Source organism: Dreissena polymorpha, chromosome 6 (assembly GCF_020536995.1).
Source record: "Dreissena polymorpha isolate Duluth1 chromosome 6, UMN_Dpol_1.0, whole genome shotgun sequence".
Taxonomy (NCBI): domain Eukaryota; kingdom Metazoa; phylum Mollusca; class Bivalvia; order Myida; family Dreissenidae; genus Dreissena; species Dreissena polymorpha.
This window is the reverse complement of record NC_068360.1, coordinates 90835675-90968962: the sequence shown is the minus strand read 5'-3', so window position 1 is coordinate 90968962 and position 133288 is coordinate 90835675. Positions and strand designations below refer to the sequence as shown.

The 133288-nt window shown below is 36.3% G+C and overlaps 1 protein-coding gene across 7 annotated transcripts; it reads left to right on the top strand.

The window, feature by feature from the left end:
* Window positions 1–21401: 21401 nt before the first annotated feature.
* On the top strand, window positions 21402–101759 carry LOC127833431 (ATP-binding cassette sub-family C member 5-like). 7 transcript variants are annotated; one of them, XM_052358695.1, is made up of 34 exons: window positions 21402–21542; window positions 22629–22720; window positions 23506–23948; window positions 28053–28166; window positions 28522–28680; window positions 35715–35739; window positions 39151–39298; window positions 41197–41282; window positions 42191–42364; window positions 45121–45183; window positions 45801–45885; window positions 47308–47456; window positions 49689–49796; window positions 51784–51934; window positions 53476–53597; window positions 54526–54597; window positions 55247–55371; window positions 55754–55826; window positions 58847–59050; window positions 60457–60619; window positions 64220–64390; window positions 65737–65924; window positions 66904–67050; window positions 77291–77420; window positions 81092–81252; window positions 81849–81970; window positions 85447–85633; window positions 86821–86910; window positions 88115–88304; window positions 91321–91480; window positions 94109–94187; window positions 96046–96159; window positions 97906–98070; window positions 100047–101759. In XM_052358695.1, the coding sequence occupies exons 3-34, from the start codon at window positions 23536–23538 to the stop codon at window positions 100149–100151; spliced, it is 4443 nt and encodes a 1480-aa protein (XP_052214655.1). In that variant the 5' UTR covers window positions 21402–21542; window positions 22629–22720; window positions 23506–23535; the 3' UTR covers window positions 100152–101759. The 7 variants fall into 7 exon arrangements, with proteins under 7 accessions (XP_052214655.1, XP_052214649.1, XP_052214650.1 ...); XM_052358689.1 differs by having other exon boundaries at window positions 35715–35862; XM_052358690.1 differs by lacking the exon at window positions 35715–35739 and adding an exon at window positions 29995–30142 and having other exon boundaries at window positions 22629–22793.
* Window positions 101760–133288: the final 31529 nt, after the last annotated feature.

The window sequence follows — 133288 nt, the reverse complement described above, 5'->3', positions numbered from 1 at the left end:
ATTGTAGAGACCCCATAACCCCCTGCAGATACCGCGTGGCTATGGAGGTAATGCTATTTTGATGAAAAAGAACTGGGACCTAAAGACTGATCTCCCAGATGATGGCAGTGATAGAATAGTCGTCATGGAGATAGACGCTAATACAGATATCGGCATAATCATTGTATACCTACCCTGTCGTGGAAATAACACTAAAGATAATTTCTGTGAGGTCATCTTAGAAATTGAGGAGCTGCTGAAGAAATACAGCGACACCCATGCACTCTTCATCTGTGGAGACTTCAACTCCTCGTTGTCTAGGCAACCTCCCAACGACAGAGACCAAATTCTCAGAGATCTGGTAAAGAACCATAACCTCCACACTGACCAGGATGGAGAGCCCACCTTCTTCCACGCAAGCGGCGAGCAATCTGCCGAGATAGATTACATCTTAAAAAACACGTTGGCACGCGATATCTCCTCCACTGTAGTTACTGCTGGACAACAACACTCCAATGTATCAAAACACACTCCTGTCTCAACTGAAATAATGATCACCTTCCACGATAAACAAAACGACCTTATGACATGTCCTAAACCAAACTGGAGCAAGTGTAACAAATTTATAGAGCCTCCCTAAGGCAATTGACCAAGCCTACAGGCTGCCAGGCAATATGCATCCCCGAGAGGGATATTGAGCAACTTAAGGTAGCCCTCACACAAGCCACAGTCGCAAGTATACCCAGATTCAACCCTGCTGCTGCGAAGAAGAAGAGGCCTCCTAAAGCTAGAGGACCAGACATCCAAGCTGCAGCAAGAATCAGTAAGCATGCATGGTGGGTGTGGATGTGTGACGGAGCGCCACGAGGTGATCACCCAACAGCCGTAGAGATGAAAAAGCCAAGCGAAATCTTCGTAAAGCCCAAAGGAAATTCCATGCCAAGAAGAGGTGTAGTGACCTGGAAGGCTTCATGAATGCTACTGATGACACCACCTTCTATAAACTAGTCCGCCAGCAAAGATCCACAAGTAGGCCTCTTACCAGTTGCCTCCTGCATGAAGGAAAAAAACTAACATCCCCTGAGGAAATTTCTGATGGGTGGGCTAAACACTTTGAGACGTTGGCAACACCAATAAACGATCAAAGATATGACAACTCTTATCTAAAACAAGCAACCGAAGACCTGAACCACCTACAAATAGCCTTCCAGACAAGAGGCATTACAATAGAAGATACGGATGTCCCCGAAGTTGAGGGTGCCGTCGCAAAACTGAACAACAGCAAGGCAGCCGACTCCATGGGCTTAACCGCCGAACATCTCAAGTAAGGTGGAACAGCGATCTACCCTGTGCTGGTGAGGATAATCAACACAATTTTTAAGCAAAATCAGATCCCAGATAGTCTGGAAAAGGTGTAATCACCCCGGTACACAAAAAAGGGAGTCTGCAAAACCCTGATAACTACAGAGGGATTACCATGACGTCCATTCTGCTCAAGGTTGTGGAACATATCATTAAGGCTAGACACAGGCCAGTTCTCATGTAGACCCAGTCTCGCCTACAATCGGGATTCACGCGCGGCACTTCCTCCATCAAATCAGCGTTCCTAGTGTCGGAATGTCAACTCGAAGCTAAATCCAAGAAACCAGCTAAACCTTATAACACTGGGCACACGGAAAGCCTTTGACGTTGTTAACCATAATATCCTATTGCGCAACCTGATATTTTAGATGGAATCGATCCAGCTGAATGGTTACTTCTTTGCAATATCTACTCAAACACAAGTTCATGTGTGAAGTGGCAGGGCCTATTATCCGGGCAATTTGACATATGTCAAGGTGTGCGTCAGGGGTGTCCTCTCCACTGAACACTACAAGAGATTCAATAACCCTCTACTCCTCAACCTAGAAGAGAGATTTAGGGGAGCAAGAATTGGCCTAATCGACATACCACATACTACTTGTGCGGACGACTTGGCGTTATTGTCCCACTCCGACTGACTCGGACTAGGAGATGAATCTCATGCTCAGTCGAAGACACAGGTATGACATCAACCCATCAAAAAGCAGCTGCATCAGGGTTAACCCTAAAAGCCCCAACCCATGTCCCGACTTTATACTTGAAGGCTCTCGCATCCCACTAGACACGTCCACTACTCATCTTGGAGTATACAGAAATACCAAGTGCAAAGTGAACACGAAAGATAAAATAGAGCTAGGAAGGCGCACAGCCTACTCGCTCATGGGGACAGGCTTCAATGGCAAGAACGGACTGAAACAATATGTAAAAGCCCGCCTCTGGTCCACATTCGTAGTACCTAGAATGTTATACGCCCTGGATGTCCTACCCTACAGTCAGGCCGATCTGAAACCCCTAGAAGCATTCCAGTTGAAAACCTTAAAACAAGTGCAACATCTAGCAGACAGGACTTCTAACGTTGCTGCCCTGGCTCTGTTAGGTATCCTGCCTATTCGAGCTCAATTACACAAACACACACTTAATATGTACTACAGTATAATCCAGACACCTGGGACAGTTGGATACAAGGTGGCCGAGAGACAGCTGGCCATGAAATTGCCAACAGATCATAGTTTCTTCTCCAGTATCCGCAGACTGCTCCATACCTATAATCTACCGACAGCGTACCAACTCTTAGAGAGCCCGCCTAGCAAAGAGATGTGGAAAGCCAAACTTAACAGTGCGGTGGACCGGCATACCGTTGCGACCTGGCAGGAAGATATCCAAGAAAAACCTTCCTTAAGGTACATCAATACAGATGCCCTCTCTGTCGGGAAAACCCACAACATGTACACCTATGTGAGGCCTAACAGAATTGACATCCTAAGAGCAGAAACCAAAGCAAAGCTGTTGACAGGAACCTACCCGGTACACCCTACAAGCTAACAGAGCAGTTTTCAATCAATACGCTGTAAATCCAACTTGCACACTTTGCCACACAGAACCTGAATGCAGGGTGCACTTTATAGCTAAGTGCCCCACGTCTAATGCCTTGAGAAAAAAATACAGAGCCCGTCTCCACGAGTGCTTGCGCCTACACGGAAGAGAAGAACCGCTGGGGCTAGTGAACAACGCAGATAGTTTCACTCAACTGACCCTTTACTGCACACACCCTAGTGTCAACAAAGGACACCTTCCCTCAGAGGAGGAGATAAAATCCATAGACCTGCTGTCCAGAGAGTACATCTGGAGTATCCATCTACTTCGGTGTCGTGATCTAGCAAATGGGTCATGATATCACATTAAGGGTAATGCTAACGCATATCTGTCGCTACCCGCGATCTTATATTTTAATGTATTTGCTTTTAACTCTTGTTTTTTTTTACCTCATATGCGTTAGCTACTACAATGCTTTTAAGCAAAGATTGTCTTATACAATAGACCGCCCTTTACGGTGGCACACTAGTCGACAAACTCTGTATATATCCATTTTATTGAGCCAATCGATCGTTCCGTATTATCCTTAAAGTCGGTGTACCGGACTTATTTTACATTTTATCGTGATGGACACTTTTGAACAACCGGCTACCTGCTATAATGTACAAAGGCATGTTTCTATCGCGTACGTATATAATTCTGTGATTGTGAGGATTCGTTCATTCTGTGCAACACTACCAGAGGCCGCCAACCTCTAACTACCAAGGGCAGAACTTCACAGCTCTACACCTTGGGTACTCCGACAAGTCAACGGGGAAATCTTACAACACCACCAACAACAACTATGCCTCACACATTTTAGGTGTGTGGGGGATGGGGAAGGGCGGGGGCAAGCGACATTATCAAGAAAAAAATAAAAATGTTAATTAAATCTGGTTGGTGGGCACTGTAGCCGTATGTATCAGTATGTGGGAGTAGCGAACGACAACTCTGCTAAATTGATTCTAATAATCTTTACTCGACCCCTGTGCAATATTATCAAACTTTCGAGCGTCTTGAAACAGGGTGAAACAAGCGTCTGCAAAACTGACACAATGATCACAAGGTAAGGATTTTAATTAGAACACTTTCACTTGCAAAACTGTATTTTGTCATGACATCACATAATTTCGGTGAATTTGTTTTAATTAAAAGTTTCGTAGAGCAATTGTTATAATATTTAACTTGAAACGGTAAACGTGTGATGGTGTGGCATTCTTAAAATTTATTTTATACCACCGTAGACTAAGGCCTAAAAATTTAAAAAAAAAACATGTTTGTTTCACGTTACGGGCTCAAAAAAATGAGGGTCGGTAGGTAGGTTTTTTTTTTTACTGTAGGATCTGATATTAACTGGTGGCAACCGTGTAAATCAGATATGCCTCAATAACCGCATGTCACTGTCATTAATAATTCAATATAATTTCAGGGGTTAATGGCAGTTTTATGGCTTTGTTTTAGGTTACCTACATGTACCACATTAATTGGTCCAAACAGTGTACTTCTCTGTGATAAAACAATGGAAAGTTAAGTAAGAGACTAATGATAGCCAACGGATGTTATCCTCTTGGAAATAGTGCTTTTAATGCATAATATTATCAAAACATTTTTTTCGTATGCTGTCAAGAGTGGTTAATAATTAATATGATCGTAATTATTTGCACATTAACATTTAAGCGATGCCAAAAAACAATCATACCGATGACATATTGACCCTTTAAGGCGTAAATATGGGGGATTTCGGTACTTCGCAGGCATACTTAATATTAGCAGGGATTTCGGGGGATTTCGGTAATTAGGGGGATTTCGGTTTTACCCACCGGTTAACAGTGCAGCGATTTTCCTCCTTCTTTATAAAGTACCGGTAAACGGTACTTTCCCAATCGAGCGAAAATTCCCAAATTCCCAATCGGCATCTGACAAATCCCAATCGGCGTCCGATTTTTTTCTCAAAACAATCGAAAGTTTCGTAACAAAACCCAACTTTCGGCGAGTGAACAAAGAAAATCGTATAGTTGTGTGTAACCACGCACTCGATTAATTTCGGGTTTTATTATTCAGCGCGTTCAATCAATAGAGTCGGTACTGTTTCCGGTTCTTTTGTCAGGCAGCCAGCAAACTGTTTTACGTCGGTTTGTAACCTTATCGTAGTTTGAAATGAGTCATAATAGCAAATATTATGCAAAAAAACTAAAAAAGAGTCATCAGGCATGTGGATCCCGTTTACTGACGCAGTTTGGTTTCAAGATTTCAAACAATCTTTGCAAGACCAATCGGAACCGTCTATCACAGGACACATAATCATTGACAGCATTAATGATGCTGTGCAGAGAGGGATGCCAGCAACTGAGTGATGATCAAACATCAAAGATTGTTGAAATTTTCAATAAAATGAAAGAGAAAGACATTGCTTTATAAGAGATTAAAACAACTAGTAATTGATTTCGTGTGTTCTTTATAATACTTTGTTATTTATAATATATAATAAGACCCAAACTTCACGACGCGATTTTCCCAATTTTGAGGTTTTCACGACTCAATTTTTCCCAATTGGACCGGTACGGGTACTTTTCCCAATTTGACAAGGAAAATCGCTGCAGTGATGTAAATAAACTGACTGTAAACAAAATTTACTTGGAGGACACTGTTTTTTGAGCTCAAAACATGTTGTATTGCTAATTTTTAATGGTAATGTCCAGTAGCATATATATATTATTTTTTGATAACATTTATAAATAAAATATGCAAAAAATATTTAAAAATCGGTAATAATTACGGATGGTCACCTTTTATGAGCCTTTAATCAGTCAATGTGTGGCACAAACAAATCATTTAAAGGAGGAGATGTTACTTGGCCTTCATAAAATTAATTTGCGAAATTAATATTCCCTGGGTGAACAAATCACCCACTTGGCCCACTTGCGAGACCCCTGTTATAGTGATGAGAACATTTGTTTGACACCTATTTTCCAATATTTAATTTAATTTTCACAGAGACCTTTTAAAGGGACTTTTTTGCAGGTTTTGGCGTGTATTGAAGTTATGCATTACATGCTTAAAATTGATAAATGTAAACATTGGAACTATATTATATAGCTCCATTAAAAAACAAGAATAAAAACCCAATGACCATTGGAGTAAAAGTCTGGCAATTGGCCATCCATGCTCATTCAGTTATTGATGTATTTTATTCTTTATATAAGCAATTATCGCAGTGTCACAAAATATAACTATATTAAATAACAGAACTCTCTCATTTATTCAATTGTTTTGCATTTGTAACGCTTTATAATTTTATTTTTTTTTATTTTGAAAAGATGCATATAATACAAATTTAAGAGCATGGTTAATGTTCAGTATTAATGTTTCCTTGCCAATATCATACCTGCAGCGAAAATGTGAGAATCTGAAACAATTTTGTCAATTTTTCAAAACGTGAAAAGGTCCCTTTAAGTGCATTTGTGCCTTTGTGCAACACACTGTGAGGCTGTAGCATTTTTAGGGAACAAAAATGAGAACAAAGGTGTGTTATCACTAGTACTTTAATCTCAGTGTTTAGATTAGAAAACGTTAAGTTATCAAGATACCCTTTTCACATTCCAGATAAGTTCTGTAGGAGCTGCTTCCCTTATTAAAACCAATCAAGAACAAGGCTGACTTTTTATGGCCCCCCCCCCCTTTGAAGAGTATATTGTTTTGCACATGTCAGTCGGTTGGTCGGTCCGTCCACCAGATGGTTTCCGGATGATAACTCAAGAACGCTTAGGCCTAGGATAATTAAACTTCATAGGTACTTTGATCATGACTGGCAGATGACCCCTATTGATTTTTAGGTCACTAAGTCAAAGGTCAAGGTCACAGTGACTCGAAATAGTAAAATGATTTCCGGATGATAACTCAAGAATGCTTAGGCCTAGGATCATGAAACTTCATAGGTACATTGATCATGATTTGCAGATGACCCCTGTTGATTTTCAGGTCACTAGGTAAAAGGTCACGGTCACTGTGACTCTAAATAGTAAAATAGTTTCAGGATGACAACTCAAGAATGCTTACACCTTGCATCATGAAACTTCATAGGTGCATTGATCATGAATGGCAGATGACCCCTATTGATTTTCAGGTCACTAGGTCAAAGGTCAAGGTCACAGTGACTCGAAAAAGTAAAATGGTTTGCATATGATGACTCAAGAATGCTTTTTTTTTTTTTTTTTTTATTCAATATAATACATACAATGTATACATGAATATATACAACATAGTGATTGTACAAAGCAATAAAGTTCAGACATGTTATACAAGATATGCTAATATGTATTTTTTTTTAAAGAGAAAAGAAAAAAATAATGGAAGAATTGTTATGAAAAATGATGAGTTGTATAAAGTCGGAAGAAAGCATACTGGACTTGTGTGTTTCGTTGTATATTCAAAATGATCTTATAGGATTGAAAAAAAAAACATACAAAAATATTTTAGAAAGATAAACTTACATTAGAGTGAAATGTATATAAGTGGACAAACATCATGAGAATTTAATCCGATTCCATTTTTGTTCAAAGTTTTGTAATGTGTCATTACTGAGGGCTATTTCTTTCTCAATCTGGACTTTAAGTTTGAGACTATGGATAAAACAATTAAAATTTGGTACTTGTTTTTTGAACTTCATGTTAAAGATGAACAATTTCATCATTATAAGAATAAAATTCACAATATTATTACAATCTTTTGATTTCAATGAGTAAATTCCGAAACTTACATTTAAGAAAGATAGTTTAACGTTTAGTTGCTGTTGTTCAAGAAAAGATGTTAATTGATTCCAAATAGGCTGGATGTGTTTGCACTCCCAAAACAGGTGTTCTATAGTTTCGATGTTTTCACTGCAGAAGTCACACAGATTTGAATTAGATAATTTGCATTTAAAGAGATATTTATTTGTAGCTATAATTCTATGAATGTATTTATATTGAAAATTTCTCAGAGTGCTTTCAATAGTTGCTTTATATGGCATGGTAAATATGTGTTTCCAATTAAGTTCATGTACTCCGAAAAGGACTTGCCATTTATTTTGGGTTTTTGAGTTTTCTGTAGGGTTTTTAATTTGTAGTGTGTAAAATATTTTATTTGTTTTGTTTTTTCTTCCAAGTATATTTTCTACGAATGTTGTTTGAGTACATGGTGTATTATTTGTATTGATTTCAGATTTAATATGTATGGGTAAGCTTTTGATTAATGTGTAGTACTTCAAAAAATTATTTGAAGGTATTCCGTATATGTAGCATATATCATTAAAAGAGTAGAAATCCTTAATTCTGTAGTCATATAATTGGTCGACATATTTAATGCTTCGTTCAAACCAATCTTTATAGAAAAACGTCTTATTGTTTGAAGTTATGTCTTTATTGTTCCATAGAATAGTTTTGCTGCTTGTTTGGGTTTCTAGGTTATGAGTGACATCACTCCATGCTGATAGAACATCAGACAGAAATATGTTTTCGTTTGCAATTTCATGTAAGATAGTATTGCTGATGTTACATTCAAAGAGTAAGGAGTCACCATATTTTTTTAGAATTTTCTGATAGAATAATTTCCATTTACTTGTATTGGCATTATCTAGGTATCTTTTAACCCAGCTGCATTTGATTGCATTCAAGAATGAGTCAATGTTCGTTAATTGGATACCTCCATTTTCTACAGATTGAATTAACTGAGTTCGTTTTATTTTATCAGGCTTACCGTCCCATATGAAATTAAATATTGCTGATTTTATATCGTTAATAATATCATTTGGTGGATTTGGGAGGACTGTTAATACATAAATTAATTTAGGAAGTGCAAACGTTTTCAATACTGTGTTTTTTCCGATAAGTGTAAGTTTACGGTGATGCCATGATTTTAAGCAGTTTTTAAAATTCTGTAATTTAGGTAGTATGTTTTTAAGAACTGTATCTTTTTCATTATTTGTGAAAGTAATTCCTAACGTTGTGGCTTCATCGGATGTCCAATTAAATTTCATTTCTTTTTTATATTGGACATTATTTTGTTTTAATTTACCTACTCGTAGCACAGTACATTTACTTTTGTTTAGTTTCAGACCCGATGTCATTCCGTAAAGGGTTAGCGATTCTATTAGGTCATGGAAAGAATCGTAAGTGTCGTTTAAAAAATAAGTTGCATCGTCAGCAAATAGGGACTGTTTGATTTCTTCGTCAGGTTCTAGTGATATGCCTTTTATGTGTTTATTTGATTGGATGTGATGTGATAGATACTCGATGCAGATAATAAATAGCGATGATGAGAGTGGACATCCTTGTCGAACCCCTCGTTCGATGTTAAAACTGTTTGAAAAGAAGCCATTGTTAATGATTAAACTGTTAATATCGGTATAAAATAGTTTGACCCATTGAATGAGACTTTCACCAAAGTTCATATTTTCTAAGCAAGAGAACATAAATGAATGATCAAGCGAATCGAATGCCTTTTCGAAGTCTGCAAAGAAAATTAGACCAGGATTATTTGAATTGTTGAAATAATTTATGCATTCTTGGATAAGACGAACGTTTTCACCAATGTAACGTCCTTTTATGAAACCAGATTGAGATCTTGAAATGATTGCTGGTAATATTTTTTTTATTCTGTTTGCTATACTTTTAGTTGCAATTTTATAATCATTGTTTAGTAAACTAATCGGGCGCCAGTTTGATAAGGATTCTAAGTTTTTTCCAGGTTTTGGAATAAGTGATATAATACCTTGTTTTTGTAGCGTAGTTAAGTTTTCGTTGTTAAATGAATAGTTTAGTGAATTAATTAGATGTGTCTTTATATCATTCCAGAATATTTTATAAAATTCGATTGTGATGCCATCAGATCCTGGGCTTTTGTTATTTTGCATATCTTTTAGGGCTAATCCACATTCATATTCATTAAGCAATCCGTCGCACAGTTGTTTTTCCTCTTCGTTTAAAGCGTGATGTGTATTTTTAAAAAGGGTGTTATTTTCAACATTTTTTCGTTTATAGAGGGTTTCGAAAAATAAACGTTGTTCTTCTAGTATTTGAGTCATGTTTGTTATATCTTTGCCATTGACTACTAATTTGTGTACAGTTTTTTGTTCACTTCTACGTTTTTCAATGTTTGCGAAGTATTTTGTATTTTTTTCATTGTGTTCAACATGCTGTGCACGCGCTCTTAGTATTATTCCATTGAGACGTGTATGATAGATTCCATCTAATATTTGTTTTTTTAATGTTATTTCATTTTCAATGTCGGTGGTATCATTTGTGTTTGTTTGATGCAATTGTTTTTCAAGTGTTTCAATGGTTTTGATGGTTTCAGTTTCAAGTTTGTGTGTTTCTTTTTGTTTAAATGATGTGTATCTAATTGTTGTGTTACGTATATTTCCTTTAATTACTTCCCATAAGGTGTTTGGGTTTGCATCTTTATTATTTTGAACTGTATTTAATATTTCCTGTTTTATTTGTGTTTGATATTGTGTATCCAATAAGATGCTGTTGTTAATTTTAAAGTATCCTGGGCCTCTTTCAGGTTGTATATTATGCAGTTTAAGTTCAACTAGAGAGTGATCAGTCAGAAATCCTGGTTTTATGTTACATGTGTCAATAATGTTGCAAAGAGATTCAGATATTAAAAAATAGTCTAGTCTACAAAATATTGTTGGTTTTGTGTTTGAGTGCCAGGTGAATTTGCTTTCCTTTGGGTATACTGTACGCCAGATATCTATCATATTGTAGTTTTCAATTATGTTATTTACAATATTTCTATTTTTAGGATGAGTATAAAGGTTTCCATTCTTTTTATCTAATAATGGGTTCAGGACAGTATTGAAATCACCACCGATTATAATATTTTTATCTTGGTTATTAATTATAAAAGATTGTAATGTTTCGTAAAATGTGGAATCATCTATGTTAGGACCGTAAACGTTGATTAATGTTAGTTGTGTTTCATGTATTTTGATATCTATACATGCTAGTCTGCCAATTATTATTTCGTTAAAATTATCAACTGTGATCCCTATGTTACTTTTTATCAGAAAGGCAATGCCTTGTTTATTAGTATATTGTCCACTGAGGTAGATGTCCCCGTCCCATTCATCTTTTAAGGTTTGTGTTAAAGTATGTGTCAAGTGACTTTCTTGTAGTAGGCATATATTATATTTTTTTTCGTCTAACCATTTGAAGATTTTAATGCGTTTGTCTTTATTGATTAGCCCTTTTACATTCAGAGTGCATAATTTAATCATTTAAAGAAAGGGAGGGTGTGTAAATATTATTGTGTGGATTTGTCCAGTAAGTTTCTATTTTAAAACATGTCCAGTAGGTTTCTCTTATAGGACATAAGATGTCCATACATACATACAAACGTTTAATTGGTATACAGCATACATCAACATCATTTTTAACTCTAAATTTCTGCATTTTAAGATGAAAGCAATTCAGCAAATTAAGTACAAAAAAAAAAAAAAGAAACATGAACAAAAAAACAAACAAAGGGATAGCAAGGTAAAACAAATGATCGTGATTACAAGCAAACAAATCAGTTTGTTTACATCAAAATACATGATTTTACAACAGGTTTTTTACATATATGTGTTAAAGAAGTGACTTTTACAACATAAATGTTTTGAACGTATTATTGTATATGTAGTGATTCATCTTATCGCATCCAATGCAGAACATATAGTATGATATTGAGAATGAGACAAAAAACACCCGATTCTTACGCATAATGACATTTAAATACTTATAAAGCATAATGTCTTAGATGAAAGCATGTTTTCAAGTTATTTACATATACTTATATATATTTACATCTATATAAATAAATACTGACATATACAATCACTCACAAAAACATTCCCATATACATTTATATCTATATCTCAAATAAATGCATAATTTCTTAGATCAAAAGCAAGTAGATAGCTGCATGGGATATTTTTTGAGTTACATGTGTACCTACATATATATATATATATATATATATATATATATATATATATATATATATATATATATATATATATATATATATATATATATATATATTAACATCTATATGAATACTGACATACATCGTCACATACACACAAAAAAAACATACAAACATACCCATATACAGCTAAATATATATATTCTAAATAAATGCATCTTTAAGTATATATATATTCTAAATAAATGCGTCTTTAAGTATATATATATTCTAAATAAATGCATCTTTAGGTATACATCAAAAATACAATTGTTATTGTGAGAAGAAAGGAACCGCACAAATAAAGCATCATCAATAAATCAAGTATTATTCTATGCAGCTTAAACTTTGTCACTACTACTGTAAAATGAGATTTTGAATGAATTAAAGGGAAGCAAATCTGTAATAAAAAGAACATGCATAAACCGTAGTTGTTTCCCTTGTTTGAACCATGCCAAATCCTTAAAATGCCTATTTCCAGTAACTGTGACCTTCACCTATGACCTTGACCTTTGACCTAGTGACCTCAAAATCAATAGGGGTCATCTGCGAGTCATGATCAATGTACCTATGAAGTTTCACCTATGACCTTGACCTTTGACCTAGTGACCTCAAAATCAATAGGGGTCATCCGCGAGTCATGATCAATGTACATATGAAGTTTCATGATTCTAGCCCCAAGTGTTCTTGAGTTATCATCCGGAAACCACCTGGTTGACGGACGGACCGACCGACCGACCGACATGAGCAAAGCAATATACCCTCTCTTCTTCGAAGGGGGGCATAAAAATAGTATAGATTTTTCATTTTTTTTAAATAATATTCAGTCCCACAGCCACAAATTATACTCATAGTGCGTGCTTAATCATAAAACGTGGCTTACACCGGTAGTTTTAGCAGATTAATTGTTAAAAATAAAAATAGTATGGATATTTCATTTTTTAATAATATTCAGCCGCACAGCCAACAATTTACAGTCATTGTGCATGCTTAATCATAAAGTATGGCTTACACAGGCAGTTGTAGCAGATTAATTGTTTAAATAGAAAGTATAGATATTTCATTTTGTTTAATAATATTTAGCTGCACAGCCAACATTACAGTCATAGTGGCTTAGATATTTCATTTTTTTTAATAATATTCAGCCGCACAGCCAACATTACAGTCATAGTGGCTTACACAGGCAGTTTTAGTAGATTAATTGTTTAAGTAAAAAATAATATACATATTTCATTTTTGATAATATTTAGCCGCACAGCCAACATTACAGTAATAGTGCAAGCTTAATCATAAAACATGGCTTACACAGGCAGTTTTAGCAGATTAATTGTTTAAATAAAAATAGTATAGATTTTTCATTTTTTAATAATATTCAGCCGCACAGCTAACATTACAGTCATTGTGCGTTTTTAATAATAAAAACATGCATTAACAAGCACACAAGTTAAGACAATGACCACTCTGTTTGAAAAACAAATAAGAGTATGATATGAATAGCAATGACATATAAGGATTGACAAATAAACATCAGCGTTTTAACAGAAACATTCAATTAAAGAAAGAATTTATTTGTTTTTATTATTTCAGAAAAGGTTTATACGTTACTTTTTTGCAAATTTGCATATTCTAAACACATGTTGACTTCATTTAAATAAGATAAGGACTATAGTCTCACTAGTGGTTTGTGATGGTTTAAATAATCCAATTTATCAAGGTGAATGACCACATGCTAACAATACTATATGATTTATAGTCTGTTTTACAGTTTGACATTTATATTCCTTTTCATAGACTTTTTAATTACTATTTGTTTACAGGTTCACTTATATCGAATAATGTATCGAGAAGTGCATTTCTGATATATGTAAATCATTTTCTATCGCTCACTAGATAATGTATAGTCTGGTTTGAAGATTGACATATATATGCTGTTTTTACTGTCTCTTTCATTGTTAATTCGTTTACAAAGTATACTTACATAGAATAATGTATCGAGAAGTGCATTTCTGTTATATATCAAGCATCGTTTAAAACAAAAAAATCAACAAACGTTATTAGTTAATTATAGGGTATAGTTACAATAAATAATAGAATATATTTACAAATGTTTTTTGAATTACAGAGAATTGTGTAACATACAGAAGCGTGAACTATTTTATTAGAATCATACCATGTTTTAGTGACATGGGGTCCATACATGGTAGTAATGATGTCTTTAACGTCCACTCACCCCCGTTCTTCTGAAGCGCCTGAATTCTTCAATAACATTGTTCACGTTGTCATAAATGTCAAATTTGATGCGCTCATCAGCAACAGTTTGACCATATACGGAACCGTTAAAGTACCAGGCACTACTTATGTCCGGGTGTAGGTGAAGCCTACTGATAAGCCCCTGGTTGGGCTTAGTGACGTCATCCACCAGTTGGTAGCCATTGTTCTTCATGGGGGTCCTCTTTCGCATAATGGTGGACTTTGCAGAGTTGTTTTTCAGTTTAATAAGGACTGGGCGGGTTTTTCCCCGCTTTGTGGGGATACGATGGATCGCCACTATATCAGTCAGCAGTAGGTCTACCCCTGCATGGGTCTTCAGGGTTGATGTTACTGTTTTTGCTAGTGATTCTTCTGATTCGTCCCTATTTTCTTGAATGTTCAATATCTTAATATTATTCTTCCTGGAGTATTGCTCATTGTAATTTGCTTTTTGATGTGCAAGTTTGCTCAGCTCATATGCTTTATTTACTTGTTCTTGTAGTGATTTATTTTCAGAGGTTGTGGTGTCTTCTATTTTTTGTATTTTTTCTTTTAGGTTTGTATTGTCAAACTCTAGGGAGTCGATTTTTGATTGCATTTCATTAATCTTTGAACTAACTATGTGCTCTATCTTATTGTTCATGTTCTCTTCAATTTTGGCCATAATTGTTGTTATTGTGCTGGTAATTAATTCTTCTATCTCTTCTTTTTTAAGCATACTCTTGAGCTCATCCCTCAAACTGGTAATTCCCTCTGTCATATTTTGCAGCTGTGTTTGGATAGTATGTAGCTCATCCATGCTTGAATTACTTGTCTCACTGTCAGGGCGTGATTTCTTAGTAGCCTGCTTTGTTTGAGGTTTTGTCCCCGTGAAAGTCAATTTTGCCTGGCCTTTTATTGTATTTTCACTCATTGTTAAAGCAACTCTTGTTGAAAGGCAAGATGGAGATAATTGAGATAATTAAGAAGAACAGTTAGTTTTCACCAAGTTTTTATTGTATTGATAATATAGCTTTTATTCAGCTTTTATTCTGCCTCGGCCTATAATCCAGGTAAGCGCAGGTAAACCCAGGTATTCAGGGGTTTTCTCAAAATAATATATTTTGAAAAATTTCAACAGTCGTTCATCTATTGTAAAAAAAAACACAAAAATCCACACCTTCAATCTACTCTTTCCAATCACAATATTTCCAATGTTTCACTTCATCACTTGAAGCACCTAACATTCATGTACATGTTGTACTCAAAAAGTCCATGACTTAGTCACTATAAACATGTATTTTAATGTATTTGTTTCAGAACAATTTATCCACACATCTCTCTGTGATGACCGGATCCGGATTAAGAATCAAGAATGCTTTTGCCTATGATCATAAAACTTCATAGGTACATTGATCATGACTGGCAGAAGACCCCTATTGATTTTCAGGTAATTAGGTCAAAGGTCAAGGTCACAGTGACTCGAAACAGTAAAATGGTTTCCGGATGATAACTCAAGAATGCTTATGCCCAGGATCATGAAACTTCATAGGAACATTGATCATGACTGTCAGATGACCCCTATTAATTTTCAGGTCACTAGATCAAAGGTCAAGGTCTCAGCGACTCAAAACAGTAAAATGATTTCAGGATAATACCTCAAGAATGCTTACGCCTAGGATCATGAAACTTCATAGGTACATTGATAATGACAGGCAGATGACCCCTATTGATTTTCAGGTCACTAGGTCAAAGGTCAAGGTCACAGTGACTCGAAATAGTAAAATGGTTTCCAGATGATAACTCAAGAATGCTTATGCCTAGGATCATGAAACTTCATAGTTACATTGATCATGACTGGCAGATGACCCCTATTGATTTTCAGGTCACTAGGTCAAAGGTAAAGGTCACAGTGACTCAAAACAGTAAAATGTTTTCCGGTCGATAACTCAAGAATGCTTACGCCTAGAATCATGAAACTTCATAGGTACATTGATCATGAATGGCCGATGACCCCTATAAATTTTCAGGTCACTAGGTCAAGGTCACAGTAACTCAAAACAGTAAAATGGTTTCCGGGTGATAACTCAAGAATAATAAGGCCTAAGACCATGAAACTTTATAGCACATTGATCATGACTGGCAGATGAACCCTATTGATTTTCAGGTCACTAGGTTAAAGGTCAAGGTCACAGTGACAAAAAACGTATTCACACAATGCTGCCACTACAACTGACAGTCCATATGGAGCATGTTTTACAAACAGCCCTTGTTTAAAAAGAGCAATATCGAAGCAATAAGTCCAGAATGACTTCCCCTTGAATATGAGAAAATTTTGAAATCCCTCTTTTTATGCAATTAATTCCACAGTTTTCATCTAATTATTTCCAAATTTGCACAGTATCTTTATATCAATGATGACTTGAACCCTATTAAAAATGAGCAGTATTGGAGAAATAAGTACACAATAATCTCCCCTTGAATTTGAGAAATTCTCCTTGTTTGCGCAAGTACACAGTTTCCATCTCATTCTTTCCAAACTTGCACAGTGTTTATAGCAGTAGAGCGATTCAGGCCCTCATGGGCCTCTTGTTTTTTTACCTTTAAAGGTCAATTTTAACACTTTTGAAAACTTTATAATATCAAAGATAAAAGTTTAAAATGCGGAATAAACATATTTGCAATAATTTAGCGTTACGCCTTATGCCATAAATCACCAGGTAAAGCTCCAAATAACGCACCGTTTTCCAAAAGTTTGACTGACTTACCTCCCTTGCTGTGACGTCAGAGCTGTACATCTGCAATATTAACAGGGTTATTTCTGCCAAGACGATCAACTGCATTGCTATTATATCAATACTTTTATGTTAAATTATGGACTTTTCTGACGAATCTGATCATTATGAAGATGAACTGCATGAAATTAGACCGCATATGTTCAGTACACACCATTTAATCGATTTAAAAATCCCTATAAGACATTACTCCTTTTCCAAAAATGGCTGGAAAAAGCCCCAAAATGTTGGTTATTAGATTTTTCATCATCTATTTAAATAATTGTATTCTTTCTTTGTTAATAAATGCAAGTGAAAGAAATCGTATTATTGTTACACATAACTTATAAAAATAATTCTAATCAGTTGCACCCATCGATGTTATTACATCGATGCTCTAACTGTTCATGGTGCATGTTTGGTATAGTTCATAATCTTTTCCACTTAAGCATAGTTAGTGCAAATGTAAAGTTCAATAAAATTTCAGAAGACAGAAAGCACACTTCGGTATTTTTCAGGGTTGAAAGAAAGGACTTTTTTCCAAAGCGTCTTATTAATGGATGACATGAGAAACTTAATATCCAATTTTTTTGCAAAAAAAATGCGCGTGTGATAATCATTAGTGGTAATTTTATTGCCTCTGAATAACCCCCATGTCCCTATCAATCGATCAGTTAATTGGTTTATTGCAGTGTTATGGCTTTGTTAAATACATACCACACTAATCCGTATGTGTACTCTTCCACGATAAAATCGTGGTCAGTTACTGATGATAGCAACTGGCTGTAATCCTCCTGGAAATCATGCTTTTCATGCATTAGATTATCAAAATATTTTTTCGACACGGAAAGCTTTTTAACAAAGTAATATTTAATTCATTACAAATATATTACAAATATAAATGTTTTGTTGAATTCCCCCATCAAGATTACCAATATGTAATCCGAAACTTATTTCTGATTGTTTTATGGTAGCGCGCCGTTTACAAATTCTAGCGTCAAATATGCAGTCGGGATTGTTAGCAGATTTCAACGGAATATGTCTTCTTTCCAAATTTCAACATGTACTTCACACCCATGCACATGACAGTGTTGTTGTCTTTTTAGACACCGATGATAAAAGGAAACCGTGCTCGCACCTAGTTGTAGGCTGACCCGCACCTGGATTATTGATAATTTCGTGTTGTTTATGCCTTTCTCCGTTTGTAGCCACGACAAACCCATAATTGATTTTAATAATTGCATCATATATGTCTACATGTCGAATTTTATATTGAAACATTAGGCTGCGGTAATTTTGATTTGTCTGCATTTTGTTTAATTTCAGACTCCATGCAGTTCTCAGATCATAATCTGTGATTTTTACTCTAACTTGTCTCTAACTTGTTAGTTTCTGACCAGGCGTGGTACTGAAAAATAGCCATCAGGATTGTGTTTTATGGCCCTAACAAGCCCACAGTGGCTTCGATCGGTGGTTTAATCCCTAAATGTAAGATACGCACTTGAACTATTAAATATTATATTTGTCAGTACAAACGTTCTACCAAAAACTGCAGACTGCGTCTTTGTTTTATTGCCCAATCAAGCCCTGAACATCCAATACCCTGTATATTACGACACACAAACTTTAGATAAGCATGGGCCGTCTGTCAAAATAATGTTTTGTATAGATCAGTAAACATATCGAAGTTGCTCACACAGTGAATTCCCGTATATGATCTCGGAAAGAGACTTACTTCAAACATTTAAAATAACGATATTTATTGTCAAAATCATTTCTAAAAACAAATGAGAACCATCAAACATACACCATTCACAGACGACACAAATTATAAATAATTTTGACAATTTAAATACAAACAAATGTTTAAATACAGAAAACACTTGTACATGTTATGATATCTAATATAAATTAATTTGTTTATTGGTCGTTGCAAAATAATATGAATTGTACACGATGATTTTTGTGTGTGCAATCAGTATACAGTACAATACAAATGTATGCAATGCCATGTAATTGTTCAATAATGAACGTACTAAAAGAGTGTTACGATAACGATACAGCGTTTTTAATTTTTATTTTATTCGAAGGAATTGTCAATGGCAAATAATTTGCGAGATACCTCGCGAAAAAAAATGGAGAAATTTTGGGTTTATGAATTTGAGCACGGTTGCGTCAATATTTACCAGAATTTTATGTTATACGGAATTATCATTGTTTTGACAGATCCGATGGTAATTGTATGAAGTATGCAGAGAAGCTGACAAAATGTTAACACAATCGCGCAGAAGTAAATATATAAGCGTATTATATGTATCTGTTTCTAATTTTCGTGAATTAAAAAATTATTCAACCTTTGCTATAGTGTACAATAAATATTTGTAAATATTTTTACTCGGGTAATCGCCAAGTGTAAAGACGCGGCGTGATTCTGCGGATCGATGCCGAGGCAGAAACAGACGCGGCGGTTTTTATTTGTAGAAAACTGTTTGTGTTTGGAAACATGGCAAGCACGACCGATTTTAGTGCACCAAATCTTCAGTTTTTTGTCATTCGGAAACTGGAAAAAAATCACATTATCATTTCCAGAACCTGATTTACAGCCAAAGGCCGCACAGATAACCATTTACCCTATTACCGTGAAAACAATTTTACGAAAATATCAATAAAAACAGAAAAATAAAACCCGAATTCTGAACTATCGCTAATCTTCTAAGCGGACGCGAAAATGCTTCTTCAGCTGTGACGTCACAAAACAGGGTAGAACAGGGGAGATAAGCGAATCAACGCTTTGCGAGTTACGATCATAAAAGTCAACAAAATCATCTTTTTCATGTTAAACACAACACGCAAACATAATTTTTCCGATAATGTAATCATATTTCAATGTAAATAGCGTTAAATATATTGATTTTGGATTTTCTTTGAAATTGACCTTTAAATACATAAGTTATCCTGATCCAGTGTAGAAAATTGAAAATATTGCATTATTAAATTAAAAATATATCTGTTGCCTTGAATTTGTTTTAAAGACAGTAACATATGTTAAATTGATTATTTAAGACTTTCCTTATTTTCCCCCAAATCCAGCTTTTCGCTTGGTTTTTTAACCAAAATCCGGCGTTTTGTGCGATTTTTTTCCCCTAAAAAAGGCCAGGCCACAAAATCCGATAAGAAACCCCTTATATATTCATATAAAATTTTGTCGGATGGCTTAAATTCGCAAGGCCCGAATTATCGGATGGCTCGAACTGTTTTCACAGTCCCTGTAACAACTTTCACATGTTCTTTTGTTCGGATGGTTCGAACTCGCTTTGAGTCGCATAAACTGTTGATTGATTGGCACTGTTTTATTAAAGGCATGCAATAATTGATATAACACTGGTTGCAAACATGTCATTGACTCTATCGCTAATTGATTTGAGTAAAAGAAGACATTAAATAAAATAAAATATTGGTGCATACAAGTATTAAAGTATTAAGTATATATTTGGTTTTTATTAATTCAAAAGCTTCAGATTGAGGGGAACATGTTCGTAAATATAAGTTTATTAGAAGTGGGATGGCTCAAGTTCCGGATGGCTCAAACTTTTACCGACTAGTTCGAGCCATCAACTTTTTATTTTAAGCATTTATCCACAAACAACACTTAAATTGCTGTCGATGGTAACAGCTGGTATTGTGTTTAATATGATATTTAATGTTAATTGAATTTGATTTGTTTAGACGAACTTGAAAATTCATTTTTTGATATGAAATTTTGTTTTATCAGGAATAATGTTGAGATGAAAATATATACTCATAAAAGTTCAAAGCATTTAAGAAGAACTTTCTATGAGCCTAACCTAAGTAGCAACATAAATTTAATTGTCTTTCCAACAGGATGTGTGTCACGCAATCACATACAATAGATGTGTTTTATCAGAGATTAAGATTACTACATAATAATTATCTTAACTCTTTAACACATATTTTGACACAGTTTTAGTCCTAATAGAAATTTAAATTTAATTAAAGACTTGTGTCCTAGATTTAAGTTTTAAAGGCTTCATTTTTACCCCTTAGATACTGATAAGCAGCAAACCGCATAAAACCTGAACAGACTGCGAGTTACTCTTAGGTTGTTCTGGTTTTATGCTGTTTGCACATAGCAGTGTTCACTTTGCTTCTGAGTGGGAAAAGGTTAAAGAATCTTTGAGCCTATGACCCCTGGATGACTGCACTTATTGCTATGATCCCATATTGAGTACGATTATGCAATAGCCACATGCATATCTTAAAATTTGGACCCAACTATACACATTCTGGTCACACTATCATCATATGTTCATACAAGATTATAATCTAATAATTGACCAGTTGCCAAATAGGCAAGAGTCAAGATAATCACTGAAAGTGGAAATGTGGATCAATAGCACTCAAAATGTTTGATAAAAGTTTAAAAGGTGGAACTTATTCTCAAAAGTTTAAAAGGTGGAACTTATTCTTATTTATGAATGTACTGTTTAGATGATAAAATGTCAAAATGTTTAAATCTAACTGAAAACTGTTAACTGGGACTCATTCCCTGTGGCACATAAGAATTTAGAGGTCAAAATGTGGAATACCACTAATTTAATAATTACATGCTGATTGTAGGTATGGTATATTATACAATGATCAGATAATGTTTTATTACAGATTTAAATGATATGTGCGTTGGAAATTTTTTATCAGGTCTGTATTATTCTTGATTTCAACATAATGCACACTTGTTAATTTTGGTTGTAGCATTATGGAGTTGGAAAGTTGCAGTGATTTGTTTTGCCCAAATGGGAAAAATTAGCGCGAAAAAAGCTGAAATTGGGAAAATTTGCTTCGTGAAGTCTTCATATTGGGAGATTGCTGTCTAGGAATTACTGCTAACAAATATCGTACTTTAACATTTATTACTAAGTGTTTTAAGGTTGTCAATATTATTTAACCTTAGGTTCAAGCCATGGAGCTGCATAGGGAAATTATTTTGAAAACTTCAATTGGGATTGTTTTGGACAGCAATTGGTAATTTTTGTTTTTTACCCCCCCCCCCCCCCCCCCCCCCCCCCTTTGAAGAAGAGGGGGTATATTGTTTTGCACATGTCGGTCGGTCCGTCCACCAGATGGTTTCCGGATGATATCTCAAGAACGCCTAGGCCTAGAATCATGAAACTTCATAGGTACATTGATCATGACTGGCAGATGACCCCTATTGATTTTCAGGTCACTAGGTCAAAGGTCAAGGTCACAGTGACTCGAAACAGTAAAATGGTTTCCGGATGATAACTAAAGAATGCTTAGGCCTAGGATCATGAAACTTCATAGGTACATTGATCATGACTGGCAGATGACCCATATAAATTTTTAGGTCACTAGGTCAAAGGTCAAGGTCACAGTGACTCGAAACAGTAAAATGGTTTTCTGATGATAACTCAAGAATAATTAGGCCTAGGATCATGAAACTTCATAGGTACATTGATCATGACTGGCAGATAATCCCTATTATTTTTCAGGTCACTAGGTCAGAGGGCAAGGTCACAGTGACAAAAAACGTATTTACACAATAGCTGCTACTACAACTGACAGCCCATATGGTGGGCATGCATTTTACAAACAGCCCTTGTTTCCCATTCGGAAACTGCAGTTTTCTGGTACTGTATAAAGAAATAAAAATCACTGACTGCACCTCAGTTTTGTTTTGTATTACAGGCAAATGTGACTACCATGTCTTCCTACATGTACAAGAGATAGAGATCAGCGTAAACTGGGATCTAAGAGTGCAATAACCAGACTTGAATAGGGTACTACTTCCATTGATTATAATAGAACTGGAACTACTGGGATCTAAGAGTGCAATAACCAGACTTGAATAGGGTACTACTTTCATTGATTAAAATAGAACTGGAACTACTGGGATCTAAGAGTGCAATAACCAGACTTGAATAGGGTACTACTTCCATTGATTAAAATAGAACTGGAACTAGCGTCGGATGTGTTGCTGAAATTGTTATGAGCCATGCTCCAGGAAAACAGGGCTTAAAGCACAGGCTAATCAGGGATGACACTTTCCATTTTAATTGGATATTTGCTAAGAAAAGATTTTCTTGTAACAAAATAACCAAGAAAGTGGCAAGTGTTATACTTGATTTGGGACAACACCTTATGTATGCCCATTATGCACAGCACATATGTTAAATCATCATTAAGCGTAATTCATTAACTTAAGATAAACCAGTCACAATTACTGGCATCTTGCAAATAGTAAAAGTTTCAATATGCTGTTGTAACATGTATGCCTAAAGGTCACAGTAATACAAATAATTTTTGATTCAAAAATGGTTAGTGCATATGTATGTTTTGATAATTTCATTATTTATTCAACTGTGAACTTCAAGAGACATTAAACTGCAAAAATAATACAAATAAATTATTAATGTTCATAGACAATTGTTTTGGATGCTATTAAATTCAACAATTATTTATCAAGCAACTCATTTTTGTGACAACCTCATTAAATTGTCAAAGAGTTTTCATGTGTTTATTGTAGGTTGGATACATTAATTAATCATTTTTTGTTACACCTCAGGATAGTTAATCGATCAAGAATCAAAGAAATATGGCCTCACACAACACAAGTACCAGTGAGACCAAGAACCTCCTGGATACGTCACATGACACATCACATGACATGTCACATGACATTTCTGGTGATCTGGATGATTCAGAAGTTGACAAGACAGCAATGGAAACTGACTTGGACAAACTTCACAAAAAAAAACATGACAAGGTTGGTGATCATGATAAAGGTGACAAGTCTCATGTTGAACATGACACAAAAGATGATGTTGAGACAGAAGAAGAGGAAATGGAAAGTGATGTTGAAAAAGATGAGAAGTATGGTAGTTTAGAGCTGGATTTCTGCGAGATTGATAAGGATGAATCTGCTGCTGGTCTCATTATTCCTGATGCAGCAATAGACAGAAGAAGGGATGGAGACATTGATGACCGTGTGGATGATCTCACAAGAAGGTATGTCAGAGACTTTAAGATAATCAGAATATTGTAATTATTATATTGTATTAAATGAGTAAGTTATGTTAACTCTTTACCACTCAGATATGCACTTTGATGCAGCGATTTTTTCCCTCTGTATAAAGTACTGGAAAATGGCACTTTTCCAATTGGAAAAAAAAATCCCAATTTCTGCACACAAAAATCCAAATTAAAGGTTCCCCCCACCCCCTCATGATGAACAAAATATTGAGATCTTAAAAAAAAAATTTGGGGGGGGGAATCTTCCATTGGGATTTTTAGGTCCCATTCGGGAAAAAATCATACTTTTTTTCCATTGTGAACGGGCCTGATAACCGGACCCAATTTTGAATAAAAAAAAACACTGTCATTCCAATTTGTATGTGGCCTTCACATACTTTGAAATTATACAGTATATAATAATGGTCAATATCTTACACACATTTCAGTGATTTTTTTGCCCAATGTGGAGAAGTACTGCTACCAGCACAATTGGAAAAATTGTTTGCAAAAAACCCTGAATCTGGGAAAATTTGCGTGGTAAAGTCTTCATATTGGGAAATTGTTGTATTAGATATTTTGCTCCCAAATGCTTTAAAATTGAAAACTTAATGTTGTAATGTTGTTATCCCCACGCTTTTTGAAAAAAAGGTGGGGATATTGTGGTGATCTCCGCCGTCCGTCCGTCCGTCCGTCCGTCCGTCTGTCCGTCCGTCCTGGCCACTATCTCCTCCTACACTAAAAGCACTAGAACCTTGAAATTTACACACATGGTAGCTATGAGCATATGTGCGACCCTGCACTATTTGGAATTTTGATCTGACCCCTGGGTCAAAAGTTATAGGGGTTGGGGTGGGGCCGCGTCAGAAATTATCACTCATTTTTTTAGGTTATTTTACATTTACTTCTTTATTTCTACACCGATTCACTTCAAATTGATACTGGACCTCACCTATGACAATACGGTCAATCTCAACCATGCATGGCCCCATTCCCAACCCTGGGGCGCCCCGCCCACATAGGCCACACCCACCAAAAATTTCCATTTACTATAATTTTTTCATTTCTACACGGATTCACTTCAAATTGATACTGAACTTTTGTTATGACATTAGGGTCAATCTCAACTATGCATGGCCCCAATCCCAACCCTGGGGCGCCCGCCCACATAGGCCACACCCACCAAAAAATTCCATTTACTATAATTTTTTCATTTCTACACGGATTCACTTCAAATTGATACTGAACTTCTCTTATGACATTAGGGTCAATCTCAGCTATGCATGGCCCCATAACCAACCCTGGGGCCCCGCCCACATAGACCACACCCACCCAAAATTGCCTTTACTATAATTTCTTCATTTCTACACCGATTCACTTCAAATTGATATTGAACTTCTCTTATGACAATACAGTCAATCTCAACTATGCATGGCCCCATTACCAACCCTGGGGCGCCCCGCCCACATAGACCACACCCACCCAAAATTGCCTTTTACTATAATTTCTTCATTTCTACACCGATTCACTTCAAATTGATACTGAACCTCTCTTATGACAATACGGTCAATCTCAACTATGCATGGCCCCATTACCAACCCTGGGGCGCCCTGCCCACATATGTCACACCCACCCAAAATTGCCTTTTACTATAACTTCTTCATTTCTACACCAATTCACTTCTAATTGATGATGAACTTCTCTTATGACAATACGGTCAATCTCAGCTATGCATGGCCCCATTACCAACCCTGGGGCACACCTAGGTCAAACATTCGGCGTGGGGATACGCGTCGGCCTCTGCCGCGCCATTTCTAGTTAATATTACATTAACTTATGTTCAATCCATAGAGCTGCATAGAAAACTAACTGAATATTGCATTTTATTTATGATTTGATTTTTTTTTATAACCTTCAATACATGCAATTAGGAAATTATTTGATAGAAAATGGTAAATTTGTAGTTATTTCCTAATTGGGAAAGTGTTGTTTTCCCGCACTTTATAAAAATCGCTGCATTTCATTCTATTTTGACCATCTTTATTACAGGGAATGCATTTATTACTGGGTCTGTAATCTTGTGTCAGAATTATCAAATAGCGATGATCAGGGGGGCTTTAATGATCTTATGTCAAAGTGGAAAACCAAAATACAGAGATTGAAAAACAATTTTAATGTGTGAATTAAGATGTTATGATCCCGTGGGTTTGTACGGTTATTGATTTTCTAAACATGTCCTTCTTTTTACAAAAATATTAATTATACCCCCGCAAAAGAAGTTTAGGGGGTATATAGGAGTGAGCTTGTCTGTCTGTCGGTCTGTCTGTCGGTCCGTATAAAGTGTCCGCTCTCTATTTCAAGTAGCTTTCATCCGATCTTCACCAAACTTGTTCACAAGTTGTATCTAGATGATGTCTAGGCCAAGTTTGAACATTGGCCCTTCCGAGTCAAACACTAGGTAACCGGGTCACTTAGTGCGTTTTTAACATTCAGCATGGTATCCGCTTTCTATTTCAAGTAGTTTTCATCCGATCTTCACCAAACTTTTTCACAAGTTGTTTCTAGATGACGTCTTGGCCAAGTTAGAACATGGGCCCTGCCGGGTCAAAAACTAGGTCACGGGGTCACTAAGTGCGTTTTTAACATTCAGCATGGTGTCCGCTCTCTATTTCAAGTAGTTTTCATCCGATCTTCACCATACTTTTTCACAAGTTGTATCTAGATGACATCTAGGCCAAGTTCGAACATGGGCCCTGCCGGGTCAAAAACTAGGTAACAGGGTCACTTAGTGCGTTTTTAACATTCAGCATGGTGTCCGCTCTCTATTTCAAGTAGTTTTCATCGGAACTTCACCAAACTTGTTCACAAGTTGTATCTAGATGACGTCTAGGCCAAGTTCGAACATGGGCCCTGCTGGGTCAAAAACTAGGTCACGGGGTTACTTAGTGCGTTTTTAACATTCAGCACAGTGTCCGCTCTCTATTTCAAGTAGTATTCATCTGATCTTCACCAAACTTGTTCACAAGTTGTATCTAGATGACGTCTAGGCCAAGTTCAAACATGGCCCCTGCCAGGTCAAAAACTAGGTCACGTGGTCGCTTAGTGCATTTTTAACATTCAGCATGGTGTCCGCTCTCTACTTCAAGTACTTTTCATCCGATCTTCACCAAACTTGGTCACAAGTTTTATCTGGATGATCTCTAGCAAAAGTTTGAACATGGGCCATTCCGGGCCCAAAACTAGGTCACGGGGTCACCTAGTGCGTTTTTTAACATTCAGCATGGTGTCCGCTCTCTAATTCAAGTAGTTTACATCGGATCTTCACCAAACTTGGTCAGAAGTTTTATGGAGATGATCTTAAGGCCAAGTTAGAACATGGGCCTTTCTGGGTCCAAAACTAGGTCAAGGGGTCACTTAGTGCGTTTTAAAAATTGAGCATGGTGTCCGCTGTTTTTTGTGAAGAGGACATGCAAAATATTCTGTGTCAATGCGGCATGTGGGGGTATTCGTCATGTCTGTGACAAAGCTCTAGTTTGTACTGTAAATTTTGTGGAGCAATATGTGCACATAGATCCTCCTTGACAATTTGTTATAAATAACATATGTTATGAAAGAGTAGTCCAAAAAGATTCATGAGAAAGCCATGATTTTTTAATACATTGTCTATTTCTTTAAATGTTCAAAAATAAAAACAGTGTTTTTATACAAAACTTGTGTTGGGTTTCGACATTATGGGGAACAATTTTCTGTGTGGATTTAGCTTGCATTTCAGCACTGATTAAATATATTGTTTTAAATTAGGTTTCATTTTTCAACCTGGCTTTTCAGTGTTACAGTATTATTTTAAAAATATCTTATTGACACATCCTAGTTTTATTAATCTTATGAGGTATAAAATCTCAAAATAATAAAGTAAAATGTGTTTGAGCGAAGACATCATACTATTCAAACAATTTTATGAATCTGCAATGTTTGTCCTGTTTGAAAATTATTGTTCTCATGGAATAAATTTATAGCCTCAAAATGGGAAACTGTTTATTGAACATTTAAGGGGAAAGCTGTGTAAGTTTTAGTTTCCACAATTGCCTATTGCTATTTCAGTTTATTGGGGCTTGAAGGGGGAGTGGAGGTTACCCCCATGTCTGCCTCTCGGAGAGGGTTCAGAAAATACAACGAGGCTCTGAAAGGGGCACTACCCATCAGGTTCAAAAAAAGGTATGATTCATCTCATCATGTGGGTGTGTTTTTGAAGTTTATCAGTGCTTTCTCATCCTAAGGCTGCATTTCTGAGGGCCAAATTAATCATTTCCCACACAGAAGCAAAGTGAAAATGGCTATGTGCAAACAGCATAAAACCAGAACAGCCTGCAAGTAACTCACTGTCTGTTCAGGTTTTATGCTGTTTGCTGCTCATCAGTATCTAAGGGTTAGAAATGAAGCCTAAAAAAATTGAATCTAGTAAGAAACGTCTTTAATGATTAATAACTTTCTAAGGGACTGCAAATGCGTAAAAACACTTATCTAAGGGGTTAAGGGTTAAAACCTTAGTGTTTCTTTCCATCTGCCACAGTGCAGCAGAAGAGATTCCATCCTCCACTGCTGGCTTCCTGTCACTGATGACGTTTTCTTGGCAGACGTCGATGATGTGGAACATCTACCGCAAGGGTATAGAACACGTGCAGCACATGCGTATAGGCCCCAGGGAGCAGTCACATACAAACAGTGAAAGGTAGGGTTGGATGTTTTTGTATTAATGCTGAAAGGGCAATACCTGATTGAAATCACCATTTAAGGTACATTTTGATGTTTCATATGAGCCTCACTCTGGGAGAAAGGGGCTTAATGCATGTGAGTAAAGTGTTATCCTAGATAAGCCTGTGCAGTCTGCACTGGATAATTAGGTACAACCCTTTCCGCTAGTGTGGTATTTTTTCTTTTGATCGGAGTCTGTTTTTTAGCAAAAATCCAGTTTATGCTGAAAGTGTGAAAGTGTTTATGCTGAAAGTGTGAAAGTGTTGTCCTTGTTAAGCCTGTGCAGACTGCATTGTCTAATCTGTGACAATACTGTACTAGCCTGTGCAGACTGCATTGTCTAATCTGTGACAATACTGTACTAGCCTGTGCAGACTGCATTGTCTAATCTGTGACAATACTGTACACTTATTCATTAAGCTCCGTTTTCCTAGAGCATGGACAATTACTTCGTGAGATATTCTGAAATATGCAGAATCTGTATCTTTTCTTAAATTTGTTGACAAATAATTTTGCAAGGTACAAAGAGTGAATGAATGTACTCACAATATTGACAAGTTTTGTAAAAATGCTAAATAATACTTTTGACGGGTAAACACTGGTAGCATTTCTGGCGTTGTTTGCTTGCATGTTAAAAGTTGTCCCTTGGATAAGAGGTATCCATATGGGCCATGCCATGTGAAAAACGGGTTTAATGAAATTTGTGCACAGTGTTGTCCCACATTAGCCTGTGAAGTCTGCACAGGCTAATCAAGGATGACACTTTCTGCTTTTAAGATATTTTTGGTTGCAAGAAAGTCTCTTCTTTGCAAAAATCAAGTTTAGGTGGAAAGTGTCGTTTCTGATTAGCCTATGCAGACTGCTCATGCTTATCTGGGACAACACTTTATGCACATGCATTAAACCCCCTTTTCACAGAGTGAGGCTCATATTTATTCAATTGACTGCAGGAGCCTTTTCAAGTGTTTTAACCAATGTAGAAGAATGCAAGTCAGTCTTATCAATATTAATCTAATGGAGATTCAATTGTAAAGCTTTTCAAAATGTAGGAAATCAACAAAATAATCTTGAAACTTACAACATCATTTTTTCCACTAAGATATTACAGAAACTCAATAATAGTAAATCAAACCTTTTTCTGAATCTTAAGCTTTGCAAAAAACCTGTTACTCATTGAAAGCAAAGAACAGTTGAAACTATTGAAATATTATGGACCTATTACACAAACAAAATATTTTTCAGGTTCTCCAAAGGGCATTAACTGAATAATCTTATCTTGAACCTATTATAGATTGAGGCGCTTATGGCAACAGGAGTTATCAAGACGTGGACCAAAGAACGCCTCGTTCATACGAGTCGTGTTGTTGTTTATTCGTACTCGTTTTCTCATAGCCTCCGTATTTATACTGCTCACAGTCGCCGCACAATTCTCTGTCCCAGTAAGTGCAGAGTGTTTTGGAGCTAGTCATGTTTGCTAACAATTTGGAGCTTTGAAGTTTTAGTACAGGGCCTGTTTGCTCTAAACTTTGCCATTTAAATAAACAGTCGGTTAAATACAGACATGAAGAAAATAAATTGTAAAAGCAATTTTTTTATCAAACGTTTCAAATCATTTGAGAACACAAGCTTATTTACTATTAACACATATATTTACAGGGCCCTCAATCTGTCAAATCCACGGCCGAAATTCGGCCGCATTCCCCCCCCTGAAAAGTATACTTTTTTCCCCTTTTGGGGGAAAAAATTCCCCCTAAAAAAAATAATATAACTTTTTTTTTTATATAGATAGATGTTTCATGATTATTATATCTCAATTCTATTTTAATTTAATCTTGTCAAACATACTAAATTATGAAATAAGCAATGAATATAGTGCAAACATGTACAAATGTAATAATTAGAGAGTAAGTTAAAAATCCCCCAAAAAGGGAAACGCCGCGAAAATTCCCCCTGCTATGGGTAGCGACCCGCTTCCCCTAAAATGGATTGACAGCCCTGATTTAATATATAACAACTGAGTCACACAAATACAAAAATTATCCAAAAATAAACGTCCATTAGCTTAACTTGCTGTAAGTTCTGAGCAACCTTGCCCTGGGAGTTGTTTCATCCATGGTTGCAGCATAGTTGCCAGTGAGAGTTGTACATATAGTCACACTGTTGATTCTGTCTGAGGGTGGGTCTGTGAATCTATTTAACTCTTTACCATTTAAATATGTATTTTGACGCGTTTGTCGCCATTTATAAAGTTAAATTTAATTATTAAAGACCTTTCCTACTAGATTCAAGTTACTCACTGGTTGTTCTGGTTTTATGCTGTTTTCACATAGTATTCTTAGTATGAAAGGTTTAATATACTTTAGATTATTATTCCTCATGACTAGACAATGTGTTGTGAAGAAACGTTGATGCTCATCAGTCAAAGGTCAAAGCCTCATGTCAAGGTTAAACATCAGGTATAATAGTGTCCTCAATGTAACTTTAACATGCAAGGTGGATTTTAATATGTCCTTTGATTATTATGCCTGAGTACCAGATGATTTGTCAAGTACAAGACACACATGTTCCTACTGAAAGGTCAAGGCCACAACTCAAGGTCAAAGTGAATAAATGTATGTGTCCGCTCCTTACATTTACTTGCTTTCCCTTATTTTAATATGACTTCTGAATATTAATTCCCATTACTAGACAATTTGTCGATCATAAAGCCCATTCGCCTTGGTGAATGTTCTAGGTCTCAATTTTGGGATAAACATAATTGAATTTAATTTCTTGCCCTTTAACTTGTAAATGCCATGAAGGATTTTTATGAACTTATGAATTATTTTTTTCCGATGGCCAGACATTGTGCAGCATTCAACTTTCATGGGTTTTTGTGTAAGGTCTCGATTCAAGGTCAAAGTTTGTGATAAAGCATATACATTGGTGTCATAAGTTTAAAATAACATTCCTACTCAAAATGAATGAGAATTTTGTAGAATATTTTGTAAAATAAAGCTTAACAATTACAAATCATCGTTTCTTATGGCAATTGCCAAAATTTTAATGCCAGATGTGGTCTGGTAAAATAGATGTTTGTAGATACAAAATGCTCGTTTTTATTATTGTTTTGTATTGGTACCATTATAGTGTTCATGTGTCGTATGAATAGGTATATTATCAGGAAATAAAAATGGAATTAATTGTGTCACAAATAAATAAAAACAAGCATTTTGTATCTACATAAATCTATGTAATCATGCCACATCCAGCGTTGAAATTGTGGCTCTAGCTATAAGGAACACTGATTGTTAAGGTGTTAACTTTATTTTACGAAATTCTTTACGAAATTTTTGTTCATTTTGAGCGTTATAGAGACTTAAATCCAGTGACATGCCTTGTTTATAGATTTGCATATACTCACTGGCACTTGCCATTAATTAAATGCAAGTTTACAAGCAACAAGTGATATATGAAACAGGTTATTAAAATATTGCCACTGTACTGCAACCAGAGATAATATTGCTCCCAGCTTGTTTAACACCTGGCTTTGTGTTTACAAAACAATGTTAGGGTTGTATCCTGGGTAAAGCTGAACTTGAGTTGGGTATTTCAGAATTGAAAATGGTTGTCTCTAAAAATTGGTATCCCTTTAAATTTTTATTGAAAGTAATTTATTAAAACTGATTATGGTAGAAATGAATATAAGCATGGGCTAACAACCGGATAAAACTCACTCTGGAAAAAATGGTTCTGAATACCTGATCGCAAAGTGTCGTCCCACATATATGCCTGTCAGGAAGGACACTTTCTGCTTTTATTGTATGCTATTTTTTTAAGAAGTATCTTTTTAGGACAAATCCAGTTTATGCGGAAGTGTCATCCCTGATTAGCCTGTGAAACTGCACAGGCTTATCTGGGCCAACACTTTACGCACATGCATTATGCTGAAAGTGTCATCCCTGATAAGCCTGTGAAACTGCACAGGCTTATCTGGGCGAACACTTTATGCACATGCATTATGCTGAAAGTGTCATCCCTGATTAGCCTGTGAAACTGCACAGGCTTATCTGGGCCAACACTTTACGCACATGAATTATGCTGAAAGTGTCATCCCTGATTAGCCTGTGAAACTGCACAGGCTTATCTGGGCCAACACTGTACGCACATGCATTATGCCACATTTTTCAGAGCAATGCTCAGATGTGTGGCATCCCAGGCTTTCATTGACAATTTGTCATTCCTCTGTACAAGATGTTTGTCAAGAGCAAGGTTTGGCAACCAATCGTCTTAATGTCCTCCTTTGATCTGATATCAGTATAATAATATTAGCCTCTTTTGGGAAATATGGCTTAATGCATGTGCAATCAGTGTCATACCCGATTAAACTGTGCAGTCTGCACAGGCTAATCAGGGACCACACTTGGGGCCTATATGGCATTTTTTGTTTAAAGGATGTCTCTTCTAAACAAAAAAACAATGTAGGCGGAAAGTGTCATCCCTGATTAGCCTGTGTAGACTGCACAGTCTAATCGGGAATGACAATTATTGCTCAAATTTCGGTTTTTGATATAAGCCTTAATATATGTATCCCGGAAAAAGCAACTTTTTAGAAAAACCCACTAATCTGCTGGTACAAATAAACATGACCAATTTATAATCTTTTCAAAATCCCACACCGTATCAACCGTTATAATTTAAAGTACGCTATCATTGGTTGATTTAATGGACCAGCGTTGTTTGTACCGGGGTGATTAGTGGGTTTTTCTAAACTTGTGCTTTTCCAGGATAGATCTATTACAAACACCCTTCAAAATGATTTTGTTGAACAGTGTTATCGTGACAATACTGTTCTTTTGGGGGGCCTTTCAAAATTGCATGAAGTATCCATTTTGGTTGAGCTGCACTGTAATGACAGTGGTATTGATAATTTGCTGTGTTGTTGCTTTGCATGCTAATGTGTTTTTGTCTTTATATTTAAGCCTGCATGGACTGTACTATAATTTATTACTTATTTTTATTTAACTGCTAACTGCTTCTACTTATCTTGGTTCACATTTCTGCACTGTAGTTTACATTCAAGCTCTTCCTTTGGTTTGAATGCTTATAATATGCTTAATTTGTATTCCAGAATTTGCCTGAATGAAATTTACTTCATATTATTGCTCTTACTGTTGCTCTCTTTAATCTAAGTCATTTTCCGCTGAAACGGATTCAGTTCTAATCTAATAAAGTAATAAAGTGAAATGAGGTTTATTATGCCCCCGGTAGGGTGGCATATAGCAGTTGAACTGTCTGTCTGTCAGTCTGACAGTCTGTCAGTCTGTGCGTCCATCCGAAAACTTTAACATTGACCATAATTTTTGCAATATTGAAGATAGCATGTTGATATTTGGCATGCATGTGTATCTCATGAAGCTGCACATTTTGAGTGGTGAAAGGTCAAGGTCATCCTTCAAGGTTAAAAGTAAAAAAATACTATACAAGGGAAGTAATAAGCTTTAAAAGGGAGATAATTTCTAAACCTGCCAAATGATATATTGAAGTTTTATTTCAGCGCAATAGGGGGCATTGTGTTTCTGGCCAGGTCGGGCTACTATAACCTCGTGAAGAGGCCAGTAGGACCTGTAAATAAACTCTGAAACACACACACATTGTGTTTCTGACAAACACATCTCTTGTTTCACTTAAAACTATACAGTTAGTAAAATAGTTGATTTAAAAATGGTCATGGTGTACAACACGCATTCTGATTACTTAACCATGTGCTTGCTACGGAAAATACTGTACTTCATCATTAATCATTGAGAAGCAACACAAATTATTGCTAGTATAGGAATTCTAGTATTAATAATTACCTAATTATTATTATAAGTCTGATTCTATAAAATATAAATGAAATAGTTTGGATTTTCAAGATCTCCTTTGGTAAAGATTTAGACAAGATTGAAAATGTTATAAAGTACGTAGACTGGGACTTACACCAATAATTTTTTATTTGCTGCCTGTCTTCAAGCAAGTTGCTTGGTCATTTGTTATTTTACATTGACCTACATTTGTTAGACATACATTCTTGAGGGCTTGTATGTCTGTATTCTCTTCTTTCACTCTTATTTACAGATCTTATTGTTGTCATATGAGTGTTTTTCATTGGAAACAGATTATGATAGTGTTGCCAATGTGTTTTCATTGTAATTAGCCAGCTTATGTCTGTCAATGTTTTAACAGCTTATGTCTGCATTTGCCTAAAACAGCTAATGTCTGTCATTCCCTTATGTCATATTATGAGCGCAGTGTGTTTTTTTAGTCAACATGGGGGCGGAAATAGTAAATATAGTTTTTAAGACACACTTATGCTCAATTTAAATTTTTGCTTTTTTCCAAAACAAAATCAACACAAATTTCCCAATTTTAGTATAAAAACACAATTTGTTCCCTTTCCAAAGGTCCCCAGTCTCATTCCCAAATTGGTGGGACAAAACAACTACAAAAGACCATACCAAAATTTGTAAGTGATAATTAGAAATAATTGGAAATTGCTATAATTTCAAATTCATCCCAATTTGTATGAGTCTAGTAATTATGTATGAGTGCTCACTCCCAGTCCACTCATAAAGCAGCTGCAGGCACAGATCTGAAGGACCTCAGAAACACTCAAACATAATAGTGGCAATATTCTATAAGTTAACTGATAATGCTGTGAGAATATGCTGGCAATATTTTCCCAATACACTGATTATACTACTGCCAATGAATTGGGGTTATACATTGGCAATATTATCTTAATATGCGATTATGTACTGCAATGCAGTGAGAAGACATCACATACTGGCAATATACTCCCAATAGATTGATAATATACTGGCAATGCTGTGAGAGAATACTGTAAATATTCTCTTAGTACAGTGATAAATATACAGGCAATACACTGGCAATACACTGTCAGTACACTAACAAATCTCTAGAAATTTGATTCATTTCTATTGCCTGGTTGTATATAATCCTGTCACATCTGGCTTCTGTTTGCTGTAGATTATCCAGACTATGGGAGTGGGAGGTAAAACATAGCAGTCCCCAGGCTGCATCATTCCTGACGACAATTTTACGTTTTATACGGACACGCTTTGCATTTTCGATAATTTTCATGACGGTAGCAATTTCACTGTCGTTTATCAGCCCAGTAAGTTCTTTAATTACTCAACATATGCCTCCTAGCCAAACAAAATTTACTCCAGTACCTCTCCATTGGCCTAACTACAGTACCTCTCCATTGGCCTAGCTCCAGTACCTCTCCATTGCCCTAACTCCAACATCTCCTGTACTCCAGTTCCTCTTCATCTCCCTAACTCCAGTACCTCTCTATCGCCCTAACTCCAGTACCTCTCATCTCCCTAACTCCAGTTCCTCTCTATCTCCCTAACTCCAGTACCTCTCATCTCCCTTACTCCAGTACCTCTTCATCTCCCTAACTCCAGTACCTCTCATCTCCCTAACTCCAGTACCTCTCTATCTCCCTTACTCCAGCACCGGTCTGCCACCTACACTTCATATATTGTGTAGTATTTTATCACATTTTGTCCAACTTTGGTTTCTTAAAGTTACCTAATTGCAAGTTGTTTCCCATTGTTAAATACATATTAACAATCCCTCCATAATTTTTACTTTGCTATGATGCGAAAAGATGAAATACACTTGTCAATCAAATCCAGCTGACATGTTAACCCTTTCAGTGCGGGAACCGAATTTTAAAGGCCTTTGCAAACAGTTTGGATCCAGATGAGACGCCACAAAACGTGGCGTCTCATCTGGATCCAAACTGTTTGCTATTCTGATAGTATTCTTTGAAAAAAATGAAGAAAATGCTTATTTTACAAATTCAGCAGACAACATTTTAGCAGACGACAAATTTCCCAGCATGCAAAGGGTTAAATATAATTGACCTATGGGCCTAAAAATAATAGTACTCTTCACTCAGCAGTTATCTGAAAACTCTGAAACAACACTATTGTACAATCAAGACTTTAAATTAGTGGATTTCTGAATTTGGAAAAAAAAAGGACTTTACCTCAGTCATTTTTCTGATGTGAGACATGCTCTGTGAAAAGGGGGTTTAATGCATGTGCGTAAAATGTGGTCCCAGATTAACCTTTGCAGTCTGCACAAGCTAGTCAGGGACAACACTTTCCGCTCTTATGATATGTTTCAATTCAAGAAATTATCTACTAAGCAAAAATCAAGTTTAGGCGGAAAGTGTCTTCCCTGATAAGACTGTGCGGACTGCACAGGCTAGTCTTGGACAACACTTTACACGCATGCATTAAGCTCCTTTTCACAGTGCAAGGTTCATATGTTTTTATTGAATTTGTGGAATTGTCAACCAACGCAATCAACAAACTTTTAAGTCCCACATATAGCCAAGGCTCGCGGTTCAGATTTCCTAAGCCTCGCAAAATAAACTTCGCTTTATTCGGCACCGTCCTAGTATTCGATTTATCCCATTAATTTTCTTAGTCGTCAATTATTTCTTTCAAAATAGAATAGGAAAATAGAACTACACGGAAAATCCCAAAGTTATTTGAGTAAACATTGTTTTATTATTTTATTCGTGCTGAGCTTATATTACAAAAAGATCAGGCACTAACCTGTTTTTATGCCCCCTTTCGAAGAAAAGGGGGTATATAGTTTTCGCACTGTCCGTCTGTCAGTCTGTCACACTTTTTGTGTCCGCTCACTAATTCAAATACTTTTCATCCGATCTTTACCAAACTTGGTCAGAAGTTGTATCTAGACAATATCTAGGTCAAGTTCGAATATGGGTCATGCCGGATCAAAAACTAGGTCACGGGGTCACTTAGTGCATTTCAATAACTTCTATCAAAGCGTTTATTGGGGGCATATGTCATCCTATGGAGACAGCTCTTGTTCTGTTTATCATACCTCTACGTCCCAGATTTTAAAGAAATAATGAAAACATTACTAAAAACCTGCAGCTTTAGGGTGAAAGAATATGACTTGTGTCGTTTGACGTATTAATAATGACGTCATGAGCACGTGCACTTAATATTTGTATTTTTTTGCTGTTAGTGTTGCATTTTTTGTTTAACATATATTACATCTTGGTATCAAATTGCTTGTTTTGTTGAATATGATTCGATTTTACTAAAAAATGATTACTTTATAGTTGTTTCCGAGTAATATGACCATCCTCCACACATGACTGATATAAGAGTCTGCGCGTGACAGCTATATTTCAGCATAACCGAAATAAAGGAAAATATATTCCACAGTGGTTTATTTTTACAATGCAAGTCTGATGATGGGATAAATAACAATGATTTTACTGTATGTTTTTAATGCTCGGCACGGTCTCCGTCCAGGGTAAAGATTTAACTGAAAAGATCATTAACCCTTAACCACTTAGATACATATTTTGACACATTTGTAGTCCCTTAGAAAGTTGCATTTAATTAAATACCTTTTTTATTAGATTCAAGTTTTAAAAGCTTCATTTCCAACTCTTAGATACTGATAAGCAGCAAACAGCATAAAACCTTAACAGCATGCGAGTTACTCGCAGGCTGTTCTGGTTTTATGCGGTTTGCATATAGCCATTTTCACTTTGCTTCTGAGTGGGAAAGGGTTAAGTAACATACACTATTAATTATTTTCTAACAGTGTATTGATTCTAACATGAGCATTTATTTATTCAAGTCTCAATAAAACTTTTTGGTATTTGGAATAGCTATTATAAACTTATTGTCAAAGGTTGGATTGGCTCTGATAATCTCTATTGATGTAAATCTTAATATTAATTTGGAATAATTGTGTCAATTGTTGTCAAACAGTGTATTAATTCTTAAATGTTTATTTGTAAAAAAAATTATAAAGAGAACAAATGGAATCAAAAACAATGTTGTGTTTTTATCAAGTTTATTATTATTTAAGTATTTATGATAATGATGGCAAAATAATGTTACATCTGTTAGAACAGTGTTATTAAAGTTTAGCACATGTGCATGTGCTTTTATTAGTTTAAACCTATTTATTTTAGCTCGATTGCGTCGAAAGCCTTAGGCTTATATAAACGCTCTCGAGTCCGTTTCCTGGGCCTAGAACCAGTACTTGGTGTCTTTGGGGGAATCTAAAGAACGCATCCCACGGTGGGGATCCAACCCGTGACCTCCCGGTCGCAAGGCGGACACCATATCCATGTGCTTTTATTGTTGTCTCCAATTAGCTGGTGCAGTTTGCACAGCCTTTCAGGGACAAAACTTTGTGCCTTAATTGGATGTTTTTGGTAAAATAGACTTCCTTTAAACAAAATATAAAATTAAAGCAGAAAGTGTCACCCCTGATTAGCTGTGCAGACTGCACAGGCTATAAAGGGACAACAATTTACGCACATGCATTAAACCCAGTTTTCCCGGATCAAATCTCAATAATTGTTTGTTAATCCCTCTCTCTGCAGGCATTCATTCTTCATCGTCTTCTGTCACATCTGAACTCGGGCAACCTTGATACCAAGTTGGGGATTGGACTTGTGGTTGCCCTAGGTGCGATGGAACTGGGCCGGGCACTGTTCTTTGCACTAGCCTGGTATTATAACTATACAACCGGTATGTCTTATGTTGTACAAGTGTATTTTGCACATTGATGTAAATTCACATTGAAAATTATTTCATTGACTTTGCTTGTTGTTTTGTATGATTTTGAACTTGTGCAGCATGTACTGGTTACTATAAAGATAAAATGCGAGAGTGATGAAAATGTATAGCATGTGAAATCGCCTTAAGTAAATGATAAGCGCATGTGTACAAGAATATTTATCTGGATAATGTTGCTAGAGATTCCATGTTACTTAATTCTTGTATTGTGCACAATGCCGGGCAGTGAAAATGTCAAGGGCATCTGTGTTTTTAGTCCAGTGTCCTATGTTGACTGTCCTAGGCTTAATGTGTTACATATTGATGCATTAGTTGTATGTTTGTACAATAAAGGCAGATCTAGGCCATGGCTAACCTGAGCACAGATTGTACCACAATGGGGTTAAAACAAGGTCCCAGGATTTATTTACTCTTATTGAGAAAATAAATGTAAATTGACATCTGTCTGTGCAAAGCTTCCTGTGTCAGCAATGAGTTTGCTGTATATACATTGATTTTGAAATAACCAGACTCAAATGTCATATTCAACCACAATAAGACGATATGTTGTGTGCATTGCCCATCTGCTTAACTCAAAGGTCAAGGCCAAACTAAGAAGTCAAAATATTTTTTTCCAAAAGAGCTTTAACATTAATATCTCAGACATAACTTTGCAATGTTTTGATTGATTTTGAAATATAAATTTTTGAAATGACAACCTCCATAAGACAATGTGTTGCGTGAAACACACATCTTCCGATCTCAATGATCAAGGTCACACTTTGAGGTAAATGGTTATAGTTGTCCATAAAAGAGCCAAACATTTGCCATATATGGCAGGTATTAAAAAAACATATCACAACTTATTACCATCACAAGACAACCTGTCATGTGCAGCGCTTGCCTCCTTACCTCAAAGGTCAAGGTTCAACATATAGATAAATGTTTAATTTGGCCATAGAGCAATACAAAAAATCCTTTGGAAATTATTTAGTATAGATGTTAACACCATAACACAAAGTGTCACGTTTAACACATGTTGCCCTTCCTCACAGGTTAAGGTAAAACTTAGAGGTCAAATGTAATATTTGGCAATAAAACTGCTTGAATATCCCTGACAACTTTGCCTATTATACTGATGGATTTAAAAAAACGTTTGGCACAAATGTAAGTCTTCATAAGACAATATGTAACCTCCTACTCTCTTCTTCAAAGGTCAAGGTCAGACTTTGAGGTCAAAAGTCAAATTCAGACATAAAACAGATTGTAAGGACTGCAACTTTGTTATTCATAGTGCAATTACCACAAATTACCACTATTCGGAAAAATCTTGTTGTGTTTACCCCTTGTCTACCAACCTCTTAAAATCAGTCACACTGAGAGGTCAAATGTCAAATTGGCCATAAAACTGCTCTTTTTTGACAATTTTGGAATTGTATTTATTTGCAAGAAACTTGAATCACCTAAACATTAGTAATAGATCAATCATCCTAAAAAGAGGAAACACATACTGTTATCGTACATGCACCTATCATAACTGAGGGGAAATACGGTCAATAAGACCTTATAAGATGTCAATGTTCTTCAACATTAAAGTATATCATATATTGGATCCTTGCTGTGGGACAACATGGCTTAATGCATACGGGTAAATTTTTGTCCCAGATTAGCCTGTGCAGTCCACACCAGCTAAGCAGGGACAACTCTTTCTGCTTTTATGGTATTTTTGGTTTAAATAAAGTCTCTTCTTAGCCAAAATCCAGTGGAGGCGGAAAGTATCATCCCTGATACACATGCATTAAGTCCAGTTTTCCCAGAATGCAAGTCATTACCATTATGTGTTTCTACATTAAGATGTTTTTCACATTTAGGCGTTCGTGTTCGCGGGGCCACTATGGGGTTACTATACCAGAAAGTGCTAAGATTAAGAAATCTTGGAGACAAAACAGTTGGGGAGGTAGAGATGTTATTAGTTTAGTAAAGTAACCATGATTTACAAGTGTATGCTAAAAATGGTTCAACTTCTGCAATTTGGATGAAACATTTTAAAATATTGAACAACTCAATCCACAATGTATTTGAGATTCATAGTTTGGTTGTAAGCTATAAAATATCTTAAATTGTCATGGATTGAGAACATTTAATTATGAGGACAATACATTATAAAGAGATTATTGTTACTTTTCACTTTGCTAAAAAATATATATTTTCACTAATATTACATTTTCTGTCACCAATAAAATTCTAAAAGCTTATTGACAAACAAAGTAAAATTAGACTACTTTATATATTATTCATTAACTGAATGGCATAATACATTTTTTCCAAATCAGTAAGCACTATTCCGTATGCAAGTCATTTTTTTCATTAAAAATCGGTTCCAGTAATCGGCCACATTCCCAATGGAACAATGTTTTTCCCAAATGGGAGCTAAAAATTCCCAGTGGAAGGTTTCCTCCCATTTTAGATCTCAATAATTTGTTAACTCCCATCCATATACAATGTAAGTTCAACATTAGTAATTAAAATAGTGAATACACTTGTATTCTCAATTTTGAAGCATTTTTAAGCAGAACTACAACAACACTGATTGAACCCCAAATTTTCTCTATCCATAGGGACCTGGCCCTATTCCCAAAATGGTGAAAAAACAAAAAAAAAACACTGCAAGGAAGAAAAATCAGTGAAAATGAAAGCTGATTGCTCTTTCATCTAGTGAACTTACTTAATGGTATTCCAGCAAATGAACTTACTAAATTGCTCTTCCATCTAGTGAACTTAATAAATGATTGCTCTTCCATATAGTGAACTTAATAAATGATGGGTATTCCAGCTACTGAACTTACTAAATGATTGCTATTCCAGCTAGTGAACTTACTAAACAACGATGCTCAGAGGATATTTGATGCTGTGGTTATCGGTCCTCTCATGTTGCCCGGACCTTTAGTGCTTCTAGCTGGCCTGATTTACATGCTCTGGCTGATTGGGCCGTGGGCCTTTGTTACCGTAGGAACATTTGTCGCATTCTATCCATTCATGGTGAGTCTTTTTTAAATATTATACATTTGCCCCTCTCAGTACTTCCCATAGGCCTGATTCACTTGCTGGGGCTTATTCGACCCTGGGCCTTTGTTACAGTCAGAATGTTCGTCTTATTCTATCCATTTATGGTTAGACTTCAAACATTCTTCATTTCCCCTTTCATGCTTCCAGCGCGCTTGATTCACATGCCAAGGCTTATCGGACCATACTCTTTAATTGCTATAAGAACTTTTTGTGGATTGGCAATACAATGCTTTCAGTAGATTTGTTTCTAGCATAAATATGATCGTTTCTGTATTATTATACACATGATAATAGATTTTTATGCCCCCCTTTGAAGAAGAGAGGGTATATTGTTTTGCACATGTCGGTCAATCCGTCGGTCGGTCCGTCCACCAGATGGTTTCCGGATGATAACTCAAGAACGCTTACGCCTAGGATCATGAAACTTCATAGGCACATTGATCATGACTGGCAGATGACCCCTATTGATTTTGAGGTCACTTGGTCAAAGGTCAAGGTCACAGTGACTCGTTCTTGGATGCAGTTTAGGACCACATTTGCAGATTATATTTTGTACTGTTGTGGTCTCCGTCCGTCCACCAGATGGTTTCAGGATGATAACTCAAGAACGCTTACACCTAGGATCATGTCACTTCATAGGTACATTGATCATGACTGGCAGATGACCCCTATTGATTTTGAGGTCACTAGGTCAAAGGTCAAGGTCACAGTGACTCGTTCTTGGATGCAGTTTAGGACTACATTTGCAGATTATATTATGTACTGTTGTGGTGGGGTCTCCGTCTGTCCACCAGATGGTTTCCGGATGATAACTCAAGAATGCTAACGCCTAGGATCATGAAGCTTCATAGGTACATTGATCATGACTGGCAGATAGGTCAAGGTCACAGTGACTCGTTCTTGTTGAGGATTTATATTGTATCTTCAGTGTTGAAGCAACTGAATGATGAGTGATAGTGGATTAGGTTGTTAAAAAATAATGTATATTTGTGTATAATTATTTATTATGATTGTGTTATATACTTGTATTTTAATTTCACCGTCTGTCTGCATTGATCACCTCTAATCCATATTAAAACAAGGGACAAAATTGTCACAAAACCAGGTTTTCAATAAAAAAAAGGTCTGATAAAAGGAAACAACTACAACTCAAAATGTGCATTGGTACTGATTGTTCATCACAGTTACCCCCCTTGTTTCAAAATCACCCCCCTTGTTTCAAAATCAATCTATTTTTAGTGGTGGCAACCTTGACCTTGAAGATATCTACGTAATTCTTTTGCGCGACACACCGTCAAATGATGGTGAACAAATGTGCCAAATGATTTTAAAATCTGACAATGAATGACATAGTTATGGCCTGGACAAGCTCATTTATGGCCATTTTTGACCTTTGAACTCAATGTGACCTTGACCTTGGAGATATTGACGTAATTCATTCGCGCAGCACACCGTCAAATGATGGTGAACAAATGTGCCAAATGATTTTAAAATTTGACAATAAATGACATAATTATGGCCCGGACAAGCTTATTTATGGCCATTTTTGACCTTTGAACTCAAAGTGTGACCTTGACCTTGGAGATATCGACGTAATTCTTTCGGGCGACACACCCTCAAATGATGGTGAACAAATGTGCCAAATGATTTTAAAATCTGACAATGAACGACATAGTTATGGCCCTTACAAGCTTGTTCCGCCCGCCCGCCAGCCCGCCCGCATTCGCCAATCTAATAACCATTTTTTTCCTTTGGACCGACAGACAGACAGACCAACAGACTGACCGATCGACTAAAAAACGCACTAACTGATCGTGACCTAGTTTTTGATCCGGCATAGCCCATGTTTCAACTTGACCTAGACATAATTTAGAGACAACATCTGACCAAGTTTGGTGAAGATCGGATGAAAACAACTTGAATTAGAGAGGGGACACCATGCTGAATGTGTAAAACGTACTAAGTGACCATGTGACCTAGTTTTTGATCTAGCATGGCCCATGTTCAAACTTGGCTTTCAGATCATCTAGATAAAACTTCTGACCAAGTTTGGTGAAGATCTGATTAAAACTACTTGAATTAGAGAGCGGACACCATGCTGAATGTTAAAAAACGCACTTAGTGACCCCGTGACCTAGTTTTTTACCCGGCATGACCCATATTTGAACTTGACCTAGACAATATCTAGATACAACATTAGACCAAGTTGGTGAAGATAGGATGAAGACAACTTGAATTAGAGAGCGGACACTTGTTCCACCCCTCCGCCCGCCAGCCAGCCCACCAGCCCGCCAGCATTCGCCAATCTAATAACCAGTTTTTTCCTTCGGAAAACCTGGTTAACAATAAAACTTATTACAGTTTATGACCAGATGTCAATAATGTTTATATGTATTGTTTATGTTTACCAAGACTTCATTACTTAGGTATGTTGACCTAATTTGTGAACGTTTACGTGGTTTTCATAGATCTATATGAGCCACGCTCTGACAAATCAGGGCTCAATGCATGTGCAACAATTGTTGTCCCACATTAGCCTGTGCAAGCAGCAGGGTCAACTCTTTTCCCCTAAACTGGATTTTAGCTACCTGTAAGAAGAGACTTCTTTTTAACCAAAAAGTACCATATATGTGAAAAGTGAATTGTGTGCACATGCATTAAACTCCATTTTCCCTGAGTAAGGCATATATGTTATGTTGATTATCAATTAGCAACTTTATGGATTTCAGTTCTTGGTGTCCCATTTGACCAATTATTACAGACGAAGGTGTATTGTGATAACTGACAAAAGGGTAAGTTTGGTTTTAAATGATTAGTGCTTTAGCCTGCAGTGAACATTTGAAAAAATTGGTTGATGTCCAAAAACCCCAAATTCAATAATCACTCTCAGTCACTTTGTCTTCAGATCTGCTTGATTTGCCATGTATTTAAAAGAAGTTTCACGTCACTGTTTGTGAAGTTTTTAGCTCCTATAAATATGGTTCGGAAAAGAAAAGTTTGTAAAACCATTGTTATATGTTGTATTAACTTGTTAAGACGTTTAAAAGTAGAAATGCAGATGCAGTAAAATTTCTTCATAAAATATGGTATTCATATTACAATTCATTAATACAGTCTGTATTGTCTGCATAGGCCAATCAGGGAACACTTTCAGCCTTTATGGAATTTTGAGTTTTAAGTTATTCTCTTCCTGACAAAAATTCTATAAAGGCGGAAAGCGTTCTCCCTGATTAGCCTGTTCTGACTGCATTAATCAATTTTTTTATAAGCACCATATTTTATGATGCAATATAACTTCATCCTCTTTTCTCCTTTTCATTGTTCAAGAACACTGGTATTGGAGGACAACACTTTAAACACATGGATAAAGCCCGGTTTTCCCACAGCGTGGCTTTTAATATATTTGCAGGTGCGGATGATGAATGAGCTGCTTACATGCATCAAGTTGATTAAAATGTATGCATGGGAGAAGTCATTTGCCAAGACTATTTCAGGTAGAGCTAAAAATAAGCAATCTAACTTAGGGAGAAGTCATTTGCCAAGACTATTTCAGGTAGAGCTTAAAATAAATAAACTTACTCAGGGAGAAGTCATTTGCCAAGACTTTTTCAGGTAGAGGTCACAATATAGTAAAAGATTTCCTACACAAATTCAATGTGAAAGCAATAACTTCAACAAAAAATAAAGTCAAACTTTTGCGCATAGAGACCCCCATAACCATACCTTTTCTTAAAGAGCATTCCAAGCCCAATTGATTTAAAGAATAAAAAAGGTCACGCGACATGTAAGAAAGAACTCGCCACGAATCAAAAGTCACTGTTTTACGGCCATCTATTTACCGGCTTCTATCCAGTTCATGAGGGTTTCCCGCCATCTGTCAAAGTCTTATGTAGTCTCCAATCTTCAGATAAAAGAATTTCTGGTAAACAACAATGTTTTCCCTGCCACATGCACACAGAAATATACTAAAATAAGGTCATGGCAAGTGACCCTACAGAGAACCGTGTCTTCAAAGAAATGATGTTCATGTTTTTAGAGAGTATAGCATTGCACTCCAAAAGGATTTAGTATATTGTAACCTAGAGCTAAAAATAAGTAGTCTAACTTAGGGAGAAGTCATTTGCCAAGACTGTTTCAGGTAGAGCTCAAAATAAGCAGTCTAACTAAGGGAGAAGCCATTTGCCAAGACTATTTCAGGTAGAGCTAAAAATAAGCAGTCTAACTCAGGGAGAAGTCATTTGCCAAGACTATTTCAGGTAGAGCTTAAAATAACCAATCTTACTTAGGGAGAAGTCGTTTGCCAAGACTATTTCAGGTAGAGCTAAAAATAAGCAGTCTAACTTAGGGAGAAGTCATTTGCAAAGACTATTCCAGGTAGACCTTAAAATAAGCAATCTAACTCATGTGACAGACTTTTGTAAGATAGTTGTGAAAATCTGATACTCTGAAAACAAACTAAGGGTTAATTAGTTTAAACCTATTTATTTTAGCTCGATAGAAAAGAAAGCCTAAATCTCGAGTATGTGTTCTGGGACTAGAACTTGGTATCAATGGGGGAAATTGCAAGAACGCTCCCACAGTGGGGATTGAACATGTGTTCTAACGATCCATAGGTGGACATCATATCTACTACACCATTGCAACCTTTTTGGTGAATTGACTGCCGTCATCTGCATGAAATACATGTAAAAAAATCCAATCAAACAAATCAGAGCACCATACTAACAATATTTTAATATTTAGCAGAAAGAGGATTTTCATACTAGAGGCATCCTATAATGAAAACATTTCCTTAAAAGCGGAAAGTGTCGTCCCTGATATGCCTGTGTGGCCTAGGACGACACTTCACGTACATGCATAAAGTTGTTTTTTTTGACAGAACAAGGCTCATATATATATGACCATTTTCTCTTCAGCAATCCGCGCCGAGGAGCGTCGCTTTCTGGAGAAGGGTGCGTACGTTCAGAGCATCAGTACCGCTACAGCGCCCATAGTTCCTGTGATGGCCTCTATATTCACCTTCCTGGCGTACGTCCTTACCGGGAATGAACTCACACCAGTCATTGTGAGCATGCATATTTATGAGCCAAGCTTGGGAAAACTGAGCTTAATGCATGTGCTTAAAGTGTCATACCTGAAAAGCCTTGCAGGATAACTTTTTCTGCCTAGACTGGATTTTTGCTAGGAAGATACTTCATTTAAACATGTGTACTGACTAATTTTGGACAAACCTTTATGCACCTGCATTAAACCCCATTTTCCCAGATTGAGGTTATATAAAGTGTAATAGGTTAGTGTATACTACAGATCAGTTAATTTGGTGAGACTGAAGCCCTGGTCTTGGTGGCCGCCGGGTTTAGACAGTTGTTGGTACACACTTCTCACCTAGGAGCAATTTTGGTTGGTAGTCACCATACCAGACAGGTGGGGTGTCCCCTAGGTGCTCAGGTTTTTACCCCACAGCACAAGACTACAACAAAATTATATACCTGTCAGGAAATAGCAATAATTCAAAAAATTTCTTAAATTTTGTGAGTCTAGTAATTTTATTAGATAGGAGTGCTGGAGCACACTCCGGGTCCTCAGTGTGTTTGTAAACGCCCCAGGTCCTCAGAGTGCTGGTACACACTCTGGGTCCTCAGAGTGCTGGTAGACACTACGGGTCCTCAGAGTGCTGGTACACACTATGGGTCCTTAGAGTGCTGGTAGACACAACGGGTCCTCAGAGTGCTGGTACACACTATGGGTCCTCAGAGTGCTGGTACACACTCCTGGTCCTCAAAGTGCTGGTAGTCACTACGGGTCCTCAGAGTGCTGGTAGACACTACGGGTCCTCAGAGTGCTGGTACACACTCCTGGTCCTCCGAGTGCTGGTACACGCCCCAGGTCCTCAGAGTGCTGGTAGACGTAGTGGGTTCTCATAGCGCTGGTAGACACTATGGGTTCTCCGAGTGCTGGTAGACACTCCTGGTCCTCAGAGTGCTGGTACACACTCCTGGTCCTGAGAGTGCTGGTACACACTACGGGTCCTCAGAGTGCTGGTACACACTCCTGGTCCTCAGAGTGCTGGTACACACTCCTGGTTCCCAGAGTGCTGGTACACACTACGGGTCCTCAGAGTGCTGGTACACACTCCTGGTCCTCAGAGTGCTGGTAGACACTACGGGTCCTCAGAGTGCTGGTACACACTCCTGGTCCTCAGAGTGCTATTACATGCCCCAGGTCCTCAGAGTGCTGGTACACACTCTGGGTCCTCAGAGTGCTGTTTGCTCACATAACGCAAAATCATGAACAGAAGGACCTCATAAACTTTAATATTACACCTCAGAGATATTGGTCCTTCTATATCTATATGACCGGTTTCAGTCTATAAAATGCGATAGAGGAGCCTAATAGTATACGGACCAGTCACTATTTTTATATGTGGACCGTTCGGGGTTACACACAACTAAATTTGCACTGTTTTAATGTAAAATGACGTCGAATTTTAACGAAATGACGTCATTATTCCTGCGAAATTATCTCTTTTAGATCTAAACCATAAACAATCGTACAACACTGTTCAATTGTAAAGGGAAAACTCTTCGGTGTAATATAAGAAATAGTAAACTCCACTTCGGTCCCAATGGCATTATAGTGACCAGCCATACAGCCACAAACTGTATATGGACCTACGGCTTCGGTCCATATACGGTTTGTGGTTGCCGGGCTGGTCACTATAATGCCGTAGGGACCTCAGTGGAGTTTACTATTTCTTAAAAATACACACACTAAACGTTTTTGGAGAGTGGTCCAGGTTTGTGTATATTCAACATGTAGTCAACATTTAAATTACACTTTTTTTTATTCTGAGAAAGATTGAGGAAAAGAACTGCAGCCAGCGAGGGCTTATAGAGCAATATCTCCTCCTGACAGCTTTCTACTTTAAAAGTTTCTGCATAAGGTTTCTAACCCTATATTTGTCTAAAAATGGTTTATTATCTTAAGAAATATCTTTATACAAATGAGTCTTGATTTTGGAAAACAGGTCTTAATGCATGTATGTAAAATGTCGTCCCACAATTTGCTGTGCACACTGCACAGGCTAATAAGGGACGACATATGTCGCATTGAGAAGATTTTCGTTAAGAAGAGACTTCCTTTAAATGCTACAAGTTTCGCCAATGATTAACTTGTGGGACTACACAAGCTAATCTGGGACAAGACTTTAAGCATATGCATTAAGTCCTGTTATCTTTGAATGATGCTTCTTTTCAAGTTTTTGCTTCTAAACATGTTCAGTGTTCTTTTTTTTCAGGCTTTCACGATTATCTCGGTTCTGAACTCAATGCGTTTTACCCTCGGTGTTCTCCCATTTGCTGTGAAGTCAGTTGCTGATGCCAAGGTCTCCTTTAAGAGATATAAGGTAAGTCAGTCTTGGAGGTTTTACTTTCTAGTTTTGAGTTCAAACCTATTTATTAACGCTTGCTTGCATCGAAAACCTAAGGCTTATTAAAACATTCTTGAGTCTGTTTCCTGGGTAGAACCAGTACTTGGTGTACTTTGGGGAGATCTGAAGAATGCTTTCATGTTGGGGATCAGGCCCATGACCTCCTGTAGCCTATTGTATAAATATGTAAAACTGTAGCCAATCCCAAAAGATAACCTTATTTGGCTAAAGATAACCAAAGTCAAATACCTTGGCTAAATCTTATCCAAAACAAAAACAAAATGTGCACCTGTTTGGATATCTATTTTTTTTAAGTCAATAACCAAAAAAGATACATGTATCCTTAAATTGAAGATGATTAAAAGTTATCAGCTGGATAAGAGTTATTCAGATTTATTATTTTTGTGTGAAAATTAATCAGATCAGATTTTATTTGCAAAATCCAATATTTTGTGCCTACAATATATGAAAATAATTGCTCTTCTTAAAATATGTTCTTTTAAACATTTTAATGAGAAATATAAAGGCTAAACATAAATTAGAGAGAAACATTAGGAATTTGATGAATTTAAGGAATTCACTAACATTTTCTGTACAGAGCTTTTTTAATTAATTTAAACCTAATTATTTTAGCTTGATTGCAAAAAAAAGCTAAGGCTGATTTGAAACACTGTTGAGTTTGTTTCCTGGGACTAGAACCAGTACTTGGTGTCAATGGGGTGAATTTACAGAACGCGCCACAGTGGGGATCAAACCTTTGACCTCCCAATTGCTAGGGGGACTTTTAAAAATTAAATTCAGGCCCTTAACTTCCTTGGCTTAATTGAGTAATGAGTAAATAAAAGGACTTTTATGTTTAAGTATTTGAAGTTTGATATATCCAAAAACATGTTTTATTCATTTGTTTGTAAATGCTTGTGTGCATTATAATCATTTCAATTCTAAACATAGTTCAGCATAATCTTTCATCAGTTGTATGAATAAGCACAAACATAGGGCATGATGTCAACATGACTTCAATTTCAATTTAATTGTTTGAATTTTAACGCTTTACCCCCCCCCCCCCCCCCCCAGATACGCTTTTTGACCCATTTGTTGTCCACTAGAAAATCAAATTATGTAAAAGATTTTTCTAATAGATTTAAGTTGTAAAGTCTTCATTTTCAACTGTAAGATACTGATGAGCACCAAACAGCATACATCCTTAAAAGACTGCGAGTAAATTGCAGGCTGTTCTGGTTTTATGATGATTGCATAAATCCTTTTCCACTCTGCTTCTGAGAGGGAAAAGGTCAAACCTGTGGTCAACCATTTGAGTAAAGTTTATACAAGCCTTCTTTCTGAAAAAAACCAGGCTTAATGCATGCTCATAAAGTTTCGTCCAAGATAAGCCTATGTAGTCCGTACAGGCTATACAGGGTCAACACTTTTCGCTTTTTGGAATTTTTGGTTTTAAGGAAGTCTCTTATAAACAAAAAGCCAGTCTAGGCAGTAAGTGTTGTTCCAAATAAGCCTTATCTGGGACAACACTTGGCACACATGCATTAAACTCTGGGACAACACTTGGCACACATGCATTAAACTCTGGGACAACACTTGGCACACATGCATTAAACTCTGGGACAACACTTGGCACACATGCATTAAACTCTGGGACAACACTTTGCACACATGCATTAAACTCTGGGACAACACTTGGCACACATGCATTAAACTCTGGGACAACACTTGGCACACATGCATTAAACTCTGGGACAACACTTGGCACACATGCATTAAACTCTGGGACAACACTTGGCACACACGCATTAAACTCTGGGACAACACTTGGCACACATGCATTAAACTCTGGGACAACACTTGGCACACATGCATTAAACTCTGGGACAACACTTGGCACACATGCATTAAACCTAGTTTTCCAAGAACGATGCTCATTTTAATACAATTTCTGTGTTTTCAGGACATCCTTCTGATGGATGAGATGGAGCCACACCGCTGGCAGGTGTTCAATGACAGATACGCCGTTGTGATGAACCATGCCACTTATAGATGGGACAAGGAACCCGTAAAGAATTCAGACAAGAACGGCAAAGGCAAACAGAATGGTCAATTTAAATCTATTTATTTTAGCTTGATTGCATCTAATCAGGCCAATTGAAACCTTGTAGAGTCCGTTTCCTGGGTAGAACCAGTGCTTAATGTGTTGGGATCTAAAGAACGCTTCCACAGTGGTGATGGAAACTGCAGCCTCCTGGTCGCTAGTTGTATACTATATCCACTATGGCACATCAATCTATAGGGTTAGGGTCTTGAATCTGCTGTAGATCGTGTATCACTTAATTTGGTCAAGATCCTGAATGTTTGTTAGGTTGGTTACAAGAACATTGATCAAGGTCACATGTATTCCCTATTATTCTGAATAGCAGGACATTGGGTCTTAGTTGTGAATTTGTTTTAGTATGTATACATTATAATTGATTCAGGGCCACAAGTCGGATTTATATTGCAGACCAGTATATTGGCTCAGGGTCCCGATTATGATTTGGGTTACACAGCAGTATTTTTGGATTAGTGTTGTTGGTGTGCTTTAGGTTACACTCGATTAAACTTGGTCAGGCTCACCAGTCTTATTTATTTACATACCAGTAAAATGGGTCAAGTCACATGTCTGTGTTGGATTACCGGTTCATTCCTGTACATTTGGTCAGGGTGACAAGTTCTCTGTTGGTTAGGTACCAATAAACTTTGTCCTGGTTAAGCCGCCCAAAACAAATGCAAAGTTGTCAGGACTACATCATAGCTTTTTTTCTCTTCAATTTACAATTTTAAAATTTAAAATGTTTTGCTTTGGATTGGGATTACGATTGGCTTTAATATTCTTAATTGGGTACTACAGTGTCCTATGTACACATTTTGAATTTGTTTGGTATTAAGCTCTTTTAATTTTGTTAGCCATCAATAAAATACACAGAACGGATCAGAATAGTTGTTTTTTTATTGAAGCATATAAAGCTCATCGTCATTAACATACATAAACAATGACAACCTGTGTTTTAAGTAAAACAAAAACATGCATCATATTGAAAAACAATCAATTCAAATGCAGCAAATAAATGTGTTTTCATGAGAACGGCATATGGATGAAGTTAATACATAGTGACTCCTCAATGTGAAGCATACAGTTTAATACTTGCAACAATCATTACATAATGCCGTAATTATATTCTTTGTGAAAAAATATTAGTATTTTATACTGCATAATAAAAGATGATATTTTTTAAAGCATTTTAAACAAAACGAGGCTAGCATACCTTTGCATAATTTTGTGTGAGCTATTAACCCTTCACCTCTCAAAAACGCATTTTGACCCGTTTGTAGTACATTTGAAAATTTAATTCAATTCAATTCTTACTACATTCAAGTTTTTAAAAGACTTCATATATCTAACCCCAAAATACTGATTAGCAGCAAACAGCATAAAACCTGAACAGACTGCAAGTTACTTGCAGGCTGTTCTGGTTTTATGCTGTTTGCAAAAGCCATTTTCACTTAACTTCTGAGAGGGAAAGCATTAAATAGTTCAATCAACTTGAACATATTTGGAGGGGTTCTTTAATATTTTGGAATTATTGTATATCGTCTCTGTTGTCAGGTAAGCCATTCAGGCCTGGCCAGGAGGAGAATGAGAGGTTACATTCCACTGATACTGGCAACGGAGACGTCACTTTTGTGGACACTCCAACCTTGAGGGACATCACGTTTAATATTGAAAAGGTAGAGATAATAATGGGTGCTTATTTCAGAATTAAAATAACAATTAGGCAAGTAGTCATAGTAACAAACTTGTTATCTTGTTGTATTTCTTGAAGTTATGCCCCCATTACTGGTAATGGGGGCTATATAGGAGTCAGGTTGTTGGTCTGTCTGTCGGTCTGTCTGTCCCAAAAATTTCATCCGATCTTCACCAAACTTGGTCAGAAGATGTATCTAGATGATGTCTAGGTCAAGTTTTAATATGGGTCATGCCCTGTCAAAAACTAGTTTCTTTATAATTTATAGTGTGTGTTTTTTTTTGTAAACAAAGTTGTCATTGTTTCCTTTGTCAAGATAGCAGGATAAATGGGAGTAGTAAATTCTATTTAATTAATACCATATTTTAATGTAATTGATGTACTACAGTACATCAAAACTGTTGATTACATTTTTACAGTATATATTCTGTTTGAGTTGTTTCATTTTCTGAATGATCACATTACTACATCAATGGAACATGGAAATGTATATTTTTTTAAGGCAATATTTGTTAGTTTTATATGTGAATACCGTCAATATCTGCTTTCGATGGTTTCCCTCCTTGCAGGTTTTTTTAAAAACATTTTAGGATGGGGCTGGAGCCCTTGTGATTGTGAAAAATTGTGTTGTTTCTAATAAAATTGGGAAATTGTTATTATAGATTTTTGTGGATTACAAATACTTTAAAATTTAGAATACCAATCTTTTTAGTAATATATTAACTTATGTTTGACTTACTGAGCTGGAAGGGAAATAAACTAAATGTTGAAATGTATTTAAAATAATTTTTGTTGTACAGAAACCTTCAATTTGGCAATTGATTTGGGAAAAAATATTTTGTTTGAGATTGAGAATTGGGGCTCTAAATTTTACCAAAAAAAAACTCTTCCATGTGACATGTCCATTGCAGGGCAAGCTTGTGGGCATATGTGGGAGTGTGGGATGCGGAAAGTCTTCCCTCTTGTCTGCCTTACTGGGCCGGGTGAGTTGTCAGTTTATGTTTTCATGGCAACCGTCAAACATTTGAGTGTTATTTTTAATGGTATCCTTAAATTAAAATTAGCCGCCCTTTTGTCAAATGAGGCTTAATGCATGTTTGTAAAGTGTCGTCCCCGATTTGCCTGTGAATTATGCACAAGCTAATCAGTTACAACACTTTGCTTTTACAGAATTTTTAGTTAAAAGAAAGTCTTTTTTAAATGTAAATGAAAATCCTGTCTAGGTGGAAATTGTTGTCACTGAAAAGCCTGTGCATGCTTATCAGGTATAACTCTCTCTACCTTGACTTGATTCTGAAACAAAAAAAGTTCAAGTGGAAAGTTTCATACATGATTACCCTGAGATGACACTTTACACACATACATCAAGCCCTGTCTTTCGAGAGCATGGCTCAAATACCTGTTTCATGTTTTTGATAATAACAGCTGAATTGTGTTTGACTTTAAAGGGTTTACAATTTTATCAATGAGTGCAATCGATGTTTCATTTAACTGTGTTTGTAGAAATGTTATGAACTTCGATATGAAATATATTCAATTTGAGCACTAAATTAAGCTATTTACCTTAACTTAAATTTGTATCAAAAAAAATATTTTTCCACATAAAATAATCAATGGTTATATTTGTTACAGCTTATAAATGTTTCTGGGAAGACGGCCATACAGGGATCAACTGCGTATGTTTCCCAACAGGCCTGGATCATGAACACCAGTGTTCGAGAGAATATTTTATTTGGGGAGGAATATGACGAGCACAGGTAGGTACTTAATAGCTTTCTCTTGACCTTGCAATGAATTGTGTTAAAAGCCTGTAAAAGAATGTGAAATGAAAATTATTCCTTAAATAAACCACAATTATTTGAGCTTAGCTCTGGGAAAACTGGGCTTAATGCATGTGTGTAAAGTGTCATCCCAGATAAGCCTGTGAAGTCTACACAGGCTAATCAGTTAAACCACTTTTTGTTTTTACAAATTTTTTATTTAAATTGAAGTCTTTTCTAAACAAAACTCCTGTCTTGGTGGAACTTGATGTCACTGATGAGCCTGGGCTTACTGCTAATATGCTGATATGGGACGACACTTTATTCACATGCAGTATACACTGTTATCATAGAGTGGGGCTGAATTATTTGCTTCCAGGTATGCCTCTGTGGTGGAAGCTTGCTGTTTGGTGGAGGATTTTGGGGACTTTGTGGACGGGGACATGACTGAGGTATGTGTATGCAGTTTATCTCAATAACATGTTTAACCATGATCTGAGCCTCTTTCTTGGAAAACAGGGCTTGAGACAAGTGCCTAAAGTGTCGTCAATTTGAACAAATTCGCTCAGTGTACTGGAAAAATTGGTCTTAATTCATGTGCAAAAAGTGTTATTCACGGACAGCACTTTCCGCTTGCACTGGATTTTTGTTTACAAGAGACATACTTTAAACTGAAAAATTAATAAAAGTGGAAAGTGTCGTCCAGCACAGGCTAATCTGGAAAGACACTTACCGCACATGCATTAAGTCTTGCTTTTCCAAAGTGAGGCTCATTCAATTAACCAACATTCAATTCGCCAACAGTCAATCAAATTTTCCGATTAGCCAATCAGATATCGATTTTCCACACACCCCTTAGCAGCGCTTATCTGGCCGCCATTTTGTCCGACAAACAAAGCGTGTCGTACATATGGAATGAGCGTAACTTTTAAGGGTTTACAAAGATTTTATATCAAATGCCTGATCATTGCTGTTTGATCATAATTTAAAATTGAAGGTGTACAAAAGGACATTATCTTACTTTTATCCTTCCTCTGTTGCAAAAATTGACCAAATAAAGCAGGGTCGGATAAACTAGTTGATATCCGGCAGTACATCACGTGACCGTGATCTAACCGTAAGTATATATTCTTACGCCCGGATTAACATGTTAACGTGTTCTAATATATGACCTTTAAAATTTATTGGGACGCATCATGAATGTTATCGTTATATTATATATCATCCTTTTTTCTTCTTTAAAACATATTACCGAACCAGCTCTCCGTATTTATCATTTTCATTTACTTGATGACGCAATTTATGACGTATCTAGTGTGACGTCATTTCTCAGACAAAACATACTATCTAGTTTCTCTCAGGATTTTAGGGACAACAATTTTGATGTGGTGGTTTTAACAGTATTTTTTCAAAGAATTTAAAGCATGGAACGAATCATAAACTTATTCCGGATTGTGTGTTTGTCATTCATAATTGTTAACTTCGATAGGAATAAAATAATTCGCTATGACAGGATTACGATTTCGTAAATCGAAATTTGGGTCAGAATGGTTAGCATTCGATACAAACGCTATCAAAAAATAGTGTGGTTTAAAATACATTTCGATACAGATGTAAAAACAGAAATGGATTTCGACAAAGGGATGGAAGAACAGAAAATGGATGTGTATATCGTTGTTAATGTTTTGTTATAAGCAATGGATTAAAGTTGTCATTAAGGTGAATAAAATTTAGTTATTGTTTTTCTGCTGCATTTTGTTTTCATTTTTGTACCAAGAAAAATATCACATTCTCGATTCGTTTTTTATTTCTTCTCATATTTTCAATAGGAAAGTATAAAAAGGAACAGTTTAATGTGGAACTTTTTTTACGTGACACAATCGGTAGTTATTCGGTCGTCAGGAATGTTGGAGGCCCGACAAGAATTGTTATATCAATTAATCATTTGTCTTTGATAAAATGTGTCAACGGCATGAGGCAGGATAAATCGAATACATGGTTGGTGCCGAGATGGAGAAAGTTTATCCGGTTCGGCCCGGAAAAAAAAGGGCTCGCTAAAGCTCGCCCTATTTTCTTTTTCTAAGCCTCACCGGATAAACTTTCTCCATCTCGGCACCAACCATGTATTCTCTATATCTTCTTGAAAATATGAACGAGTAATGAAAACAAATATTAACACAACAGTTGTGCGTTCTTTAAAACGTGTTAAACCGTTTGAGGCACAATATTATTAAGCAGTTTGGGCAACCTAATAATTTCCACACGTTTTTCAATAATCTCGGCGTAATTGTCGATAATTAATAAATAACAGTATATGTTCATCAGAATATATTAACATTGAGGCATTGTTAGGTACTGTACACAAGAAAAGAAAACTGTTTAGTTACTTCCAATAACATATTTATTTTCTGTTGATTATTAACAACGGAAACATTCATAAATTATTAACTTAAATATTGTTTTTAACTAAAGTATAAAAAAACAGCTATTGTGACTTCATGTGTAAAGTGTACAATACATTATATTAATACGGGGGAAAATGTTAACACTGCAATGAACATATAAAGTTGTTATAAACAAATGCATTATATACATAAAAAATTCCAGCACTGGAAAACCAAATTTTCATTTTTCGAGAGTGAACTGTAACTGGTTTGCATTAAAAAAAGCATGATATAAAAATGCCAATCAGACTTATCTTAGATCTTATCTGTAAATGAAACCACGAAATTAGGCATATATTAAATTATGGTTTAACTCAAAATTTTATTTATATCTAAATAAAGAGGATCAGTGTCTTTTTGAAAATAACCCAATAAACCAGAGATCTATACATTTTAATAAACGGAAAAAAACGCACTCATTCATAATGATAATAAATGCGTCATTTGGATTGGGTACTTAATTTATTCATCCAAATAATTATATATAAATAGCCAAAAGGCCATTTAAAAGAAATCCAAGTTTATAATATAATAAATGTTCATTTTTACAAAGGATCTTTATTCAGCTCCCTATATATGTATATGAAACGTTTCTGATAGTCAGCCTTTCGTTTACTCATTTATTTTGATTACGCAATTTCTCTCTACAGCATATATGATTGTATTAAAGTTTTACAACGCAGTTTATTTTATTTTGTGGCTTTAACACTTAATATTGTAGAAAATAGCCTGATACATCACTACAAAATATACGATTTCATCTGCCTATTCCGCCATCATTGCGATCTGCTTGTCGGAGTTTTTCAATCTCTATACCACGTGACTGTGTGGGCGGAGCGATCGAAAATTTAAGGAGGATATACTGGGTTTACTGGACATGTCTGGACAAAGTATTGCTACACTATCCTATGTACATCATTCAAACTTGCATGTATTGTTCCCTATGATTGAAAGTTCTGCATGTTTCATTCTGTTTATCTTTTTTTTTAAATCGCTGTTATCAGTTTAAATTGTGTCATCTCTGTTAGATTGGAGAGAGAGGTATCAACCTGAGTGGTGGACAGAAGCAGCGGGTCAGCCTGGCGCGAGCTGTGTACAGCAACAAGGCCGTGTACTTGCTGGACGACCCTCTCTCCGCTGTTGACATTCACATTGGCAGGCACATCTTCTCCCAGTGCATTCGCAAACTGCTTAAGGGCAAAACTGTGCTCTTCGTTACACATCAACTGCAGGTAATAGAGGAAACTTGGTTGTTTTAATAATTGCATTAAGTTTTTATTAATTGTTAGCATTCTAATTTATAGGGTTGATATAAAAATTATTGCATCTTTATAATGTTAGTAAAACGTTTTTGTCTCTTTCACATAATGCTTATCTAACAACAGAACATCACCAATTAACAGTGGTTCTGTCTGTCTGTCTGTCTGTCTGTCTGTCTGTCGGTCGGTCGGTCGGTCGGTCGGTCGGTCGGTCGGTCGGCCTGTTCGTCTGTTAGTACTTCTACACTCATCATGGTAAAATATTCAAACTTGCAGGAAACAAGACTTACATTATGCCGTGACTCAGATAAAAAAAGTCTCACAGCAGATGAAAAAATGAGCCTCACTCTGGGAAAAAGAGGCTAAATGCCTGTGCGTAAAAATGTCATTCCAGATAAGCCTGTGCTGTCTACACAGGCTAATCTGGGACAACTCATAATGCACATGTATTAAGCCTTGCTTTCCCAGAATGCAGCTCAATTCTGGAATTGATGGTGTTTAACATGTATACATAATAGATGTTTAATTTACAACGTACTATAATTTGTGAAATATGGTAAAGGATTTAAATTCACTCAGCTGTTACAAGGTTTTTTTAATGAGCCTTTTTCAGGGAAATGGGGGCTTAATGCCTCTGTGTAAAATGTTGTCCCAGATCAGCCTGTGCTGTCCACACAGGCTAATCAGGGGGAGCTTTAATGACATTTTTCATTGAAAGGAATTTTTTCTTAGATAAACAATCAAGTTTAGGTGGAAAGTGCCGTCCTTGATTAGTGGATTGCACAGGCTAATCTGGGACAACACTATACACCAATTCTCAAAATGCTTTCAGTATCTCAGTGAGTTGATGTGTGATGTTGATTCAGGATGGTATTATTGTTAATGTTTTCAGTACCTAAGTGAATGTGACAACGTCATGTTTATGCGGGGTGGTATGATTGTTAATGTTTTCAGTACCTCAATATGTGACAACATGATTTTTATGAGGTATGGTATGGTTGTTAATGTTTTCAGTACCTCAGTGAATGTGACAACGTCATGTTTATGAGGGATGGTATGGTTGTTAATGTTTTCAGTACCTCAGTGAATGTGACAACGTCATGTTTATGAGGGATGGTAAGATTGTTAATGTTTTCAGTACCTCATTAAATGTGACAAAGTGATGTTTATGAAGGATGGTATGATTGTTAATGTTTTCAGTACCTAAGTGAATGTGACAACATGATGTTTATGATTGATGGTATGACTGCTAATGTTTCAGTACCTCAGTGAATGCGACAACGTGATGTTTACGAGTGTGATCGTTAATGTTTTCAGTACCTAAGTGAATGTGACGACGTGGTGTTTATGAAGGACGGTAAGATTGTTAATGTTTTCAGTACCTCAGTGAATGTGACAACGTCATGTTTATGAGGGATGGAATGATTGTTCACGCGGGGACGCACCAGCAGCTGATGGCAGAAGACACTGACTATTCTGCACTGATCAAAATGTTCTACAGCCAGGATAAGAAGAAGGGTGGTAGTCAGGAAAGCCTAGAAGGTAGAGATTAGTCTCACTCCGGTATATTGAGTTGGAGGCATGCGTGAAATGTGTAGTCACATATTAGCTTGTGCAGTCACAACAGACTCATCAATGACAACTCTTTATACCCCCACAAAAACAGTTTAGAGGGTATATAGAAGTGAGATTGTCGTTCGGTCAGTCTGTCTGTCGGTCCATATTAAGTGTCTGCTCTCTAATTCAAGTTGTTTTCATCCCATCTTCACCAAACTTGGTCAGATGTTGTATCTATATGATGTCTAGTTCTAGTCCGAATATGGGTCATGCCGGGTCAAAACCTAGTTCACAGGGTCACTTAGTGTGTTTTAAACATTCAGCATGGTGTCCGCTCTCTAATTCAAGTAGTTTTTATCCGAGCTTCACCACACTATAATCTTGGTCAGAAGTTGTATCTAGATGATGTGTAGGTAAAGTTCAAACATGGGCCATGCCGGGTCAAAAACTTGGTGACGGGGTCACTAAGTGCGTTTAAAAGATTGAGCATGATGTCCGCTGTTTTATGTGAAGAAAACATGCAAAATGTTCTGTGTCAATGAGGCATGTGGGGGTATTCGTCACGTCTGTGACAAAAGCACTAGTTTGGCTTAAACTGAGTTTTCATTTAAAAGAGACGTTGTCCCTGATTAGCCTGTATGGACTTCACAGGCTAATTTAGGATTACACTTTACTCTCATGCATTAAGCCCTCTTTATCCAGAACTTTGCTAGTATGATCTTTCAGCATTGTGATTTATATTCTTCTTGTTTCAGATGTTATTATCATTTCAGCCATTCCTATAATGTCCATCAGCCTTTCTTAAAGATTCCCCTTGTTAATTTTGTATTTGTTTTTAAATAGTTCTTTTACAACTTGTTGTCGTTTTTTATCTGTACTAATTTTATTCGTAATTAAAGTAGATAAATTTATTCATTTTACAATTTTAAAATAACTTAGATGTTACTTTTTGTTTAATATGTTCATTTTTAGATTGTGTCGGAGAAAATGATTTTGGGAAAACAAAGTCCAAAAATGCTTTGTAGTATTGTCTTTACCCAATAATTGTGTAAATATTCATGTTAGTGTTTATTAGTTTAGAAGTTGTTCAAGAAATGCATGACCTCTGACCTGTTGACCTCAAAATCAATAGGTCTCACTGTTTTCTGCACTGTAACCAACATACCAATTTATATGATCGCAAGTCAAAGTTTTTTATTGATATAAAGAATAGACAAATTTCTTGATTCAATTTCATGTGAAATTGATTTCCTTTTTTATGAAACCTTGTTATGCCCCGGATCGATAGATCGGGGGTATATTGTTTTTGTCCTGTCTGTCTGTCATTCTGTCCAAAAATTTAACCTTTGTTAAAGTTTGATAACTTTTGCAATATTGAACATACTGTACCAACTTGATATTTACCATGCATGTGTATCTCATGGAGCTGCTCATTTTGATTTGTGAAAAGTCAAACTCAAGGTCATCCTTCAAGGTCAAAGGTCAAATATCATTGTATTTTTCTTTCCTAAAACTTTAACCTTTGTTAAAGTTTTATCATAACTTTTTTAATATTGAAGATAGCAACTTCATATTTTGCATGCATGTGTATCTCGTGGAGCTGCACATTTTGAGTGGTGCAAGGTCAAGGTCATCCTTCAAGGTCAGAGGTCAAACAAAATAAATTCATTTCTCCAATCAATCTCTTAGTTACTTCTCGTGAAGCTGCACATTTTGAGTGGTGAAAGGTCAAGGTCAAAGGTCAAAATTTAAAAACAATAAATTTTCGTAATTTTTTTAATATTGAACACGGCAACTTCATATTTGGCATGCATGTGTATCTCGTGGAGCTGAACATTTTGAGTGGTGATAGGTCAAGGTCATCCTTCAAGGTCAAAGGTAAAAAAAAGCGGCGCATTAAGGGGCATTGTGTTTCTGATGAACACTCTTGCTTTAAATCAAAATTAGTCTTCTTGTCCTCTCTTGTAACCCCTGTACCAATTTCCATGATCAAAAAGTCCAAGTGTTTTCAAAATATAGTGCCTTAAAGCGGGTATATACGATTTTGTCAAATATTTATGAATTTATATAAACTGTGTAAAAAACTTATTATATATATATTTCAATATAAATTAAAATAAAAGTTAAGAAGAACATGTATGGAAATATGCGAAATAAGCCAGATATTTAATTCTGAAATTGAAAACGGCTGTACAGCCGAATTCGCCAGCATGTATACCATACATGTACGATGTGCATCTAAACTTACGAGGGGTGTTCCAGAAGTTCGTGGATTTTCGCTATAACTTTCATTTGGTAACATAAATGGACAAACAAATAGCATGTTAAGAATATTTCGTCTTTTCCTAATCTACTCTCAAAACATCATGGAAATACATAAAACAATAAATATATATCAAAGATTTAAACATGTGCTATATGCGCACACCGACGCACATGTAACGTTTCTGTTCAACGTCAATGACGTTATGAAGTTAACAACTGTAAAATCTTTTCCACATAATCACCTTCAAAGCGAATGCACTTTATGTGTCGGGAAATCCACTTGTCAAAAGTGTCTCTATACCAGTCAGCGTCAAAAGACGACACGATTCGCTTTGCTGCAACTGTAAGTTCCTGTTTACTTGCAAAGCGAATACTGTGCAACTGTGATTTAACTTCCGGGAAGACGCGGAAGTCCATAGGGGCCAAATCCGGGCTGTAAGGAGGACTTAGGCGCTGTAACGTGAAATTTGCAGTAAATTCTGTTTATCAACGACATTTAAACCAAATTTAAATTCGCTTAACGCTCACACTTATAATAAAATACACGCCTGCGCCGCATGTCGTTACTGAGGTCTCTATGGCAACGCGTTTCAAACGCGCTTTATGGAATTCATACATTTGTAGCTTATATATAAAGTCCGTGATAATTGGTTTGTATAATATGTAAATTTCATTGACTTTTACCAGCAAACTAAAAAGTTATAGCGAAAATCCATGAACTTCTGGAACACCCCTCGTAGTTTAACGGTTTATAATACAAAGACGAATGCTTCGGTTATTGTAGGAAAATATGTACGTCACTATCGGCTCGGGGCGCTAATTTGTCTTTGCTGCATTTTATGAAATTCGGCTTTAATGTATAATTTTTCTTGCCTATTTTGTGTTATTGTAACATATTTTATCAATATATTACAATTAAACACATATAAAAAAAATCGTATATACCTGCTTTAACTAATGTCTTGTTAAAAGTTGTAGTGACATTGAGCTTTGAACTGGTTATAATATTCCATGAACAAAACCATACTTCAGCTATGCTGACTGGCTTCGTCACTTGTGAAAACTCCAATTTTGGTGATATTTTGCAACTAAAAAGCAATATTTTCTCAAATTAAACAAAAATCAATATTATTTTTTTCCCACTAAAATGCAAAATGAAAATGGCTCTATGGATCAGCATAATACCGGAACAGCCTGCAAGTAAGGTTGGAAATGAAGCTTTAAAACCTTGAATCTATTATAAAAGGCCTTTAATTAAATTTGATTTTCCAAGAGTCTACAAATGGGTCAAAATTTTATCTGAATGGTAAACATTTTCAGGTCGACCCAAGTCTATCCACAAGCAGTTTTCAGTCGATCGTCCGGACTTAATGCGACAGAGGACGTTATCGTCAGGATCTCGTGGTGAGCCCCCACAGACACATCGTCAGACCAGCGTCATGTCGTCTCGCACTATGAGTGTGGAGGAAGAAAAAAAGGAACAATCGGGAGGTACGATGATATGTTTATACAACTTCAATCTTGCCCTGGACATTTTACCACTTTTACATAATTTTAAAAAGCAATTAAACAGATTTTGGAAACTACTTTTAAAATTCAATAAGATTTGTTGGAAACTACTCTTTTAAAATTTAATTGAATATGGACATTTTTCATAATTCATATTTTAGGAGTAAATATTTACATTGGCTTACACAGTTCATTATTAAGATTTTGTACTGCTAAGTAAACTAGTTCTCCACTGAAACATATAGAGGATATTTGTTCATGTCAGTGTAAGATCGTTTGTTATTTCACTCGTGATCATAGAAAATATTTTTTTTCTATGATAACGAGTGAATAACAAATTAACTTACACTGACATGACCAAATTTTCTCATTCCTTTATGCCCCTTATTCAAGAAAATAATTAACAGCTGTTTCCCTTTTGCTGAAAAAATACCATTTTTCTGGTGGCGTGCCTCAATTCATTTCGAAACACAAAATGACGTCATTAGTTTGACGAAATGGCGTCATTACACCAGCGAAATTCTCCAGTTAAACTCTTGTACAATGTAAATAAAAGGTGAACAACCAAGAAAATTAGTTGGATTCAGTGGAATGTCGATTTTAATTCACTCGTGATCATAGAAAATAGACAAAAAATTATTTATGATAATCTAAAAATAGAAAAAAACATTTCCGAAAATTTGTTATTTTCACCGGTTAAAATAGCAATTTGTTTATTGTCACTGCTGTTATTGCACTGCAGAAATGTCATATTTTATCATTAGGTATAAAGAAACATATGTAAATGCTTTTTGTAGAAATATTGTCTACTGTTCCTATATTCCAAAAGATGAAAAAAGGTATCTGATAAGATGCACATGGAGGAAATAAATAATACCGGTACTATACAAAGTAAACTAATGCGTATACAATTGATATACCATACTGAAAAGGTGAAATTGTTGGCAATTGCATATTTAATGGATGTACATAAGGAAAATGAGAAAATATTGAAAATTGTATATAAAATTGGATGTTCCATATAGAAAAGGGGATAGGTCGCCGTGGTGTAATAGATATGGTGTCCGCCTAGTGACCGGGAGGTCACGGTTTTGATCCCCACCGTGAGAGCATTCTTTAGATCTCCCCCATAGACACCATGTACTGTTTCAAGGCCCAGGTAACGGACTCGAGAGCGTTTATATAAGCCTTAGGCTTTCGATGCAATCGAGCTAAAATAAATAGGTTTTAAACTAAAAGGTGTTAATATTGACCATTGCATATACAATTGATGTACCTAGGGAAAAGGAGTAAATATTGACAACTGCTTCTAATGTACAATGTTTCAGGAGGAAAATTGATAGTAGCGGAAGAGAAGCACCAAGGTCGTGTTGGCTTGCCCATGTATCGGGCCTACCTAAAGGCTGCTGGTGGCTACATGGTTACCTTTTTAACGCTCCTGTTATTCCTCGTCGCAATTGCGACCCAGTCATTTGCCAATTGGTGGTTGTCCCACTGGCTGAATCAGGGGAGTGGCGTAAGTTGGCATTTCTAAATTTATTGTGGGCTCACAATTCTTCCTAGTACTTATAATAAAAATAATATATTTTCCCATATTGACCAAAAACTTTCCACTTTTTTACCAAAATTAGACAAATAGTGTCAGTTTTCATGATTGAAGACACTCTGAGATTTTCATTAACCAAGTATGTATACAAAAAACAATTTGGTGCTCTAAATAAATGTTGAACTCCAAGGAGAAAATTACAGCTGCATTTGAAAATGACTTTAAAGAAAGATGTTCATGCACTGTGGTTATTTTAATACTTGTAGCAGATTGGGTTGATAACAGGCATTACAATGCTGAACAGATATCATGCCGTCTGATAGTCTTCAGCACTATGTTAGACAGCCAGTCTGATAGTCTTCAGCCCTATGTTAGACAGCCAGTCTGAAAGTCTTCAGCACTATGTTAGACAGCCAGTCTGATAATCTTCAACACTATGTTAGACAGCCAGTCTGATAGTCTTCAGCACTATGTTAGACAGCCAGTCTGATAGGCTTTAGCACTATGTTAGACAGCCAGTCTGATAGTCTTCAGCACTATGTTAGACAGCCAGTCTGATAATCTTCAGCACTATGTAAGACAGCCAGTCTGATAGTCTTCAGAACTATGTTAGACAGCCAGATATAAAATCCGTTGCACAATTCGAAATGACTTAACATTGAAATAGTTCTTGGAGACAAAATGTTGTTCAAGCCCTAGGGACCTGGCAGCCATTTTCAAATTATGTCAAACTGTCTGGCTTTTTAAATGGAGACAAAGGCGGAGGGATATAGTTTTAGCCTTGAAGGGAAATCAGTGAGAAGTCACATGCACAATAACTATAACCCTGCACGTTCTTAAATTATAGTGATTGCCTTGGTTTTTTTTAGTTCTTCACCCATCAATAAACAAAATTTATTTTGCAGGGGATATCAATTCAATGAATTTGCTTGTTGCACTTGCTCTTCAGAATACTACGGTGACTGATGGCAACCTAACATATGTGAGTCGCAGCATATCGGACAATCCTAATCTCCATTTCTACACGAGTATATACGGGGCAAGCATAGGGGCCATGATTATCACCACTGCCATTAGGGCCTTTATCTTCATGAAGGTACTTTCTGCTTTTATGAAAAAATTTGGGGGAAATAAGTCTTTTCTCAATTAAAATCAGGTCTAGGACTGCACAGGCTAATATGTGACAATACTTTACGAACATGCAATAAAACCTATTATCCCGGAGTAAGGATCAATTGCATGTTTGATTCAGAAATAATTTGTATTAACATATTACATTTAACCCGAAAAGGAGTATGCATACTGCAGTGATTTTTTGCCCAATTGGAAAAAGTACCTGTCACATACCAATTGGGAAAAAAGGAGCAAAAAAGAACTGAAATTGTGAAACTCTGCATCACTTCAGATTGGGAATAATGGGTCTTTTTAATTAATTGGTATACACTGCACAAACCAATTGAAAGATTAGAGGTCTTTTAATTAATTGGTATACACTGCACAAACCTATTGAGAGATTAGAGGTCTTTTAATTGATTAGTATACACTGCACAAACCAATTGAAAGATTAGAGGTCTTTTAATTAATTGGTATACACTGCACAAACCAATTGAAAGATTAGAGGTCTTTTAATTGATTAGTAAACACTGCACGAACTAATTCAAATATTGATTTACATGCATACTGGCCTGAAAAATGTTCAGTTTCAGTGCATATTTTATTTGTTCACTTACAGATAATGCACAAATGGAATGAAAGGTATTATGGTATTAAGGTCCTTAACTTTACTTTGGTCGATTTCATAAGGTATAAAGGCCTTAATTTTAATTTTGTTGATTTTATCAGGTGTAAAGGCCCTAATTTAATTTGGTTGATTTCATCAGGTATAAAGGCCCTTATTTTAATTTGGTTGATTACATCAGGTATAAATGCCCTTATTTTTATTTGGCTGATTTCATCAGGTTTAAAGGCCCTTATTTTAAATTGCTTGATTTCATCAGGTATCAAAGCCCTTAATTAAATTTGCTTGATTTCATCAGGTATTACACCCTTATTTTTATTTGCTTGATGTCATCAGGTGTAAAGGCCCTAATTTTAATTTGGTTGATTTCATCAGGTAGAAAGGTCCATATTTTACTTTAAGTTTATTTCACAAGGTATAAAGGCCCTAATTTTAATTTGGTTGATTTCATCAGATATGAAGACCCTTATTTTAATTTGATTGATTTCATAAGGTATAGGTGCCCTTATTTTAATTTGGTTAATGCCATCAGGTGTAAAGGCCTTTTATTTTAATTTGGTTGATTTCATCAGGTATAGATGCCCTTATTTTAATTTGGTTTATTTCATCAGTTATAGATGCCCTTATTTTAATTTTGTTGATGCCATCAGATGTAAAGGCCATTATTTTACTTTGGTTGTTTTCATCAGGTATAAAGGCCATTATTTTAATGTCATAAATACTGACCTGTTATCGTATGCTTATACTTTCCAAGGGGAAATAACTCATCCGGAATTTTAACTGGGAATCCGCCACCTCAATACCGTAATACAGGTCAGGTTAAACATAGTGCAATGCAACCTAGCCAAAAATCGGTAACCAACCCTCAATATTCTTTCCGGATCAACCAGGTGTATACCTGTCTTTTACGGCTCTGAATTAAAATACTGTTTTCACTTGGTTGATTGGGGTTTTGAATAGATAAATTGTGTTATTTATCTTTTTATTTCTCATTCGGATTAATTTGTGTGGATTTAATTTTGTTTCATTTGTAAAAGGTAAGCCATGCTTGTTTTTATCGAACAATGGTTTATTTCTACCATGCTGGGTGTTTTCAGGCGCGAACGACCACGTGCAAAACGTGCTCTTCTAATACATTGCTAGAACGTGCAAAGCATGTTCTTCTAATGTGTTACGAGATCGTGCAAAGCGTGTTCTTCTATTGACAGATTGTTTATCATTTGCCATTGTGTGCAATAATGATTTTAACGTTCCGTACGACAATCTAATTGATCGTCATTTTATTTTTCATCTGTTTTGAATTAAACTTTTGTTTAATTTATGATCTACGGCAGTATTATTATAATTTTCATTATGGTCAAATAATGATTTTATGTGCCGTATGATAATCTGGTCTGTGACCAGTTTATGGTTGAATATGCTTTGCTCTTGTTTTTCATATATTCGACTACATGATGGTCGCAGAAACAAGAGTGGATAAATACCCGGTGACTTCGCAGATCATGGATGATAGTTGCAGTATCAGTCACCGGGTATCGGGCACGATCGCGACCGTACTTTGCTAAGTCTCTTAGACAGTCGGTCAACATCAGACCATATGGCGACACCCGTCAGCCGGTCTTTGCCCGATGGCATTGGTCAAGGACATCGACCAATGCCGGACCATTTGGCATCCGCCATACGGTCATTATCCGGTGACAACACTGGTCATGATATGACCGGTACGTCACCGGGGACGTAGATCACGGACCATTGATCGACGTCTGACCGGCCGGTCACCGGTCCGGTCCGATCACCGGTCATGTCACCGGTCCGGTCATTGATCACCGGTCCGGTCCGGTCACCGGTCATGTCACCGGTCCGGTCACCGGTCATGTCACCGGTCCGGTCCGGTCATGTCACCGGTCCGGTCATTGATCACCGGTCATGTAACCGGTCCGGTCACCGGACCGCTCCGGTCACCGGTCCGGTCATTGATCACCGGTCCGGTCCGGTCACCGGTCATGTCACCGGTCCGTTCATGTCACCGGTCCGGTCCGGTCACCGGTCCGGTCATTGATCACCGGTCCAGTCACCGGTCAACAGTCATCAGTTAGGCCTGCCACCGATAACACCAGTCACCGGTCAAGAAGAAGAACTCGGTCTTCTTCATTGAATTATTCTCCTATTCGTCGTCGAATACATCGTCTTCATCAAGGATTAGACATCGGACACGCTCTTCTTCTTCGAGCAGTTCTCATCGCCGCGGCTCTCGTAAGCGATCACGTCGTCACTCACGGAGACGTTATTCTAGAAGATCTCGGTCTAATCGCAGCCGATCAAAATCTCGACATCGCAGGAAACGAGGACGTCGTCAATCTTCACGTAGACATCAGCGGACTTCATTGAGCACAACAGGATAGTTATCGAACATACCTCTCCTTCATTGAGCAGTTCTCGGCGTTGATACGCTCGTAAGCGATCACGTCAATGCTCACGGAGACAATATTGTAGAAGACAATATTTCCAGCGTAGCCGAACAATATTTCGGCATCGCAGTTATATGGATGTCGCCGTAGTTGTATAGGAACACTAGTTCGTTTAACTTTCAGGCTACGGGATAAGCTGTTCTTTTCTCCACTACGACTACAAGGACACTTATACCTATTAATACTGATAATCTACCGTTGTTTTCCGGTTAACATTATCAGATGACTTTGTGGATGGTCACTCTTCTGCACCAGATATTTCCATTCTGACGCAGTTATATTATACCGGTCCCGATCACCGGACATCGGTCACCATTCATCGGTCATATCACCGATCACTGATCACCGGTCAGAATAAGTGATGTCTCATCGCCATCGGATTGGATTTTTTTGGCACGATCTTCTTTTCCGAGCAGTGCTTGACATTGATATCAGACCATATGGATTCCACCATTTTTCGGTCTTTAACTGGTAACGTCACGGGTCATATTATGACTGGTCCGTTCACCTGGCTACAGTTACCGGTCATTGACCGGTCCGGTTCGGTCACCAGTTACCAATTACCGGTATTCCACTGTGTTTTCATCGGTCAATTTTTAGTATCACGGGTATCGTCTACATTACCTAGTTGTATACCCCTGGCTATGATTGTATTGTATTGAATACTATATTTTATGGATTCAACAATCTGCATGACTTTTTGTGTTTTTCAATACTGATGTTCTACTGGCGACGGTTACCAAATCATGCTATATCTGTTATTTGTACTTCTATCTCAACTGGCTACATGCAGACTACTGGTCTTGCAGATAGATCGGCTGAAGTGGGCTCGGAGACTAGCATTGAGGTCGAACATTACTATTTGACCTCTATTAATTTATGTTCGAGACCCGAAGGATGAATTGTTTCAACCGCCTTTACCTGTCGGCTACAGACTTTGCAGTCAGTGTCACGGAACAGTTGGGACACATTAATGACGCTAGCAGGATTAGTAAGACGACATTTTGTATCGACTTCTGCTTTTCTGTTGCTCCTACGACAGTGCATATTTTCAAGCTACTGGAATCAACAAGAGTTCTGATACATAGGATTGCCTATCAGATTGACCGCATAGCGGTTACAGTCTTGTAGATGGCTTAGGACCTATTGAACTCAGATCTTAGATCCTAGGATCTGGAGGGACCTCATCTTAAAGTTATTCTTCTATTACACTTCTGCCCATAACAGGCCGTCTTCCTATAACTGGTCGTATTCCTTTCGGAATTCGTCCCGGTTAGAAGTCTTGAAGTAAATGGATTAATCAAGTCAGAATTTAAGACTTCCATGCATTCTACCGGCAAGCGTGGACCCGCTTAAGGTTACTCCTAGGGTTTTCACCTTTTTCTGCCATCACACCTCCGGTTCCGGAGGTACCACTGTCAATCATATTTCCGTATTTCGCAAATTGATGACTTCGCGACCTGTATTATCCAGGATTTTAAAGGCGCCTGTTATTGGTTCAAGAAGAGGCTATATTCTGTAGATAGGTCATAAACTTATAAGTGTTAAACACTGTCCTATTCTACCAATTTTCAAGTGTGTTTGGAGTGGGAAAGTTCGGCTTGCCGTGGTTTCTTTGCCCACCCAGCCTTGACAAATGGTTCCGGTCACCGGTCTGTATTTACCGGTCCGGTCACCGGACTTTCTGCTGAGATGTCTTTTTTTACGTCCGTTTCAGCTTTATTTTTAAGATAATTGTATTAATCTCGGGATTATTCAATGACACAGATTTCCATCTTTTTGTCATTATTTACCACTATTCAGTGGTGTCTAGACTAGAAGATTATCTTGGCAAGAATATAGTTTATTCTACCACAACCTTCCTTACATCTTATACAGATGTGAGCAGAGAAGGTTATGGACGATCACATAGAACAACGTATCTTGATTTTCTCAATTATGTGGTATCCTAATGAATATCACCTGCACATCTACATCTTGAAAAGCGAAAATTCTTTTTAGCTGTTTTTCATTTACAACACATTTTCACGATTCCTTTGTGATGGTTTCAACTATCACACATCGGTCGTGGTTTACTTACAGACACGGAGGTGATCATATTATCACTCCTTGTAACTGGAAATCAGGAACTTATTCGTTCTTTGCAAGAACAACAATTTTCTCTATCGTCTTACTCATACCAGGTCGTCTCAACGCCCTGTTGGACGTTTTGCCGTTCTTTCTTTCGAATTATTTTTCCGTTGGGTTCAAATAATGTAATTGCGCATGCGCGGCAGTGAAGTTGCATGGTTTACATAGTATATCAAAGAATGTTGTTTATCATCAAACGCTAGTAAGTAGCGTTATGCGATCGTATATCGCAGTGTATACCGGTATGCTGAACAACGTCAATAATGCAGTTCACAGAAATCGATCAAGCAGGGTGTGCGATTGTTATACATTCGTCCATTGACATAAACTGGAATATCTTGCCTTCTTGGTGAGTTTTTGCAATAACTGAGTTTTTGCCATAATTTCATGCAATATACTTAATGAACCATGGGATTATGGTTCTACGACCTTTTAAGTCTCCTGTACAATTATTTTCAGGAAACTTCTTCACAGGTCAAATATCATATCTCAGAGAGACATATTTTTACTGATCCAAACATGTGCCACTACATGTCTGGCCATTGATAACTTTTAGTTATCTCTACAGAAGAACGTTTTTCTGTTAGAGTTTCAATCCTTGTTACTTGTGCACGGATAATTCCATCAGAACTGTATAAAGGTTCTATGGAAATTCATTTTTTTACTGGGTATTCGAGAGCATAGTTATTACCTTAATCACTCTGCTAGATACATAGAGGTTTTTCTCATCTTTTTCTTGATAAGAAATTTGTTCTTTTCTTCATCAAAGGATAGAGATTATGCTTTCGTATACCTTGTTTTGTGTAAGTCATCGCAACTCTGTGCTGTCTTACTTATTTTGGAACTGATCCAAACTATGGAACGTCAACACTATGTTTTTCGTTCCTTTACCTTCTTAAGCGGTTTTGACTTGTGTTACATGTTGGGATGCTTAATGAGCTCCCTATGAACCTTTTTCATCAGGCTTATTAACAGTTCCAATATAACTTTAAGACGGTTTTCCTTCTTATTATGGCTTTTACCATACGTAGAAGTGTAATTCATGCTTTTCTGTTGAATACGACCAATTCCAGTTGGATCTATTGTCGTTTTCACTTTGTTGTGTCAGCCAGGATACCTTGCTTAATATCAAGTCCTCTATATGGCTTCTACCTTCAAGTTTCCATTTTTTTTTATTATTTTTTTTTTTTTTAAACTGGTAGTCATGAAGATGAGGATAAACTTCTTTGGGCAATCAGGGCTTTGAATTTCTATCTCAGCAGTGTTAGTCGGAAGTCCATTCGAGGTTCTCAAAAGACACTCTTCATTTCCCCAAAAAAGGGGGGGAGATGTGTCTGCGGCTTCTATTTCTCAGGGGTTAGACCTCGACTAAGGAAAGTTACTCTTATCCTATCTAAGGATTCATTCCTTTTTAGGATCTGACCGCATGAATTAAGAGCTCTGTCTGTTTTGTGGGCATATATTAATCACACCCCACTTTTTGACATGCTCTAAGCTGTTTAATACTGGAGGAATCCGACCACCTTTGTCATCTTTTTATCTTCGTTTTCTGAAGTGCCAACAATACAATTTGTATATGTTTGGGCTTGTTGTGGTTTCACTAACGGTAGTGTTTTCTTTACGACATAGACATATTACTCTGTCCGAGAAGTCATAATTAATACCGTTTTAACGAAGATTACTTGATATCATTAGCTGATAACCCTGTTTATGGGTTCTACTGTGTTGGGAAAATATATACGAACCTTCCCACCGCAGCTGCAAAATCAGCATACGATAACAGGTCAGTATTTATGACATTAAAACAAATTTGTTAAATAAAATTCATTTTAATTATTAAATACTTACCTGTTATCGGTAAGTCCCACCTCCCACCCCGCTATTCGATTAATATTTTTGTATATATATTGAAAGAATATTGAGGGTTGGTTACCGATTTTTGGCTAGGTTGCATTGCACTATGTTTAACCTGACCTGTATTACGGTATTGAGGTGGCGGATTCCCAGTTAAAATTCCGGATGAGTTATTTCCCCTTGGAAAGTATAAGCATACGATAACAGGTAAGTATTTAATAATTAAAATGAATTTTATTAAAAAAAATTGTTTTACTTTGGTTGATTTCAACAGGTATAAGGGCGCTTATTTTAATTTGGTTGATGCCATCCGGTGTAAAGGCCCTTATTTTAAGTTGGTAGATTTCATCAGTTATAAAGGCTCTGTTATTAATTAATTTTATTGTCCCCTACTGGTTAAACCGGAGGGGACTTATGGTTTGCACTCTGTGCGTCAGTCAGTCAGTCTGTCCGTCACACTTTTCTGGATCCTGTGATAACTTTGAAAGTTCTTAATACTTTTTCATGAAACTTGAAACATGGATAGATCGCATTATGGAGATTATGCATGTCATTATCCCCACGCTTTTTGAAAAAAAGGTGGGGATATTGTGGTGATCTCCGCCGTCCGTCCGTCTGTCCGTCCGTCTGTCCGTCTGTCCGTCCGTCCTGGCCACTATCTCCTCCTACACTAAAAGCACTAGAACCTTGAAATTTACACACATGGTAGCTATGAGCATATGTGCGACGGTGCACTATTTGGAATTTTGATCTGACCCCTGGGTCAAAAGTTATAGGGGTTGGGGTGGGGCCGCGTCAGAAATTATCACTCATTTTTTTAGGTTATTTTACATTTACTTCTTTATTTCTACACCGATTCACTTCAAATTGATACTGGACCTCACCTATGACAATACGGTCAATCTTAACCATGCATGGCCCCATTCCCAACCCTGGGGCGCCCCGCCCACATAGGCCACACCCACCAAAAATTTCCATTTACTATAATTTTTTCATTTCTACACGGATTCACTTCAAATTGATACTGAACTTTTGTTATGACATTAGGGTCAATCTCAACTATGCATGGCCCCAATCCCAACCCTGGGGCGCCCGCCCACATAGGCCACACCCACCAAAAAAATCCATTTACTATAAAAAAAATTTAGGTTATTTTACATTAACTTCTTCATTTCTACACTGATTCACTTCAAATTGATACTGAACCTCTCTTATGACAAAACGGTCAAACTCAACTATGCATGGCCCCGTTGCCAACCCTGGGGCGCCACGCCCACATAGACCACACCCGCCCAAAATTGCCTTTTACTATAATTTCTTCATTAATACACTGATTCACTTCAAATTGATACTGAACCTCTCTTATGACAATACGGTCAATCTCAACTATGCATGGCCCCATTACCAACCCTGGGGCACCCCGCCCACATAGGCCACACCCTCCCAAAATTGCCTTTTACTATAACTTCTTTATTTTTACACCCATTCACTTCTAATTGATACTGAACTTCTCTTATGACAATACAGTCAATCTCAACTATGCATGGCCCCATGATCAACCCTGGGGCGCCCTTGGGTCAAACATGCGGCGTGGGGATACGCGTCGGCCTCTGCCGCGCCATTTCTAGTTTCATTTTGTTACTACGTCAAGAATGTTGGTTGCTATGGCAACATATATATTTTAACAAAAATCTGACAATGGTGGAGTTTCACCGGTAGGGGACCATATTGCTTGGCAATCTCTGTTTTAATCAGATATAAAGGGCCTTATTTCAATTTTTTCCATGTCATCAGGTATCAAGGCCATAATTTGAATTTGGTCAATATCATCAGGTATAAAGGTCCTAATTTTAATTTGCATGATTTTATCAGGTATAAAGGCCCTTATTTTAATTTGGTTGATTTTCTTAGGTGTAAAGCCCCTAATTTTGATTTGCGTGATTTTATCAGTTTTAAAGGCCCTTATTATAATGTGTTTGTTTTCATCAGTTATGAAGGCCCTCATTATGCTCCCTCCAAATTTTTGGTGGGAGCATATAGTTGCCGCTTCGTCTGTCCGTGTGTCCGTCCGTCCGTGCACAATTTTGTCCAGGCTATTTCTCAGCAATTAATGACCGGAATTCAATTAAACTTCAATTAAATGGCCCTTTGAAATTTTCCATTAACTGTACATATAGTGCAGTTCTTGTCCCCCCAACTACTAACAGGAATTCAATGAAGCTTTATGGGAAGCATAACTACCTTGAGGAGATGCGCATTTTATTTGTGGGTTCTGGTTAGATGATTTATTGAGAGAGTTATGGCCCTTTGAAATTTTTAAGTTGCTAAAGCATCCATCGTATTATTTTGTCCAAAGCTATAATGCCCCTCAAAACGTTTCCTTTTATCTGAATATAAAGTGCAATATTGTGACAAAAAATCTTTTGGGAGCATCACCCGTCTCCGATGGTTTCTTGTTTTAATTTGGTTGATGTCATATAATGGCTCTTTTTTATTTTGTTGATTTCATCAGGCATAAAGGCACTAATTTTAATTTGGTTGATTTTCTCGGGTGTAAAGGCCCTAATTTTAATTTGGTTGATTTTCTCGGGTGTAAAGGCCCTAATTTTAATTTGCTTGATTTTATCAGATATAAAGGCCCTTATTTTAATTTGGTTGTTTTCATCAGGTTTAAAGGCCCTAATTTTAATGTGTTTGATTTTCTCAGCTGTAAAGGCCCTTATTTTAATTTGCTTGATTTCATCAGGTATAAAGGCCCCTATTTTAATTAGGTTGCTTACATCAGTTATGAAGGCCATTATTTTAATTTGGTTGATGTAATCAGGTATAAATGCCCCAATTTTAATTTGGTCGATGTGTTCAGGTAATTGTATAATGGCCCTTATTTTAATTTGGTTGATTTCATCAGGTATACATACCCTAATTTTAATTTGGTTGATTTTCTCAGGTGTAAAGGCCCTAATTTTAATTTGGTTGATTTCATCAGGTGTAAAGGCCCTAATTTTTATTTGATCCATTTTATCAGATATAAAGGCTCTTACTGATTTTAATTCGGTTGATGTCATCAGGTATAAAGGCCCTTATTTTAAATCAGTCCATTTCATCACATATCATGGCCCTAATTTTAATTGGGTTGATTTCATCAGGTTACACTTCGTGCCTCCAGCAACATGCACAATCTGATCTTCAAGAAGATGATGGCTTCTCCCATGAAATTCTTTGACACCACTCCTGTTGGAAGAATCATCAATCGCTTCTCATCTGATCTTGATGAAGGTATTAAATGAACGGGGCGATGAGATTTTCCACACTAACCTTACTTTTCCATAAAAGCTACCTCTCCCTTTAAGTGCATTGATGTAATATCAAGTTCAAAGAAACTCATTAAGATCTTGGCTTTGATTTTAGGTTTGTGTTAATGTTCAACTGCCTTATTGCTGTTGAATGTTTAATGGAAGTCTGTATATGAGTCCAGCTGTGGGTAAAAGGGGATTTAATGCATGAATGTGGAGTGTCATCCTAGATTAGCTTGTATAATCTTAACAGGCTAATCAGTGACAACAGTTTTCTCTTTTATGTAATTTTTCATCTACAGGAAGTTTCTTCTCAACAAACTCCACTTTAGGCAGATCGTTTTGTCCCTGATTAGCATGTGTTTCTGCAGACTGCACAGGCAAATCTAGGATGAAACTTTACACCTGTGCATTAAGCCTTATTTTAGCAGATCATGGCTCATATACCTTTATGAGCCTTATTTCAGGAGATATACAACTGCTTATTCCAGTTGGATGTTTGACCTTTGACTCTATATAAATATATGGCTTTATTTAAGGGGATTTGCATCTGCTTTAGTCCATTTGGATGTCTAACCTAAGACTCTATATTAATATATTGGCTTTATTTCAGTGGACATGCGACTGCCCAGTGTCAATGAGATGCTTCATTAGTTCAGTGGATGTGCAACTGCCCAGTGTCAGTGAGATGTTTCTTTATTTGAGTGGACGTGCGACTGCCCAGTGTCAGTGAGATGTTTCATTATTTCAGTGGACATACAACTGCCCAGTGTCAGTGAAATGTTTCTTTATTTCAGTGGAGGTGCGACTGCCCAGTGTCAGTGAGATGTTTCTTTATTTCAGTGGATGTGCGACTGCCCAGTGCTAAGGAGATGTTTCTTTATTTCAGTGGACGTGAGACTGCTCAGTGCCAGTGAGATGTTTCTTTATTTCAGTGGACGTGCAACTGCCCACTGCCAGTGAGATATTTCTTTATTTAAGTGGGCGTGAGACTCCCCAGTGTCAGTGAGATGTTTCATTATTTCAGTGGACATGCAACTGCCCACTGCCAGTGAGATGTTTCTTTATTTCAGTGGAGGTGTGACTACCCAGTGTCAGTGAGATGTTTCTTTTTTTTATCTTTTTTTTTAAAACCTATTTATTTAAGCTCGATTGCGTAACAAGCCTAAGCTTATACGAAACGCTCTCGAGTCCGTTTCCTCGGTGTCTATGGGGAGATCTAAAGAACGCTCCCACAGTGGGGATCGAACCCGTGACCTCCCGATCGCTAGGCGGACACCATATACACTACGCCACGGCGATCTTATGTTTCTTTATTTCAGTGGACATGTGACTGCCCAGTGTCAGTGAGAAGTTTCTTTATTTCAATGGAGGTGTGACTGCCCAGTGTCAGAGAGATGTTTCATTATTTCAGTGGACATGTGACTGCCCCGTGCCAGTGATATGTTTCTTTATTTCAGTGGAGATGCGACTGCCCAGTACCAGTGAGATGTTTTTTTATTTCAGTGGAGGTGCGACTGTCCAGTGTTAGTGAGATGTTTTTAGCTCACCTGATTGCTCAGATGAGCTTTTGTGCCCGTAAACACTCTAGAGGCCACATTTCTTGTCCCATCTTCATGAAACTTGGTCAGAAGCTTTGTCCTAATGAAATCTCGACCAAGCTCGAAACTGGGTTGTGCCGGGTCAAAAACTAGGTCACTAGGTCAAAAAAAAGGAAAACCTTGTAAACACTGTAGAAGTTACATTTCATGCCCAATCTTCATGTAACTTTGTAAAAATGTTTGTCTTAATGACATCTTGGTTGAGTTCAAAAGTGGTTCCGAACCGTTGAAAAACATGGTCGCCAGTGGGCGGGGCAGTTAACCTTATTTGGCTGAAGAGAAACCTTGTAAACACTCTAGAAGTCACAATTTTTGCCCAATCATCATGAAAGTTGGTCAAAACATTGGTTCATTTGATGTCTCGACGCGTTTGAAAATCATGAAAGTTGGTCAAAACATTGGTTTTATTGATATCTTGGACGAGTTTAAAAATGGTAGTATCGGTGAAAAAACATGGCTGCCAGTAAGATGTTTCCTTATTTCAGTGAGGGTGTGACTGCCCAGTGCCAGTGAGATGTTTCTTTATTTCAGTGGACGTGTGACTGCCCAGTGCCAGTGAGATGTTTCTTTATTTCATTGGACGTGTGACTGCCCAGTGCCAATGAGATGTTTCTTTTTTTCAGTGGATGTGTGACTTCCCAGTGCCAGTGAGATGTTTCTTTATTTCAGTGGATGTGCGACTGCCCAGTGCCAGTGAGATGTTTCTTTATTTCAGTGGATGTGTGACTGCCCAGTGCCAGTGAGATGTTTCTTTATTTCAGTGGATGTGTGACTGCCCAGTGCCAGTGAGATGTTTCTTTATTTCAGTGGAGGTGCGACTGCCCAGTGTCAGTGAGATGTTTCTTTATTTCAGTGGAGGTGTGACTGCCCAGTGCCAGTGAGATGTTTCTTTATTTCAGTGGACGTGCAACTGCCCAGTGCCAGTGAGATGTTTATTTATTTCAGTGGATGTGTGACTGCCCAGTGCCAGTGAGATGTTTATTTATTTCAGTGGACGTGTGACTACCCAGTGCCAGTGAGATGTTTCTTTATTTCAGTGGACGTGCCACTGCCCAGTGCCAGTGAGATGTTTCCTTTTTTCAGTGGAAGTGAGACTGCCCAGTGCCAGTGAGATGTTTCTTTATTTCATTGGATGTGTGACTGCCCAGTGCCAGTGAGATGTTTATTTATTTCAGTTGAGGTGAGACTGCCCAGTGCCAGTGAGATGTTTCTTTATTTCAGTGGAGGTGAGACTGCCCAGTGTTAGTGAGATGTTTCATTATTTCAGTGGACGTGCGACTGCCTAATGCCAGTGAGATGTTTCTTTATTTCAGTGGATTTGTGACTGGCCAGTGCCAGTGAGATGTTTCTTTATTTCAGTGGATGTGCGACTGCCCAATGCCAGTGAGATGTTTCTTTAATGCAGTGGAGGTGAGACTGCCCAGTGTCAGTGAGATGTTTCTTTATTTCAGTGGAAGTGCAACTGCCTAATGCCAGTGAGACGTTTCTTTATTTCGGTGGATATGTTACTGGCCAGAGCCAGTGAGATGTTTCTTTATTTCAGTGGATGTGCGACTGCCCAATGCCAGTGAGATGTTTCTTTATTTCAGTGGATGTGTGACTGGCCAATGCCAGTGAGATGTTTCTTTGTTCAGTGGATGTGCGTCTGCCCAGTGCCAGTGAGATGTTTCTTTATTTCAGTGGACGTGTGACTGCCCAGTGCCAGTGAGACATTTCTTTATTTCAGTGGAGATGGGACTGCCCAGTGTCAGTGAGATGTTTCTTTATTTTAGTGGATTTGTGACTGCCCAGTGCCAGTGAGATGTTTCTTTATTTAAGTGGCTGTGTGACTGCCCAGTGGCAGAGAGATGTTTCTTTATTTCAGTGGACCTGGGACTGCCCAGTGCCAGTGAGATGTTTCTTTATTTTAGTGGAGGTGAGACTGCCCAGTGTCAGTGAGATGTTTCATTATTTCAGTGGAGTGCGTTTCTTTATTTTAGTGGAGGTGCGACTGCCCAGTGCCAGTGGGATGTCTAACCTAATACTCTATATACATGTATTGGCTTTATTTCAGTGGATGTGAGACTGCCCAGTGCCAGTGAGATGTTGATCCAGAACATGTTCCTTATTACGTTCTCGCTGGTCATCATCGCCGTCGTGTTGCCATGGTTTCTGATTGCCCTTGTGCCATTGGTCGGCTTCTTTCTTGTGCTGAACGCGGTCTTCACATCCGGGGTACGTAGGCAATTCGAGGATTTGAGTGAACATATTTTTTATTATACACTTTTCCATGCAATGCTTGCATTACAACACTATTTAGTGTGAGGTTATGACACTCTATGACATACCACACTGTATTTTATTTAACTCATCCTGAAGATTTTGCAATACATCTTATCAATGGTTCTAAGTTCTAACTTTATAAGGTTTTTGTGCCAGAATCAGTTCTTTTTACTCAGTTGTACTGAATGTATGTATAACGCTGCATTAATTGGATTTTTTGTTCTGTTTTTAAGGGTATTAGGGTTCTTTGATACAACTTAAAATCACTAAAACTTAGCCCTTAGGCGTTCTCGAGAAACTGGGCATATTGCATGTGTGTAAAGTGTCGTCCAAGATTAGCTTGTGCAGTCCCGACAGGCTTGCTACACTGGATTTTTGTTAAGAAGATGCCTCCTTGAAACAAACTTCCAAAAAGTATGAAACAAATGTTCCTGATGAGCCTATGTAAACAGCTCAGGCTAATCTGGAACGACAATTTACACATATTCATTAAGCCCAGTTTTCCAAGAACAAAGGTCAACATCATGCGGTTCTCCTCTGTCCGTCAGGTGCGAGAGTTGATGAGAATGAATCTGATTACAAAGTCTCCCGTTGTGAGTCACGTGACAGCGTCCATTCAGGGTATCACCACCATCCACGCCTTCAACAAGACCCAGCAGTTCATTGAGAAGTATGGAACTGAGCCTCACTCAGGCAATACTGGCTTGAATGCATGTGGGGAAAGTTTTGTCCCAGATAAGCCTGTACGCAGGCAATCAGGGACTACACCTTTGGCTTTAATTGTTTTGATTTTTTTTTAAAGTCTCTTTTTAGCAAAGTCCAGTTTAGGTGGAAAGTGTAGTCTCTGATGAGCCTGTGCAGACTGCAAAAGCCTATCTGTGATGATGCTTTGCGGCCATTCATCAAGCCCCGTTTTCCTAGAGCAAGTCTTGGATATTGTATACTGCTAATTTACGCACACTCATTAAGCTTTTCCTAGAAAGTGGCAAATTCATGCATTTTTCCTTCGTCTGTCAGAGACTTCACTTTCGGGTTAAATGGTAATTTTCTTTTTTGAAAGTATTTTTAGCAAAAATCTAGTTTAAGGCGAAAAGTGTAGCCCTGGATTAGCCTGTGTGGAATGCACAGTCTTTTCTTGGTCAACACTTTACTCACATGCATTAAGCCCTTATTCACATGCATTAAGCCCTTATTCACATGCATTAAGCCCTTATTCACATGCATTAAGCCCTTATTCACATGCATTAAGCCCTTATTCACATGCATTAAGCCCTTATTCACATGCATTAAGCCCTTATTCACATGCATTAAGCCCTAATTCACATACATTAAGCCCTTATTCACATGCACTAAGCCCTTATTTACATGCATTAAGCCCTTATTCACATGCATTAAGCCCTTATTCACGTGCATTAAGCCCTTATTCACATGCATTAAGCCCTTATTACATGCATTAAGCCCTTATTACATGCATTAAGCCCTTATTCACATGCATTAAGCCCTTATTCACATGCATTAAGCCCTTATTCACATGCATTAAGCCCTTATTTACATGCATTAAGCTCTTATTCAACTATTTTATTGTGCTGAATAATTGTGAGAAAAAATATCATTTTCATGAGATTTACCTTAAGATAAACTGCAAAACTTTCATTTGAATATTTGTATCTTAATAATTTCAAAGTAATAGTCACACACAAGGTGCTGCAAGGAAAAAGAACATATGAATATTTCAATCGAGGATTAAATGAAATATAAATAATGCATTTTCCCAAAACATCATTTAATATTTTCCCAAAAATGACATTTAATATTTTTCTCGAAACAATACTTAACATTTTCCTCAAATATAACTGAACATTTTCACCAAAATCACACTCAACATTTACTTCTACTAAGGTTAATTGGAATTGGTTTATTTTCCTTATATTGTTTACATTATGTTTTTTAGTTTCCCCGAGAAAGATCAAGTAAACTGAAAGCAAGAGGATTTCAATGGCAAGACCTGTTAAGCCATCCTTTACAAAGTGTTTGGGATATTCAGACAGACCAAACCAAATTGCCCCTACCCACATGTGTTAAAGATATTTCATGAACAAAAAAATATTGTCTTATAACTAATCAGCTCTGTCTTTTATGAAACACTCTATTTCATCGATGGCTGCTTTTCTGCAATCTGTCAATGTTGTTTGCACTTTAATTGTAATTGCTTTTAAAATAATAAGTGTGTGAGTTATATAAATATTATACCTTATTAAATTTTTTATGCATTTTACCATCTAAAGCTTGACATTACAATGTAAATTATATTTTTCAAACAAATAATTGACAGTAGAAAACTTCAAAAGAAATCCTGTATCACAACTACTGAAATTAAGCTAACGAAAGTTCCCATCTTTTATTTGTTCTCAATTAATTAAACAATTAAGTTTCATGGTAATTCAAGAACTGGTATGATTGTGCTGCTTATAGAGTGGCTCTAGTTTGGTTTCATTTTACAGTATTAAATAAACATTTTGATCAAAACGTATATAAGTTTTAAAGGTCCATTTGAATTTGCATGTCCCGGTATAAAGAATGGCATGTTTAGAAGGTATGAGGAACTATAACATCAAGAAAGCAATACTGTAATTAAAGATTGTATTATTTAAAATAAAGAATCTACTAACAAATCTGTATTTTGGCAATAGTTCGATATTCTTATAATGAGAAGGATATTTTGTATCAAAGGTCTCAAACTCCAGACCTCTCACAGGGAAAGCTTATGTACTACCACTACACAAAGCTGGCTTTTTTATTTGTATGCTCCCCAAAAATTTATTTTAGGGGGAGCATATAGTCGCCGCTTCGTCTGTCCGTACGTGTGTGCGTCCGTCCATCCCTGCACAATTTTTGTCCGGGCTATTTATCAGCAACTAATGACCGGAATTCAATGAAACTTTATGGGGAGCTTCACTACCAAGAGGAGATGTGCATATTATCAGCAGATTCTGGTCGGATGATTTTTCACAGAGTTATGGCCCTTTAAAATTTTCTATAAATTTTTTTTCCCCCCCCCCCCCAACTTCTTTGCCCTAAAGACGTTTCCTTTTATCTGAATATATAGTGCAATATTGTGACAAAAAAAACCTTTGGGGAGCATCACCCGTCTCCGACGGTTTCTTGTAAAGGGTAGTTAAAATATTGTGTTAGTAATACTTTAATTGTATATTTAGTAGTACATATCTTGTAACAATGACTTATATTGGCTTGGATTTATTGTACGAATATTCTTACAAGTGACCAACTTGGGAATTCATTATTTTTATGAGTCAGGATTTTGTTTGTTTGTTTACACTTGAACATATACCTTTTAATTTCAAGGAGGAATATATTGATAATCCAAGAATCATATACTGGCAAGATAATGTAGGCATATTGACATCATTTATATTCAATACATTTGTAGCATGTTAAACAATTGTTTGGATGTGCTCACAACCCAAGAAAACAGGATTTAAAGTTTCCTCATATTTTTTTACAAAATGTGCCTTATGTTACAATGCGGACCGCACAGGCTAATCAAGCATGGCACTTTCCGCCAAAAGTGGTTATTTGCTAAGAAGAGGCTTCCTATAAGGGATAAAACCTTACAAGCAGAACATGTTCTACCTGATAAGCCTATGCAATGCGCACAGGCTATTAAGGGACGACACTATCGGCCTGAACTGGATATTTGTTAAGGAGAGGCCTCCTATAAGTTAAATGCCATACAAGAGAAAAGTGTCATCCCTGCTTAGCCTGTGCAGACTGCACAGGCTTATCTGGGACTACACTTAACCCTTTGCATGCTGGGAAATTTGTCGTCCGCTAAAATGTCGTCTGCTGAATTTTTAGAATTAGCATTTTCTTTGATTTTTTTCAAAGAATACTATCAGAATAGCAAATAGTTTGGAACCTGATGAGACGCCACGTTATGTGGCGTCTCATCTGGATCCAAACTGTTTGCAAAGGCCTTCAAAATTCGGTTCGCACTGAAAGAGTTAAATGCCATACAAGAGAAAAGTGTCATCCCTGATTAGCCTGTGCAGACTGCACAGGCTTATCTGGGACTACACTTAACATACATGGATTAAGCCCAGATTCTCATTGCAAGGCTTATTTCAGGTTTCAGGAGCTCATAGACAAGAACTCGTGCTACTTTCACTTGTTCAACTGTTCCAACCGATGGTTGGCGTTTCGTCTAGACTTGATAAGTGGATCTGTTGTTGCGTTCTCAGGGCTTTGTGTCATCCTTTCCTATGAGCACATTACTCCGGCACAGGCTGGCCTGGCCATGTCATTCGCCATTCAGGTAATCAATTTTTATCATGTGATGGCAGTGTGTTTTTTTTCGTTCAGATTTTGGGCTTTTATAGGGACCTATTCATATTGAAAAAGTGTATATATTTGTCCCAAATGGGAATCTACGTTTCCTATTGCAGGTTTCCACACAAACAAGTTTTAAATAAATAAAATAAATCTCAATATTAAGTTCATTTCCCATCCAGCTCTATAAGCTGAACCTTGGTTAAGATAATATTGGTCTCTTTTTTTATGCCCCCGGATCAAATGATCGGGGGTATATTGTTTTTAGCCTGTCTGTATATCATTGTATGTGTCTGTCATTGTATGTGTTTGTCTGTCTGTCTGCCACAAACTTTAACCTTGGTTAAACTTTTGCAATAACTTTTGCAATATTGAAGATAGCAACTTAATATTTGGCATGCATGTGTATCTCATGGGACTGCACATTTTGAGTGGTGAAAGGTCAAGGTCATCCTTCAAGATGAAAGTTTAAAAAAGCGGCGCAGTAGTGGGGGGGGGGCATTGTGTTTCTGACAAACACATCTCTTGTTTTCTCAATGTAAAAGTGTTTGTTAGCAAAAGAACAACACTTTCCCAATTTTAGTCATATCAATGCGATTTATCTCAATCGAAAGGGACCAGTCCCCATCCGAAACTAGTGAAAAAAACAACACTGGACAGCTTATTATTGCTTTCATAAGTTCAAGGCTATACTTTCAGGTCAAAGGATAAAATAGAGCATTTTATTGTCCAAAATATTACTTATTGTTTCATCATGCGATGGCGTATAACATGGAAAAAACCTTATTTGTACATTCACGGTTGGATTTTTACGTCAAGTTCAAAGGTTAAAAAGAGCATTATCAAACTACTTGTAGGTCGTATTCTTCCAATCAATAATAAGATTTTGAAAAAGCAACGTGGCACACATATTAACCCATTTATGCCTAGCGTCTAGAAGGCCTTGGCAAACAGCGTAGACCCAGATAGGGGACTAATTAAAGACTATTCTTACTAGATTTAAGTTTTAAACGCTTAATTTTGAACCATTAGTTACTAATGTGCAGCAAACAACATAAAACCTGAAAAGACTGCGAGTTACTCGCAGGCTGTTCTCGTTTTATCCTGGTTGCAGAAGCCATTTTTATTTTGCTTCTTATGGGGAAAGGGTTAAAAGTGTTTGATATATTTTAGATGACAGGTTTGTTCCAATTCTCCGTACGGCAAGCGATTGATTGTGAGGCTAAGTTTGTTGCAGTCCAAAGGTTGATGACATATTCAAAAGTGAGTGACTACATACTTTGACAGATTCAATAAGGGCTTTCTCAAATGTGTTTATGTTTTGAGAAGGTCTCTTAATGTTGTCAGTTAGCTTCTTTTAGCCTTTAAAAACTTGTATAATTGTAATAACAAAACAGAACTGAAAAATACAACATTTGCCAGAAGTGGCTACCTTAACCACTCTGCCATTCCAATTTATTTAGAAATCTTTACAGATTTTACTTCATGTAAGCACCCATCACGTTATCAGCATAATTGACGAAACAAGAAAATTGTTTTCAGTTTAACTAATTATAAATACTCCTCATGTTTATATAAAGTTCATGTCTCAATATTGTTGAGATCATTTTAAATGAATACATTAGGAAATTTGAAAATTATAATAGTGAATACAATTTAAGATTGAAATTTACAATAATTTAAGAAGAAAATACTATTAAAACTATTTTCTATTTTCAAGTATTACTGTTTTACCGTCTTTAAATAGTCTTTCTTCTCATATAATATGTCTTTGTCATGAGTGGAAGTCTGGTTAACCCTTTCAGTGCAGGAACTGAATTTTGAAGGCCTTTGCAAACAGTTTGGATCCAGATGAGACGCCACAGAACGTGGCGTCTCATCAGGATCCAAACTGTTTGCTATTCTGATAGTATTCTTTGAAAAAAAATCGAAGAAAATGCTAATTTTAAAAATTCAGCAGACGACATTTTAGCAAACGACAAATTTCCCAGCATGCAAAGGGTTAACGAGAGTCAGACTCTGGGAAAATGGTTCTAAATGCATGTGCGTAAAGTGTCGTCCCTGATTAGCCTATGCAGTCTGCACAGGCTTATCAGGGACGATCCTTTACACTTTTATTGTATTTTTGTCGTTTAAAGGAATTCTCTTCCTAGTGAACCCAGTTTAGGTTAAAGTGTTGTTCGTGCACAGTCTAATCTTAGACAACACTTAATGCTCATGCATTAAGCCCAGTTTTCCTATAACAAGGCTCATATGATTACTTTTCCTTTTGTGACGGATGTAATTACTGTTAAAGTAATTACTTGAATTTATTTAACCCTTTTCCACTTAGATACGTATTTTCACACAGTTGTTGTTACTCGCAGGCTGTTATGGTGTTATGCTGTTTGCACATAGCCATTTTTACTTTGTTTCTGAATGGGAAAGGGTTAACATGCTCATGCGCTAGGCTCTCTGTTTGTCACAGGACGTGGAATCTGAAGCCCCAGCAGTAATTAAGGACAAACGCCCACCAGCGGACTGGCCCAAGCCAGGGGAGATAATTTTTGACAAGTACAAGATGAGATATCGGGATAACCTGCCCTTAGCGTTGAAGGGACTGAGTTTCAAGATACGAGCGAAAGACAAAGTTGGAATTGTGGGCCGGTCAGGTTCAGGTAAGGATTTGAATTGTTTGTTGATGTTGCAATAAATAATGCAATAATGAAAACAAAATGAAAAAAAATCTAAATATTACAAAGTTACAAAATTTCCTTTTTTTCCCCGTCTTCAATGGGAAAAGTATCACACTTCAGACAAAAAATCCAACATGAATCTGAATTCTCCATTCGAAAGTTATTTTTAAACATGCACTTTATAATGAATGAAATACATTACCTTTAACGATTGATCACAATAAAACATTTTGCAACATACTTTATTTTCAATGACAATAATTTAAATGAAAAACATACTTTTACTTGCAAATGTTTGCTGTCATTCAATTAATGTTTGTGTATTTGCTAACAGGTTAAATGGCAACATAACATTCATTTATTGGGATAATTATTCCCATTCCGGTGAGACTGGAGAGGGACTTATGGTTTGCGCTTTGTCCGTCTGTCTGTCAGTCTGTCAGTCACACTTTTCTGGATCCTGCGGTAACTTAAAAAGTTCTTCATATTTTTTCATGAAACTTGAAACATGGACTGATGGCAATATGGATATTATGCACGTCATTTAATTATGTTCCTACGTCAAGAATTATGGTTGCTATGGCAACAAATAGACTAGATTTTTTTAGCTCATCTATTTTTTGAAAAAAAATTATGAGCTATTGTCATCAATTATGTGCCCTTTTTATACTTAGAAAATTGAAAATTTTGGTTAAGTTTTGTGTTTAGGTCCATTTTATTCCTTAAGTATCAAAGCTATTGCTTTCATACTCACAACACTTACTAACTATCATAAGGGGACTGTGCAGGCAAAGTAATGTAACTCTGACTGGCATTTTGACAGAATTATGTGCCCTTTTTATACTGAGAAAATTGAAAATTTGGTTAAGTTTTGTGTTTAGGTCCACTTTATTCCTACAGTATCAAAGCTATTGCTTTCATACTTGCAACACTTATTAACTATCATAAGGGGACTGTGCAGGCAAAGTTATGTAACTCTGACTGGCATTTGGACGGAATTATGGGCCCTTTATACTTAGAAAATTGAAAATTTTGTTAAGTTTTGTGTTTTGGTCCACTTTACCCCTAAATTATCATAGATATTGCTTTCATACTTGGAACACTCGCAAACTATCATAAGGGAACAGTAAAAGGACAAATTGCATGACTCTGGATGTCATTTTTATGGAATTATGGCCCTTTTTTGACTTAGTAACTTTGAATATATGGTTAAATTTTGTGTTTCGATCCACTTTACTCCTTAAGTATCAAGGCTATTGCTTTCAAACTTCAAATTCTTTCATGCTATCATGAGGTTACTGTACCTGGCAAGTTGAATTTTACCTTGACCTTTGAATGACCTTGACTCTCAAGGTCAAATTAATAAATTTTGCTAAAATTGCCATAACTTCTTTATTTATGATTAGATTTGATTGATACTTTGACAAAACTACTCTTACCTGACATACCACAATAGACTCCACCCAAACCATCCCCCGTGACCCCCCTCCCCCCCCCCCACCCCCCTCCCCCACCCGAATCCCCCCCGCCTAATTTTTTTTTTTTTAAGATCATCTCACAAATTACCGCCACACCCTCACACTATACCCCCCCCACCTCACCCCCCCCCCAATTTTTTTTTGAAACGGTTAAAAAACACAAATATTTATTTTTATTATTTTATGTTTGAAATACCGTCCAACCATCGCACCAAAGAATCCCCCCCCCCACCCCCCCACCCTCCCACCCTCCCCCCCCACCCTCCCCCCCCCCCCCCGATTTTGATGTTGTTTTTTTTTGCATTTTTTTCGCATTTTTGGAATAATGTAATAAATGTCCACACCCCCACACTATACACCCCTCTTCACTCCACCCCTCCCTCCTTTGTGATTGAAAATGAGAGTCCCTTCACCTTTAAAAAGAAAATAGATGAGCGGTCTGCACCCGCAAGGCGGTGCTCTTGTTTTAAATATCTCTTAAGTAGCTACGAGGTAGGGGACTTTTATTGCATGGCAATAGTCTTCTTCTTTATGTTTTTTAAGTCATTTATTATTTTACGTTATTCATAACGGAAATGTGACCATAATTGTATGTAAAATGTTCATTTATAAAGGACATTGCAAAATAAATATTTGTAAACTATTATAATCATTAACACACTAGAGGCCATAGGTTTGGCCCAATAATGATGATACTTGACCAGGGTGTTTTTTCTTGATGATATCTAGGCAAAGTTTGACTTTAGGAGGAAGTTTGTTAGGGCAATATTTAGGCAAACTTTTACATTTGGGTCATGTGGGGTCAAAATCTAGGTCACCAGGTCAAAGCTTGAAAATCCTTATAAGCACAAAAGATGCCACATTTGTAACTCAATTGTTATGAAATCTTGGGTCATGTATGATTAATGATTAAAAAATCTAGGTCACCAGATCAAATATTATAAAAAGAAACCTTAATAACACAATAAACTTTGTTTTGTTTTTTAAATTGTTTAGCACATTGTTTCACAAATAGTATACTTACATCATTGATTGAAGTGATTTGTCAAATTTATAATTCAGTTCATGCGGAGCTGGACATTTTGAGTGGTGAAAGGTCAAGGTAATCCTTCAACGTTAAATGTCAAATATATGGGGGACATAGTGTTTCACAAACACAGCTGTTCACCTAATACTTGAGTATCTGAAGACAATGATTTTCTTGATGCAAATCAAAGTAATAATCGTATTTGACTCATCTGGCTCAAACACTTAATCACTAGGTCATATGTTTGACAAAGATTAAATGAACCAAGTCCTCTCAGGTGAGCGAACTAGGGCCATCTTGTATGTGTTCTTGACATAAATCGGCTTTACTTTTTTCATCAAGAGCTTGTAATTTTAATCAATTTTTGAAACAAAATCAAGACTTATGTCTGAGTGATTGCCGTATTGTGACAAGCAAGTCCTTTATGGGAGTGGCAATTGAATCGGTCCTTTCAGCCCTTTTTTGATTGGTTGATTTGCATCTATCATAACAGGCAAGTCCTCTTTGGGAGTGGCCTTGTTTCGATTGGTGGAGCCTGATTCAGGGACCATCTACATTGACAACATCAACATCGCCACCATCGGGCTTGAGGACCTCAGATCTAGACTTGCCATCATTCCTCAGGACCCTGTGCTGTTTGTAGGCACAGTCAGGTAATATGAATCGCATTCTGAAAAAAATTGGCTTAATACATGTGTTTAACCCTTTGCATGCTGGGAAATTTGTCGTCTGCTAAAATGTCGTCTGCTTAATTTCTAAAATTAGCATTTTCTTTGATTTTTTTTTTCAAAGAATATTATCAGAATAGCAAACAGTTTGGATCCTGATGAGACGCCACGTTCTGTTGCGTCTCATCTGGATCCAAGCTGTTTGCAAAGGCCTCCAAAATTCGAATCCCGCACTGAAAGGGTTAAAATGTCAATCAAGATTCACCTGTGTAGTTTGCACATGCTAATAAGGGAGGACACTCTCCACTGTTATGGAATGTTTTGTTTAAAAGCAATTCTCTTTTAAAAATTATCCAGTTTAGGCTGAAAGTTGCATCCCTTATTAGTCTCTGAGGACTGAACAAGCCTTTCTGGGACGAACCTTCACGCACATCCGTTAAGCCCAGTTGTCCCAGTGTGTGGCTCAATAGATAAAGGAATAATGACACTATGTTATGTATTTATCATGAATCTGATTGGTTAATGTTCAATCATGTGTATCATAGCCCAGCCTCTATGTACTTCTGCATGCTCACCACTGGTCATACGATGTAGCATTAAAATAGCCACCAAACGTACTGCGTGTTCTCAGTTTATGTTAACCCACATTCACAACACACTCCAGAAACTTTTAATGTTTGTCAATATTCACTTATCTTTTATTAAATATATGTTACGAATTGCTTAAACAATTTAGGTCAAATTAATAAACACAATCTTAAACATAAACAATTAAATATGGGCTTTAAACAGGCAATGTAAAGCATTGGGTGTTTTAATTGACTTGATTTTCTCAAGTAGAAGTTGTAATCCTTATATTTAGCCGGATTTTTTTCGAAAAAATCTCGGCTTATAGATTGATGTTGTCGGGCGGGCGGGGTGGCGGGGTGGCGGCGTGCTCGAAAATGTTAAAGTTCTTATTTCATGGTATAACTTTGGTATGCTTGGACCTAGAGTCTTCAAACTTGACATGAAGGTTGGCCAGGATTAACAGATGACCACTGGTCATTTCAAGGTCATTCATTTGAAGGTCAAGGTCACTGTGACCTTCAATATAAAAAATGTTAAAGTTGTTATAACTTTGGTATGCTTGGACCTAGAGTCTTGAAACTTGACATGAAGGTTGGCCATAACTAGTTAGTAACCACTGGTCATTTCAAGGTCATTCATTTGAAGGTCAAGGTCACTGTGACCTTGAATGTAAAAATGTTAAAGTTCTTATTTCATGGTATAACTTTGGTATGCTTGGACCTAGAGTCTTCAAACTTGACATGAAGGTTGGCCAGGATTAACAGATGACCACTGGTCATTTCAAGGTCATTCATTTGAAGGTGAAGGTCACTGTGACCTTCAATATAAAAATGTTAAAGTTGTTATAACTTTGGTATGCTTGGACCTAGAGTCTTGAAACTTGACATGAAGGTTGGCCAGAACTAGTAAGTAACCACTGGACATTTCAAGGTCATTCATTTGAAGGTCAAGGTCACTGTGACCTTGAATGTAAAAATGTTAAAGTTGTTATAACTTTGGTATGCTTGGACCTAGAGTCTTGAAACTTGACATGAAGGTTGGCCAGAACTAGTAAGTAACCACTGGACATTTCAAGGTCATTCATTTGAAGGTCAAGGTCACTGTGACCTTGAATGTAAAAATGTTAAAGTTCTTATTTCATGTTATAACTTTGGTATGCTTGTACCTAGAGTCTTCAAACTTGAAATAAAGATTGGCCAGTACTAGAAGATGACCACTGGTCATTTCAATGTCATTCATTTGAAGGTCAAGGTCACTGTGACCTTAAATGTTAAAATGTTAAAATTGTTATAACTTTGGTATGCTTGGACATAGAGTCTTCAAACTTGACATGAAGGTTTGCAAGCACACTTAGATGACCACTGGTCAAACAATATGTTACTAATTTGCTAATAAAAAAATTGAGATCAAACTTTCCTAATTGTCAATGCAAGTTCATATTTGTGACCTTAAATGTTATTGTTGTTCATGTATATGCATGCATTCAAAACATAACACAAGGTTTGCTCATGCCTTGAAAAGTACTTACATTTCATTTTGACCTTTGAACAATATTTCAGTAATTTAAGTATTGCATTGACAAAAACACGAAAGGTACTTTCCTGTCATTTAAATAAAAAATCCGGCTTCAATGCGGTCATCTCCGACCGCGGAACTCTTGTTAAACTATTCATTGTTGTTAACCTGTAGTTGTAATTATGAGTGTGTGCTGTATTCACAAGTATATACTTGAGCCTCGCTCTGTGGAAAGGGTTTAGAGTCATATGCGTAAAGTGGTTTCCTAGATCAGCCTGTGCAGTCCACACAGGCTAATCAGGAACAACACTTTCCGTCTTGACAATTAAACTTGATTTTCAACAATAAATAGTCTTCCTGTAACCAAAAAATACATTTAAAGTGGTAAGTGCATTAAACCCAGTTTTCTCAATAATAAAATAATAGTTAAACTCAAAAAAATCCTTATGTTTAAACTATTCATTTAAGTATAATTGTGAATGTGTGCTTTATTCACAAGGGTGTATTGATACGTGATACGCCTTTCAGGTATAACCTTGACCCTTTTGGCCTGCACAAAGACAGCGACCTGTGGGAAGCACTGGAAAAATGTCATGTGAAAGACACTGTAAGATCATTTTATTTTTGTTTTAATAAAGCCTTCTTTTTCAATTGTTTAAGAAGATTGTCTTAAATGCTTTAATCATTTTATTTCACACATTTTGATTTTATTTTGATTTCTACAAAGACAGGTTTTTGTTGATCAACTTGTTTAGTTGGGTTGAAAACTAACTGCATTTCTGTTTTTGAACTATTCTCAACTTCAAATAAATATAAGGCAAATGTCTCACTTCTTCTATATTGCTAGTACAGATACTGTATAATTATGGAGCTATTTTGTTATTCCTTAAGAGTAAGATATCTGGGGCTACAACAAAAAATGTGTTTTGAACACTTGTTTTGAGATTTTCTTAACATAAGTTTTGTATTATAGAACATGTTTAGTCTCATCCCTGTAACGTTGCTGCCCCAGACACAAATATAATGTTTTGAGTTATAAATCAACATCTTTTATTCAACAACAACAACAACCATTAACAACAAATCAACATGCAGGTAGAATCGATCTTCAAATTTCTTTTTTTATGAACAAACTCATATGTAAAAATTGTTGTTTTGATGGTATTTTGACGGAGTTTTTATGCATTACCCATCCTGTTTTTATACGCCTGTTTTTAAAAACAGGACGTATTTTAGTTTCACCCTTGGAGGGCGGCGTCCACAGCAGTGTCCGCTCTCTAATTCAAATAGTTTTCATCCGATCTTCACCAAACTTGGTCAGAAGTTGTGTCTGGACAATATCTAGGTCAAGTTTGAATATGGGTCATGCTGGGTCAAAAACTAGGTCACGGGGTCATTTAGTGCATTTCAAGGATTAAGCATGGTGTCCACTTTCTAATTGAAGTAGTTTTCATCCGATCTTCACCTACTTTGGTCAGAAGTTGTGTCTAGATTATATGTAGGTCAAGTTCGAATATGGGTCATGCCGGGTCAAAAACGAGGTCATGAGGTCACATAGTGCATTTCAAGCATTTAGCATGGTGTCCGCTCTCTAATTGAAGTAGTTTTTTATCCGATCTTCACCTAATTTGGTCAGAAGTTGTGTCCAGATGATATGTAGGTCATGTTCAAATATGGGTTATGCCGGGTAAACAACGAGGTCACGATGTCACTTAGTGCATTTCAAGCATTGAGCATGGTGTCCAAAACCTTCGAATGGGCGTATCTTGTGACAGTTTGGCACTCTTGTTCAAATATATAAACTTAAGAAAACAATGCAAGAATCTTTACTTGCTCTGATCCCCGTTGTATATTGCTGTTATGAATATACTCTATCTTAAGCTGTTTTCATGCATCACTGATTCTGTTTTAATAGTATATAAACTAAAGAAAAAGGCAAGAATCTCTACTAACTCTGACCCCTGTTGTATATTGCAGATACAGGAAATTGTTGTTCACACGTTGTGATTTTAATTCAATTCCTACAAAGATAGGTCTATTATTGTGTTGCAAACAGCAATTTGTTTATTGAGGTATTCTCAACTTAAATTTAAAAATAACGCAAGAATACTCGCCAGTCGCAGCCATTCTATGTTTATGCTACAAAAACTGTCTCTGTCATAGCAGATTTACGGTCAAAAAGAGTAAGATATTGGTGGCTAAAACCGTTGTGTTTCAAACACCGTTTTATTAATAGGTATTCCCAACTTGAATTATGAATTATAGAAACCTTATCAGTCTCAACCAAGCTCAGTCTCAACCAAGATATGTTGCTGCTACAAATATAAAGATATCTTAAGCTAAAGTTGATTTATGTTTATGCAATAATGAGTCTGTTCTTAAAGTATTTCAACTTAAGGAAATTCTTCTGAAGAATCTTTACTCAAATTACTGACTCTGACCCCTGTTGTATTTTGCTGCTACAGATACTCTCTCTGGAGCTGAAGTTGGACCACATGGTCGTTGAGAATGGCGAGAATTTTTCTGTTGGAGAGAGACAACTCATCTGCATGGCCCGGGCACTGCTAAGAAACAGCAAGGTAAAACACTTAAGAGAAAACATGCTTTTGAGCCGCACTGTGGGAAAACAGCTTCTGATGCATGTGATTTAAAGTGTCCTCCCAGATTAGCCTGTGCAGCCATCACATGCTTATATGGGCAGATACTTTCCGCTTTTAATTGTAGTTTTCATTTTTAAGAAAGTTTCTTATAATGGAAAATCTTGTCGAGGCGAAAAGTTTCGTTTCTGATAAGCCTGTGCAGACTGCACATGCTTATCTGAGATGACTCTTTATTTTCATGTATTTTACCCTGTTTTCTCAATGCATGTAGTGATATTGAGCAAACATATAGTGAGATCGCTAACTACTTGGGAAGTTTCCTTTGCACTGAACCAAAAAAGATCCTGTAGTATTATTAACAGATTTGCTTAAACATCTTGAATCAGCAGACACAATATCAAATACTGCAAGATTAAATGATTCCACAAAAGATAAGTCAACCAAAATAAAATAATTTACTGTATGTCAACATATTTTTCAATTATGCATACGTCCAGAGGTATGTCTTATCCCAGATATGTAAAGGTCAAACAAAAAGTAAATAACTATATACAAGAATTATGTAAAAATGAGAAACTGGATATCATGACTATTAGAATGGAATGTCTCCATTTTAGCTGAAGCTTAAGCTGTGTATCACTAAGTGTATCTGTTGTTGCATTATTGCTTAATTTCAACTGATAAATCAACCAGTTAGATCTGTTTAACGATAGTCCCAGTTCACACTTCACAGAAACTGTAAAGCATTATCTGTCATTTCTTCAATGGACTAGAATTGTACAATAAACACTGATAGATAGTCATATAATGTTAAATCAATGCATGTCATTTCCTCAACAGTATTTCAGCAATGCACTCATATGAGCCTCAATCTGGCTAAATGGGGCTTCATGCGTGTGCGTAGAGTGTCGTCCCAGATGAACCTGTTCAGTCTGCTAAGGCTAATCGGGGCAGATATTTTCTACCCAGATTCGATCTGTGTTAAGAATAGACTTATTATACACGAACATGTCTATGTAAGTGGGAAGTGTCATCCCTGATTAGCCTGTGCAGACTGCACAGGCTAATCTTCAACAACACGACATGCATACATTAAGCCCAGTTTTCCCAGAACTTGACTCATATACAAAAAATAAACGTGTCTTTATGTTCATGTATTAAATAAATTAGTCATCACCTTAACAGTAAGTCAGTCGGACAAGAAAATACTAGTAGTCACATAAACTGTTACCGCTCTGAAGCAAAGTGAAAATGGCTATATGCTCATCAGTAAGTGAGGGTCGGAAATGGAACCTATACAACTTAAATCAAGTTAAGGTCATAAATGTATTTAAGTTTTCTAAGGGACAACAATCGGGTCAACATTTGTATCTGAGAGGTGAATAGCAAATTCTATGCTGGTATCGTTGTGTACTTGAATTTATCAGATGAGTTGAATAGAGATTTACACGGCAAGGCTTGCAGAGAAACTCTGTATTGGATTGATGAATTTTGTTTGTTTTCTTATTACTATATATTGATTTGAAATGTAATCATTCAATTAAAGTTTGTATCCGAATTTAAGCCAATTGAACAAGGAGAGAAAGGCCAAAAAAGTAGTCTGCTATGTAAATGAAGTAAACATGCAAAGCAAGGTAGATATGTAAATAGTTTCCTCCTTTAAAATCATTTAGCCTCAGGATAAAGGGCTAAAAGTTAAAACGTAACCAACATGTTTTATTTCAGATCCTCATGCTGGACGAGGCGACTGCAGCCATTGACACGGAGACAGACTCTCTGGTACAGCAGACAATCAAAGACACGTTCAGTGAGTGCACCATGTTGATCATAGCTCACAGATTGAATACCGTGCTGGGGTGTGATAAGATTCTCGTCATGGAAGATGGAAAGGTACGTATACGTATGGTATTAAACTGCCCTTGGTAGTACATATACACTTCAACACCGTTATTTCGAAGTCGCCGGGACCGTTAAAAAAACTTTAGATTAACGATAATTCGAAATAAACATTTGACCGAAGACTTCTTTGATTCTGTAAAAAAAACGTTGTGGAATTCGCATGGCTCAGTTACACGCTTACTGAAAAGCGTAAACTAGTCAGATAGCAATAGATTTCCACTTTTAACAAACGAAGGAATAAACGATTCTTTTTCTTGTTTCTATTTTTGTCTAATTACACAACATATAAAATAAAACGAATATCACAAATGATTAGACAAACATACATATGAATACATTTTCTGAAATGAATTAACATTTTTTTAACTAATACGCGATGTCTCTCTGAACACCGGCGTTCGCGCAGACGACAAAGGTGTAATTATCGGCTTTTGACGCGCCACGACAAAGGTGTGAAATTACGCTCAGTATTTTGCAGTTTTGACTTCGGATTAAAGATTGATAATTAGATGCGAATTATAGTGTTGGGACCGATTGAATCACTTCGAATTAACGATTTCTTCAGTTTAACGAAGTTCGGATTAACAATGAAATTTTACATTAAACAAAGAAGAACCAAACTCGGGACCCGAAAAATACTTCGAAATAACGGTGACTTCGGATTATTGGTGTTCGAAATAACGGTGTTGAAGTGTAGTCAATAGTGCACCAATCTGATCATGTCGCACAGGTTGATAACCATACTGGGGTATGATAGAATTCTTGTAATGGAAGACAGAAAGGATATGGTGTCCTTCTTAGCTACCTGTAGGTCATGTGTTTGATCCCCAACACGGGAGTGTTTTTTATATCTTCCAAAAAGACACAAGTACAGGTTGTACGAAGGAAACAGACGGGAGTGTGTGTCAATAAGCCTGAGGCTTTCGATGCAATCAAGCTAAATAAATATGTTTAAACTTACACTTTGTATACACTACCAATGGTATTAAACTGCCACTATGTATATTATGTAGTCAGGAATTAATTGGTTGAAAAACAGCTGGTGTGTAACAGATTGACCATGATGTTATAAATCCAATATTGTTAAGAAGGTGTAGTTTGATTTTCTTCATATCCAACGTTCTGATGAAAAAATGAGCATGCACCTATGTTTTTTTGCTGTGGTTAGGTCTTCCGGATGAAAGATGGAAGAGTACCTTATACATATGATATATTTAGAGAGTTATCTACTAGAATATTAAAATGTACTCTAATGCAATACTGATACACGAGCTAGGTTAACAGTGAATGCACCATACTAGCTCATAGGTTAAACATGGTCCTTTTGTCTACTGAATGTACTAAGTCATGCAACTGACATTTTTATACATTTTTATTTTTTTCCAGTTTTGTGTTAATTTAAGTGACATACAGCGATTGACAAATTTTTTGTTAAAAATAATGTTTTAACCAAATTTTCCAAATTGACATGAGAAAACACATGTAATTGTTTCAACGTAAAAAGTAGTGTTAAATTTTCAGGAGAAGCAAAGAACTGTTTCATTAAAATAATAAACATTTTTCAGTATCACAAATTTCTGAAATATTTTGAATGCAAAAAATAACATAAATGCTTTTCATTTTTTTCAGAAAATGTGTACTGAAAAAAATTACAAAATGTCAGCTACGCTAGTTATTACATTCAGTAGATGATTTGTTCTTGAAGAGAGTGCTACAGCGTTCAAGTGATTATAGTTTGACATTGTTCAAATGCAATATGCTGTTATATGACGCTATTATGTCATGGAAATTAGAGTTTAAGGATGAAAAGTATTCAATTGAATCTGCTGATTTGTTCAATTCTTTGTATGGCCTCTTTGAATCTGCTTTTTATTCAATTCTGTTTATTGCCCTAACTGATGTGCATTAAAATTGTATTGCATGCAAAGTTATACAAGTGGTTTGAAGTATGTTTTATCTATTTAAAGGTCGCTGAGTATGGCAGACCCAAGGACCTGCTTCAGAGCAAGACATCCAAGTTTAAAACCATGATGGAGGCAGCTGATAAACAGGGGGAGAGTGTGGTATCCTGATTTGCACTTATTATAAAGTGTTGTTCTCTAACGTTCTTGAAATAAAGTGTTACATACTGAATATATGTGATTTTGACACAATGTTACTTGAGATGGGCAGCGGCTATTGAATTAGGTGTATTACAGTTTCCTTATCAGCTGATCTTAATGTTATCGAAGGTGCTACCGTCAATTAACGTTAGTCATTGTGTTTTGTTACATGAATAGTTAGTGTATTTCTTTAATGTTGGTAAATGATATCTTAGCGTTCTTTTATATATGATGATGTTTTGAAGGGTGTTATTACCTGGTATAAATAGGACCAAAATGAGACACACCGTACACATTATATAGGTAATATAGAGTGTGGACATTCATTAAATATCTACTGGTAAAAGTGCATGTGAAGCTTCTTTAAGATCAAGGTCAATTTGTATGACATCATTTGCAATTTAAATATTACATTGCAATCGAAATATGTAAAACATATCAATGTTTATAATCAAATAATATCCCCGTCGATTAATGAGATCAGAACGGGAACATGTAACTGTTGTTTATTATGCTAGGGTAATTTGTATTTTGTTTATTCATAGTATTTATAGAATGAATATTTTTGAATACATGTATGTAGGTATATACAAAATTTTAGAACTGACGTGGACTCGTAGCGAAAATACGTATGTGTTTTCTAAGTTATCATTAGAAATTGATACAATTGTAAACGTTACGATTGAAAAACAACTAAACAATTTGACAAAGTATTTTTAAATAAGTTGGAGTGTTTTTGTTGTTTTGTGTGACATTCCGGATTGCTTATATGAAGTATAAACTGTATGTGTTCATACAGGTAATTGAAGGGTTGTTAAGGTGATTGCTTTTAAATCAAGGTCAGCCCAGGTGAGGTAAACTGTTCTTGTTTTTGTTATTGTCTTTGTTATCCTTTTTTGTTTTATACATGTACTGGAGCTTTCAAGTTCCATTGTTAACATTTATTAAATTTGAAGCATTAAATCATGAAAAATGTCAATGTCTGTGAACACGTCCCTTTTAGGGGATGGTGGCTGTATGCTGAATCAGGGATTGAACTACACTTTAGAGCAGGTTGTCACTTTCAGAATATGACAGTATTAAAAGGAATTTCTATAGTTTCATTATTTACATATTTTCCATATTTACCATGTTATTTAGTGCCTTATTCCAAAGTTTAAACAAATATTTTTTTAATTTTTACATGAACATGAGTTTACAAAATAATGTTATTGTAATATTTTGCATACTGTATTACATAATTATGTTTGTTGCTTGGAACTGCATTCCATTTTAAACATGTTTCTTTATATGTACCTATATTGTTCTATTATAATCATTATCTACTAATAAATATACAAGGAATGCTCCAGTGGTAAACAAATCCTTCCGCTCTTGAAAATATTGTTTTTCTTCGAATGGTGTTATCATGTACACAAGCTGTTTTATATCCATATTTTCATCATTTACCATTCTGTATGACATTAACCTTTGTGGGATGGAAAACTGGCTTTGTACACAACAGATTGATACAAAATGGTGAACATTGGTGGCAAGCTATTTTAAAATTGTCTTATGTAGTAAAAACTTGAGACCAGATGTATTGTGTCATGTTTAACCTTCGACCCTCCAAGTATGGCCATATGAACTTGATGTTTGAGGTAGGGAGATGAGTTTTATACTTAAAATAGTCCCTTTATAAAGTTATTTTTAAATTGATGAATGGTGCAGTGAGAGTCCATATAAGCTGCTGTTTGATAGCATATGACCTTGAAGACCTTATAGTGTGACCTTGACCTTTTGAACATTTAGGTTCAATGCAAGTGATATTATGATTCACATTTTATGTGTTAAACAATGTATTGCTATGTATGTTCCTCAATTGCGTAGAGTGTTCCTCAATTCGGTACAAAATAATTGAACAATATTCCTCAATTCTGTACAAAATACGAAACACCATTACAATATACCATTTGCACCAATTCTTTGGAAGGAGCATCAATTGTGGATGTAGGGGCAAATGAAGGCTGGTGACTACAGGGTATATCAAGACGGGTCGTTAATGTTTTCAATTCATGTTCTTGCTGACCCTTGCAAGACATTAGGCTCAACACAGGTTTTGAGAGTAAGGCCTTTTGTATTAAAGACATTGATGGTTTATTATTTGCAAATAACTTTTGTGCAATAAGAAGACGTGCTCAAAATCGATAAATTGTATGGCAGAGGTCCCGAATAATTGCTGCTTGATGGAGACTGGAAACAAATATATATTTGTTTGGGCTCTATATGCCCAATAAATATGGCAGACGACATACAGTTTATTCAGACTTATACACAAGTGCATCGTTTTCATACTAATGTATACACATTATGTCACGTAACTAGGTATAACAACATAACATTACATAAAATAAAAATACACATTTAAGAATAGAAATACTAATCAACTATCAAGGCGGCATTCCACTTATTGCACAGTAATATTTAGAATCGTATTTCTTATAACAAGAGCTTCTTTTATATATTTACATATATAATAAATAACTGTTTTGTCACATGAACCTAATAATTTTTGGAATTTATATACAGATGTATTAATATCAAATATACGGCTTTTTTTAAATCAGTGTAACAGCGGCATGAACTTATAAAATTGTATCCATCTTTTAAATCCAAGTCATAACAACATTTCCTTTTATAAACAACGTTCATTTCGTGGTATGTTATTTATGGTGTATCTGCAAGTTAGGATTCTTTACGGGTGTTCAGAGACTCTTAATCTTACAAAAAAATCGCAGACGTCTTGGAACTAAGTCTTAATATGTTTCGTTAGCTTTCAAAAACTGTATACATGAATAATTCAGTACTATAATTCATTTTACCGTACCACTCTTGTTAAAAATTTTCACAAGTCTACATTTGAACTCGCTAATTAAACTATTACACAACGTTTTGATTTTCAAATACATAACTTAATCTAAAATTAGTTAACATTTAATTGACATTTGAGATCAAGTTTGTATATACTTTATTACAATCGCTCACTATTTGTTTGAACACAAATTGAATTATGATATTCTCATTGTTGAGAACCTTATACCAATATTTTTGGAATTTTATCAAACCTGTTTACATACAATGGGTGTCTAACTTATTCTCCATAAGCAGATACATTATATGCATTTATTTTCACCGGGTACCAATCGTTTGCAAACATCTCAATGTATGCGTTCAATATCATTTGACTTCAAGAAATCTCATTACTCTGAAGCATAATTTAATATAGAACCCACGAAGAGTCAAACAACTGGCAGCGGTTTTGGTTAAATGTTAAATTCATTACATTTAAACAATAATGTATTAATGGCCTTAAGGGCTTTACCAACCAAATGCCCCTGTGTTAGTTTAAAACTTCCAGTATAATTTAACACTGTGCCTAAATACTTAAAGTTGTCAACAACTTTGTTAACAACTTCAATATCATTACCATTGTATGTCTTGTAATATACCCTATTCCGAAAAAAATATATATTTGTTTTAGCAGTATTTACATTTAATATCCAAGAATTGCAATATAGGTATAATTATCTAAATGTGTTTGAACTTCAGAAGGTGGTTTGCCTAAAATAGCCATGTCATCAGCAAATGATAATAAAATCAAGACAATATCGTCCAAATTCAAGCCCGAGTTAATGCTAACGTGTAGGTTAAGTTCAAAGTCTTCAACAAATAAAGAAAACACAATCGGCGACATTACCTCCCCTTGCCTCATTCCAACAGAATAAGTAAAGTAATCTGAATAAGAACATGATTTAACACGCGATTTGCATTTGCATACATACCCGAAACTATTTTAAGCAAAATGCCTTGAATACCAGACCAAACATGCTCAACCATAATATATTTCGGTATATACTATCAAAACATTTTAACATATCGATGTATATAACACTCGCGTTTATATTCATTTAAATAATTTTGAACAATTGACATCCGTATACAACTTTGTTAACAACTTCAATATCATTACCATTGTATGTCTTGTAATATACCCTATTCCGAAAAAAATATATATTTGTTTTAGCAGTATTTACATTTAATATCCAAGAATTGCAATATAGGTATAATTATCTAAATGTGTTTGAACTTCAGAAGGTGGTTTGCCTAAAATAGCCATGTCATCAGCAAATGATAATAAAATCAAGACAATATCGTCCAAATTCAAGCCCGAGTTAATGCTAACGTGTAGGTTAAGTTCAAAGTCTTCAACAAATAAAGAAAACACAATCGGCGACATTACCTCCCCTTGCCTCATTCCAACAGAATAAGTAAAGTAATCTGAATAAGAACATGATTTAACACGCGATTTGCATTTGCATACATACCCGAAACTATTTTAAGCAAAATGCCTTGAATACCAGACCAAACATGCTCAACCATAATATATTTTGGTATATACTATCAAAACATTTTAACATATCGATGTATATAACACTCACGTTTATATTCATTTAAATAATTTTGAACAATTGACATCCGTATACAAATAGCATTAACAGTCGAATATTCTTTCCGAAATCCGAACTGCGCATCCGAAATAATAGTATTACCATTGCAAAAAGTTTCGATACGCTCATGTTAAATCGTGGTAAATAATATTGGAAGAAAACTTACAAGAGTAATCCCACTATAGTTATTGACATCATTTACAGTACCGTTTTTATCCAAAGGGATTGTAATCCCTTCTGTCCCCTTATCGGGAAAGAAGCACGATACAAAGATACCGTTAAATAAGTCACTTAAATTGTCAGATACAATATCACTTAATTAATTTAAATACTCATTCAAATATATAATCTTCACTTCATTTTGTAATTGGTTATTTTTAATAAAGTACGGTAATGATTAAAATCGAAAATCAATTTCCATACGTAGTATATGAAATAGGATATGATAAACCTGTAACGCGGTCGGTTTTCCACGCAGAACGTTTACGCAAATATCTAAAGACATAAATATTATACAACGACGCGCGACATGTTTTCAATAGACCAAGAAAGAAAAGAAGTGAGATTGATTGTGCAACAAATCATGGTCGGAGCCTAATGTTCTGGATATATTTCGGAAATTCCACTAACTAGTTAATTAACTAATACGATGCACGTGTTTAAACGAGCGAACTTGCAATCTTTTGACAATAGATACTAGTAAACGTCGTCAGTTTGCATCAAAGTAAACCCACACTTGTTTTACAATTTATATTTCATTTCACTTAATTGTTAACGTTTTGTTAATTTAACATTTTTGCATTTATTTGCATGAATAAGTCAGTGTATTTAACATTACCATGACGTTACTTTGAATAACTCCTCATTATTTACTCATGATAATTTTGTGTTTGCTACTGTATTGTTTGAAGGATCCTGATCATAATTATCAATCATTTAACACGATTCAATGCACGCGCTCACCATAACATGTTAACATATAATCTATCATTTTCAAGCTTAGCAGACAATGGCGTCAGACCATAACAAAAATCAAAATGTTAACTGTTAAACGGATATTCAGCCTAACATGTGAATATTTTAACAGCCATATTTTACAAGCCAGTTATCCTTTTAAATTTCAATATTGTATGACTCCTGGTAATTCCAGCTTCCACGAAAATGGCCGCCGTTGTTTACGGAAATGGAAGTACATTTTTCACAAATTGTTGTCAAGCTTTAAAATTATGAGATAAGCATCTCAGCATCTTAGGATGTTATACGGGATTACTAGTTACAAATTGTTTTTGCAAGAAAAGTGTTAGATAACGATATTATCTGTATTTGTCAATATAGTGGTTATGAAATAGTTGTATTTATAATTAAATACAGTATGTTGAATTGTTATCATATATCAAAGTCGGTAATAAGGAAGTAAATGAATATGACAATATCTACCAGAAATTCGAAAATGATCTTAGTTTTAGTTACCAAACATTTGAAACTTAACTTTTCTTTTAGTTAAAATATAGAAGTAAACACACACAAGAAATTTGAACAAGAGCACCGCATAACGGCTGCCACACTCGACTGGGGGTGCAGTTTTGAATAAATGAAAGCTCGTCAGATTTTTTTAGAGGTCACAGTGACCTTGACCTTTGACCTGGTGACCCCAAAAATGGGTGTGACATGTAGAACTCATCAAGGATAAGCTACATATGAAGTTTCAAAGTTGTAGGTTGAAGCACTTTGATTTTAGAGCCAATTTTCTAAGCCTTAACAAAATGTTAAGGTTTTAGCATGACGCGGACGACACGACGACGGACACGACGAGCTGGCTAAGACAATACCTCGGGTTTTCTCCTAAAGCAGCCGAGCTAAAAAATATCATATCTGAACATCTGTCAAACTATTTGAAATTGAAATGCACGAAAAGTCTGTAGCATAAATAAACTAATTTATAAAAAAAATACTTCCAAAGCAACTAATCTATCTAACCAAACAGTGTTTGTGCTTTTTAAAAATGTTTTAATATTGTTGTTTTTTATGACCCAATTGTTCACATTTCGAACAAAGTTTTTATAATCTACCATCACAATTTGCAAACTCACCTTGCAATGATTATTCCAATTGAAACAACAATAAAACCTGTTAAAATCGCAAATCTTTGATAATCACACACACACAACTGAATGAGTGCAAACTGTATAAGCAGTCTATCTTATCAATTGTGTCCATCTGTCATCAAGACAAAGGTTTTTGATGTGAGAGCCCAATTAATTGGGGCCAATTTCCAGGGAACATTAAGCTTGTTACACAATCACCCCATGGCTATTCAAGAAGGCATCATTCAACACTATTGCACTGCTGAGGTATCCATGAGTTTTATAGGGAGAATGATAAGTGAATGAAAGGTCAAATAAGATTCGTTTATAACACTTTTGTTGTTTTACTGGTTGTGCCACTATGTTGAATTTCTGCAAAATAAAGACAAGAGGGCATGAAAGGCACAAAGTCGCTCACCTGAGATACAAAGGAACTGACCTGCGAAATGCAGCCCCAAGATAGCATTAGAACAAATGTTCTGACCAAGTTTCATGAAGAGTGAACTTTAAATTTCAATTTTACAGTCCTAACAAGGTTTTACTATAGCCATATTAGGATAAATTCCAAGACCCTTGATGGCGAGGCTTTTCAACATACCGGAACTATTTTCGAACTGATTCAATATATAATTTAAAAAAATATTGTGATTGAATGTGAACAAGATTGGACAATAAATGTGACTTTTAGAGTATTAACAAGTTTTCACTAAAGCTACAAAAGGAAAAATGTCCCGCTAACTGGCGGCCATGTTTTTCAACCAATCGGAACCATATTCCAACTATTTCAAGATACCATTAGGATACATCTTTGGACCAAGTTTCATGAAGATCTGACAATAACTGTGGCCTCTAGAGGGTTAACACTTAACTTACTTAAGCCTTGTAAAGCAATATAAGGAAAAATTCCCCGCCCCCTGGTGGCCATGTTTTTTTAACCAACCAAAACCATTTTTCAAACTCTTCCAATATATCATTGGGACAAATCTTCTGACTAAGTTTCATGATGATCAGACAATAAATGTGGCCTATCGAGAGATTATAAGGTTTTACAATAGCCAAGTAAGGACACATGCCCCGCCCTCTGGTAGCCATGTTTTTCAAGCCACCGAAACCATTTTCAATCTCGTCCAACAAATAATTGGGATAAATCTTCTTTCCGATTTGCACGAAGATCGGACAATAAATGTGGTATCATGAGTGTTAACAAGGTTCTACTATAGCCATATAAGGAAAAATTCCCCGCCACCCTGGTGGCCATGTTATTCAACCAACCCAAACCATAGTCGAACTCGTCCAAGATATCATTGGCACAAATCGTCTGACCAAGTTTCATTATGATCGTACAATAATTGTGGCCTCTAGAGTGTTAACAAGGTTTTACCAAAGCCATATAAGGAAAGATTTCCCGCCCCCTGGCGGCCATGTTTTTCAACTAACCGAAATCATTTTCAAACTCGTCTAATATATCATTGGCACGAATCGTCTTACCAATTTGCATGGAGATTAGACAGTAAATGTGGCCTCTAGATTGTTAACAAGGTTTTAATATAAACATACATAGCCATATTAGGACAATTTCCCCGCCCCCCTGGCGGCCATGTTTTTCAAGCAACCGTAATCATTTTCGAACTCGTCCAAGATATCATTCTCTTGACCAAATGTCATGCAGATCGGACAATAAATGTGGCCTCTGGAGTATTAACAAGGCAAATGTGCTAACAACAATATGAAGTAATGGCACTTATTAATTGGAGTAATGAGTAATGATATAATTGTAATTAGATATTTGGGTTGTTGTTAATGTTTCTAAATCAATTACCAGTATCATCATCATCATCATTATCATCACCACCACCATCATCATCATCAATGTGCACCAACATTATCATTACAACTAGAGAGTTAACATGGATTTTATAAAGCCATATAAGGAAAACTTCCCGCCCCCCTGTTGGCCATGTTTTTCAGCTGAGTTATCATTGGAAAGACTGCTCTGAGTAAGTTATGCTGATTGGACTATTAACCCTTTGCATGCTGGGAAATTTGTCGTCTGCTAAAATGTCGTCTGCTGAATTTATAAAATTAGCATTTTCTTAGATTTTTTTCAAAGAATACTATCAGAATAGCAAACAGTTTGGATCCTGATGAGACGCCACTTTTTGTGGCATCTCATCTGGATCCAAACTGTTTGCAATGGCCTTCAAAATTCGGTTCCAGCACTGAAAGAGTTAATGTAATTCATAGACTGTAAACAACATTTTACTCTAGCCAGATAAAGAAAACTGCCAAGCCCCCCTCGCGGCCATGGTTTTTAACGGACCGGAACCATTTTCGTACTCAGCCGACCTATCATCAGAACAAATTTTATGACCAAATTATATGAAGATTGAACAATAATTGTGAGTTCTAGTGTTAAGAATGTTTAACTATAGCCATATAAGGAAAACCGCCCCGCCGTCTGGCTGCCAATTGTTTTACGGACCGGAACCATTTTCGAACTCAGCCGAGCTATCATAAGAACGAATAGTCTGGCCAATTTACGTGCAGAGTCGACCATAAATGTGACTCCTAGAGTGTTAACATGGTTTAACTATAGCCATATAAAGAAAGTTCCCCGACCCCTTGCGGCAATGTTTTTCAACCTTCCAAAACCATTGTCGAACTCATCTGAGACATCATTTTGACAAATGTTAGGGCTTAGTTTCATGAAGATTGGACAATAAATGTGACTTCTAGAGTGTTAACAAGCTTTTCTTCAATTCGACCTAGTGACATAGTATTTGACCTAACAAGACCCAGTCTCGAACTCGTGCAATATATCGTTGGGACATATCTTGTGATCAAGTTTCATGAAGATCAGACAATAATTGTGGCCTCTAGAGTGTTAACAAGCCAACATGTTGACGACGGACAAAAGGTGATCCAAAAAGCTCACAATGAGCACGTTGTGCTCATGTGAGATAAAACAAAGATTATGTTCAAGTAAGATATATTACAACGATTTAATTCGCAAGAAGAAAGCCTGTTGTTATAGGCAAAAATGTTGAGATTTCACAGTGGCGTAGCCAGACCCAAATTTTAGCCGATGCAGTATCTTAGGTCATTCTAGGGGGATCAGGGGGCATGCCCTTCCGGAATTTATTATATACCTAGAAGGTCTCTGGTGCGTTTTAAAGGCCATTTAAACCACATTTTATACCTAAATTATCGGAATCGTTGACGCTACATATTACCGTTTAGTATTATTACAAAATCATAAGCACATATAAAAAGGATCATTGATGGAAGTTATTTGGGGAAAAAACACGGACCTACAGGGGTTCGAATCAACGCAGTGACAACATAATAGTGGTCAATGGTTCAAGAGTCTGACGCGTTACCGATTGCGTCACAGGGACATATTGATTATCGTGAGGAGTACACATATTTAACTTAAATCAGTAAAGTTTCTGGCCATTGTTTTCAATTTTCTTGTGTACAATTTTGTTTTAGCACTGCGCCATCATTTTCTGTCAGTTCTATCATCAACTACATTGACTATAAAAAAAAAGACTGAACTTCTTTATATCCAAAAAGTTTAATACGCGGGATATCATAATTTGAAAATTCTAATGTAAACAAAGATTCTTACCACTTGAAACGGTCCCGGATTTAACTCGACGCCGGCCATAAAGGGGAGAATACCAATAAAGCCAAAAACGCCAACCACCATTCGTTTAACCAGCACTTTATCTCAATAAACTATTTAATAAGACTTACCGCCGCGCCTTTTCTCGCCTCCGATTATCGTCGCATGGGTTAAGGATAGAAACGGGTTGTTATGGTTCTGATAGACTCCCAAGAGGAGAAGACATGCTTACTGTCGTGATATTGAGGATGAATTCCACTTCATCATTATTTGTAATTGTTATACAAAACCACGCCGACGCTTTTTGAAAAGGTATTATTATAATAGGCCCAGTATGTTTAAATTCATCCAGCTTATACAGACCACAAACCACTCTTAACTTCTAGGACTGTCGAAGAATATATATTTCGCAAGTAAGCATAGAACCGACTTTATGAATATGAATCAGTAACAACACATTTTTGTTGATATTAATCTTAAGCGTTTCTTATACGCCCGTTGTTCAAAACGGGACGTATTATAGTTTCACCCTTGGCGGGCGGCGGGCGGGCGGTCGGGGTCCACAGCAGTTTCCGCTCTCTATTTAAAATAGTTTTCATCCGATCTTCACCAAACGTGGTCAGAAGTTGTATCTAGACAATATCTAGGTCTAGTTCGAATACGGGTAATGCCGGGTCAAAACCTAGGTCACAGGGTCACTTAGTGCATTTCAAGGATTAAGCATGGTTTCCGATCTCTAACTGAAGAAGTTTTCATCCGATCTTCACCAAATTTGGTCAGAAGTTATATCTAGACAATATCTAGGTCATGTTGAAATATGGATCATGCCGGGTTAAAAACTAGGTCACGGGATAACTATATGCATTTCAAGGATTAAGCATGGTGTCCGCTTTTTAAATTGAAGTAGTTTTCATCCGATCTTCACCAAATTTGGTCAGAAGTTGTGTGTACATGATATTTAGGTCAAGTTCAAAGATGGGTCATGCAGGGTCAAAAATAGGCCATGAGGTCACTTAGTGCATTTCAAGGATTTAGCAATGTATCCGCTCTCTAATTGAAGTAGTTTTCCTCTGATCTTCACCAAATTTGGTCAGAAGTTGTGTCTAGATGATGTCCAAAACCTCCAAACGGGCGTATCTTGTGACAGTTTGGCACTCTTGTTTCCAAGTGTGTTGTTTAATAAAATCTCTGCAATTGAATGTCACGGATATTGTCAATTCAGGTTCATTTGTTGAATTGTATCATTGCTGTTTGTATCTTCTTAAAGGAATACTTATATGTTATCAATTAGTAGTTATTATAATTAATTGAATACATATTTTGTATTGTCGTTTTTGTAGGTATCTTTATATTGGAATACTTAAATGTTATTTTTAGTAATTATTATAAGTATATTAATATATATTTGGTATTGTCTTTGGTTGTCTCTTTTAAAAGGAACGGTTAAATGTTATTTATCAGCCGTCATAATACTTAACTTAATATCTATTGTTTCAGTAAAAGTTAGATTCCAAATATTAAGTTAACATCGAATACTAGTATGCTAAGAACATTTTCCGTATGTACACTAATTTCTATCAATCACATTTCCTTGACATGTTATTTAATTGAAATATGTATAATGTTTAAATGGCTATGTACTGATTGTATTCGCCAATACAATTGTCTGTCTGTCTGTCTGCCATCGTGGTTACACATTAAAATCCAGAGGGCGACAACGTGAAAATTCGATGTAGGATGACGACAGTGCGATAGTGCGATGACGACAGTGCGATAGTACGATAGCGACAATGCGGTAGTCCGATGGCGAGAATGCGACAACGCGAAAGTACGATGACGACAGTGCGATAGTACGATGACGACAGTGCGACAATACGATGGCGACAGTGCGATATTACGATGGCAAAAGTGCGACAATACGATGGCGACAGTGCGATAGTACGATTATGATAATGCGACAATGCGATAATGCGAAAAAACGATGACGAAAGTGCGACAATACGATGGCGACAATGCGATAATACGATAATGACAGTGCGACAATACGATGGCGACACTGCGATAGTACGATGGCGACAATGCGATAATACGATGGCGACAAAGCGATGATACGATGGCGACAGTACGATATGACTATCAAATTGCCGCCATCGTATTATCGCGTTGTCACATTGTCGCCATCGTACTATCGCATTGTCGTCATCGTACTATCGCACTGTCGTCATCGTACTACCGCACTGTCGTCATCGTACTATCAGGTTGTCGCATTGTCGCCCTCTGGATTTTAATGTGTAACCACGATGGCCCTAACGATATTACGTTATTACCCGTATGTGGGTATCTCAGCGATTTCGTAATGTTCAAACGTTAAAATAATTACATAATAACGAATGAAAGGGAACGGTTTAGACTTTCAGTACTGCCGTCGCAAGCATTTTAATACATTCATGAATTATTCGTAGTGTTTGGTCTCCGCCGACTTGTTTCTACTTCATCATTGTCAAGTAAACGCATATATTATGCTTCAGACAAAAGTGTCAAAAGGTATGATGAGTGTTTCACCAATGAATTCGTAATTAAGCTGTTAAAAGGCAGATCCTGTTCTTTTTTGTTTTAAAAGGCCATATGATAGTAATTCCCGTCAGGCACAACACAACTTTGGTGCTATAGTATTTTGTTATAAATTTCATTAAACAAAGACAAAGATATTATGCAAAACTGGTTGCCAATATTGCACGTCTCAAAAGTGGACCAATGTAATATTTAAAAAGAACATTGTGAGCATTTTATTCACAACAGCACGTTCAGGCAACGCTATATCACGCATATATCAATGTGTTGGCATGATCAATGTGTCGTTTTTTGCATGGTATTGTATTCTTTGTATTGGCAGGTTGGAGACCTTCTTAAATATCTCCAACACAACAGAACGCTATGCCAGAAATGAGCCACTTTTTTTTAATAACGCGATATTTGACAATGGCAAATGGTTCTGTCTCAATGTATTGCTTAATTCACTAATTTTGCAATATTTTGCGTCAGTCGGCGATTAAAATATCATCAGATGCAGTAAGTCCGATGCCCGGGTCCAGAATATGGCTCGCTAGCAACATCCTACATAACGGACTCCAGCTCAGTAGTTAGTTTACACCTATTTATTTTAACTCGATTGCATCGAAAGCCTCATGCTTATTGAAACGCTCTCGAGTCCGTTTCCTGGGCATAGAACCAGTACTTGGTGTATTTGGGGGAATCTAAAGAACGCTCCCACAGTGGGGATTGAACTCATGACCACCCGGTCGCAAAGCAGACACCTTATCCATTACACCACGGCAACCTCCGGTCAATGGTTGAGTATATAACACCGGAAAGGTCTCCAACAGACACCATTCCTGTGAAAATGAGTAGAAACATGAATGGCCGAGTTTAAAACATTGTGGACCACGTTTCAAAGACCTTGGTTGACCTTGAGATAGCTGTGTTTTAGCCATGGTTAAGCATGTTTTATGCCTTGGCGTATTGCGGCTTTGATTACCATTTTCGACCATTGTCTTTATAAAGACTACCATTAATCTCGGTTCATGGTAATAACAATAATAGCATATTTCGTACACAGCGTGGTTTGTTGCTTTCAACCATGGTTTGACAATGATAATAATCATGATAATTGATTGGATTATATGATTCAATGTCCTAAATAGTAGTTAACCACGGTCTGACCATAATTATAATGATTAGTTGTGCCTCATGGTTTTGCAAATATCCATTTAATTCGTACTTAACAGGCTTCCCTAATACTTTGGTCAATAATGATTTGATTTCGTTCTTTTAAATAAGCTTCTCCAAGAATGTTCATAGTTCATTAATATGAAGCAAGTTCTCTTTTCTAACGTCAATTTCTAAACAACTAAGATTCTTCCTATACAGGTGGTGGTGCTGATGGTGGTGGTGGTAGTGGTAGTAGTGGTGGTGGCGGTGGTGGTGGTGGTGGTGGTAGTGGTGGTGGTGGTGGTGGTGGTAGTGGTAGTAGTGGTGGTGGTGGTGGTGGTGGTGGTAGTGGTAGTAGTAGTGGTGGTGGTGGTGGTGGTGGTGGTGGTAGTGGTGGTGGTGGTGGTGGTGGTGGTAGTGGTAGTAGTGGTGGTGGTGGTGGTGGTGGTGGTAGTGGTGGTGGTGGTGGTGGTGGTGGTGGTGGTGATGGTGGTGGTGGTGGTGGTGGTGGTGGTGGTGGTGGCGGTGGCGGCAGTGGCGGCGGCTGTGATGGCGGTGGCGGTAACATGTAAAAACAAACACACGTACAATTGATTGTGACGTTAACACTAATTAACTACATGTTAACTATTACAGAAGAGAACAGAACATGTGTTTTATTATGACTTGAGCGATGTACATTGTCAGCATAACAAAACAAGCAAACCATAATTAAGAAGATTCAAAATAGTAACTTAAGATATGGCCAGGAATTTCCGCAATATGTTTTGAAACCCTTGATTATCAGATCTAGTGAGAATGTGTCTAACAGCAACTCAACATAACAAAAGTGAAAATGTATTTTCTGAATCGCAATAATATGTTCAATGCTCTTGGAGCAGTGTGACCTAGCTGTGTATCAATGCATGTTTGATAGATAACCATTCTAGAAAAGTGTACAAATAATTAACGAATGCGTTGACGTCACTGTGTTCCATTATATTAGAGTTCATTTCATTAAAAACAATTGAACAAACCAATAACCGCTGATGTTGCTTAGTAAGGTAAAAATATTTACAGCCGTTTATAATGACAAATGAAAATTTTGACAGACAAGCTCTCTATTTGATTACCAAGTGCATGCAATATAAATGAATTTCATATAAATAAAAAACAATATATTGCAAACAGCCTCTACATTGATGAAAACACAAACTTAATAGTTCTTGTTAAGGATACACTGTCTCAATGTGACGCTCATGTTAAATTATTGAAATAATTGATAAAGCTTGTCAGCATTAATCTTCTCTTTGTATAGCATCACGTGGTGTCTTCCTGGATAATATCTATTATTCGTATACGGTTACTAACGTAAAAGGGTTTGATTACAAATGTCCTTATTGTTGAACAAATGCCATTCAATTTATAAATTTAACATCAAAACTATATTATTTGGAAAAGTTGAACATCTTTATAAGAGAAATAGAAAAGTTATATTAAACAGTGTGCCAGTCCCAGATTTCGAATCCAGAACTTGTATGCGTACAAGCAAGACCGCTTCTGCGTAGCAACTCAGATGTTCAATTGGCATTTCCCAAAAAACACATATCAGCTGAGATCGTAAAAAGCTGGTAGCGAAACATTAACTCCAAAATTCATAAGTCAGATAAAAACAAAAGCCTTTAAAAAGCTATGAATGAATCCTCGTTGACATGTTACCGCTTTATATGAGCAATGTTGACGTTGGTGGGTCTAAGGGTACAAACATGTGTTCAACCTAGATTGCGTTAGGTGGAGCTATGACATAGAGGATACTTTTCCTTCTGGGGTCTTTTAATCGTAAACGCATGGTCAATAAAGATTCACAATGCTTGCCAGATGGCCGTTGTGTCACCCCGAAATAAAATATCAACATGTATGATTGCGGTATTATTAATTAATCGAGAAACACTTACTTTATACAAATACTCAAACTAAAATTAATATCCACACATAATATTGCAGTTTTTTATCAATGAGGAAATACTTTATACTTATACTCATACTAATATTCAAATGAACATAGATTCATATCAAGTATCTCAGGTATAAACCAACTTTCAATTTAATTCTATTACAGGTAAACTATTGTTCATGTTGATGATACAAATCATATTACAGGCATATTTTGTTGGTTGCCAACTTAATGTTCACTATTGTCTGACACCTGTCGCAATCGGTCCGTTCGCCCTAATTTCAGTTCGCCCTTATTCTCATTCGCCCTAAATCCTGTTCGCCCTGGGTCCGTTCGCACGCTGATGTCCACCATCTCGTCTTCCTTGCGCAGGGCTGGAAACAGCACGTAAAAAGGCACTTCGCCATGATGTGCCTGGCTGTTGAGCCAATCATGCCATCCTGAAATCAATGCAAACATTATTTAAAATTTGCGTGCGTTATTTAACCAATTCAATAGAAAATTGAGAAGAATTGTATGAATAAAAATCAAATGTATACCGGTATTGCAATTACCTTCAACATCATTATTCGTTCGAATCGAACGCCTGAAGACGCTCCAATCTTCCACACGTAAGATGTTATTGTTGATCCATCGGCGATTGACGAAGTCTATTAGCTGCGTCAGTTTGACGGTGTTTGCACGGGCCTATTTAAAGCTGGCGAAACATTTCGGAAATGTGTCCGGCTGGCAGGAACGGCAAGGCCATCAACTGCCGAACGTACTGTTGGATGACCTGTTTGTTTCGGTAGGCGGTGGCTAGGCCTAACTAAAAGTCCAGTACGAATATATATATAATATGAACGTCTATGTCGGTTTCATTGTCACGTCGAAGTTGCGTTGTTTGATATTGAATGTCCGATACAACGTTTCGAGATCAGCAGCGATAGACGATACATCTGTAGATGTCGAGTTGTCCATCGATTGTTGGTCAGTGCTGGTGATAGCTCCTTCATCCGCATCGGTGTCGGTGATTTCTGGCCAGTTTGTTTCCTCACACTGTCTGCATATGAAATGCAATACCTCATCTCCTCGTTGGGCCTGACGTTAGGCCTCATTCGAGATTCCTAAAAGAAACCCACTGTAAGCAATATTGATTTTAAAATTAAAAAAAACACTAAATATTTATTACATTTCCAATACACAATAATTTCAATTAGGCGTTTTATATAACAAAACAGGATAAAATTGCAATTGAATACTTTTTTACTAATTAACAAGGCTACTTACTATATCAAATATCATGAATTGACACTGACATCGACGAATTTCGCTGACACCATGGCTTTAATTGCTTAAAATATAGTCCGTAATAAAATAAATTAACACAGACCGTTATCTCTGTAATCTCTTAATCAATCGACAACGATCAATAAAGCCCAGTTGCTACTTCACACAACGCAATGCACGTGGGAATTATTCCTAGTTGATCAGTTATATTAAACGAATATTGATGATGTTTTATTGAGATTTCATGATGATTATATGAATTTAAAAATGATTTGCTAATGCAGGGATCGACACGATTACAGGAAATTAGATAATCCGACATCCGTGACCTATTGTTGAATGAAAGAACCATAAACAACGCAGGAAGTTACACTCAAAATTTCATAATGTTAATGATTATAATATACATATAATTATATGTTTACTGAAAACCCAGTTAAGGCGGTAAGTGTCGTTTCTGTACAGTCTAATCTAGAACAACACTTGACGCTCATGCATAAAGCCCAGTTTTTCTAAAACAAGGCTCATATGACTACTTTTCCTTTCCGGACTGACTGAATACCTTTACAGGTAATTACGTTTATTTATTTTACCCGTTTACCCGTCAAAATGCATTCATGTACAACACCAACTGCAAGGCGAAGAATTGGGAAGAATTCGTTCTTTCTTAATTAAATATTGTTGATGTGTTGAAAGTTTTTAAACACATCATCCGTGCAAGTATCAAAGCTTTGTAGGAAGCACTATTGATGCTATATTAAACGTGTGATCGTCATTCGCTTCTTGCCTATCGGCATCAGAAGACGCTGGGGACATAGACCTTATAATAACAAGTTTAACCCTGCAATTTGCCTATAGTTGCACATTTTGCAGAACAAATTTATTTCTATTTGGCTTTTATTATTTCTACACAATCAACCATAAAATATCCAAAGAGATTGGTAGACCCGAGAAGATTTCTTTGGCTGCATACACGTTTGAGGCAATGGAGACGTGTAATTAGTATTGCATTTATATTTATATTTCCTTTGAAAATAGTTTAACATATTTTTGCTTTAAGACACAGCATGGATCTACTAAGGTCATACTGGCAAATACATTTAATACGATAACATCATGCAATAAGTGTAAAATTTAAAGGTTTGTTGTTTAACACTTGTCTAATGAGCTATTACTGTTAAACAAATGGTGTTGTTTATCTCTTTTCTTGAGAGTTCCCTATACCGCCCGGCCTACCGCCGTAACCATTTTACGAATACTTCCATATGCGGAAATGGACTGCTGTTGACAACCATGCCTCTCGTTATATCTAGGAAATTTGTCCTGCACTATTGGAAATGGATTTCTTCCTCTGCATAATAACGTCAATTTATATACGTCAAAAGGTGATCTTAGTCAGAATCGCCAATTTAACAGAGCATTGAAAAAATGATGGCTCCACCGGGGTCGTGCGGCTTAAAACTACTGAAATATCGTTTCGACTATTCCGCCGATAATTTTATTTTAGAGCTTTTAAACCAAACTGCGACACACATTTAAAGGAAAATAACGAGAACAAAAAAACACTACATAATCATTTGACCGTTTCGTATTTAATAGATGATATTTGTATCAATTTTTGACGATTATATATTTTAAATGAAAACGTTACGTTAGTGTATGACTAAGCTATAATATGAAGTGATTTTTAGGCCAATGACAAACAATTTCTTTTAAACCTTTGACAAAATGTTTCGAAATTGTCAAATCGTGAATTCTGAGAAAAAAATCCTTCTAGAAGTAATTTCCCTTAACACATGTAACAGTCGCCGCTTAATACCAAATACCCTATACGGGGTTAATTATATTATATGCACCACGACACATTGGTCATTAGTTTTGTTAAGTTAAGAAGGTAAAAGACATTCTGCATATCCTCTAAAAATGAGAACTGCGCCTCATTTGCATAAACGACGACGTATACTGACTTAAAGGTGTTTGCGCTGGAATTCCATTTCCGCGTTGTTTAAGAAATAATTCGTGTACGTTATAGTTTGTTGTCGAATAACCTACGGCCGGAAGTTAAGATGCGTAGGGAATAATTCACGAGTGCGAAGCACGAGTGATTTGAAACCACGCATCTAAACTTCCTAAACATTAATCATCATTTATAATTCATTTGACAAGCTGATTGCCTCAATGACCGTAATAATATTTCAAAATATTTATATATTATAAATATAAATATTATAACTCAACGTTGCAAAATTGTGCCAAGTCCTTTAAGTTTTGTACAGACACACACGTAGCCTTAATTTGACGTTTAATCTATAACTTAAACAATATGGGATCAATAATGTCATTGTGATAACACGAATAATTTCAAAAATTTAACTTATCTTTTTTTTTCTTGTTCGCCATATATGACTGATATCACATTACGATTCTGGTAAAATAGGCAATTATCCTAATATGGCAAGTAAATTGATTGATTCTTTATGAATTTTTATTCTTAAAAAAATTACATTACAATATAACATCTTATCATGAATAGTGAACTTATTGAATTGACATCGGTAGATTCGCTTTGTATAACTGATGCACGACATTTGTATTACACTTTAACGAACGCTATAAGGCCCGACAAAACGTAACGCTTTGTATAACTGATGATGTTAATTGTATGATGGAAGTACACTCACTTAAACCGTTATGTATCATATCTATCCAAATTTTAATGCTATTGTTCTTGTTTTGTATGGAAAACATGTATCGTCAGCTAAAATTGGCTGTAAAAGAATCAATTATAAAGCGCTCTGTATGATTGAAAACTCATAAAATAAGTTGGCAGCAAAGTGTCTCTGAAAATACTGCGAAATTCGATCGAGCTTAACAGTTGATCGTATAGATGTATGAATTATGCATATTTCGTCGGCTGCTGTCCTCGACACAACAAAGCACCATTTAATTGAATGCTCAAGCATTACTCGCCAGTCTCCAGAAACTATTGCTAGCCGTGTAGCTAGCTGTGTATCAATGCATGTTTGATAGATAACCATTCTAGAAAAGTGTACAAATAATTAACGAATGCGTTGACGTCACTGTGTTCCATTATATTAGAGTTCATTTCATTAAAAACAATTGAACAAACCAATAACCGCTGATGTTGCTTAGTAAGGTAAAAATATTTACAGCCGTTTATAATGACAAATGAAAATTTTGACAGACAAGCTCTCTATTTGATTACCAAGTGCATGCAATATAAATGAATTTCATATAAATAAAAAACAATATATTGCAAACAGCCTCTACATTGATGAAAACACAAACTTAATAGTTCTTGTTAAGGATACACTGTCTCAATGTGACGCTCATGTTAAATTATTGAAATAATTGATAAAGCTTGTCAGCATTAATCTTCTCTTTGTATAGCATCACGTGGTGTCTTCCTGGATAATATCTATTATTCGTATACGGTTACTAACGTAAAAGGGTTTGATTACAAATGTCCTTATTGTTGAACAAATGCCATTCAATTTATAAATTTAACATCAAAACTATATTATTTGGAAAAGTTGAACATCTTTATAAGAGAAATAGAAAAGTTATATTAAACAGTGTGCCAGTCCCAGATTTCGAATCCAGAACTTGTATGCGTACAAGCAAGACCGCTTCTGCGTAGCAACTCAGATGTTCAATTGGCATTTCCCAAAAAACACATATCAGCTGAGATCGTAAAAAGCTGGTAGCGAAACATTAACTCCAAAATTCATAAGTCAGATAAAAACAAAAGCCTTTAAAAAGCTATGAATGAATCCTCGTTGACATGTTACCGCTTTATATGAGCAATGTTGACGTTGGTGGGTCTAAGGGTACAAACATGTGTTCAACCTAGATTGCGTTAGGTGGAGCTATGACATAGAGGATACTTTTCCTTCTGGGGTCTTTTAATCGTAAACGCATGGTCAATAAAGATTCACAATGCTTGCCAGATGGCCGTTGTGTCACCCCGAAATAAAATATCAACATGTATGATTGCGGTATTATTAATTAATCGAGAAACACTTACTTTATACAAATACTCAAACTAAAATTAATATCCACACATAATATTGCAGTTTTTTATCAATGAGGAAATACTTTATACTTATACTCATACTAATATTCAAATGAACATAGATTCATATCAAGTATCTCAGGTATAAACCAACTTTCAATTTAATTCTATTACAGGTAAACTATTGTTCATGTTGATGATACAAATCATATTACAGGCATATTTTGTTGGTTGCCAACTTAATGTTCACTATTGTCTGACACCTGTCGCAATCGGTCCGTTCGCCCTAATTTCAGTTCGCCCTTATTCTCATTCGCCCTAAATCCTGTTCGCCCTGGGTCCGTTCGCACGCTGATGTCCACCATCTCGTCTTCCTTGCGCAGGGCTGGAAACAGCACGTAAAAAGGCACTTCGCCATGATGTGCCTGGCTGTTGAGCCAATCATGCCATCCTGAAATCAATGCAAACATTATTTAAAATTTGCGTGCGTTATTTAACCAATTCAATAGAAAATTGAGAAGAATTGTATGAATAAAAATCAAATGTATACCGGTATTGCAATTACCTTCAACATCATTATTCGTTCGAATCGAACGCCTGAAGACGCTCCAATCTTCCACACGTAAGATGTTATTGTTGATCCATCGGCGATTGACGAAGTCTATTAGCTGCGTCAGTTTGACGGTGTTTGCACGGGCCTATTTAAAGCTGGCGAAACATTTCGGAAATGTGTCCGGCTGGCAGGAACGGCAAGGCCATCAACTGCCGAACGTACTGTTGGATGACCTGTTTGTTTCGGTAGGCGGTGGCTAGGCCTAACTAAAAGTCCAGTACGAATATATATATAATATGAACGTCTATGTCGGTTTCATTGTCACGTCGAAGTTGCGTTGTTTGAATGTCCGATACAACGTTTCGAGATCAGCAGCGATAGACGATACATCTGTAGATGTCGAGTTGTCCATCGATTGTTGGTCAGTGCTGGTGATAGCTCCTTCATCCGCATCGGTGTCGGTGATTTCTGGCCAGTTTGTTTCCTCACACTGTCTGCATATGAAATGCAATACCTCATCTCCTCGTTGGGCCTGACGTTAGGCCTCATTCGAGATTCCTAAAAGAAACCCACTGTAAGCAATATTGATTTTAAAATTAAAAAAAACACTAAATATTTATTACATTTCCAATACACAATAATTTCAATTAGGCGTTTTATATAACAAAACAGGATAAAATTGCAATTGAATACTTTTTTACTAATTAACAAGGCTACTTACTATATCAAATATCATGAATTGACACTGACATCGACGAATTTCGCTGACACCATGGCTTTAATTGCTTAAAATATAGTCCGTAATAAAATAAATTAACACAGACCGTTATCTCTGTAATCTCTTAATCAATCGACAACGATCAATAAAGCCCAGTTGCTACTTCACACAACGCAATGCACGTGGGAATTATTCCTAGTTGATCAGTTATATTAAACGAATATTGATGATGTTTTATTGAGATTTCATGATGATTATATGAATTTAAAAATGATTTGCTAATGCAGGGATCGACACGATTACAGGAAATTAGATAATCCGACATCCGTGACCTATTGTTGAATGAAAGAACCATAAACAACGCAGGAAGTTACACTCAAAATTTCATAATGTTAATGATTATAATATACATATAATTATATGTTTACTGAAAACCCAGTTAAGGCGGTAAGTGTCGTTTCTGTACAGTCTAATCTAGAACAACACTTGACGCTCATGCATAAAGCCCAGTTTTTCTAAAACAAGGCTCATATGACTACTTTTCCTTTCCGGACTGACTGAATACCTTTACAGGTAATTACGTTTATTTATTTTACCCGTTTACCCGTCAAAATGCATTCATGTACAACACCAACTGCAAGGCGAAGAATTGGGAAGAATTCGTTCTTTCTTAATTAAATATTGTTGATGTGTTGAAAGTTTTTAAACACATCATCCGTGCAAGTATCAAAGCTTTGTAGGAAGCACTATTGATGCTATATTAAACGTGTGATCGTCATTCGCTTCTTGCCTATCGGCATCAGAAGACGCTGGGGACATAGACCTTATAATAACAAGTTTAACCCTGCAATTTGCCTATAGTTGCACATTTTGCAGAACAAATTTATTTCTATTTGGCTTTTATTATTTCTACACAATCAACCATAAAATATCCAAAGAGATTGGTAGACCCGAGAAGATTTCTTTGGCTGCATACACGTTTGAGGCAATGGAGACGTGTAATTAGTATTGCATTTATATTTATATTTCCTTTGAAAATAGTTTAACATATTTTTGCTTTAAGACACAGCATGGATCTACTAAGGTCATACTGGCAAATACATTTAATACGATAACATCATGCAATAAGTGTAAAATTTAAAGGTTTGTTGTTTAACACTTGTCTAATGAGCTATTACTGTTAAACAAATGGTGTTGTTTATCTCTTTTCTTGAGAGTTCCCTATACCGCCCGGCCTACCGCCGTAACCATTTTACGAATACTTCCATATGCGGAAATGGACTGCTGTTGACAACCATGCCTCTCGTTATATCTAGGAAATTTGTCCTGCACTATTGGAAATGGATTTCTTCCTCTGCATAATAACGTCAATTTATATACGTCAAAAGGTGATCTTAGTCAGAATCGCCAATTTAACAGAGCATTGAAAAAATGATGGCTCCACCGGGGTCGTGCGGCTTAAAACTACTGAAATATCGTTTCGACTATTCCGCCGATAATTTTATTTTAGAGCTTTTAAACCAAACTGCGACACACATTTAAAGGAAAATAACGAGAACAAAAAAACACTACATAATCATTTGACCGTTTCGTATTTAATAGATGATATTTGTATCAATTTTTGACGATTATATATTTTAAATGAAAACGTTACGTTAGTGTATGACTAAGCTATAATATGAAGTGATTTTTAGGCCAATGACAAACAATTTCTTTTAAACCTTTGACAAAATGTTTCGAAATTGTCAAATCGTGAATTCTGAGAAAAAAATCCTTCTAGAAGTAATTTCCCTTAACACATGTAACAGTCGCCGCTTAATACCAAATACCCTATACGGGGTTAATTATATTATATGCACCACGACACATTGGTCATTAGTTTTGTTAAGTTAAGAAGGTAAAAGACATTCTGCATATCCTCTAAAAATGAGAACTGCGCCTCATTTGCATAAACGACGACGTATACTGACTTAAAGGTGTTTGCGCTGGAATTCCATTTCCGCGTTGTTTAAGAAATAATTCGTGTACGTTATAGTTTGTTGTCGAATAACCTACGGCCGGAAGTTAAGATGCGTAGGGAATAATTCACGAGTGCGAAGCACGAGTGATTTGAAACCACGCATCTAAACTTCCTAAACATTAATCATCATTTATAATTCATTTGACAAGCTGATTGCCTCAATGACCGTAATAATATTTCAAAATATTTATATATTATAAATATAAATATTATAACTCAACGTTGCAAAATTGTGCCAAGTCCTTTAAGTTTTGTACAGACACACACGTAGCCTTAATTTGACGTTTAATCTATAACTTAAACAATATGGGATCAATAATGTCATTGTGATAACACGAATAATTTCAAAAATTTAACTTATCTTTTTTTTTCTTGTTCGCCATATATGACTGATATCACATTACGATTCTGGTAAAATAGGCAATTATCCTAATATGGCAAGTAAATTGATTGATTCTTTATGAATTTTTATTCTTAAAAAAATTACATTACAATATAACATCTTATCATGAATAGTGAACTTATTGAATTGACATCGGTAGATTCGCTTTGTATAACTGATGCACGACATTTGTATTACACTTTAACGAACGCTATAAGGCCCGACAAAACGTAACGCTTTGTATAACTGATGATGTTAATTGTATGATGGAAGTACACTCACTTAAACCGTTATGTATCATATCTATCCAAATTTTAATGCTATTGTTCTTGTTTTGTATGGAAAACATGTATCGTCAGCTAAAATTGGCTGTAAAAGAATCAATTATAAAGCGCTCTGTATGATTGAAAACTCATAAAATAAGTTGGCAGCAAAGTGTCTCTGAAAATACTGCGAAATTCGATCGAGCTTAACAGTTGATCGTATAGATGTATGAATTATGCATATTTCGTCGGCTGCTGTCCTCGACACAACAAAGCACCATTTAATTGAATGCTCAAGCATTACTCGCCAGTCTCCAGAAACTATTGCTAGCCGTGTAGCTAGCTGTGTATCAATGCATGTTTGATAGATAACCATTCTAGAAAAGTGTACAAATAATTAACGAATGCGTTGACGTCACTGTGTTCCATTATATTAGAGTTCATTTCATTAAAAACAATTGAACAAACCAATAACCGCTGATGTTGCTTAGTAAGGTAAAAATATTTACAGCCGTTTATAATGACAAATGAAAATTTTGACAGACAAGCTCTCTATTTGATTACCAAGTGCATGCAATATAAATGAATTTCATATAAATAAAAAACAATATATTGCAAACAGCCTCTACATTGATGAAAACACAAACTTAATAGTTCTTGTTAAGGATACACTGTCTCAATGTGACGCTCATGTTAAATTATTGAAATAATTGATAAAGCTTGTCAGCATTAATCTTCTCTTTGTATAGCATCACGTGGTGTCTTCCTGGATAATATCTATTATTCGTATACGGTTACTAACGTAAAAGGGTTTGATTACAAATGTCCTTATTGTTGAACAAATGCCATTCAATTTATAAATTTAACATCAAAACTATATTATTTGGAAAAGTTGAACATCTTTATAAGAGAAATAGAAAAGTTATATTAAACAGTGTGCCAGTCCCAGATTTCGAATCCAGAACTTGTATGCGTACAAGCAAGACCGCTTCTGCGTAGCAACTCAGATGTTCAATTGGCATTTCCCAAAAAACACATATCAGCTGAGATCGTAAAAAGCTGGTAGCGAAACATTAACTCCAAAATTCATAAGTCAGATAAAAACAAAAGCCTTTAAAAAGCTATGAATGAATCCTCGTTGACATGTTACCGCTTTATATGAGCAATGTTGACGTTGGTGGGTCTAAGGGTACAAACATGTGTTCAACCTAGATTGCGTTAGGTGGAGCTATGACATAGAGGATACTTTTCCTTCTGGGGTCTTTTAATCGTAAACGCATGGTCAATAAAGATTCACAATGCTTGCCAGATGGCCGTTGTGTCACCCCGAAATAAAATATCAACATGTATGATTGCGGTATTATTAATTAATCGAGAAACACTTACTTTATACAAATACTCAAACTAAAATTAATATCCACACATAATATTGCAGTTTTTTATCAATGAGGAAATACTTTATACTTATACTCATACTAATATTCAAATGAACATAGATTCATATCAAGTATCTCAGGTATAAACCAACTTTCAATTTAATTCTATTACAGGTAAACTATTGTTCATGTTGATGATACAAATCATATTACAGGCATATTTTGTTGGTTGCCAACTTAATGTTCACTATTGTCTGACACCTGTCGCAATCGGTCCGTTCGCCCTAATTTCAGTTCGCCCTTATTCTCATTCGCCCTAAATCCTGTTCGCCCTGGGTCCGTTCGCACGCTGATGTCCACCATCTCGTCTTCCTTGCGCAGGGCTGGAAACAGCACGTAAAAAGGCACTTCGCCATGATGTGCCTGGCTGTTGAGCCAATCATGCCATCCTGAAATCAATGCAAACATTATTTAAAATTTGCGTGCGTTATTTAACCAATTCAATAGAAAATTGAGAAGAATTGTATGAATAAAAATCAAATGTATACCGGTATTGCAATTACCTTCAACATCATTATTCGTTCGAATCGAACGCCTGAAGACGCTCCAATCTTCCACACGTAAGATGTTATTGTTGATCCATCGGCGATTGACGAAGTCTATTAGCTGCGTCAGTTTGACGGTGTTTGCACGGGCCTATTTAAAGCTGGCGAAACATTTCGGAAATGTGTCCGGCTGGCAGGAACGGCAAGGCCATCAACTGCCGAACGTACTGTTGGATGACCTGTTTGTTTCGGTAGGCGGTGGCTAGGCCTAACTAAAAGTCCAGTACGAATATATATATAATATGAACGTCTATGTCGGTTTCATTGTCACGTCGAAGTTGCGTTGTTTGATATTGAATGTCCGATACAACGTTTCGAGATCAGCAGCGATAGACGATACATCTGTAGATGTCGAGTTGTCCATCGATTGTTGGTCAGTGCTGGTGATAGCTCCTTCATCCGCATCGGTGTCGGTGATTTCTGGCCAGTTTGTTTCCTCACACTGTCTGCATATGAAATGCAATACCTCATCTCCTCGTTGGGCCTGACGTTAGGCCTCATTCGAGATTCCTAAAAGAAACCCACTGTAAGCAATATTGATTTTAAAATTAAAAAAAACACTAAATATTTATTACATTTCCAATACACAATAATTTCAATTAGGCGTTTTATATAACAAAACAGGATAAAATTGCAATTGAATACTTTTTTACTAATTAACAAGGCTACTTACTATATCAAATATCATGAATTGACACTGACATCGACGAATTTCGCTGACACCATGGCTTTAATTGCTTAAAATATAGTCCGTAATAAAATAAATTAACACAGACCGTTATCTCTGTAATCTCTTAATCAATCGACAACGATCAATAAAGCCCAGTTGCTACTTCACACAACGCAATGCACGTGGGAATTATTCCTAGTTGATCAGTTATATTAAACGAATATTGATGATGTTTTATTGAGATTTCATGATGATTATATGAATTTAAAAATGATTTGCTAATGCAGGGATCGACACGATTACAGGAAATTAGATAATCCGACATCCGTGACCTATTGTTGAATGAAAGAACCATAAACAACGCAGGAAGTTACACTCAAAATTTCATAATGTTAATGATTATAATATACATATAATTATATGTTTACTGAAAACCCAGTTAAGGCGGTAAGTGTCGTTTCTGTACAGTCTAATCTAGAACAACACTTGACGCTCATGCATAAAGCCCAGTTTTTCTAAAACAAGGCTCATATGACTACTTTTCCTTTCCGGACTGACTGAATACCTTTACAGGTAATTACGTTTATTTATTTTACCCGTTTACCCGTCAAAATGCATTCATGTACAACACCAACTGCAAGGCGAAGAATTGGGAAGAATTCGTTCTTTCTTAATTAAATATTGTTGATGTGTTGAAAGTTTTTAAACACATCATCCGTGCAAGTATCAAAGCTTTGTAGGAAGCACTATTGATGCTATATTAAACGTGTGATCGTCATTCGCTTCTTGCCTATCGGCATCAGAAGACGCTGGGGACATAGACCTTATAATAACAAGTTTAACCCTGCAATTTGCCTATAGTTGCACATTTTGCAGAACAAATTTATTTCTATTTGGCTTTTATTATTTCTACACAATCAACCATAAAATATCCAAAGAGATTGGTAGACCCGAGAAGATTTCTTTGGCTGCATACACGTTTGAGGCAATGGAGACGTGTAATTAGTATTGCATTTATATTTATATTTCCTTTGAAAATAGTTTAACATATTTTTGCTTTAAGACACAGCATGGATCTACTAAGGTCATACTGGCAAATACATTTAATACGATAACATCATGCAATAAGTGTAAAATTTAAAGGTTTGTTGTTTAACACTTGTCTAATGAGCTATTACTGTTAAACAAATGGTGTTGTTTATCTCTTTTCTTGAGAGTTCCCTATACCGCCCGGCCTACCGCCGTAACCATTTTACGAATACTTCCATATGCGGAAATGGACTGCTGTTGACAACCATGCCTCTCGTTATATCTAGGAAATTTGTCCTGCACTATTGGAAATGGATTTCTTCCTCTGCATAATAACGTCAATTTATATACGTCAAAAGGTGATCTTAGTCAGAATCGCCAATTTAACAGAGCATTGAAAAAATGATGGCTCCACCGGGGTCGTGCGGCTTAAAACTACTGAAATATCGTTTCGACTATTCCGCCGATAATTTTATTTTAGAGCTTTTAAACCAAACTGCGACACACATTTAAAGGAAAATAACGAGAACAAAAAAACACTACATAATCATTTGACCGTTTCGTATTTAATAGATGATATTTGTATCAATTTTTGACGATTATATATTTTAAATGAAAACGTTACGTTAGTGTATGACTAAGCTATAATATGAAGTGATTTTTAGGCCAATGACAAACAATTTCTTTTAAACCTTTGACAAAATGTTTCGAAATTGTCAAATCGTGAATTCTGAGAAAAAAATCCTTCTAGAAGTAATTTCCCTTAACACATGTAACAGTCGCCGCTTAATACCAAATACCCTATACGGGGTTAATTATATTATATGCACCACGACACATTGGTCATTAGTTTTGTTAAGTTAAGAAGGTAAAAGACATTCTGCATATCCTCTAAAAATGAGAACTGCGCCTCATTTGCATAAACGACGACGTATACTGACTTAAAGGTGTTTGCGCTGGAATTCCATTTCCGCGTTGTTTAAGAAATAATTCGTGTACGTTATAGTTTGTTGTCGAATAACCTACGGCCGGAAGTTAAGATGCGTAGGGAATAATTCACGAGTGCGAAGCACGAGTGATTTGAAACCACGCATCTAAACTTCCTAAACATTAATCATCATTTATAATTCATTTGACAAGCTGATTGCCTCAATGACCGTAATAATATTTCAAAATATTGCTATCTGTTTGATGGACGCGATGCTTAATTTGCATTTGCTACTTTATTGTTTAAAGGATCGTGATCTGTTATTAATTTATCAACACGATTCAATGCGCGCGCTCACCATAACGTGTCAACGTATCATACATCTCTTTCAAGGTTGGAAGACAACAACGTCAAACTATTATAAAAAGCACTATGTTGAATTTGATACGGGTATTAAAATCACCACGGTTATCATAACATCTGAATATTTTAACAGCCATATTCAACTCGTGATTTTACAAACAAAACACCCACATGACGCATGTGATTTAAAAACCATACATTTGAAACGCAGAATTTAATTGAAAGCAAGCATGCTAGTTATCATATAACATTTAAATATTGAATGATTCCTGGTAATTCCAGCTACCACGAACAATGGTGATCGTTGTTTATAAAGTTCCATTTGATACGCAATGTGTTATGTCATGTAATCCAAATGACTGAATGTATAATTAATGTGAAATTGTTAATTATCAGCACATGTCTAGTGCAAGAGCTTTGGGGATCAAATTGTTATGTGGCTTTAACTCCTTGGATGAACCACCACATATTATATAATGCATACTAGTTTGCATCAACAACTCGCAATGTCCGTTTTTTATCCATGTATAAGTATCTGATAGAACACGGAACCATGTGCAAACTTATATTACCGACCTATGCCTTGACTATTGGTGAATATATAATTGTCCCAGGTAACAATATCAATTGGTATTTTCATATTAAAATTTACCCCAGGTTAATTTACTTGTTCATTATTTTACTGTCTAAGGCTAGTGCTTGATACACTTATCTCTATTCAAAACAATCAGATTATTCTCTGCTGCAATGCCAACATCCACTGGGACCTGGGATCACGTGGGCTGTGACAAACCAGTCTGGTAGATTGGAATTTGACGAAAACAATTGGAACTAAAGACAATCTGAAGCAAATAATATATATTATTTATTATCATATTACGACCGTTATGCTCTCATGTTGCATTCAAAGCGTGTTTTTAGTTATTATTGGTTCAACACTGACGCTAGCATAACGTTTCGAACTTTCCACCGTTATGATCTCCTGTTGTAGCCAAAGCGTGCATTGTTAACTCTTCTTTGATCAACACTGTCTCAGCCCTAGCATACCGATTCGAACTAACGTTCAATGAGCTTAACGACGTGTCAACAATTGCTGTTGAAAGCGCTGTTAATATCCAGTGGGAATATGTCATGTTTATTTATACTATGACGTGAGCGTTCTGTTCTTAAGCAAAAAAGCGTATTAGTTTTCATCTTGTTCTGTGTTGGTGTCAACCATTACAGAATTGTCAATTGCTATAAACAATTATACTGCAAATAAATCATGAAGACCTGTGATATCAGTAGTCAAACAAAAATAAATTGAAGCTGTGTTATTTTTATAACTCAACGTTGCAAAATTGTGCCAAGTCCTTTAAGTTTTGTACAGACACACACGTAGCCTTAATTTGACGTTTAATCTATAACTTAAACAATATGGGATCAATAATGTCATTGTGATAACACGAATAATTTCAAAAATTTAACTTATCTTTTTTTTTCTTGTTCGCCATATATGACTGATATCACATTACGATTCTGGTAAAATAGGCAATTATCCTAATATGGCAAGTAAATTGATTGATTCTTTATGAATTTTTATTCTTAAAAAAATTACATTACAATATAACATCTTATCATGAATAGTGAACTTATTGAATTGACATCGGTAGATTCGCTTTGTATAACTGATGCACGACATTTGTATTACACTTTAACGAACGCTATAAGGCCCGACAAAACGTAACGCTTTGTATAACTGATGATGTTAATTGTATGATGGAAGTACACTCACTTAAACCGTTATGTATCATATCTATCCAAATTTTAATGCTATTGTTCTTGTTTTGTATGGAAAACATGTATCGTCAGCTAAAATTGGCTGTAAAAGAATCAATTATAAAGCGCTCTGTATGATTGAAAACTCATAAAATAAGTTGGCAGCAAAGTGTCTCTGAAAATACTGCGAAATTCGATCGAGCTTAACAGTTGATCGTATAGATGTATGAATTATGCATATTTCGTCGGCTGCTGTCCTCGACACAACAAAGCACCATTTAATTGAATGCTCAAGCATTACTCGCCAGTCTCCAGAAACTATTGCATATTTTATAAGGGAAATATTAACATGCAGGATCCACGGGTTTCACAGGCTTTTACGCACGGGCTGGTCAGAATTAAAACTCAACGTGTACAACTTTATTTTTGCAGATATCACAAGTTATTGAAATATGTATGCACACATCTTTAGTGCATACAATATAGTTGTCTTGCAATGTGTGCCGGTATCTTAAGATTTAAGAATACATTATCGAATACGTCTGAAATCGGTGCCATAATTTCACATTGCGTACAGCATAACCGTGTATATGAAGGTTATTTACATAGAGGGTTTGTCAAAAAACACAGGCTTATTAGATAAATAAATTCTTATGTTTTTCACATTGTCATAAAAAATAAGCCGCATTAAAACTTGTTTTGTATACACTAGTTGAAATTCTCACTATCGAGGTTGGCAGCCGGGGCATCGCAAGGCAGTCACTCTGGAAGGCCTACGGAGTACTTGGCATCACTGAAATAGCAAGGCGACGGGTAATATCAGATGTCTGCAGGCAAGCAGTATCAGCCTCAAAATGGTTATGGGAGATGAGAGAGCAGCAGCAGACAGCTAATCAGTCTCTGGTCGAGGTTTGCTCACCTTAAACCGGCGCACCTCCGGAAGATGTCGTGGATAGCGCCGAAAAGTCGAATGAAGGAGGACTCCACCTGAAAAAGAGACTGATACATGGAATAGTCCATCGTGTATAGGAAACCTCAGAAAAAAATGTTTAAAAAAAGTTATTTGAAACAAAGCAGCACTTACCGGTGTGTTAACGTCCATTAACAACCATTTGTGAACCCCTTAAAGTCACGTGATCCTGCACCCTTATATTCAAATTGTTGTGTCCAGTCATGTCGAGAGTCAAGCCATTTTAATTAATGCTTCACATCAGCATCATGATAAAAGATAGTTAATCAAATAAATATGAAAAGCAACTAATGTGTATGTCCAACATACAATTCGCGGGTCATGGTA

Coding starts and splice junctions, on each gene's coding strand:
- LOC127833431 (XM_052358689.1), top strand. CDS start 23,536: ATGGCCTCACACAACACAAGTACCAGTGAGACCAAGAACCTCCTGGAT. Junction 45,886..47,307: donor ATTTGCCAAGACTATTTCAG/GTAGAGCTAAAA, acceptor TTTTCTCTTCAG/CAATCCGCGCCGAGGAGCGT. Junction 67,051..77,290: donor GGGCCTTTATCTTCATGAAG/GTACTTTCTGCT, acceptor TGATTTCATCAG/GTTACACTTCGTGCCTCCAG.